The 144,179-nt window shown below is 42.0% G+C and overlaps 2 protein-coding genes and 1 long non-coding RNA gene across 4 annotated transcripts; 1 reads left to right on the forward strand and 2 right to left on the reverse strand.

The window, feature by feature from the left end:
* The first annotated feature begins 1,985 nt into the window (after window positions 1-1,985).
* Window positions 1,986-56,078, forward strand: STK26 (serine/threonine kinase 26). Of its 2 annotated transcripts, XM_042973816.1 has the most exons (12): window positions 1,987-2,128; window positions 2,236-2,387; window positions 33,562-33,792; window positions 42,336-42,392; window positions 47,651-47,759; window positions 47,844-48,001; window positions 49,625-49,810; window positions 50,967-51,115; window positions 52,370-52,463; window positions 52,905-52,967; window positions 53,047-53,183; window positions 54,870-56,078. In XM_042973816.1, exons 2-12 carry the CDS (start codon window positions 2,346-2,348, stop codon window positions 54,892-54,894), a joined length of 1,251 nt encoding a protein of 416 aa, XP_042829750.1. In that variant the 5' UTR covers window positions 1,987-2,128; window positions 2,236-2,345; the 3' UTR covers window positions 54,895-56,078. The 2 variants fall into 2 exon arrangements, with proteins under 2 accessions (XP_042829751.1, XP_042829750.1); XM_042973817.1 differs by lacking the exons at window positions 50,967-51,115; window positions 52,370-52,463 and having other exon boundaries at window positions 1,986-2,128.
* Window positions 56,079-57,993: 1,915 nt separating this feature from the next.
* Window positions 57,994-96,900, reverse strand: FRMD7 (FERM domain containing 7). The gene is made up of 13 exons (XM_042973973.1): window positions 96,759-96,900; window positions 92,740-92,870; window positions 83,597-83,701; window positions 82,754-82,796; window positions 79,844-79,877; window positions 76,792-76,889; window positions 68,406-68,520; window positions 67,843-67,990; window positions 64,819-64,914; window positions 63,254-63,417; window positions 61,253-61,321; window positions 61,067-61,142; window positions 57,994-59,984 (listed from the first exon to the last, which is right to left on the reverse strand). The coding sequence occupies exons 1-13, from the start codon at window positions 96,898-96,900 to the stop codon at window positions 58,920-58,922; spliced, it is 2,286 nt and encodes a 761-aa protein (XP_042829907.1). The 3' UTR covers window positions 57,994-58,919.
* A 29,515-nt stretch (window positions 96,901-126,415) lies between these two features.
* LOC122235247 lies at window positions 126,416-135,964 on the reverse strand. Its single transcript, XR_006213356.1, has 2 exons — window positions 135,865-135,964; window positions 126,416-126,566 (listed from the first exon to the last, which is right to left on the reverse strand). It is a non-coding gene; the product is annotated as an uncharacterized LOC122235247 (long non-coding RNA).
* Between the last annotated feature and the right edge of the window lie 8,215 nt (window positions 135,965-144,179).

Raw genomic sequence — 144,179 nt, forward strand, 5'->3', positions numbered from 1 at the left:
CTGGTGGGGAATGGAGATTGGATTGGCCGATCACCAGGTTAGAAGTTGTGAGGGCCTGGACTTGGGGAACTAGGAATAAGGAGAATGTAATTATATCCTTTATCATCTGAATGGATAAAGAAATATGATGGATATACATGCAATGGAATACTATTCAACCATGAAAAAGAAGGGAATCCTGCCATTAGTGACAAAATGGATGGACCTTGAGGACTTTATGCTAAGAGAAAAGAATTCAGAGAGAGACTAAATACTGTAAGATCAAAAAAAAAAAAAAATACCAAACTTACAGAGTGTAGACTGGTGGTTGCCAGGGGCAGGAGAGAGGGAACACAGGTGAAGGTGGTCAAAGCGTACAAACTTCCAGTTAGAAGATGAATGAGTTCGGGACGCCTGGGTGGCTCAGTCGGTTAAGCGCCCGACTTCGGTTTAGGTCACGATCTCACGGCTTTTCAGTTTGAGCCCCGCGTTGGGCTCTGTGCTGAAAGCTCAGAGCCTGGAGCCTGCTTCGGATTCTGTGTCTCCCTCTCTCTCTCTGCCCCTCCCCCACTCACACTCTGTCTCTCTCTCTCAAAAATAAATAAACATTAAACAAAATTTTTAAAAAAGAAGATGAATGCGTTCTGGGGATGTAATGTACAGCAAGGTGACTACAGTTAGCAATACTGTATTGCATACTTCACAGTTGCTAAGAGAGTAGATCTTAAAAGTTAGAGGCACTTGGGTTTGGATCCCCAGCTCTACCACTTCTTAACTGTGTGATATTTGAGTCAAATTATTTAACCCCACTGGGCCTTTTTATCATCTGTAAAATAGCAGGGCCCTTGTAAAGATTCAATCACGTAACATGTATGTAGCACTTAGCAGTCCCTGACAGGAAGAAAGTGGCAGCCATTAATAACAATTACATTGATAACAATTTAAAAAATGCTCTATTGAGAAGGGTTCGAAAGCAACAGATGGAACAAAAAAAACTTTTAGTGAGTGTCTGTTTTAGTGAGCGTTGGGTACAGAACCGTAACAACCTGCAATGTAAGGAACTTCAATCTTAAGCTGGCACTTAGATACTGCATTTTGAAATGTAATTAACCCTTGTTGATCCCCAGAAGTGCCTTCATGATGAGAGTTCGGTAATTGTTATTATTACCACTATTACTGCTGTTATCATTAGGGTGTTGTCAAAAGGGCCGGTTTCCCTGCTGGAGTGGAAGGAGCGGAGACAGGGAATTGCTGGTACCACTGCTGCCTATGTGGAGCTCCATAATGCGTACTGCTAATCATCCAGTCTCCTGCTCTATGCCTCTATTATCCTCATTAATGTTTCTGCTGAGGCACTATCTGTTTTCCAATTTCTCTCTCTCTTCCACGTGCAGAACTTGGGAAGAGAAGCACCAGTCTGACCGCCCTCCCCCAACTGACAGCCCAAAAGGCAGGGGAGCCTCAGGTTCAAGTCACCTGAAGCATATCTGGGGGCGGGGAATCCGGAAAGCCGGCGAGCGCCTACGGATCCGCCCCGACGCGCGGCCCCAGCCTAGGGAGACCCGGCCGCGGGAATGAGTAAGGGGTCAGCCGACTGGGCGGCTCTCCGTACCCCCGCCGTCGACTAGATCGGGGAGCCAAGAGGGACTTCCAACACGCCCCAAGTTTCATCTCGAGTCGTCTCCGAGGCTGCGTGCGCCCCAGCTTCGAACGCTTGCCTGCAACGTGGCCGCGTTTGGGACGCCCTTTCTACCCCAGGGTCACCCAAACTCTTCCGTTCCCTCCCAAGGCCGAGCCGTGTGCCGGGTCCCCCAGCCCCCGGCTTCTCCTCTCCGCGTGCCGGGGGAGTCCGCCCCTTAGGCGGCTCCGGCCAGCCCAGCCACAGCCCCGCACCGCAAGGAGCCTCGGCGCTCCTGACACCGCCCGGCTGCAGGACGGGGGCAGGGCCAACGGCGGAACCGCCCCCAACCGCCTCCCCGGCCCGGCGGGCGGGCGGGTTGCTGGGGCGCCTCCACCTCCTCTTCCTAAAGCGGCGAGGCGCAGAAGAGCGGCATCACTCGAGCCCAGGTCCCGGCCACCGCCACACGCTGCGCCCCGCGTTCGGGAGAAGGAGCGGCGGCGGCAACAGCGGCGGGCAGGCGCCAGAAAGGTAGACTGAGTCCCGGGCAGTCGCGCCGCGAACCGCACCCCCCCCCCGCCCCAGCCCGGGGCTACGAGCCACCAGCCCGGTCACCCCACTTCTGTGTGTCCTTCCAGGCCCGGGTCGAAAAGCCTGGGAGGGCCGCCGAGCTACCCCCCGGAGGAGGAGCCAGTCCGAGCCCAGGGCGCCACCGCCGCAGGAGCAGTGCGGAGCAGCCGTCGCCTTCATGGCCCACTCACCGGTGGCTGTGCAAGTTCCCGGGATGCAGGTGAGGAAGCCCAGGCCGCCTCCGCCGACCACGTGACTGCCCCGGAGCCCGGTGCGCGGTCCCCAGCGACCACGGGCGGCCCTGGGGCTCCCCTGAAGGCAGGGCCGGGCGCAGGGGCCAGGTGACCCGGGAGTCGGGCTCGAAGCTTTCCCGGCGTTTCGACTAGCCTGGTGCACTGCGCGGGGAGGGCCGGGAGGGACGGCGCGCGCGGCGAGGTGCGGGGGGGAGGGCGGGGGAGCATAAAAATAGGCCAGATCCAGACACCTGCGCCTGCGGAGCGTGGTCCGGCTGGGGAGGAGGGGGGGGGCGTGGAGGTGGGAGGTCTTAACTCCGGAGAGATGGAGGTGTCTCGGAATTTGTGGGGTAAAACGCAAGTCGTGCGCCCCCCGCCCCCGCACACACAAGTCGGGGCGGAGCAAGACAAGGGGGTGTCGGTGGCGGCGGCATTGAATTGGCCTCTTCCTGTGTGCGTAGAGCGAAGAGCGAGGTGACTTCTTTTCCCCTTTTGGTGTTGCTTCTTAAGGGCTAAGTTCTGTCTCGTTCCCCCACCTGGCGCAGCCCTTAGTGTGGCGTGAGAAATGCAGGGTCCGGTGTCGGAGTGGCCGAGGTGATGACTCCGCAGCCCCCTCCCCCTGCCTTTCCCACTGCACGACTGTTGCATGTGGTTAAAGGAAGCTTTTTGTCCTGGACGGGGGACTACTGCAAGGGACCCAACTTCTTACTAGAGATTTACCCAGGCCCCTCCCCCCCATTCTATTTTCATTTTCTTCAAGAAGGAATAAGCTGTGTCCCTACACTTTTTATGCGGTTAAGTTTTTAAACCGATGCATTTCAAGCTACGTACTCAGTGTTATCCAGGTCTGCTAACTTTTAAGCATTCGCTTTTTTTCCTTTGCCAGATATCCTAAACAACGCATTTATCAACAGATCAGAGCCTAGAAACACGAAAGCCTCAATCCCTCATTATCTTCCAAAAATGTGAAAGCAGATGTTTTTCAAGTTCAGAAAAAACATTTAGAGTGGTAAATAGACACGGTTTCTAGTAAAAGACTTTTATGTTTCTGGTAAAAGTCAAAGAGCTGTGGATTGGGGCCTCAATTTACTAACTGATGCGTGGAATTTTTTTTTTTTTTAAAGCAATTGGTCACATTTTATGCACGGTCACAAAACAATTTTAAAAATACTTTCCCACAAAAGGACCATTTGTGTGGGGCACGTACCGAGCCTAGGACTCCTGTGCGGACTAAGCACCAGGCTTCTTCGCTGAATATAGGGCACGTCTGTGTCGAGTCCCAGGAAGTCGGTGTGTATTTAATTTAAAAAAATAAGAGAGGAAGAAAACAGGAAATGAGAAATATTAGGGCTTTTTAAAAGGTTAATCCATTCGGGCTTTACACAAAGCCTCAAACTTTTTTCTCAGGCCACCCCCCGGCCTGCCTCCCCCCTCTCCCCCAGCCGCCCTGCCCCGCACCCCATTCATTCAGCCTGCCTTTGATTGTAGCAAGAGGTTAGTAGTTTGCAATACTAAGTCCAGTTTTGCTCCGTCTGATGTGGAAGGAGTGCGAAGACTTTCCCACCGTGCTCTCCTTCCCAGTGTGGGAGAGTAGTACGGAACGGTTGGCAAGTTTGCCACTGAGGGTCTCCATGCTTCTGTCTCCATTGTGTGCGCGTGCGTCAGCAGAGCGAGTGCCTCGCGCTCGTCAAGTTTGTGATTCTGGGGAACTCTGTGCTGAGGAGAAAATGGTTTCTGGTCTTTATTCCGTTCGTCTTTATTTAATTTGTGTGGTTTTCTGGCCCTTATTTGATTTGTCTTGATTTGATTTATATGGCTTTGGACCTGCTTGCTGTTCAGTATTCCTTACCGCTCCCTGCTTTGTTTACTTGTCTGAGTTCCTTATCTCTTGAATTTTTAAATCTTAATTAAGGTGGTTTAGAATGGGAATCACATCTTTTAACTTCCCAGTTCTGCCTTTCACGTTACGCCTTCCCCAGGTTGTGGTTACTTTGTCCCGCATAATTTGGGGAGGGCGGTCACCTCAATATTAGCAAAGAAGAGAGGGACATTTATTTATGTCACTTTCTTCATCTTAATGAAATGGTGCATTCTTAACTGCTCGTTTCCATTTTATATGTAGATGTGGTTCTTAAGCATTTGATGCAACATAAAAATTTTCCACAGTTAAAATTGTACAGTACCCTAAAAGTAAATTTGACGGCAGGCAGTGCGACTCTTGAGCCTAGACTACTTTTACTATTCTTTTGTTCAAAAATCTTGCAAATGAGATGCAGAAATACATCATGAGCTTGTAAGATTCTCCTAGACTTTTGTGCAAGAGTTAGGAGCAACTTTTAAACCCTTCGAGTGGTAAGAAAACTTGAGTTAGCCATGTGTTCTGGAAATCAGTGTATAGTATTTCCACAAATCAGGGTGAAGTGGTGGACCGGCCCATAACTTTTTAACAGTTTATTTTAGAGCATTATGAAGATTGATGGAAAAAAATGATTTTTCCAGAAATAAAAACAAAATTACTTTATCCACAGTGTTTTTCTCTCCCTGAGGAGAGACGTGAAGTAGAAGCCGGGCTACCTGTTCTATCACTTAAGACTTCCAGCATTCCTGACTTTCGAACAAAGAAATTTCTGTTGCCACTAGTTTAAAATAGAAAAGAAACTTGGAGTGACGAAAGAAAACCCAGGATTTGGTCCAGTTCAAACTCTTCCTTATGAATTAGTTATTCAAACTCATATTGTTGATATTTCTCAATATTGTGGTAACGAACATTTTTGCCCCATTACACCAAATGTTGAGGGTATGAATTTGTTTTGGACTTAATTTGCGCTTACCTTTGTTAGTGTATACCTAAAGGAATTTTCCATACCAGGAGCTAAACTCTTGAAAAATATTTAAGGCACAACTTAAAAAAAAGGCAATAAACCAATAAACCTGTTTCTTTCCACTCAAATATTTACTCTTTAATGATTTAAAACATTTTTTCTTTGAAGTTTTCAGTTATTAGTTATGCTGAAGTTTAAAATATTTTCCCTTAGAACCTGTATTAGTATTTCAGACAAGTATTCTAAATTGGTTGTTAAATCTTTCATAAAATGTAGGTGGGAGATGTTAAATACTGAATTGGAGTACTAAGTGGTGTTATGTTATGCTTTATGTCATGCCTCTTGTGAAAAATGTTTTCAGTTTCTATTAAAGACTTTACAAACTGGCCTTCATGTATCTTTAAGTACATCAAGGTGGTACAGTTTTTCGGTGGTTGTTATTTGAGATGTGAACTGGAAATGAAACATAAGAAGTAATGAACACATTACTAAAAGAAGACTTTTATCTAAAGAGAGGGAAAACAGTGCCTTGCATTGGTGAACCTAGTGCCTGGGTTCTGGGAGGGATACAGAAGTACCCTGCATGATCTGTAGCCCTTGAAGGTCTTAAAAAGGTTGTTGGGGAGTTAAATCCAGTACCTGAAATATAAAATAATGCAAAAATCTGTAAGACCTTTTCTAGAATAGAAGTTTCTGACTGGAGGAGTTGAAGGCTTACAGAAGGTAAACTGACCACTAAGGATTATTGGGGTCCATATTGGGGAGCATTTCTAAGCAGGAATGTACCCTGAGCAAAAGCATGGAGACAGGGAAAGGCACACCTGCACGAGTGTGCATGCACACACAGTCTTTGAGAGTGAGAGAAAATCAGTTGGATTATGACGAATTCCTCTCGAGAAATAATAGGAGGTAAGAGTGGAAAACGTGACTGGGTCCAGATTATGGTGGTTATTGAATGCTAAGGAAGGACTTTGGCCTTTGGACTGACTAGTCATTGAACATTTCTGAGTAAAGGAGGCTCAATCAACGAAATTATATATAGGAAGAGAAATCTCAAGATTGGATGAATAGATGACCTGGAGGATTGAGAGTCTTGAGGCAGTTGGATCTACTGAGGCTATTTCAATGGGATGGTCATATCTGTACAGAAGCAGTGGACCTTCCATTGACTGATGGCTTTGCACATGCCCAGTACTGTGAAGAAAAAAATATGATTACCAGACTTAATACTTAGCTAATTATAGAAGGAGAAATTAAAGGTTTTATGGTGTTGAATATGAGAAACTGGAAGAATTATGGTACATATGAAAGAAATTGGAAAATCAAGGGGAAGAGCCAGATCTGGTAGGAAGTTAATGATTTCTGTTCTAGACTTGTGAGGTTTGAAGTAACAATGGGATGATGAAGTGAAAATGTAAAACAAAATGTCTATCACCTTGTTGGTGGTGATGTTTTCACAGGTGTCTGTGTATGTCCAAATTCATCAAATTATGTACATTAAATGTGTACAATTTTTTTGTATATCAATGTGCCTCAATAAGGCTGTTTAAAAAAATGTCCAGGGGCGCCTGGGTGGCTCAGTCGGTTGAGCGTCCGACTTCGGCTCAGGTCACGATCTCACAGTCCGTGAGTTCGAGCCCCGCGTCGGGCTCTGTGCTGACAGCTCAGAGCCTGGAGCCTGCTTCGGATTCTGTCTCCCTCTCTCTCTGCCCCTCCCCACCTCATGCTCTGTCTCTCTCTGTCTCAGAAATAAACATTAAAAAAAAAAAATTTAAAAAAAATGTCCAAAAAAATGTGAAGGTACAGATCTGGAGCTTTAGTCATTCATCAGACATTGACTGAGCATTTACTATATGCCAGTCTCTTGAAACTGAAGGAGAGGAACCACCAAGAAGGGAGAAGTTTCTAATACACGAGAGAATATATGGAGGTGCGGGCCCTCATGAGACTGGAAGCATAAGTGGAGGATTAGCTTGTAAGAAAAGGGGGGGTGAGTTTAAGATGCATGGGAGGATGATGGGGCGCCTGGGTGGCTCAGTCAGTTAAGTTTTGGACTCGAGTTCAGCTCAGGTCATGATCTCACAGTTCCTAAGTTCGAGCCCTGTGTCGGGCTCTGCGCTGACAGTGTGGACCCTGCTTGGGATTCTCTCTCCCTCTCTCTGCCCCTCCTCCGCTTATATGCGTGCTCTCTCTCTCTCTCTCTCTCTCTCAAAATAAATAAATTAACTTAAAAAAAAAAGATGCACGGGAGGATGAGAAAATGTGTCCGCACCAGGAAGGAGTTAACCTGGGGAGAATCTTTGAACTAACTCTGTTCATGACAAGATTGGAGAGGAAATTCAGTTCAGTGCCAGAATCTAGTTTGGTGGAGTTCTTACCTCCCTTACACCCTTAGAAGGCATAATTTGAGATGGCAAAAGGTTTGAGAGCATTGCCTTGCACTGATGAACCCAAACCCTTGTCCTTATTGGTGAGTAGTTGATACAGAGGTGTTGGATATGCTAATGATAATGGTGGAAGACCAGCTGGAACCAAATAATCAAAGACAACTGTTAGCTAGGAGAGTTGGAGGTAGTTGAAAGGTATGGGGTTAGAGGGCTAGGGCCTGTAGGGAGAGTAAACAGGAATTGGGCATGGTAGGACATGTGCCTTGAACACTAATGAAGGTCTGGAAACGGCATTTGAGGACAAAGGTCCATCTTGTACCTCCCTCGCTTGAGTCATAGAAAATGAGAGAACATAATTTAGCTGATACTTAGGAATTGTTGAACATCATGATACTGTGGGTTTTTTTTTTTTTATCCTGCCTTTCAATTATTCAGTGACCTTGAGCAAAATGGGGAATAATAAAAGCTGCATTTCCTTTGCTTCAATGAGATGTTATTAGGATGAATTAACCATCATCTGTGGAGTATATTTTGAGCCCCTTTGTAAAAGGTGTTGTGATGTATATGGGCAGTTCATCCTGCAAAACAATGCTCGGCTAATCACATGAAAAAACACTGTCATTATCTCATCTCTCTCCTGCTTGATAAGCCACATTTTTCTATTGAAATCCTGTCTTCCTCTCCTCCTCCCCACAACACCAGCACCATACCCAAAGTCTAGGCTCAGCTTTCCAGACTTTTCTGTTATCTGGCTCCAGTCTACCGATGTAAACTTTTTGTTATCACTATTTCCCAGCAAGAAATCCCTTTTGTTCTACCATGCCAGTTACAATTTAGCAATCACTGACTGACCAAGTCCTACCTGATTTCTTCAAGGTCTGCAATCTTACTTTCTCTGTGAACTTTCCCTGAGTATTCCAGGCCACAGAAATCTCTTGTATTTCTAGGCACCTATTATATCTGTTGTCAGTGGTAGGCAGTCCAGTTACACTGCCTTAGATTTTCTCTAATATACTTATCTTCCAAACTAGGTTGTATATTTTTTGAAGGCAGCGACCATGTATTTTACTTTTCTTTATGCCACTAGGTATGAATTACATGTAAAAGTGTTGGCTAATAAATGCCATATAGACTAGACTAGACTCTTCTAACTTTTTTCCCATTCTGCCTGTATTGTGTAATGCTTGAATTCTTATAGGTCATGAAGGCTGATTTGTGTGCGCACAATGTAGACTTTTAACACTTACTAAAATGATTTTAATGCATTATATGCAACATGTCTAACAGTATATACTTGTAACAAATCAGCTGTCCACACACTGAAACTCTCATTCTCTCTCTCTCTCTCTTTTTAAAATTTATTTATTTATTTTGAGAGAGAGACAGAGACAGAATCCCAAGCAGGCTTGGGGCTGTCAGACCAGAGCCCGACACAGGGCTCGAACTCACGAACCGTGAGATCATGAGCTGAGTCAAAATCAGGAGTCAGACGCTTAACCACCTCAGCCACCCAGGCACCCATGAAGCTCTCATTCTCTTACTTACCAGGACCCTTGAGAGAAAAAGGAGACTCATTGCTTTCCTGGTAACTAGAGCTGATTTCAGACAAATTTGTGTCTTTGTCAGAAATAACTTCTTATCCCTTCCCTCTGTTTCCATCCCCACCATCCAAAAAAAGTCCAAATAAGTAAATAAAAGAAATTTTTGGCTTCTCTGTCCCAGCTGTCACATTAGGAAAAATCTGATAAAATTTTCATATTAAAGTGTTTTTGATTAATTGCTCAGTGTGTGACCTCTCCCATGAATATTCACATTTTGCAGGGAATAATGTCCAAAAAAGTTTTAAAAAGGAAATCTAGTAATGGGATTTCTGACAGCTAGATGATTATTTTTGACTGAATTGTGTCTTCTGAAAGAGTGGTTGTTTTACTCGTTTTATTTGTTGCTAGAAAATGGAGTTAGGAGAACAAAATTCACAGCAGCCAACTCCTTTTCATTTCTTGTAATCAAGACCCAAAGAATTTCCACCACAGGTACATATAAAATAATGTTTCTTGGGGCGCCTGGATAGCTCAGTTGCTTAAGCAGCTGACTCTTGATTTCAGCTCAGGTCATGATCTCATGGTTTGTGAATTCAAGCTCCGCTTGGGGCTCCGTGCTGTCAGTTCAGAGCCTGCTTGGGATTCTCTGTCTCCCTCTCTCTCTGCCCCTCCTCTGCTCTCTCTCTTTCAAAATAAATAAACTTTAAAAAAAGAAAAAGAAATAAGGGGCACCTGGGTGGCTCAGTCGGTTTCGTGGCCGACTTCAACTCAGGTCATGATCTCGCAGTTCATGAGTTCAGTCCCCAAGTCAGGCTCTGTGCTGACAGCTCAGAGCCTAGAGCCTGCTTTGGATTCTGTGTCTCTCTCACTGTCTCCTTCCCTCAGTCATGTTCTGTCTCTCTTTCTCTCTCAAAAGTGAATAAACATTGAAAAAAATGTTTAAAACAAAGAAATAAAATAATGTCTCTGGAAAAACGCCATGAGGTAACTTTTAGAAGAACAAAAATCAATAAAGTAGGCACAACTAAAATTTTCACCCTGTCTTATGTACATTTCCCATTTTGTCATCTGCCATTTTAGGCTAAGGTATTCTGTGGTAGGAAGGAACCACATCTTTGAATTAATACTTGTGAAAATCAAACACTTTTTTAAAAGTTTATGTATTTATTTTGAGAGAGAGAGAGAGAGAGGGCGCGCGCGCACGCACACACACACACACACACACACACACACACACACGAGCGAGCAAGCAGGGGAGGGGCAGAGAAAGAGGAAGAGAGACAGAATCCCAAGCAGACTCTGAGCTGTCAGCCCAGAGCCCCGGCATGAGGCTCAGTCTCACAACTTGAGCTCGTATCAAGAGTCCGATGCTTAACCCAGGCTCCCCCAAATCAGACATTTTTAAAAAGATATTGACTAATTCAAGAATTCTATGAACCAGGAAAAGTTATCCCATAGGAAAACGCCTTTACATTTGGATTTTAAAACATAACACATTGCTGGCCAACTCTGCCCATCATCCTCTTTGATGTCACTCCCCCAAATCCCATGTAATTCAGGCAATTTACCTGACATGCCCATTCGGAAAAGCAGGGAAACCTAGTGCAGAACTGATCCTATCCTTCTCCTCTATTCCTGCCTGTCTCCCTGCCACCTGTCACCAGCAGGATAGAGCCGCACACCCCCTCAGCCTGTTCTGGACTTGTTCCAGCATTTCCCTGACTGCACCCTGCTGGCCTTTCTTTTCCTTCATTTATCATACCATCATGGATTAGAATGATCTGTGTCCTAAAATATCAGGTTAGTCATTGGTATGGCATAGCTTTGGCTATTCTAGCAAAATTAGAACAGAATTGTGGTTCATACTTCCTAAGAAGTAGAGGAAGCAAAATTGTAGACAGCTTAGGTAAAGGAGTCAAAAATATTCTTTTTTTAAGTGGCTACTTTCCTCCTCTTCAGTACAGTCACTTTGAATGGAAAGTGCTGCTAAAGAAATGAGACTTTTTTGTTGTCTTTTTGTCATGAAAAACGTTTACAGAAAAAATTGTCAACCTTTCTTTGTGTTTCTGGTAACAGATTATATGTTCTTTATGGTATTTTTCTGCCCTCTCCCTCTTTCACCTGTTTAAAAAAAAGTAGGGAAAAGAAATCTGTAAAACCCTATCAATTTACAGTGCAAAGGACAGAGAAAAGTAGGGTTCAAATCAGACACCATTGGATTTTTCAGTTTGTTTATTACGGAATAATAGAGTGCCTAGCTGCAGAATAACAGTTGCTTTGAATTATAGAAACAGCTTACCAGTATCAACTTAATGAAGTTGTGCTGGATTTGAAATCCATACCACGCTAGATATGTTAGGGAATTTCTAAGCATACTAGTGAATTACTCTACCAGGTTTCAATAGTGCCTGGTAACACAATCCTAGGAGTGAATTTTTTGGCAGGTGGAGGAAATACTTCCAGGACATCTAGACGCATCCAGATTTTTCTTTGAAAATGCATTTTTTAGTTGCTCTATTAGTGCCTTTTTATCCCCCTCCCCCAGCTTTCCATTAAACCATTGGCTTTGTGACATATCACTTTACAGTATGTTATATTAAGCTAGGACTTAACTGCTTGGTGCAGTACGGTATAAATAACACAGCAGCGGGTGATGGGGAAGAGATAGGCGACATAGATCTTCAGGTGGGGCCTACATTGTTCTTATAAATGCAAGAAAATTTGGGGGAACTGAGCTCCCAAAGCCTTAGCCTCATCCGTATTGCTGCCCACTAGACCTGGGAAGGTTTCTAGACCCCCTGGTCTCAATTTCCTGCTGCCTGCCTTCACTTGAAGCGGAAACACAAAAGAAACCAATCAGCAAAGCATGCACACATGCTACTAAGTATGGTGACAGAAAATAGAACTTTGACCTCTTGTGGTTAAAGAGACTACAGTCAGTGTGTCTGGCAGAGTCAGGGAAAGAAGCATTTTTCAAATGTATGCTTTTAAAGTGCTACTGACCCCATGGGAAGAACAGTTAGCAAAACTCATTAATTAGGCTCCTGTTTGTTTCTGTGGTTTCAGTTCAAATCCTTTGTTTGAACTTAACCCGGAGCCTTCCTGTGTGCTAGTCAGTAAATGGTAGATAGTATAGTGGACTTTCCCAAGTTGGACAATGGTGATCCAGGTTTAATGTTTTTACACACTTCTTCGTGAAACAAGACTGGGTGTGACTGAAGCTCGACAGTTGTCAGCAGCAAAGTTTGGAAAGCTTACTTTGTGTAGGAGATGGTGCTTGAAGCCTATCTTCGAGGTACAAGAAAGTATAAAAAGGAGTCCCTGACCTCAAGAAATTTATGCTGTACCTGGAGAGACTGGGCACTTATACATTTAGAAATCTAACAACGCAGAGCAGTTGTGATGAATCCCAAATGAGATAGAAACTGACGTAGGAGCATTCAGAGGAAGACCAGATCAAGGAAGGGAACAGTCATTCATAGGATACCTTTAAAGGAGAGTGAGAGACACGCAAGGGAAAAGGGAAAAGGGATAAGGGATACACACCACGTTCCCTGTATAACAGATATTCAAGGTAGGTGTTCACTGGCATGAACTCTTAGGGCTAAATGCCAGACTGACAGTTATTTTTTTTTTTTCAACTCTACAACAAGGACTTTTTCTGCAAGAAAGTATACTGATGAAAGCAGTGGTTTGTTTGATTTTTGAGATGGGAAAATTGCATTAAGCTTCCAACCCTACAGGCTGGGTTGGAGAAAGGGAAGACTAGATATAATAAGGAGACACTGAAATAGCCCAGGCTTTAGTTAACAAGGGTTTGATTTAGGGCAGTGATGGTCCAACTTGCGCGTGCGTCAGAACCACCTGGAGGGTTTGTTAAAGCACAGACTGCCAGGCCCCATCTCCAGAATTTCTGATTCAGTAGGTCTGCTCTGGGGCCCATGTATTTGCATGTCTAATTGGATATGGAAAGGAGAGAAACGTGGGAAAAGCTGAATTCATCTTTGTGTTAAGTTCTACAGCTTCCAAAATCTCACGGCCACCCGTCACTTCCGTTTTCCTTTATCCAGGTAGGTAGGTTTGGCAACTTAGTAAATGCTCTTATCTTCAAATGCAAGTACTTTTATCAACAACGTGAAATCTGTTTATGCTTATAGTTGTGAAAATGCAACTTGGCTGAACTGGAATAAAATGTCAGTATACCAAATGTCAGCAAGTGGCAATATTTCCCCCCAAAGTTTGGCGTTTTTCAGAATTTTGATGCATCTCATCAATTTTTATTGTTCAGAATCCCTTTTTTCCACCCTGCTGTTAACTCTCACCCCCCCAAAATTGCTGGACTTAACTCTGGGCTGCTGTTAGGTCAAAAATCGCAAATTCGCAGTAATGATAGTCCAAAGCCCACTTGTGTTTACATATGTAAATTCCTGAAGGGGAGAGAAAGTTACTTCTGAATCTTTAAGGAAATATCAAATCACTTCCTAAATGGCCTTTCTGGCTCCAGATTTTGCTCCCTAAAATAGTCCCTGTACCTGTCAGATTAACATACTACCATTTGGCAACAGGTACCATGTAGGAAAGCTCGGAGGTTGGGTCAAAGGATAAGGACTGAAAATTAAAGAAGCAAATAGGGCCTACTTAATGAGTTTGCCAACACCAAACAATGTGAGCAAACTTGATTATTCACCTCATTCACCAGCCTTGGATCCAAATCACCTTTCAATTTCTAAAATGAAAACACAACCAACAAAAACAAAATTATCCTTCAGAATCCAAGATTTGCCCCCAATGAGGATGTTCAAAAGGGTGTACAGAAATATACATCTAAACACATTTAAAGCGATTATCAGAGAATAAATTTCGTGGGTCCGTAGGTAACTTGCTCCCCCTTTAGGGAATTTGGTTTCGGGTAAAAATCCTGATATTTTTACCTTATATTTCACACCTTTTATGTGGTAGCTGTCTCTTTTCCAGGATACTAAATTACTCTTGTGACCCATTTTTTCATAATTCTCGGTAGTAGATTAACTTTTTGTTGAAAAAAATTGATACGGGGTGTACAGGCACTTGCAATGTATATTGTGCAGAAAGTCTATTTTGTGCTTGAAAACACTTTTACTCTATTCAAGAAAATAAGGCTCAACATTTGCCACAGTTTTTAATCAGTGGTACCAATTTTAGACATAACTGTTTTTAAAACATAGCAAAGTGCATTTTTGAAATAAAAATGGGTAAATGATAGGGTAATCACTAAGTTCAAGAAGCAGAAAATTATTATTTGGCAATATCATTTAAGAAGGTCTGTGTATGGGGTGCCTGGCTGGCTCAGTCAGTAGAGCGTCTGACTCTTAATCTCAGGGTTGAAAGTTTGAGCCCCACGTTGGGTGTAGAGATTACTTAAAATCTTGAAGGAAAAAAAAGAGTCTCTGTATATAAGAGGAACGAGTAAAATATGTATAACTTATGTGCTCAGTAAACATTATGGTATCTATTGATTTGCTAAATATTTTTATTAGATAGAAAATATAGAGAATTATTTGCCACCTTTAAAAATATTTATTCTAAGGTAAATACATATGGAAATGCATATGTATATATGTGTGAAACCATAGTAGGGTTATCAAGATTTAACACCTGTTGTATTTTTATCAGGGCCAGCTCTTTCTGCCTTTAGTACTTAAACTATTATTATTCCTGAAGAAATTGGGCTCACAGCAGTCCATTCCATACAGGATACAGATCCTGGGAAATGACTTTTAATGAAATTCAGTACCAATGTTAAGCTGTTTTAGTGAATTAGAATTGAACTTTACAAAGGATTATATTTATCAAGATTCTCAATTCTCTGCCTAATTTCTCCCATAGAATAGTTTTACAGAGCATCATTGCATTGAAGGAATTGCTTTGGATAAATATAAATTGGTTTACCTGTGAGTAAAATCACAGGCATGTGGGTAGTATACAAATGATTTCTGCTTAACAGAAACTTGTGATCATTTGTGTCTAAGCTCTTACTTTGAAACTAAAATTGCTATAAGTACTTTACACTGTATATTCTGAGGTGATGGGGAATGGAGGAGGCAGGGCACTGGATTCTGTTTCAGTGACAAACACAATCTTGTACCCAGAGAGCTGCCTTTTTAAAAAAAAAAAAAAAAACTATTTATCTCTTCATGAAAAATGGTGACTGTCACTGAAAGATCTTTTTTTTACTCTGTCACAGGCTTCCCAAAGGGCACATAAAATGAAAACGTGGGATTTGACTAGTTAAATAATAAATCAATTTCGAGGTTTTAGCATAGGTGACACCTCCATGGTCGTCTTTTTGGACTGTGATTTCTGGTAATAGCAAGTGAAAAAAAAAAAAAAAACTATTACCGCTGTTGCTATGGATCTTCTATCTGCTGAGGTTCGGGCATCGTTTTGGAGGCTGCAGTGTAAACCCTGTTTAGGGAAGGTAGAATTTCATAATACCAGAGGATTACTGCTGCCTCATGAGCAAACAGAAAATGTAGGTGAGGGAAAAGGTATTGGACTCTGGAAGAAGAGAAAGACAGTGTTTCCAAGGAAGGGGAAAAAGTAGCCTCTTGCTTTTAAGATTGAGAATTCTCTGTGTATTTTTTTTAGAATGGGAAATTTCTCTACTTTCTGCAGAGAGGAGAAAAAGCTAACAGAAAAGGAAATTGGGGAGGTAATAGTAATTCATTTCTTTCTTGTTGTTTATGACTTCTGTGATAAAAGTTACATTTACATAATTGATTTGTTGTGGCAAGAAAATGCCTATAAGTAGTCTTTCGGGTCGGGAGAAAGCTTGTGGAAGATCTGGGGGAAGAGCTGACATCATAGGGATGGTGATTTCAGCTGCTTTTCTGTTTAAGATGTGCAATTTTTTGATGGCGTGTGTACTGAGCCAATAAATTGTTTCTAGACACTTGGAGTCGTTTTGAGTGGCCTTTTTTTTTTTCCCTCTGTAGGCAAAATGAATACTTTTCATTAACAAGGAAAAGCGCTAGATTATCAGTGGATTATATTTGGCTAATTTGGACTATTATTTGGTCGGGGGAAGGGGAGAAGCTAAAGAGAAGTTATCTTTATTTCAAATGACTGGACTTAATATTATTGTTACTTTTCCAGTACGTTCTGGCCATAAAAGTCTCTTTCAGGGAATGATTAAAACAGTTCTTTGGAGCATTGCAAGGCTGAGTAGCATCTCACATTTACTTGAAAATAAGTTTGCTTAATGACTTTTTAGCACCACTTGATTTATGTCTTGGCTGAGAGAAGAGTTCTAAGTAGCATGTAATCCAGTTGCTTTTTTCTAAGAACACTGATGGGTACTGAATACTGTATTACTCTATTGTTGGCTTTTAACTTTTCAGTAGTGTAAAAGGTATAAAGGTCTTCATACCTGAAAAATGAAGATCGTTTTCAGCCCGCGGCTTGCAGGCCCCTGCCTACACTGAGTCTTTCACCCACGTGCCCTGGCATGTGTATGTTTGGATGGCAGTATGTCAGGCAGTTATAGTGTAAGTACGATCCTGATTGAAAGACGAAGCACAGTTTGAGATGATCTTTCAAAAACCCTAACTGGAAAGATGATCTGTATATTGTGAAAGAATATTTTTATTTCATACAGACGAGTGGTGCCAGAGCTTGAGGATTTAATTATTTTTTTCCTGGTAGGACACTAAATCATTTCTTCCTAGCTATTAGAATGAAGAATGTGGCATATTCTGTTCCTCTATGCTATGGAATAATGCCTGCGTGCATCTCCTCAAATGTGAGGTGATGAGATTATAGCGGGTAACCCTTAAGCTCTGAAACTGAATTTTGGGGATTCTGCTCAGGGGTCTGGACTAGGCCATTATTTACAGAAGATGAGGCGTACGTACCTATGTATATATGGAAGGGATCAGGTACCTATTCCAAACCGATTTTGAATTAGATGTAATTAATTTTCTGAGGCAATTCATGTGTAGCAACTTTTCTACTATGTGTAATGACGTTTCCACCAGGAGGTAGTAAGGCTGTAATGTTTGGCCTATGCCTTGAACAAAAGCTTCTGGAAATTTTGGATTTTAACTTCTCCATAGTTAAATAGTTTTGAATGCCTGTGTTTTTTGAAAATAATAATGATGCCCTTTTTCCAGCAGTAATTTTGGACCTTTGTGAATCGAATGCAGCCTTTCTCAACCCCAGTTGTCATCTGAACCACAAAACGGAGAAAAATGATTTAAGTTCATGTTTCCTCAAACTAAGACCATTCTAGATCTAGGAGAGTGGAGTTTATTTATTGCATACAGTGGATTCCTTCAACCAGCAGTCAGCGAACTATAGCCAAGGGCCAATTCCCGCCTGCAGCCTGTTTGTATGGAGCCTGCATGCTAAAAATAGTTTTTACGTTTTTAAGGAGTCATTAAAAAGGAAGAAGTATATGTGACAGAGACCACAAACCGTACCTGGCCCACAAAGCCTAAGACATTTAACCATGTGGCCCTTTACAGAACAGTTTGCTGACCACTGTCTTCGGGTATGGAACCACATTACATTGAGAATTGCTAATCCAAATAAAGGAAATAAAGGAAACGTTTTATAATATTTGCTCTGAGGTTAGCGATACAGGAAGATAATAGAAAAGTTTCTCTTTATTAAAGTGACTTGCATATTGGTCCCATTACTGTAATGCTAAATAGATAGACATTTTTGTTCTCTAGACATAAACTTTAGTGGTTGAATTATATGGAAAATTGCATTGGTAATGATAATGTGATAAACTGTGTGTGTCTGCACACAGGTACATTTTAATATTTTTCTTAGTTTCTAGAACAAGAAAATAAAAGTGAGTGAATTTTATAGAGGAACACAATGGAGGGCACTGATTGCTTTTATCACTCTTTTAAAGACTGATATCTATTAGAGAAGGAAAGTGAATAGAGTGTTAAGTGTCAGACATAATCACGTTTGTTTCCTCCTTGTACTGAATGAGTGTCTTCACCCTACAATTAACATCTCAGGTACCTTGTCAGCAGCTCGGAGAATAGTACTTAATCAAAATGCATTAAAATTATTAGATCATAGCATATGAAATAATCAGGCTCTATCAAATGCCGCCTAACTACTTGATTTAGTGGGGGGAGGTGCTATCAGCCATAAAACATTATATTGGTAGATCACAAAATTATCGAGAGAGAAAAAAAGACTAGCAGGCATTATTTGTAATTTGCTGCTGATTTCTTTTATCTCCATATTCAGTTAACCATGAAGGTCTGTGAGGGTTTTTTTTGTTTCCAGAAAGTGTCAGACCTCATCTCTTCTTTTATCGTGGCATTCTGGCCTTTGTCACTAAGTAGACTCGGGGCTAGGTGCAGACATGATGGAACTACCTGAAACACATGATTTTTCCACTCATCTGCTGAAAACTTGCAGTGGCTCCCTCCTAGCCTGTCCAGAAATTCCTGGGAAAGATGAGTCAAACCAGGCTGCTGAGATGGTCGGGAAAGGCATCACTGGGTAGCTGAACAGGCCTGGCTTTAAGACTGGGTGGGAAGAAGGGAAAGGAAGGAACGGAATGAAATTCGCCAAGGCAAGAAAGGACAAAGGGAGTTCTAAGGTTGTGTTTTTCAGAAATGTTTTATGGGTCCTTTCGGGGTGGGCAGTGAGGATTTGTTTGGTGAGTGGTACTTTCTCTCTGGTTAGGGCTGTAAAATGATAGGGTACAAGTCAGCTCAAGTTGTAGATCACAGATCTTTTTGGGTAGCACACTGTTCAAAGCATTTTAATTACTTTGAATTGCTCATCAAGCTTATTTTGGCTCTGGCAGTTCAAGAACTAATTAGGGAACTTTGTCATTTTGTCTCCATCCTGAGGTTATGTGTTTGTCATTGCCCCTCCCTACCCCACCCCCAGCTAGAAATCACTTGTTATAAAATCAAAAAAGCCAAGTATTTTATAAGGGTTACTTCCAGTTATAAAGTAAAATGACCCTTTAAAGTTCCCAAAGAAACCATATAGCATATTTTTTTGGAGGAAAAAGTCAGATTTTGTACACGTACTAAAATTTGTTACCAGATATTGATTATACTTATCGGAGAATTGCAGTTTTGTTGATTGCTAGATGAACAAAGACTATAAATTTTGACTAATAAGATATCCTAGCCACAGTTGTGCAGAGAACATATAAACAGCCTTTTGTTTATTTTGGTATTTGTTAAAAATTAAAAGATTCAGGGGCACTTTCGTGGCTCAGTCAGTTGAGCGACTGACTCTTGATTTCGGCTCAGGTCATGATCTAATGGTTCGTGAGTTCAAACCCTGCATCAGGCTCTGTGCTGACAGTGTGGACCCTGCTTGGGATTCTCTCTCTCCCTCTCTCTCTCTGTCCCTCCCCTGCTCTCATGTGTGCATGCACATGTGCACACACGCTCTTTCTCAAAAAACAAATAAACTTAAGTAAAAAAAGATTCAACCCCTATTAGTAGATATTTCATAATTTCAGTAGCATTTCCCCACCATTATTTGAATATTTAATTTGTCAAGTGTTGTGCTTTGATAACATGAACAGATTTCAGCAATGTCAGCACAAATCAATGGTGGTTAAAACTGCTGAATATGGGGCGCCTGGATGGCTCAGTTGGATAGGCGACCGACTTCGGCTCAGGTCATGATCTTGCAGTTTGTGAGTTCAAGCCCCGCATCGGGCCTCTGTGCTGACAGCTCAGAGCCTGGAGCCTGCTTCAGATTCTGTGTCTCCCTCTTTCTGCCCCTCCCCTGCTCACACTCTGTGTCTCTCTGTCTCTTAATAATAAATAAATGTTAAAAAAAAAAAAAAACACTGCCGAATCTGTACCTTTAGAGATAGGGGTTAGGATATTCACACGTGCTGTTGACAGTGGAGTGTAGGGTGGGATGCAGATGGGTGTGAGAAAGTTCAGGGAGGATGTTGAAATGCACCCCTGTTTTGTTAGTGTAGCAGATTTGTTCATGTCCGCTAATTTCTGCTATATGTTGGGTGGATCATGGTGCTGATTACAGAGCTAACTTTTATGTTCCTTGTAGTAGTTCTTACTTTAGGTTTTCAGGTACAACTGTTACCGACACAGACATCCCTTTTTTTTTTTTTTTTTTTTACTTGATTTCTGGGTGTATTCTTGTTTATGAACGCACTGCTTCAAATGATTTAAAGAAGTAGATAGGGCATAAAAATTAACAATAAGCATTATTGTTTTAGCCCTGTACACATACACACACATAAACAGACACTCTGGTGGTATTTTTCACTCTGGGGAAACCCAGAGTGGATTGTTGAAAATATCAGTGACCATTCTTTTAGAGTATTCTAGAATCTCCTCCCTATTCTTTGTATTTGCCAAGATTAAAATTCTTTGCTGTTGACACCATTGTGCCATCAGTATCATTTTCTTGGGATCATAGAATGTTAAAGCCAGCAGGACCTAAGAGGTAATTTTCCTCAGTCCTAAGATTCTATTGGGTAACTCCTTGCAAATACAATTTGATTAAATCCGTTCAAAGTATAGATTTGATTAAAGAGAAAAATGTTGGAGGGAAATTATACCGCAGCCACTTTCTCATTAAGAATGAAAAGGTAAGTCTATGTAAAATTCCACTTTTTCAATCAGTGTTAATTTTCTGAAAGAACTCATGGTGTTAATAATTTAGTGCTGTGCTTACAAGCTTCAAACCTATTGATTTTAATTGGAGTTCCCCATCTAGAAGGAAGATAGGCAGCAAGCAAATCAATTTTGTGTTAATCCCGTGCATTTTAATAAGTGTGCTAAAGATTCACCGTAACATTATCTGTGATAGTTCGATATCTGATATGAGGTGTCTCTGCCTTAGATTCTATCCAAAGGTGTTTATTTCTGAAAGTACTAGAATGGCATCCTTTTATTTTACCTCCTGTATGGATAGCATAAAATAAGGCTGTCAGGGTCCATCACATTAAAATGTCCTGTATGTGGGTTTGATTAAATAATGGCCTGAATAAATTAGGATACCTGTTCTGTCATTTCTGTATTAGCGGAGTCGTTGTCTTCCTTTCATTGTATGGCCTCATCACCCTTTCCAAATGAATATTTTATAGTTAGAGCTTGTTATCAATCCCAGGCCGTATTTATATAACATCCTGTCTAGTCAGTAATAATCCCTTTATTTTCCCATTAATGCTTATGGTTAAACCTGATCCCTGATTGAATTGTGTATTTCTATATGTGTTTAGCCCAAGTAAATTAAAAGAAATGTACGGCAGACTGATACACAGACTGTTGCCCTTCGAGACCTTTAATCTCTGCATTAGAGTATGAAATTGCCCTAGACTCTCCAGGACACAAAGCAGTCATGTGGCTCTGGTTAATAGTGATTGCAGATGTGCTTCCAGAATCATAATTGCATGTATTGCTGATATGCATCCTTGTATATATGGCTACTACCAACTCGCTTTTGGGTATAGCTCCATATTACTTGAAGAACTGCTGTTTTACAACCTAAAAAACTCTCCAGTGGAAACAAAAAAATCTCAAAGGTGTCACTTTGGAAAGTTGCTATTATGTTAATCACATGTGAGAATAGGGATTGACTTAGAATTTCATACCTAGTTTAATATCCTTCAGTTTATTGAATGTCATCTCTTTTGCACCAAAAGTCAGAAATCAAACTACAAATGAGAGGATAACCTCAAGGGGCACCTGGATGGCTCATTCAGTTGGGCTCCGACTCTTGATTTTGGCTCAGGTCATCCTGAGGTTGTGGGATTGAGCCCCACATTGGGCTCCTGCTCTCCCTCCCTCCCTCCCTCCCTCCCTCCCTCTCTCTCTCTCCCTCCCTCCCTCCCTCCCTCCCTCCCTCCCTCCCCCTCCCTCCCTCCCTCTCAAATAAAATAAATTAAAAAAGGAAAGGATAACCTCACGCCAAAGATTGCATCCAAAGATGGGCCCCAGGTAAACACCCTGCAAATATCCAAGGGCTGCAAACGGAGCCCCATCCTTAATGAGCTTATTTATTAGAAAATGGAAAGATCATGGCAATGAAAGAGAATACAAAGATAATAAAATGTGTGCTGTAATGGAGGTTCAAGCAAAAAGCTGTGGGAGGGCAGGGGGTGAAGCAATTGATTCTGTTAGGTGATCAGGTTACCCTGGGGAGTTGGAAAGGTGTGTTTTGTGTTTTTTGTTTGTTTGTTTGTTTGTTTGTTTGTTTGTTTAAGGGATGTGGTATTTCCAGAGATGGGGAAGACTTCGGGTGTTGACAGAGAAAATGGCATGACTCAAAGGCTCAAAAATAAGAAAGTAAAACTGTTCCCCGATGGAGCATTGCATTTAAGTTTGTATGTCTAAGGTACTATTCACTGAAGCAATTGTGTTTGGTACATGATAAGATACCCGTGAAATTTTCCCTCTGGGCACTTAGTTTTGGTGGTTGTGCTAGTTCTGTATATGGGCAAGTATCATTATGTTACTTTCTGAATTTACAATTAGAGGAAGACTAACAGAACCTCAGGTCCTATGCAAGCTGAACTTCTGGTCCCCCTTCACTTCCTGGAGCAGTCACTCATATGTCCTGAGACATGGTCCCCTGTGAGGGGTGAGAGGTCAGTCTGGACAGTAACTCACTCTGTCGCTCTTTACCCATCCTTATTCTTAAGCCTGCTTCATTATAGTATCAGAGTTGGGACTTGAATGCAGTTTGCTAGTGGTTCTGAATTCCTTACGGCAACAGTAGAATAGTAGGAACTTTTCATTTGAGCCACTGTGCCATTACCACTATAAAATCAGCCATGTGGCTGGTGCCAATTCATCCCCTGACTTAATGACTCCTTCAAAACTAGAGTTTGGCAACTGCTATTGATACGAGGAGGAGGAGAACAAAGTGACTTGGCTTCTAATACCTCACACATTCACAGTGTCAAACCAGTAAGGGATCGAGAGATCATTGAGCCCACCTCTTTCCCTCATTTTACAGATGGTGAAGCCGACAGTTAATCGCTGAGTTCTTGTCATTTCCGGGATAAGCAAAATTAAGGCAATTTTGCCTGACCTCTCTGCTTTCTTTACCTCTGTACTACTTCTAAGAAACCAGACCTCCTTCTTCCTTTGGAGTGGCTGGAAGGTCAGAAAGAAGTGAGCTAAATGATGCAATGGAATTTGCATCCAGCATTTATTGTGATGATAGCCTTGACTTTTGGTTTATTGAGAGAAGAATGTGATTGTTTGCAGGATGTTTCCTTCCCCTGCCCCATGGCTATAATTAAAGGTTTCAGGGAACTTCAAATCCCAGAAAGTTAGTCAAAACGACACAATTAGTTATTTCCTTTAATTTAAGAGGTCTGCAATCCAAAGATGATTTACCTGGCTGAACAGAATAGTGTGACGTTTCTAATTTCAATTAAAATAACAGGAATTTAAAGATCTCTATAGGAAATAGAGCTAATAAAAGCACTGCCTGTTAGGAGTCTGTTTCTGAAGGATTTCCAAGAGTGGGGGGAGGTTATGGTTGAATTTCATCTCGTTCTTTCTGCATTTCATTTTTCTTTAGAAAAAACTGTGATATGTGGTAAAGTGACAATAGAATCAAAGAGATGTCTCTTTCTTCTTTACTCAACTGTAAATTGAACTGTCTTACCAACATGTGTAAAGAACCACATTCTTCATGTCCCAGAATGTGTCCTGCTTACGTCATTGTTCTTTCCCTCAGCCCTGAGCTTGGGTACAGAGGAGAAAGCACATTAGGGGGGCAGAGGAAGCTCTTTTATCCTCTCTTGAGTAGGAGGAATTCCGATGAAGGAATATTTTCAATTATTCTTTTGTTCTTAAAGGTGAAGTAGACTCAAAATTGTTCAGCAGGAGAAACTCCTTAAACTGCTATGTTATTCACGCTGCGACGTCAAAACCTTTCGTACTGGGTGCCCAGGTGGCTCAGTCAGTTAAGCGTCCAACTTCAGCTTAGGTCATGATCTCATGGTTCATGGGTTCAAGCCCTGTATCAGGCTTTGCACTGTCGGTGTGGAGCCTGCTTGGGATTCTCTTTTTCCCTCTCTCTCTCCCCCTCCCCTGCTCTCTATCTCAAATAAATAAATAAACTTAAAAAGAAAAACCTTTCGTAATAATTCTAATGAAGTTATCCTTTGCTAGAATATTTTCTAAGTATTTTTGCTAATGAGGTACATTTAAAAATAGGAATAATAAACTAAAGGAAAAATGAAAAAGTGCTTATAGACTTAATTTTATTTCTGCCTTATGAACACATTTTTCTTGTTGCTATGCACAGAATTGCTAGAAGCTTAAATTGTTGCTTAAGAGCACAAAATAATACTGTATGAGGCCTTTGACTTTATCCTTTGCCAGTAAGATCAGGGCTGCCTCATCCATCTCAAAAGTGCCTTTTAAGTGGTGAGCAAAGACGGGGGCTCCACTGTGAGTTGATAGAATGCTGTCTGATGACCACGAGGAAGACCAGGGTTGTTGTAACCATACTTTTGACTACAGTTCATTTATTTCATTGCATGTACGTAAAACCTGGCAATTTGACACCTGCTGTATGTTGCAAAAGCAAATTCTAATAACTTCTGAGAGAGATACAAAAATGAGAGTGTGCCATAAAAGTAGGCAAACTAGGAACATTTTCTTTATGCACCTAGATAAATATTTTGAGCTCTCAAGCATGGAAATACAAACTCAGATGACTGACCACCTAAAGAAGATTGACCTCAAGCCCAACTCTCCATGTTTAATTTGAAACATGTACAGACATACCAGTTTTTACCTTAGTTCTTATTCTGTCACAGACAAAATATAGTGCAGCTCAATATTTTACTTCAGAAATAGAAATCTCAGAGGTCTCTTAAGAACTCCATAAATTTTTATCAGATACTTGTAATATGAACCTGAGGTTGTACAAAGTGGAAGAATACTCTGCCAACATCATGTTCTCCAAAAGTTTAGAAAAAAATATGAGTTTGTTTTATTCTTATTATTAAAATAATCTGAGTTTTCACATGGTCATGTGAACAATTCTATGCCCATATAAAATCTAGAACAAAAGTATTATTTTTATTCTTGGACAATTTCATCAATTTGAGGATCTTTTCAAATGAACAGAATGGAAAACATTAGTATTAAGGGTTACGGAAGTGTGAGAAAGCTGGAATTGGAGCGCTTGACTTCCGGACGTTGGATCTGATGGGTATCATGGTTTGGAATACCATCGCTACCTTGCCTCCCACACTCCAGAGGGTAGTGCATTCCAGTTTAGTTATTGGCATGAAAAAACAATGGGCCAAATATAGTAACCTTGCCAGAAAGTCAAAATTACATACAGGTCACTCCTCTGTAGAATTGTAGTATAAAACATTTGGTAATCATGCATATCTACAGGGATCAATCAATAGCATAGTGATTCCAAAATTGGAAGAAATCCTATCATTTGGAGAAGAGGAACATTCTATTTTAAGTTTTTCAAATTCTTTTAAAATTTTTCAGACTCTTTAAGCGTAAGGATATTACTAAGTACACATTGGACAGTTCCGTGATCTGTTCATGATGGAAAATAATTTTGGTTTTATAGCCAAAGGATAAAATTTAAGTTACAAATTAATCCGAGCTGTAGTGAAAGCTTCTTAGACTTAAGAGAAGACCTGGGTTCAAGTTTGAGCCTTGCCACCAGTTAACTACCTTATATCCTTGAACAATTTATAATCTCTGTAGGCTACAGGATTTTTTCCTCTATAAAAATTGATTTTGGATCAGATATTTGCTAAGTTCCCATCCATCTCAAAGATCCTATCATTCTTTTAATTTCAGGATTTCTGTTTCCCTTCTTAACCTCTCCCTACCTCTGCCATCATTTTGACATAAATGGCCTTAAATTTCATAGCTTCCATATGATGGTATTAGCCTGGGACCCAGTGGGCATACAATAAATGCTTGTTACTGATGGTGGTGATAAGGAGTTGGTCTAAGTGACCTATACATTTCCTTCCAGCTGTAAAAGCCTGTGACTGTTACAGTTCTATCAAGGGAGAAGTCAGCTGTGCTTGGATCATATATAGCACTTTAAAAAGGTGGATAGTGTCTGGGCGCCTGGGTGGCTCAGTTGGTTAAGCATCCAACTCTTGTTTTTGGCTCAGGTCATGATCTCGCATTTTAGTGGTTTGGAGCCCCTTATCCAGCTCTGCGCTGACAGTACAGAACCTGTTTGGGATTCTCTTTCTCTCCCTCTCTCTGCCCCTCCCCCACTCGCGCTACCTCTGTCTCTCTCAAAATAAATACATAAACTTAAAAATAAAAAGATAGTGTCCGGTCGTCTTGAACACAACCAGTGCTGAGAGATAGATGGCTGTTGACTTTAAATCTTTATTTTTTTTCTGGCAGTATGTCGATTAGGAAACACTCAACAACCTTTTGAAGAAGTGGTTATAGGGCAATTGAAACAATCTTAACATAGGCAGTCATAATAGAACTAATTGCAGGTGAGGCTGGTGGAGCCCCTAGAAAATGACTTCTATGCATTCTATTTGTTAGATGACAGGTACTAATATAGACATGGACGTAATCCAGAAAAGCATTCCTCTCTAGCTTGGGAGAAGTGGGTGCATCTCTAGTCCTGAGTATATTGTTGGGTTACAGTTTTCAGTTATTCTCTGTAACTGTCTAGGCATCCTCAGTTCACAGCAGGTCACTCCTGGTGTTACCACTTGAGACTATGAAAAGAGTAAGAGGCCTTCCTTTCTAAGCCTGATATCATTAGCACATTCTTTGCTCATCATTTCCTGTTTACCCCTCTTCATCAGCGAGTCACTGGTAGGCTTTGTAAAGTGCAAAAAGTATGTAGCCAAGAGCATTCATAGTATGGATTTTATTAAGGTAGGGAGGCAAGTGCAAAACCTAGTGTGAGGTCAGCTTTGCTCAGCTGGGTTCTTGCTTCTTGAGGGTTCTTTCACTTGCAGTCGGCCCTTCCTGGTCAAATTCTCTGAGAAATCTACCTCCTCTTCTTCCCTAACTCTATTGTTTTTACTCTCAGCTCCAGACTAGAAGTTTTACTTTACCTCAGATTCAAAGAAACTAGATTTTGTACCTTTGGTTCTTTACTACTTTTGGCTTTCCAGGTCCCCACCTCAAAGCCAATTCTAATTGTGTCTACAGTTTTCTCGTTCCTCCTGATTTTGCCTAGTCCCAATGCCCCTGATGGGGTTCAGGATATGCTATCCCAAAATATAGCACCTTGGCATGTTGAATATGTTAAGGTAAAGGAGTTTGAGAAAGTAGCAGAAGCAGGAAGGTCGCTCTGACTGACTCTGCCCCTTCCCGTCCTCCTTGCCCTCCTTCCCTGAAGCAGGTCATAAGATCCTCATGTGAGAGGTGTTCTCATGGTACCAGAAAGAAAGGAGCATCCTTATCTTTAAAGACAACAGGATGCCAAGAAGAATCTGAACAAACTGGCCTTGCTAAGTCTCCCCCGTTCACCACATTTCTTTGTCCTGTCACATCTTTCCACAATTTCTCACTCTTTCTCCAACCTAGCATCAAAATACATTAGTTTAACCATTTCTTTGAGTCTTCATTTCCTTATGGAGGCTCTGGTGTCATGTAAAACTGACATGAAGTAAATGTATATGCTTTTCTTCTGTTAGTCTTTGTGAGTTTAATTTTCAGACCCAGCCAGGGACCCTAAGACGTTCGAGGGAAACCTTTTTCCCTCTCCACCACCACCTTCCCACAATTTGTACCCATTTTCTAGTAGCTAAACTTTTACTCTTTGCCAATGTTGACTGGTAACTCAAAACCATCATCAATTAGATCTGAACCTATTATGTACCCTATTAACACATAGACTATTGTGTTAAAAAATGTTCAAGGATATTTATGCAAAGAGTATGAGCCATTGCACTCTGGGCTATCCTACCTCTGTTTTGTGGCGTCTCCTGGGGTCCTGGCCTCTTGAGTAGTGAAGGAATAAACTGAAGTAATTACAAAAAAAAGGTGGGGGGGTATGGGTTACATTGTGTGTGTTTTTCTAAATATTACTTTTCTGGTCTTATTTGAGGGTAGGCACTAATTTTAGAGATGTGTCCTTAGAAGTATTGCAGACTTAATTTTTTAAGTATAGCTATGTATATATAAATACCAAAGTCCCTTTGGTTTTATTTTAATCTCCTAAGTTGTCCACTTTCAGTGTGCACAGTTAGAAGATAGCCACAGTCTTGCCGAGGAAAAATAGGGGTGACAAGTTCCCTATAATCAAGGATACAAATTTCAGATGTCTGCTCAGTGGTTCCCAATGCTGATGTCAAGTCTGGTGCCAAAATGACTACATAGGAAGTAGTTTGTAGTACTTTAAAACAAGAACTTATTGCTGGGCCCTAATTTCAGAGATCCTGAATCAGTAGTTTGGGGATGAGGCCTAGGTATCTGCATTTTAAAAGTTGTACTGGTGTAACTGGGTGGCTTAGTCACTTAGGCGTCTGACTCTTGGTTCCGGCTCAGGTCATGATCTCACGGTTTGTGAGTTTGAGCCCCATGTCAGGCTTCCAGCTGACAGTGTGGAGGCTGCTTGGGATTCTTGTCTCACTCTCTCTCTGCCCCTCCCCTCCTTGTGCTCCTTCTTTCTCTCTCTCTCAAAATAAATAAACAAAATAATAATGTTTAGCCAGGAGTGAAGACTCCTTAGAGAACCCTTATGAGTCCTTCCAGCCCCCTGATTCTGTGAGTTAAGTATGCAGGAAGCCTTCTTCCCTCTGCCCCTGACTTGCCACAGTAAGATATCCCTTTTAGACATCCTAAGAGTATTCCCGTAGTGAAAGGTTGTTGCCGGTTATTGTTTTATTAGTAATGATAACTTCTGTCTAAGACTCAAGTTTGTAATAGTGTAACTACAGCTGAAGAGTTCAAATCCAAGCAAAGGACAAGTACAGAACGTCAAGGAATAATGTAAGTGTCCTGAGGTGCACCTGTGAAGTTCCCATTTGCATGGACCTGTTTTTGTGGGGCATGTAGAAATCAACTACCATTAGTTTTAAATCAATGTGAAGTTAATGTAGCCATTCCTCCCATTTGCTGCTACATAACTTAGAACTCCATCCTGCAATACAGCTTTGAGAAGGCAATGCAAATACAGATATAGTAGTAAACTGAGATTTTGCAGTAGAGGTAGGAAGAGTAGGAGATTTTAATATTCTTTGGAAATTCTTAATATAATATTAATTTTCTTTTTCTTTAATATTTTAATATTCTTAAGATTTGATTTGGATGCAGAGGGAGTTGACTTGACGTGACTTTCTTAGAGATTCTGAAGAAGAGTGGTGTGAATGAGCAGGCCAATCAGCTTCTTCATATAGATCTTTTCTTTTTTTAAATATGTGAAATTTATTGTCAAATTGGTTTGCATACAACACCCAGTGCTCATCCCAACAGGTGCCCTCCTCAATACCCATCACCCACCCTCCCCTACCTCCCACCCCCCATCAGCCCTCAGTTTGTTCTCAGTTTTTAAGAGTCTCTTATGCTTTGGTTCTCTCCCACTCTAACCTCTTTTTTTCTTCTTCCCCTCCCCCATGGGTTCCTGTTAAGTTTCTCAGGATCCACATAAGAGTGAACACATATTGTATCTGTCTTTCTCTGTATGGCTTATTTCACTTAGCATAACGCTCTCCAGTTCCATCCACGTTGCTACAAAGGGCCATATTTCATTCTTTCTCATTGCCACGTAGTACTCCATTGTGTATACATATAGATCGTTTTCTATTGCATTACTTGCGATGTTTACCATTTATTTGCTTGACTCTGCCCTTGCACGAAAAACAGAAAGGAAACCTATCTTAATAAAGATTTGGTATACTTTGGTTTAAGAAGCTGGTGAGATGGGGAAGGGAAAGAGAGTACTTGGGTATTATCTATCCAAGATTCAGGAATTGGTAAACAGGGCAGGGATCTTTATCCTTCAGGTAGACAGGGAGGTGAGATTATTATACTCGTGAAGAGTTGTACAAACATTGTAAATGATGGAACTTTCTCTTTTTGTTTCTCCAACATGGTATTCCTGGATTTATGATGGGAAGCTATTCATGAGCTAGGATTCACTTCAGAGCTTTTTTAAAATTCAAAATGTGACTTGATTTTTAAATCTTTGTTTACATACTTTCAGAAACTCATTTTATTATAGGACAGCCATGTTCTCCCTGGAGTTGATTGTTTCAGTCAAATCCTTTTAAAACGTGAATTAAGGAGATTAGGATTTAATCTTTGTTGCTTACAACAAAATCTTGTTATAAAGTTAAAGGAATACACTTGCTAGTCCAGAATGTATTATCAGGGAGTGCACACTATGTATTTTTTTAGTCAGTGGTATACTTACAACTTCAGATTTGTATTGTAGCTATATCAGAAAAATGGAAAGATTTATTACTTTTCTTTTTCCAAATCCACTGAATTTAGGAACTTACTGAGAGGTAAACCTATCACAAAGCTTTGGTGAATATTTCTGCCACAAAGTACTGGAAAGACCAGAACCATCACCACAAGTAGAAAGAGGTAACTTGTGGGTTAGCTGCTAAATAATATTAATCACAACGAAGTACAATGTCTTGCTAAGGGAACAACAGGGAAGTCAATAATGATGGTGATACTCAAGGTTTAGAGAAGGTATATAACAAAATGTAAGCGTTAAGACCCATTTGCAGCCTCCTGGAAATCTAAGTTATTTTTACAAGCCCATATGGAAGCTCCAGATATATTTGTTCTATGTGGGTATAGAGATGGGAGGGGATAACAAGTAGCTTGCAAATATCAAAGAGACTACTACATGGAAAGTGCATCTCTGAGGAATGGAAAAAATCCAATCGAGGAGAATGGGGAAGCTTATAAATTAAGCAGGTCATGTACAAACTGAATTTTGGACAGGTTGAAAAAAGAAAAGTTGGTGACATTCTGTAAAAGTAGGCATAAGCTTTTAGGTTACTCAAAGGCAGGCAGTTTAATGGGATCATAGTGGGTCTGTTTGATGACAGTGCCACAAAGAACTGGATGAGAAACAAAAATAAGCTTTGATGATCTTGTTGTCTAATAAAAGAAGAACTAAGGGATCATGCTAACTCTGAAATTGTCTCCTGAAATTGTTGAATAGGTAAAATTGTAGTAAATGAAGAGATAATCTAGGTCCAATTGACAGATTAAATACATGTAGCTCACCAGAACTAGATAGCATCCTTTTATATTTTGACGCATTTAGGTATAAATTAATAACATGCCTATTTGGGGGAGGTTTGGAAATACTGTGTTTCTACTGGATCAGGAGTATATATTCGGCAATGTGAGTTTAAATAATGATACAAATATTGTCTTGTTGGAGGAAAATTTGGATTAAAAATTGTATAAGGTGAAGGATATTTCTGAATCAGGAAAGGACAGTGAATTTATGAGCAGAAGTCATACCGAGGCATTTGTAACCTAAAACACCTATGCTTGATTCCAGATTTTATTGTAGCAAAATGTTGATTTCTAGATTCCTACTGTGGGATGAGTTGCAAAAGTTCAACATATTACCATTTCCAAACGAGCACCAGCATTTATGATCAAGGCAGAGAAGAAGCTTATTTCAACCATCAATGAAAATATTACATACAGATACGATCCCAGGCAAAGAAAAAAAAAAAAAAACTTGTAGATTCTTGAGCCTTTTGCATTCTGTGTTGTTTACATGGTGGTTTAGGAGTACAGGTGGAATAATTGGAATATCAGAGAGAAGAAGAGTTAAGAGGTAATATTTTGCTGCCAGAATGTTAGAATTTTAAACAATTTACCTACTTTATAGCTCAGGTTAAGTGCTCTGTCACCATCGCTACCCTTGCATTAATGTGCAGACCCTGCCTAGTCCACTGCTTCATCCTAAAAAGTGCCTGGCCCCATATTTCTGAAGTATAATTAACATACAGTGTCATGTTAGTTTCAAGCATACAAGGTAATGATTCATACATTAGTGCTCGCCACAATAAATGTAAACATCTGTCACCAAACAATGTTATTGTAATATTGTTGACTATTTTCCCTATGCTATACTTTTTACCTCTGTGACTTATTTATTTTATAATTGGAAGTTTGTACCTTTTAATCCCCTTTATCTATTTCAATCTGCCCCCCACCCTTTCTTTGGCAACCATCAGTTTGTTCTCTGTATTTAAGAGTCTGTTTTTTTGTTTGTTTTGGTTTTTTAGATTACACATACAAGTGAAGTCACATGGTATTTGTCTTTCTCTGTCTGGATTATTCCACTTAGCATAATACCCTCTAGTTTCATCCATATTGTCACAAATGGCAAGATCTTGGTCTTTTTGATGGCTGAGTAATATTCCATCGTGTGTGTGTGTGTGTGTGTGTGTGTGTGTGTGTGTGTGTGTGTGTGTGTATACCATATCTTCTTTATCCATTCATCTATCAATGAACACTTGGGTTGCTTCCATATTTTGGCTATTGTAAATAATGCTGCAATAAACATAGGGGTACATCTATCTTTTTGAATTAATGCTTTCATTTTCTTTGGCTAAATACCTAGTAGTGGTATCACTGGATCATATGATATTTCTATTTTTAATTTTTTTGAGGAACCTCCATACCGTTTTCCACAGTAGCTGCACTAATTTACATTCCCACCAACAGTGCATGCAGGTTCCTTTTTCTCCACATCCTTGCCAACACTTGTTATTTTTTGTCAGCCATTCTGACAGGTGTAAGGTGATATCTCATTTTGTTTTTCATTCACATTTCCTTGGTGATTAGTGATGTTGAGCATCTTTTCATGTGTCTGTTGCCCATCTGTATGCCTTTAGAAAAATGTCTGTTCAGGTCTTTTGCCCATTTAAAAATCAGATTATTTGTTTATTTGTTGTTGAGTTGTATAAGTTTTTAAATATATTTTAGATATTAACCTCTTATTGGGTGTATCGTTTGCAAATATCTTCTATTCAGTAGGTCGCCTTTTTGTTTCGTTGATGGTTTCCTTTGCCGTGCAAAAGCTTTTTATTTTTGCGTAGTCCCAATAGTTTATTTTTGCTTTTGTTTCCCTTGCCTGAGGAAATCTATCTAGAAAAAAAATGTTGCTAAGGCCAATGTCAAAGTAAAGAGTACCTGGCCCTTTGACAGGCATCAGAGATAACATTTTGCTGCATGGGCTTGTTTTGTGGTAACAGGATCAGCTAAGCCCGGTTAGTGTGGGTGATCTAGTAGAATATGGACTATTTGGCTGTTTGGGATTATAATTGCCCTAACAAAGCACATGTGGAGAGTCAAGGGAGTTTATATGCTTTTAAAAATGTGTTATTGTCTTATGTGATTTATTTTCCTTCATTTCAAAAAATTTGATGCAAAACATTTGTGTTTTCTTTCTTTCTCTTTCCTGCCCCCACCCCCTTAGAATAACATAGCTGATCCAGAAGAACTGTTCACAAAGTTAGAACGCATTGGGAAAGGCTCCTTTGGAGAAGTTTTCAAAGGAATTGATAACCGTACCCAGCAAGTGGTTGCTATTAAAATCATAGACCTCGAGGAAGCCGAAGATGAAATTGAAGACATTCAGCAAGAAATAACTGTTTTGAGTCAGTGTGACAGCTCATATGTAACAAAATACTATGGATCATATTTAAAGGTAATGTGTGTGTTGTATTATTTAAGTCATAAGGTATTTTCATTATAAGTTTTTCTTTCTTTTTTTTAATTCTGTTTTTTGAAAGGCAGTGTCTTAAATTAGGATTTGGCAGTCTTTGGGCTCCAGGCAGAATCCAGCTCCATTTATAGTGCCAAATAGACCGTTTTTAGATTTAGCAGCTGTGTCCTGAATGCATCCCAGTGCTCAGCTGCACCGTTATTCCACACCTGAACTTTGGGTCAATGGAGGAGCAGTAATACAGCTGGTCCTTGAGACACATCCTTTGTCAGGAAAGAGCTTTCCCCCTGGGCTTTCACACATTATTCTCAATGGTCCAGTCTGTCTCAACCTCAGCATTGATGGAATATGTAAGTATGTCATTTATTCCATTGAGTTGTGGTTATTTACACATCTTTCTCTCCTTCCAGATTATGAGCTCCTTGATGGCAGGGAGTTTAGTTCAACCAGTCTTGGTTTTCACATTTAGCATAAGACATGGAACATCTCAAGCACATGATAAATACGTGTGGAAGTGGAGTCAAATGGAACACTATCTGCCCCCCCACCTTTCCCAAAAGTTGGAATTTTAGTTTCCAGGATCATGGAATTAGTAGACACCTTAAGTTGCAGCAGATGGAGATGTGACTGCATAACAGAATACTCTCTGGTTAGTAAAACCCAAGAGTTAGGGGCGCCTGGATGGCTCAGTTGGTTAAGCATCCAATTCTTGATTTCGGCTAAGGTCATGATCTCACATTTTGTAAGTTTGAGCCCCACATTGGGCTCTGAGCTGACAGCTTGGAGCCTGCTTCAGATTCTCTCTCTCTCCATCTCTCTCTGCCCCTCTCCTGCTTGTGCTCTCTCACTCTCTCAAATTGAATAAACTTAAAACACACACACACACACACACACACACACACACACACACACACACACACAAGAGTTCTTGGGTTCCAGAGTTAGAAGTCGGGATGCGTGTCTATTGAAATTTGAAGAATAAATAGTTAGAAAAATCTAGCTTAAGGGACTCCTGGGTGGCTCAGTCGGTTAAGCATCCAGCTCTTGATTTCGGCTGAGGTCATGATCTCATGGTTTGTGAGTTCGAGCCCCACATCCTGCAGAGCGCTGACAGTGCGGAGCCTGCTTGGGGCTTTCTCTCTCTCTCTCTCTCTCTCTCTCTCTCTCTCTCTCTCTCTCTCTCTCTCAAATAAATAAATAAACTTAGAAAAATCTAGGTTAGAGTTAAAATTATTTTAAAATTAAAAATTTTTATCATGTTAAAGTTTTTCAAAGGAAGGCAATACTAGTTAGATTTTTGCTTTTCAGGGTTTACAAGGGGAGGAAGAGGTTTTTTGTTTTTTGGTTCATTGGTTTTTTTTGTTCATCTATCTCTGGGCCAAAAGGGGTGTGTTTATAACTCATTAGCTATTGGCCTCCATAAGAATGAATGCTATTTTTTATATTCTAATGACCAAATAAACCCTAGGGTAATCTATCTATCCATATTAGTTACTACCGATTCAGAAATCATGAATTTCACTTTCTTTTTACTAAGCCTGTTTATTCTCATATTACATGAATTAGATGAATGTGGTGTGAATGCACAGTAGAGTAAAGCATTAAACAGCCAGGCGCTCCGTGTCACACACTGTATTAGGTGCTGGAGATATAAAAATGAGTGACTCCTGTCATTAAGGAGTTCACAATCCCATATTGTACTAAAAGGGTGCAGGTTTTGTGATTAAGTACGTACAAGGTACAGATGGGGCACAGATAAACAAGTAGTCACTTCTGTCACTTTGAAGAGAGGCTAATGGTGTGAAGGAAAGGCTTCCAGGAGGAGATGATAATGCCAGTAATTCCTATACAATTTACTTTTTTAAATTTTTTTAATGTTTATTTCTTTTGGAGAGAGAGAGGGAGCAAGGGAGGAACAGAGAGAGGAAGACACAGAATCTGAAGCAGGCTCTAAGCTCTGAGCTGTCAGCATTGAGCCAGATAGGGGGCTCGAAATTACAAACTGCAAGATCATGACCTGAGCCGAAGTCGGATGCTCACCTGACTGAGCCACCCAGGCGCCCCCCCCCCCAATTTACTTCTAAGTGTTAGCCATTACTCTCACACAATTATTTGATTCTTTGTGGCATATTTTGCTTTTGCAGTCTTTCCTACAAAACTTATTTAGCGGGTCAGATTCTTTTTAGGAATCCTGAGAGATCGCTCAGTCTCAATATGTTTAGGTCTCCCTCCTGATCCCATAGCAGGCTTGGTTTAAGACAGCCTCAGGAATTTGCTGTTGTTGTGGTTGTGGTTGTTGTGTGTTTGCTCATTCTGGTTTACACTTTCTGGATTGAATACTGGTAATTCAAGACCTACTCTAGAGCAAATTTAAACCTTTGCTATTCTTAGGCACCTGTAACAGATAAGCTATTTTTGGAACTGACTTAACATATTAAATAAGCCCTATTTCAAATGGAGTTTTCTATATTATATTGAAACTGGGTACCGAAATGCAACTGACTGTTTTATTGGTTGCTTATAGCATTTTTAATTAATGTTCAGTACTCTCGTGGCAAATGAATTATAGTTCTGTTTGTATTATTTATTTGTATGAGTTCACATTTTTAAAAAATTCCCCTCATAGTGTACATGTACCAGTCATCCAATAAGTACTTAATGTTTAAATAAATAAATCTGATTGTTTTGTCCAAATCTTGATTATAGAATGTTCTTAGACTGGCCAATGATACACAGCCATTATCCATGATGTCTTCATAAAGGATTAAATTGAAATTATTTTTATCTCCTTTACCCATCATTAATTAAAGTCCACAATGTGAAGGACTACTTTGAAGAAAATAGCACTTCTTGATAAAATTGTAGAAATTTATATATGGCTGATATTAGTTATTTATATCCTGAATCTATTTACATTAAAGTAAGTAAATGTGTGTATTATCTCTGTACACATGTTCATATATACAGACAAAGGAAAAGAAATAGCTTATGATTTTATAACCTTTTAATATCATTTATTTAAATTGACCAACTTGTTTGTTTTCAGTTTATATTACAACATGGGACTTTTGTGGGCTTGCTTTTTTTTTTTTTAAACTAAAATCACATCAAATATAACAAGGTTCTGTTTAATGCAGGCAATATAACTCAAGGCTACATCATCTAAGTATCATCAGGGAACTGCATTATCAATCGTTGTGGCACATCCTTCCATTTCAGATGACATAGGGGATTTTGTGAGTCAAGTTAATTGAGTAGAGTATGATATGGGTTTTTCTCAGGTTGTCTTTACTCAGGATATCATACATAGCCGAGACCTCACTGTAGGCTGGAGGAAAAGTTCTTGCATTTGAGAGAAAATTATATGCTCTCTGAAACTGTATTCAGTTGTAGTGATTTCCTTGAAACATACAAAAATGTACAAGGTATTCATTTTGACTGAGCTCACTGTATAACTTCATTTTTAAAAACAAGAGTAAAAACCAGACAAACATCAGTATGACCACAGTATTTTGCTTTAATTTTAGTTCACTGCAGATTTTCTTGAGAGACAAAGTTAGTCTTTATGAAGAGTGCTAACATAAGCAAACCCTTCCCTTCTGATCTCATAATATTGGAAAAATCTTTTATAATCTTTAAATATTTTTCTAGTTCGATGTAAATCTTAAAGTGAAGCTCACTCGGGCATTGAATAGAATTTGAATCATGCCTTTATTTGCTGCTGAAAATCGCCTTTAGATTTCTGTTTATGTTAAGGAAATATGCCCCCCTCCACATACCACCGCCACTGATATTTATCAAAAAAGAAAAAGGAATTGAGTGATTGAAGTAAAATATTCCAGAATAGAGTCTGCAAAATTTTGTGACCTTCTCACTGTTTTTCCTGAGACTTCTGTGTGTGTTTATTCCCAGTGTATGGTGAATGTTTCTGGAATCTTCTTTAGTTAAAAAAAATTTGGGGGGGAGAATTTTTTTATAAAACTTGAAGGAAATTGCAGAGGAAAAAATTTTCTCCTTCTTACAGTGTTTTTCCCTCAAAATAAATACAGCTTTACACTTCACAGAACACACCTCTAAGGAGCCCCATATTAGATTCAGTTTAGCAGGCCTTTATTCATTTATTGAGTGCCCTACTATGTGCATTCCTTTCAGTCTGCATACTTGCCCTGGTCAGTCTCATTTACTTTATCTTGACAATTTCTGAATTCATGTCTCTGGTTCTAGCCTGTCTCCTTAGCCCCAGATGGATATATCTAACTTGCTTCATATTACCCACTTATCTGTGGGTACATCAAGTACCATAACCTGAATGATGGCGAGTAGCATTTGAACAAGAACTTGAACATGGTTTGGATGAGGGTGGAGTATAGACAAGGCATTCTAGTTTGGAAGAAAATGATTCAGGGGTAGTAAAGCATCTGGCAAGATGATCTCTCCTGTCCCTTGCAGTTCTATAAAATTTGACATGCTGTTTCCTTTTTATTGTGGTAAAATATGTATCATAAAATTTACCATTGTAATCATTTTAAGCCTACCGTGAGTAGCAGTGAGTATATTCATATTGCTGTGCAACTATCACCACCATCCGTCTTCAGAACTTTCTCATCTTCATCAGTCAAAACTCTGTACACATTTGGGGTGCCTGGGTGGCTCAGTCGATTAAGCATCTAACTTTGGCTCAGGTCATGATCTCACGGTTCGTGAGTTCAAGCCCCACATGGGGCTCTCAGCTGTCAGCACAGAGCCTGCTTTGGATCCTCTGTCCCTCTCTCTGCCCTCCCCTCCTTGCACACTCGCACTTGCTCTCTCTCTCTCTCTCAAAATGAATAAATAAACTTTGAAGAAAAAAAAGAATGAAGCTCTCTACACATTAAACTATAACTCTCCAGGGGCACCTGGGTGGCTCAGTCGGTTGAGCGTCCGACTTCGGCTCAGGTCATGATCTCATAGTTCGTGGGTTCGAGCCCCGCATCAGGCTCTGTGCTGACCGCTTGCTCAGAGCCTGCTTCGGATTCCGTGTCTCCTTCTCTCTCTGCCCCTCCCCTGCTCAAGCTTTCTCACACTCTGTTTCTTAACAATAAATGAATGTAAAAAAAATTTTTTTAAATAAAAATAAACTGTAACTCTCCATTGTCTCCTCACCACAGTCCTTGGTAACCACCAGTCTACTTTCTGTCTCTATGAATTTGACTACTACAGGTTCCTCATATATATAAGCAGAATCAGACAGCATTTGTCTTTTGGTGAGTGGCTGACTTTAGTCATACAGGTTGGATTATGTGGTCAGTGCTATGATTGCTATGAGATTCACCGACCAGCCCATTTAATTCAACATATAGTTAATATCTAGTACCATAATCATCTCTCAAATACATACAGTGAATGTTTTAAATGGTTTTTTCCTATGAACAAATGAATTCCAAATTGCTCTGTCGCCTTTCTGCCCGCTTTGGGCAAGTGTCTGTTTAGCACCAAACAGTGGGGTTCAGTTGGCCTCATGGGGTAACAGAGTTGATACTGCAGACACCAGTAATTTGTTAACATTAGGCTCCAAGATCTCCCCAGCAAATAGTACAACTCTGGAGCAGTTACTCTTTAGGCGTTCGGAATTTCAGAACAGAGAGCCATTTCCTAACACCTGGCCACCCATGTTGATGCAGAACTTTAAACGTACTCCTCCAACCCGCTGTTAATATGTGTGGATCATTTTGTAAGTGGAGAAGTGGACTCTTCCCTTCAGGGACTTCCTCTACTTCAATGTGCCGGATGTGCAGTTATGGTTTACAGTCCCTGGCTCTTTGGGAATTTTAAACTGGTATGTAGATATCATCTCAGCTTTGTAAATTATTGAAAAGCAAGCCAAACATACTTGTTTGCATTCTCCAGCACAAACATCTTTTCCCAGAAATCAAAGGTTAGAAGTTGTAGTCCTCCAAAAGAATACAAACATAGAGTCTGGGCTTTTTTTGGTTTGGTTTGGTTTGTGATTGGCGTTGTCATTGAGCCCTGCTGTGGACCAGAAACCTGTAAAAAGAGCCTCTGTGGGCAAAGCTTCCTTGAGCAGGGAAGAGCCCCCACCAGCTCACCATTCCTGCCTGTGCCCACTCAGGCACTCAGACTGTGTAACAGTCTTCTGAAGGTCCGGATCTATGGCCATCCTCCAGTGAGGCTTGTCTCCAGAAGCGGTAATCAGAAGGAAGCAGGCAGAAAATCCGTCTGACGGCTCTGGTTCCTTCCCTGCCCTGGTACCACCAAACAGCTCGCTTGCTAGGAGGAATGCTTCTTTTCAGATCTGGCAGTTGCTTAGTCATACCTCTAATAACATTTTACGCTTTCTATGAATACTCTTCAGTGAGGAACAGACAGTTGGTAAGTTTCCATTTTGGAATCGGTACCCCCAGAAAGGACACACATCATTTTAAACCTGGAAAACAGATGTTTTCGGTCATGTGGAACTACAAATCAGATAACCATCCGATAATAAGATCTTTTCATTTTCCTTTTAAATGTCAGGTGAATGGGAAGCATTCTGAATTCATAAGGTAGAATGTAGTACTTATCAGGAACAATCTTGTGGCAAAAGAAAAATTTCCCCAGCTATGCACTGCTGTGAGAGTCACTTTTTTCTTCTCTTGACAAAAATATAAAGACACGTCAGGTGTACAATTCTCAGGTTCCGAGTGCCTAATTTCTATACATAAAGACAAGTTATGTGAACCACTCCTAGCACTCCATTCCCCTCCCTGCTGTTATGGGGACGTATTTGCTCTCTTTTTGTGCCGGAGGCAGGGCCGCTAGCAAAGACTCTCAGTTCTTCCTTCAGTTCAGGCTGTGATAGGAGAGTGGACATCAAAACTGGGGGGAGGGAGATACATCGTTACCCTCTCTCGCGCGCGCATCTTACGTGGTGTCAGCATCCGGAAAGGAGGAATCCCTAAATCTCAGTTTACCTGAGCCCTTCCTCCCCGGCCCCTGACATTAGGCCACATCCCAGTACTCACACTGCAGTGTCACCCACCATGAGGTTACTGGGGGCCATTCTCTGCCATGATAAAGCCCCAGCCTCATGGACACATGTGGACGTTTTGAATGGAACTCCTGAGTACTTCCCAGGGATTTTAGAGTTTTAGAGTTTGGCTCGAGAATCCTCCTCCTACAGCTGGGGCTGTAAAGGTAAGAAATGTGTTCCTGACATCCCAAGGTGAAGCACAACACTGAGTGTGTTTTTCCCCCCAGAAACATTGTTACATGTTATAGCATGCTGTACTCTGGATACCTTTGTGTTAGATTGTCTTTTTGTGGGGGGTTACCCCAGGAACCTAGACATTATTTCTAGGGGAAAATGCTTGCTTTCCAAATTCTAAACGCCTTACTTAAAATGGACTTTTAAAACACAAGCCACTCACAACTTGGATACTTGCCAGTATAGTAAACTCAACCGTTCTACTTACAGTCAATTCTGTGGTCCCACAAAAATTCAGAGAATACTACTGATGACATGGGGAGAGAAGCGTCCATAGTATTTCAAGCTAGAGCCGAAAGAAGAACAGATTCGATGGTTTATTCTGATTTGTATCTGATAGCGCTGAAGGGTGTCTGTGTACATACACCTGATTTGGAATTTATATATACTCTGCCGATGAGCCCCATTTCTTCTTGGACAATTTACAGTGACGTAAATTCCACCTGGAGTAATCATATGCTCTTTAAGCTACGCACTCCTTTCTCGTATCCATTTACCTCGGCAGTGGGACACAGTGGGGTGCGGAGGGAGAGGGACACTAATTCTTTCTAAGCTCCACCTGTGTACCAAAAATGCCCATTAATCATAGCTGATGAAAGTGGGAAAGTACATGAAAACAAAAGCCAAAAACTGAAACAAGGCAAACTGTCTAGTGTCCTCAAACTCTAAAATCGTATGCGAAAAACCCAGAAGCCCCATTTAAAATTTCTACACACCTCAGGGCGCCTGGATAGCTCAGTCAGTTAAGCATCTGACCTCGGCTCAGGTCATGATCTCGCAGTTCATAGGTTTGAGCCCCATGTGAGGCTCTGTGCTGACAGTGCAGAGCCTGCTTGGGATTCTCTCTCTCTCCCTCTCACTCTCTGCCCCTCTCCCACTTCTGCTCTCTCCTCTCAAAATGAATACACTTTAAAATTTCTACAAGTCTCCACATACCTCCTCATTCTTTAATGTAACTATCTTTTCCTTTCAGTATCATTCAAAATAATAATTTAAGGCTATGGTTTATTTTTTCTGGGTTTTATAAAAATTTTTAACAGTTCAACAATTTTAAAAACAGTATTTATTTAGCTATATCACAAGCTAAATACGTAGGGAGGAAGGTCAAGACTCAGAACTTTTATCTGTAATGTTCTGTGGGAAAATATATTCTGCGTTTCAAACAACTAATCTTAAACTTGTATTTTAGAACCAGTACATTAGTCTGTCAGATTTCATGTTTTATGCTAGTATGTTATTTGGCTCAGGCTTGTAATGATTAAATTGTTTCATAACTTTACAGGGATCAAAATTATGGATAATAATGGAATACCTGGGTGGTGGTTCAGCACTGGATCTTGTAAGTATTTTAAAATAATTACACACATACCTGTCTGTACTTTAACTTTTTTTTATTTTAATTGGAGGAAGCAATGGCTTTTGGGCAAGCTGAGTGGTTGCTTTAGATAATACATTCAAATTAAAGTCTCTATTCAGGACTATAGATTGAGCCGTATTGCAAGATCGGGCATATTGCTGACGTTTTTAGAGTATATATGAAACGCAAATAGCTTCATGAAATAAAGCTCCCCAAATTAGGACTGTGTGTGACCATTGCCATCAGTTTAGAGTTTTACTTTGCAGGCGTTTCCCTGAAAAGACTGAACGTTCTTGGATTTTTGAAATATGTAATTCAGATAAGTATCACTAAAACTAGTTCTTGGGTTCTCACCAAGTGCGCCTGCAGACCCAATTCTCTGCAGAATCCTCTCTGCCCCTCTGTAGGTCATTTGGAAATGTGATGGTACTTTTGGTTGTCATAATGACTTGGAAGTGTTACAGCCATTTTAGTGGGCAAAGATCAGGATGCTAAAATCCTGCAGTGAACAGGAAAAGTTCCACCCAGTGAAGATGGGAACACACACAAATTCCTTTGAGAAGCACTGGTTGTTTTCCCCGAGTTAGTGTGATTCTGTCATTGCTGTTTTCTTCTCCCTTTTCAATCTTTACTAATATGGCGTTGTATTTAAAATTCAATACGGATTACTAGAGGCAACTTGGTGTAGTAGAGATGGCCACTGGGCTGGCCTATGGGAGTGTGAGGTGATGGGGCGAGCGGTCTTCGTAACCGAATCTGTGACTGTGAACCAGGCACACAAATTTCTTACATTTGGATATCCTATAAAACAAAGAAGTTGCACTAAGTTATTTTTAAGTTCTCTTCCATCTTGAAAATCTATACGGACCCTGACACAGGACTCAATCCCACCACCCTGGGATCATGATCTGAGCCGAATTCCAGAGTCGGGCGTTAAACTGGCTGATCCACCCAGGCACCCGTCCATCTTGAATATTCTGTGACTTACATTGTCTTAGCATGCTCCTGGATTTAGAAATGATAAGAGTATGCTGTCTCTAAAAATAAAGTGTTTTGATGACTAAGATCATCAAGTAACATTTTAACTCTTATTTTTAAGCGGAGATGAGTTTCCCTAACTATAAGTGATTAAATATTTCTAAAGGGGTTTAATCCTCCCTGCCAATGGCTCCAAAGTTTCAAATAATCCTGTGAACAGAAATGACTCTAAGATTTTCTTTCCTTTAAACAGAACCATATTTAAAGCATTCTAAAGAAGTGGTAATTAAATTTGATGGAGAGTCTCATCTCCTTCTAGGAATTCATCTCATTTTAATCTGTTGCTGAGTTAGGTAATCCTTCCTTGTGTCTCATCTAATTCGTACATCCCAAAGCTTGAGTTCATTTTGTCTTTCTCCTCTCTAGTGATAGAACACAACTGGTATTTCTTTGTAGAATAATCCTTCATGCTTATGGAGTCAGATCTCTTTCTTCTCCTGAAGTTAAATGGCCCCATTTCCATTTGTCTTGTCACATAGTTTTATTACACAATAGTTTTTTCATTAGCTCCACAAGAAGCGTCTCAACTGCTCCATGATCCTCCTCCTACCCTTTAAATATTCAGAGCTCTTTCCAAATTTATCATAGTTACCTTCTCTGGTCCCCCAAGGTGCTAACCATATGTCTTCCCTGTTTCGTGGGCATTGGCAAAGCTAGTGCACTGCCGTCAGCAGGATCGGCAATAGCAATGTTAAGCACTGGACGCTGGCCCAACCCTAACCAATAATGTGAGCTGTAGTAGTAGTTTGGTCAGTTTTATGTAATCTCTGAGTGAAGTCTCTTAATTTCATCCTGCCGTTCTGATCTCTGCCTAATAGAACAAATTGCCAAGTTGCATAAATTCAACAAACTTAAGATGTTTTTAGCCCTGTCATAGCTAAAAATCAAGAGACCTATGTCCTAGACCTGGTTCTGCCGTTGACTAGCTGGCTAATAATGGACAAGTCATTGAACCTCTGTGCCTTAATTTCCTCACATGTTGAATGAAGAAATTAGATGAATGATCTCTCGAGGTTTGTGTCCCTAGCTCAAGAATTCAATAATACTGTGATTGAATTATAAACATTTAACTGGCCTTTGTAAGGAGGGCAAATGATGAGAAAATGCGCTGTTTTTTCTCCATGTATAGTGCCGTACAAACAAATGCTATCATGTGGGGAATCTAAGAAGGATTGGGTTTGAGGGAGGGCACTGCTACCAGGGACAAGAAAAAACGACAGGGGTGCTGAGAAGAGAATATTTGTCACTTTAAGATTTTATTTTTAAGTAATCTCTACACCCATCGTGGGGCTCGAACTCAAAACCCCGAGAGTCACATGCTGACTGAGCCAGCCAGGTGCCCCAATATTTCTCACTTTAAATTGGTGCCCAAATAATGGAATGCGATTATGACTTATAATTGACATCAACATTTTATAGTGTATACTTGAAGATTCTCTCCCATTCCTTTTTTTTAAATTTTTTTAATGTTTATTTATTTTTGAGAGAGAGACAGAGACAGAGCATGAGTGGGGGAGGGGCAGAGAGAGAGGGAGACACAGAATCCGAAGCAGGCTCCAGGCTCGGAGCCGCCAGCACAGAGCCCGACGCGGGGCTCAAACTCGTGAACCACGAGATCGTGACCTGAGCTGAAGTTGGACACTTAACCGACTGAGCCACCCAGGCGCCCCGATTCTCTCCCATTCTTGAAAAAAATTAGTTATACATGAACAGACTCTGAGAGTATTTTTTTAAATCATACCTCACTTCTTTCCAGTAGGAATTGCAGTGGCTTACAACAAAAACACATATGATAAGGTTAAGAGGATAAAATATGAGCACCAAAGACAAAAGTTGGAAACAATATGCTAACCGTAAGAGAAGGCACTGACATAACCTGCTGCATTAGGACCAGCTGAAAGTCACAGGAGTGGGGAAGATCCCCAGGCCCACAAGTACACAGTCTGTGAAAGAGCAGGTGACCCGCTCTTGCATGTCCTCACTTGACAATAAGGCCAGTACACTGGCCCTGGAGGCAGAGATATTAGCTATTAGAGACATGGCACTGTCTTTGGCCACTGAAGACAAGTTCAGTTATGCACTCCAGGGACAGTGGACCAAGATCTCAGCATTCTCTCTCTCCCAGGGAATAGCAATCTCTGTTCCATCTACTTTACCTCCTCTATCACTCCAGCTCCCTTTTTTCTCCTTCTCTCATCATTGTCGACATGGCTAATGATACATTTTAACCACAAGGCTTGGAAGAGTTTTCTGTCTGATAATGCACCAGAAAAACCCAGCTGTACTACCCAGTTCCTATTGCCCTGCCATGGCTTCTCCCCGACTCCACCATCTTCCTCCAGTACCCAGTTAATTGAGATTTTATTTCTCCTGAATTTTAAGGACCTAAGCTGGACCTAAATATACCAGATGAGCCAGTGGGTCTTGAGGACCTCTTCTTTGTTTGTTTTTACTTAAATATATTTTTTAAAATTCTGTATTAGGTAATACACTGGCTTATCCAGGCCACTTTCAGAAGCCCTTCAGAATGATAAGTAGTGTCCCTTATATATACCTTGCCCAATTTCTTTTTTTTAATGTTTATTTTATTTTTGAGAGAGAGAGAGACAGAGCATGAGCAAGGGAGGGGCAGAGAGAGAGGGAGACACAGAATCCAAAGCAGGCTCCTGGCCCCGAGCTATCAGCACGGAGTCCGACGCGGGGCTCAAACCCGCAAGCTGTGAGATCATGACCTGAGCTGAAGTCGGATGCTCAACCGACTGAACCACCCGGGCATCCCAGACCTTGCCCAGTTTCTTAAGTGAGTGAGGGCATACCTCCTCTGGCCCTGTCAACATTTTCTGATCAGTGATACCAACATTTGTCTTTAAATTATTTGGTAGTACCTCAGAATTTCATTGCCGGCAATCAATAAAATGCCATTTTCACCTTTGAGAACAACTTTAATCACTACTGTTTAAATAGAAACTTTTGGAGTGGAAGTTAATAGACTTATAAGTAAATAGATAATGTTACCTAGGAAAGGCACCTATTGAACTACGGGCATCCCTGGAGTATACTGTATATCCAGACCACAGCTAATATTTTAGTGGTGAAACTGAAGTATGGGTTCTATTTTAAGCTGTTCAATTGCAACATGAAAGTGCCCTTTATTCAGAATAAATATGGCATTCATGAAAGATGAAATACACAAGGTGCCAAAGAGCTGTGAATCCCTCCCAGTGTGAGGCAGAGTGGGCGATGTTTGATTTTCACCACCTCCTCCCTCCTTCCAGCAAACAGCTCAACCTCAGCCCTGACTTCAGATTCCCACCCTTCCTGTAATAATATTGTACAGTCCACTGTTTGTGCTTTATGAGGTACCAGAATTTTAAAATAGCCATTTATTTTAAAGGGAGATTTTCAGATACTCCATTACAAGTTCTCCCGAAACCTAATCATTGCTTTCCTTGTATTCCAGTTGGACCTATTGGCTTTAGGACGGGGATGGGGAAAGAAAGGGGAAATGTGTTACATTTAGTTAAAAAACCATTCCCCTATTCCCCTTCATGATTCGATCTTTTTTTTTTTTTTTTTTTTTTTTTTTTTTTACAATGAAGTCTGAACAGATTAATTGTTGTATTCCTGACTAACTTTTAAAATCTCAGCCTCGGAAAGGCTGCCTGCTTTCCAGTGTTATTGAGATACATAAATGCTAAGAACTGTGCTGTGGCTGACCTGTACCATTGAGCTGAGTTGCTGCGGAAATCTTACAGACTTTTTGATCTCAAAATCAGTTTAGTGTAAATAGTTAATCATTTAAATAGCAAATGTCAAAATTTAAGTAGCTGATTTCTTTTTTCCTAGCCAAAGAAAGAAAGAAAAGAAAAGAAAGCTAGTTCTGTCATTATTTAAGAGTATTTCTTAAATCTTTGATGTAAATATTTAAGAACCTCACAGAGGTAACACTGCTTGTATTATCTTTTGAGATTAAATCTAATCCGTTTAAAAACCATTTCAGCCTTAACCATTTCAGACTTAACTTGTTTACTATCTTCCCTTACCTTTTTAATCTTTTTCTCCTTTGTTTAAATATTGGCTTAATAAGCAGAATTGCTTCACATATCTAAGTGATTCCCTTATTTCAAAGATCGTATCAAGTTAGTACTTCATTGTTTGGAACTTATATATGTTTGTAAAAGTGTGTGTGTTTTCCCCCTAAGCTTCGAGCTGGTCCATTTGATGAGTTCCAGATTGCTACCATGCTAAAGGAAATCTTGAAAGGTCTGGACTATCTGCATTCAGAAAAGAAAATTCACCGAGACATAAAAGGTATACAAAAATCTTACATGAACCTGACAAAAGTAGCTGCATTCTGAGGAAACTGAGCGTTTTTTGTTTCTTTTTTCCTCCTAGCTGCCAACGTCTTGCTGTCAGAACAAGGAGATGTTAAACTTGCTGACTTTGGAGTTGCTGGCCAGCTGACAGATACACAAATTAAAAGAAATACCTTTGTGGGAACACCATTTTGGATGGCTCCTGAAGTTATTCAACAGTCGGCTTATGACTCAAAAGTAAAGTGTTACCTGTACAAAGTTTAGTTTTTAATAATAGGTTTTATAGAGCGTGCTATTCTATATAATAAACCGTCCCAGTTTTCCTTCTTTTACAAGTATTTCTAAAGCTAGAGTTATGTCAAGTGTTACTGCTAAACCATTAGTTCCCTGGATGCTGATCATATTTGGACCTTATTCCCTTCAATGGCCTTCCATTCCACTTAGAATAAAATCTAAAGTCCTCACTATCACATACATGGCTCTTGATGATCTGGCCCTTGTCTGCCTCCTCAACCTCATCTCCTATTACTCTCCCTCTATATTCTATCTGCTTTGGCCACAGTGAGTGCTATGTCCCACAAACATAGCAAGTACTCTCTGGCCTCAGGACCTTTGCACTCACCATTCCTTCTATCTGGAATAACTTTCCCCCCGATCAGGTCTCTGCTTAAACATTACCTCACAGAATAGTCTTCCCTAGCCATCCCATGTAAATTTGCAACCCCTTGCAATCATCCATTATTCCGTGATCCTGATTTCTTATTTTCTTCATTGAACCTAGCACCATCTGACATTGTATAATTTACATATTTGTCTCTTCCGTTAGAACACAAGCCCCTTCAGAGCAGAGATTTTTGTCTGTTTTATTCACCACTGGAATCTTCAGTATCTAGAATATGGTGCCAGGCAAAAAGTTAGGGAATTTGATAATTCTTTTTTTTTTTTTTTATGAAATTTATTGTCAAATTAGTTTCCATACAACACCCGGTGCTCATCCGATAATTCTTTTTTTTTTTTTTTTAACGTTTATTTATTTTTGAGACAGGGAGAGACAGCATGAATGGGGGAGGGTCAGAGAGAGAGGGAGACACAGAATCCGAAACAGGCTCCAGGCTCTGAGCGATCAGCACAGAGCCCGACGCGGGGCTCGAACTCACGGACCGCGAGATCATGACCTGAGCCGGAGTCAGATGCTTAACTGACTGAGCCACCCAGGCGCCCCGATAATTCTTTTTTCAAGTAGGCTTCACACCCAGTGCTGAGCCCAATGTGGGACTTGACCTCACCACCCTTAAGATCAAGACCTGAGCTGAGATCAAGAGTTAGACACGGAACTGACTGAGCCATCCAGTCACCCCAGGAATTTGTTAATTTTTTTAAATAAATGAATTATATTAATAAAAATTTATTGCCATTACATTTCTTGAGATGCTCCATTTTTTTTTTGAGTTTGTTTATGTATGTATGTCTGTCCTCTCTGCCCTCAACTTGGGGCTTGAATCTACTACCCCAAGGTCAAGAATTGCATGCTCTTCCAAGTGAGCCAGCCAGGCACTCCTTTTAAGACACCTTTTTTTAAAGTTTATTTATTTATTTTGAGAGAGAGAGAGAGTGAGCAGGGGAGGGGCAGAAAGAGAAGCAGGCTCCACACTGTCAGCAAGAAGCCTGACACCGGGCTCGACCTCATGAATCATGAGATCGAGATCATGACCTGAGCCAAAACCAAGAGTCACACGCTCAACCCACTGAGCCACCCAGGTGCCCCAGGACACTTTAATATCATATGACCCATAGGCTATTTTGTGGCGGTCTGTTGGAATGGAATTTCGAGGTAATATTTTTTTCTTTCTCTTACCTCAGGCTGACATTTGGTCATTGGGAATTACTGCTATTGAGCTAGCCAAAGGAGAGCCACCCAACTCTGATATGCATCCAATGAGAGTTCTGTTTCTTATTCCAAAAAACAACCCTCCAACTCTTGTTGGAGACTTTACTAAGTCCTTCAAGGAGTTTATTGATGCTTGCCTGAACAAAGATCCATCATTTGTGAGTATATATTGCTCTTACTACCATTTGTTTTCTATTATTAAAGCTGGTTAAAGCAAATGTAGTTTTTCTACAGTGGGGAATACAGTGCATGGGAAAATTGTCTAAGATCCTTCTAGGAACCTGGTTCTTCCCCCTATCTTGCTAATTCTGTTCAGTTCTTAACAAGGTCCTTACTTCCTTTTCTCCTTGCCCTGTATCTTTTTCTCTTGCTCATGGCCCCTAGCTTCCTCCTTACTCTATTGATCATTTCCTATTTCAGCAGGAAGGAAATTTGAGAAATAAGGTTTCTGTTATGGGATGCCACTATTAAAGCACACGTGTAACTATTCACAGTGATATTTATTCAACAGTGCTTTCATTTTTCATGAAAAGTTATGTGTGCCTTTCACTCGTTTCAAAATTTAACGTTGAGAAATTCCAACATGAAGTTGCATGTTTTTACTGATGTCTAGTGAACTCCACTCGTTTACCTGGCAGATTTGATCACAGTTGCTTTACTATTTCAAAAATAAAGCTGCCTGGTGACTTCTAGAAGCTAGAAGTGTACAAGAACTAAGTTGTGACGTAACTGTTTTAAAATTGAGAATGAACATTCTGATATTGACAAAATACTAGGAGCGAAATATCCCTCACAGGATGTGGCATTTGTATTTAGGTGCAGTATGAATTCACGTGTGACAGGGAGAGGATTAATCTGGGGATCACATGATAGGTGCAGATGATAATAAAAGTTTTAGCCTTGCTAGTTTTCATCCTTACAGTAAGTTTTCAACTTACAGTAAATATAATAAAAGTATTTTGAAAGCACTATTGTGAAACGGTTGTAAATTTTTACTCCATTTTCAAAACCTTGCCACGTGTCTCTCTGCTGTGGAGAAGGCCCCACTTGCCAGTTTGCTGGTGGACAGGCCACCTTTTTGTCCATTGGGCTTGAACAAATTGGTATCAGAGTAGTAAATTTAATTTGGTTGCCTTGAGCCACTTCAAAGAGTAGAATTAGCCATTGCCCTACAGCATTTTAGCTGTCCTTGTGTCTGTAGACATACTTTTCAGACATACCTTTTCAGGTTAATAATGGAAGTTTTTTTTTTACCACACCTTGCAATCATAAAGGGCCTCGAAATATTCATGTGACCTTCATATCTTTCCCTAGCGTCCTACAGCTAAAGAACTTCTGAAACACAAATTCATTGTAAAAAATTCAAAGAAGACTTCTTATCTGACCGAACTGATAGATCGATTTAAGAGATGGAAGGCAGAAGGGCACAGTGATGATGAATCTGATTCTGAGGGCTCTGATTCGTATGTACAAATCATTTCATTGTTATGTAGGTAGCCCGTTCGAATACTGCGTATCTTCTAACCAGTATCCACTATGCTTTCTCTAGCATAAAATGGAAGCTGTATTTTCAAGTTTTATAGTAGAAACTGTGAAAAGCTTTTAAAATCACAGTCTGTGCAGTACAATGAATTTGGAAACATGTTTTTTCTTAGAAGTGAATTGCTCTAGTTTTAAATGGTCTCGGTCTAACCCCTAGTGGATACTTGAGTATATTACAAAATTTTGGAACAAGATTCTATTAAAAGTGTTACATCAGTTTGCCCAAAGTGATAAAGGCTATGTCTTCTCATACTTTGGGGGAAACCTGCAAAATCCCTCTGGAGCACTGACTGCCAGGCCTTTCCCACCTCTTGGCCATGTCCTGAACTGTGATCAGACTGATATATTTAAGTATTTATTTATGTGTGATTTGGACCCTCCTAAAAAAGCTACACCAGTTTTTAACTGCAGCATTTACATTGACATCTTATCTTCTAAGTCCATAACTTAATTTAGACTAGGAAAGTCTGTGGGTTATACCAGAATTTACTCTTCCACTTGATGAATTGGCACAAAGACAACACCAAATTTCTTTAGACAATACTCTCAGAGTCCTGCCTTTATGAGAAATTGCCCTACTTTTGAAAACAATAAAAAATACCAGGATGATTTTTGTGCCTTGTTGTAATGGTTTGTTGGCCTTAGCGGCCCATGAAAGTAGCACATGGAATGTTAAAAAAGAATCCAAAGGGGCGCCTGGGTGGCTCAGTCGGTTAAGCGTCCATCTCTTGGTTTTGGCTCAGGTCGTGATCTCACGGTTTGTGAGTTCAAGTCCCACATCGGGCTCTGCACAGACAGCGTGGAGCCTGCTTGGGATTCTCTCACTCTTAAAATAAACAAACAAACAAACAAACAAACATGAAAAAAATTGTTTTAAAGAATCAAAAGCCACACTACAGGAGATCCTGATCCAGTCAGTGGGGAGGGGTGTGGGCAGGCCTTTCTATACACTAAGAGGTCTCCACATGTGATCCTGATGCACACTTCAGAGTTGAGAACTACTGCTCTTCTTCAAGTAAATTGTATCTACCTGAAACTGAGATCACATCCTTTTTTATACTATGACTTGTGTCTATATCGGGACAACTCTTCAGAGTGTGGCTGCATTGATTTGATATTTTCACCAAGCTGAATTATTTAGGAACTTATATTAGTATTTTGGGCAATCTCTTTAGGGAATCCACCAGCAGAGAAAATAATACTCATCCTGAATGGAGCTTTACCACCGTGCGAAAGAAGCCTGATCCAAAGAAACTACAGAATGGGGCAGTATGTGCATGGAGATAATCACTTCCTCTTGATAGACTCTGTTGAACTACATAGTGAGATTACGATAGCCAAAAATTACTAGAATTTAATACCCCTAAATTCCTGTCTACCTCCCAGTGTCCATAGTATGCTTCATTTGCCATTAGTTTTGAGCTAATTAAGTAAAGGTCATGGAAGTCATTTAAGTGGCCATTGGTACGTTTTTAAATGCATTTTACTTAGAGGTGCGTAAACCCAGTGGAATTATGGATATCTATTGTAATCCCAGAAGTTAGAAGCCTTCTGGATGATGGATGGGAATTAGGAAGGAAGCATGGAGACGTGCCTTATATTGGGTCTTTTGGGAGGGAGAATTCAAATTAGTGCTCCCTTGTTATGGAATAAGAAAAACATGAATGATTATTTTAATTCATGCGTATAATCTAAATTATTTGTTCAAAGGAGCAAGATCTTGTGCAGACTCTGAGCTGTTTGTCTATGATAATCACACCTGCATTTGCTGAAGTAAGTATGGATTCATCAGGTTTGGATATCTACGCCAAGAAGTATAGTAATTTTAAATGTTATTGCTATTGATTCTCAGCTTAAACAGCAGGATGAGAACAACGCTAGCAGGAATCAGGCAATTGAAGAACTTGAGAAAAGTATTGCTGTGGCTGAAGCTGCCTGTCCTGGCATCACAGATAAAATGGTGAAGAAATTAATTGAGAAATTCCAAAAGTAAGCTTGAAATGTCATTTAAAATGTTTATTTTAACGTTTTCTGTTGGGTGTTAGTTCGTGATGCAATAGAATTACCTTGATTCAGTCATTGCAATCATTCCTCATTATTAAGTCACTTCTTAAATAGTGGTATGCTTAAAACTGTTTTGTTTGTTGCCCATCTTAAACATTAGCTTTTGGAATTATTATCTTTGGGCATTACAAGGTCGTTTTCCACTGAATGAAATGGCCTGTTTTGTTGTTTTTCTCCTCTGCCTGCTAGCAGGAATATAAACAAAAGGTCGATATGGAGCATATTTTCATTTGGGCCCTTGTAAATACCATTTAGGAATGCTTTCATTCTTGCCGCTACCCTCATCACACTACTATTCGCATAGTTTCCAGTGCTAAAGTTTAACCCCTGTAAGAAAAGTTAAAGGAAGGATTTTAGGTAGAGGAGGTCACTGAAGAGTATAAAACGTCCTTATGATTGACTTCAGTTTCCACACTGTCTCTTGAGCTGTTGGTTTAACTTCGTTCCCATTCAATACAGTTCACACATTTCATTTGCAAATTCTCTTTTTTTTAAATTTTTTAATGTTTATTTTTCAGAGATAGAGAGAGACAGCATAAGTGGGGAAGGAGCAGAGAGAGGGAGACACAGCATCCGAAGCAGGCTCCAGGCTCTGAGCTGTCAGCACAGAGCCTGATGTGGGGCTTAAACTCACAAACCACGAGATCGTGACCTGAGCTGAAGTCGGTGCTTAACCAACGGAGCCACCCAGGCACCCCAACAGATTCTCTTTTTAAACAAGACTTTATATGCATGCACAAACACACAGCTTCTTAGCTCAAACAAGTTATAAAGCAATACTAACTCTAGCCTCAATCCCATTATATCACTTCTCAGTGCATTTTTCTTTTCTTTTTTATATTTTTTTTTAGTTATAGTTTTTGAGAGAATGAGCGGGGAGGGGGCAGAAAGAGAGGGCGGGGTACAGAGGATCTGAAGTGGGCTCTGTGCTGACGGCAGAGAGCCCAATGAGGGGCTTGAACTCACGAACCGTGAGATTATGACCTGAGCTGAAGTCGGATGTGTAACCAACTGAACCACCCAGGTGCCCCTCAGTACATCTTTCTACTTGTTTTTGTATTTGTGATGCCACTGGGATCAAGCTGGAACAAACTATACGGCCTATAAACCATATACTCTGATGGATCTTCTCTCAGATGAAGCCTACTTGTACAGATAAACTGAAGCTCCTCTTAAAAATCCGATAGATTTGGGGCACCTGGGTGGCTCAGGTGGCTGAGTTTCAGTTTCAGTTCAAGTTGTGATCTCACAGTTTGTGAGTTCGAGCCCCGCATCAGGCTCTGCGCTGACAGTGTGAAGCCTGCTTGAGATTCTCCCTCTCTCTCTCTCTCTCTTTCTCTCTCTCTCAAATAAATAAATATTTTAAAAAATCCAATAGATTTTCACGGACAACTTCCCACTCTTTTCCAATTTGCAGACAAATCAGTTGGAGGTTGTAAAATCAGATACAGAAGGGATTTTTGAACTGCTTTATATTTTAACCTCTACATGAGGAGATTCAGTAAGAGAATTTGGTTTGCTGAATCAGTTCCTCCATTGCAGAGTTCACACAGCTGAGAAATATAAACATACATAGTTACATATCCGTTTACGTTTTTCTTCATTTTATAGGTGTTCAGCAGATGAATCCCCCTAAGGAACTTCTTATTATTGGCTTCTGTTTCATACGGACTCAGAGAAACCCACCAAAGCTACTTAAAGCTTAACAAATGCTTAACTCATGAGCTCCATGTGCCTTTTGGATCTTTGCAACATTGAAGATTTGGAAGAAGCTCTTCAACTATTTTGTGATGGTGTTTATCATTTTATATCTTAAAGAGATTATTTTGTAAGGAATAACTTTTAATACTATAGTTTCACCTGCATTCTACTAAATGTTGTGATACAGTTTTGCTTTTAGGTATCATTATTAAGTTACTGGGATGAATACCTTTCATGTTTTGATCTTTAGTTAACTGTGCACCCAAGAAACATACAGGTCTTTCAAAGTCATCCTAAATATTCAACTTTTGTAAATCATCAAGACTCAAAACACTTTATCTTTTAAACCAAGCATTTTCTAAAAATGACTATTGGTGGGGAGATGGAAACAGGTCATATCTTCTTAAGACAGAAGTTTTTAATAAGCTCTTGGCAATGAAACCTGGAAAAGTATTGACTCTTCTACAAAATTGGTATGATATCCCAGGCAGCTCAATGACGATCACATTTGAGAGCCCTGTGTTTGAAGCATTTATAGGCAACATGTAGCAACAGTATTTACCTTTTCTTTTAGAAGAGGCTATTAACCCTCATTTAACATGGTTGAAAATTTAAAGCAATACTAATTAGCCAAGGATGGGTTTTTGGCAATACTGGAGGAATTAGGCTTCGTTTTTAAAATCTTCAATTCATATTGCATATTTTATGCTTGGATTTGGGGAGCTTAAAAAAAAGCTGATAATCATGTGATTAAATACCTGATCAACAGGTAGGAATATAATTTACACCAGCATATTTTTGTCATGGTAGTAAAATGTCCTATAAACTATTTATACTTTTTTTGTTCTTCATAATTATCTAGTACATAAGCATCGTTTGTTCATTTTTGAAAGGGTATTTAAATAAGCATTTTTTAGTTCATATGAAAATAACCATAGTACAGAATGATCTGTGTCCGTACAATGTTAAGTTAGACTGTACAGTTAATTAGCTGTTATATTTATGGTACTGTTACATGGGGTAATACCTTTTTTCTTTTAAGCCCAATATATATATTATGCCTGCCTAAGTTTTGAACTGGGGCTATATTTTCAGTAGTTGTAGAATTATTGGTATTAATTAGTTTTGATAGTTAACGTCTGGTTTAGATCTGCACAATTTGGTTTTTGCACAGAAATCATTTCTAAAAATCTGAATAATTGCCAAATATTAGAAGAAAGACGTTCTTCAAGAATACAGGTTTTAGTCAAAGTGGCCATTACCTCCTCTTTTTCTGTAATAATACAGACACTTGAATAAGTTGTGGTCATGTCATATGCCAAGAAAAATCTTTTCATTGGTGCCTATACTGTAACAATTACTTTTAACACATTGTATTTTGAAGTAATGGTTCAGTTGAAATGTTCACCTGCTATGGAACTGAAAGTCAATTACAGTTTATAACCTATAGAGGTCTAGGAATAATTTTGCAACTCATGTCATGGGTTAAATGAATATTTTTGTAAAAGCAAAGGTAATAAATTTATAAATTGATTATTTGAAACTTGACAACACAGCCACATCATGAGTAGGAATTATATTGCTTATTCATTATAGTTACTAGTCCTATAAACTGTTTCTAGGTGAAGCATACTCCAGTGTTGTGGGGGGGGGGGGGGTAAAAATAAATATTTAAATTTCATGGTCCTCAGTGTATGTTTTCTCCAGGGGGGTTATGGTGTCATATTTTAATTATTTCAAATTTTTTCTCTTTTGCCCTTTAATTTGCTGTTGGAAATTTAACACCAACGTCTCCATTGGAAACTAGAAGGTATTCTTCATATTCAAACATTGATTATAGCTACAGTGAAGATATGCCCCCCTGTCATGACGAAATTATCGAGAGTCCTCTTTCAGTCAGAAATGTCCTAGGTTGGACATTAAGTTGTCTGGTCACCCTAACAATAGTTTTATTAGGAAATCATATACAGACTTGAACCATATAGCTCTTTGGGGAAAACAGATTTCACAAAGACTTCCAGAGCTGAGATGAGAAATAGCATATAAGCCTAAAGGAATTTGAGTTTTTCCTAGAGAAAAAGTCGAAGATGAGCTTAATATAGCTTTGAGGATCTATAGGATTAACACATACGTAACTGGACTTCAATATATTCTTACTATTAAATAGCTTTTCTTGGGGAGCCTGGGAGTCAGTTAAGCGTCCGAATCTTGATTTTGGCTCAGGTCATGATCTCATGGTTCATGAGATAAAGCACCACATCAGGGTCCACGCTGACAGCACGAAGGCTGCTTAGGATTCTCTCTCTCCCTCTCTGTCTCTGCCCCTCCCATGCTCGTGCTCTCTCTCTCTCTCAAATATAGATAGATAGATTTGTGAGTTACTGGGTAGGATTCAAGGAGCAGGGAAAAAAGTGCTAGAATGAGGGAAAGGACTAGAGAAAGGTATGTTAAAAGGATATTTTCTGATATAAGGATGAGGAAAGTAAGAAAACGATTCCATGCATCTTTTCTCCATTAAGTCATGTATAAAAATAGCTTGCTTATGTAATTGCATCATTTGTTTGAAGTTAGTACCCAACATTGTCCTGTAAATATGTTGTACTTAACATTAAAATCAATAAATGAAGTTCTCAGATGGAATGCTGTACCTTCCAGGAGGAATAGTAGGGAAATTCTGAATGGGTCAGGAATAGAATCTTGGTTCATGAACTCAGTCTGGTTTTAGCACGATCCTTTTTCTTTTCAGCAATCGCAGTTCAACCACTTCATCCCTGAATATACATTTTCACCTCCCTCCTTCCTTTTTCTTATTTTCTAACTGTCCCTTCCTTTAGTAATACACCAGAACCAATCATTTCTGAAATTGATGAAAACAAAATGAAGACCCAGGGGTGCCTGGGTGGCTCAGCTGGTTACGCATCCAACTCTTGATTTCAGTTCAAGTCATGATCTCACAGTTTGTGAGATGGAGCCCCACATTCAGGCTCTGGACCGACAGCACAGAGCCTGCTTGGGATTCTCTCTCTCCCCTCTCTGTTCCTCCCTTGCTTGCTCTCTCTCACTCTCTCTAGACAAACTTTTAAAAAGAATAATAACAAGCAAAATGAAGATCATACTTGCAACTTATTTTTTTAAATAAATGGATGTTCATCACTCTTTATTAAAATTCTGTTCATCTCATTTCTTTGCCTACATACATGCAAAAAAAAAAAAAAGAACTAAGTCTTGCAGGAGAAAGTAGATAAACCAACATGTTGACTTTTATCTTTCACTACATGTAATAGTTAAGAATAGAGAAATAAGTCAAACATCATATCTTCATCAGGCATATATCTGGCTTTAGAAATTAATTCATGAATTTCCGAGGTTGAGAATTTTTCCCAGTCCCAGATGCATCACAAACTTGTATTCTGCCGAGAGGATGTATGCCACCATCTTGTTCCTGAGACATCAGAGGGCCATGCTCCCCCTAATATATGTTATAAAAATCAAAATCTTTAACACGTCACAGAAACATTTTCACTGGAACCTTTAGTCGCGGTACGGTTTAAGAACAAAATGACCAACATAGTCACAATCTACTAAATCACTAAAGGACACAAGTCTATATGCCAACCCATACTGTCCCCATTCTTCAATGTGGAAGAGCGCGAACTTCACTGATAACGTCTCTGGAGAAATGTATCATGGAGATGATAAATGGCCACCTCACCCTACAACAGTGCTGGTGACGAGAAGGTATGTTCCAGAGTCACTTCAAAGGAAACTTGAAGAGAGGAGATTGAGGAACGAGGCAGCAGCTGGATCTTTCATAAGCTAGGTGCCCAAACTCAGGAGATTCCCTTAATGCCAATGAGTAGTAACTAAGAAAACGGTTTGTGCAGGAGGTTCCTTTTTTTTTTTTTTAATCTACGTTGGCAACATGGAACTGGCCCAGGAATGTTCCTGGCGTTCACACTTCTAAGCTAAAAAGTAATTACACGGTTTTAGCAAAGTCCTGTCTTCAGCAGTCGGTGTACTGAAAGAAACGTCTTCGTCCTCTTCATCTAGCTGTAGACTACCAGAAGATAAGCGGACTCTGGCCATGGGTGACCTTATCCCTTTGCCATACAAAGAGTAGTGGTCCGATTTAAGAATTTCTGATTCTGAATCACTGGATTCACTAGCTACGTATCTTTCTGATGCTCCCTGATCCATTAAAACTGTTGGAAGCTCCTGCTCTGCAAACATATATGGGAAAAAGTCAGCTTTACGACTCAGAGTAGGACAAGGCCCTAAAGGTCTAAATTCAGACCCAAAAGGAAAACGGATTGTTTTCATATCTGATTGGCTCTGGGATCGTTTGGGAGCTTGCTCTTGAATGTTACATGCAAACGCATCTTCTAAATTTGGGTCTTCCGCTTCCAGATCTATGTTGATGTTGCTCCTACCACTGGTCCCGGCCATAGCTTCTTGGAGTTCTTCAAAGTCTTGCTGAAAGCTCTTCATTCTGACATTCCTTGGGCTCCTTTTGGCTGGCTTCGTTGCAGTGGGCCCTGGAGAGCTGTCTGGCCTTTCCCTTTCCCCTGCCAAGGTCGGAGACCGTCTGGGCACCTGGGGTGGTCTGTCCACGTAAAAAAAGACTTGGGGAGGCATAATACTGACCTGCTGGCCAGTACAAGGTATATAGGGCACATCTGTGTAAGTCAGCCGCCTCGCTGGGCTCACTTCACTTGTGAGGCCGGCAGGTGTGCTCATGTGATTGTCAGCAAGCTTACAGCTCGGCTGGAAGGAGCTCAGAGGACTCCTTCCCTCAAAGTAGTCTCTGGGATCGGGGTCTGTGTAAAGAAAAGGGAAAGAGGAACTGCTCTGGGACTGATGTAACAATGCGGGGTCCGCCTCTGGTTTGGACCGCTCTGGCGCGGCGGCAACCGTCACCTCGGCCGCGGAGCTCCTCCTCCTACCGTCCAGCACGGGCTCCGAGGCTCGCACCCCATTCGCGGTTCGGTAGCATCCGCCGCCATACGCTAGTCTCAAATCTTCCACCTTGAGAGGGAGGACATGGTGAAAGAAGAGAAGAGTCGTTTGGTGGGGGCGGGGGCAGGGATCCAAAGTAGCCTCCAATTTCACAAAGGTATTTCTCACACGGTCGTTTCAACCCATGTTCTAGTCCCAGGTTGATAAATCTATACAGGCAGGACCATAACTTGTGCCATGGCCCGACCCCTGCGCTAAAAAGTACACAGGACGCTCTCCTTTCTCACTGCCACCCCAAGCCCAGCCTCTGAGTTCTTCATGTGCTCCAGCCAGCGCGGGACTTTAAGCAGTGCGGTTTAGAAGCTCTACAAATGAGCCGGGGTTCTGCTTTCTGGTTCTGGTTCTGCCTTCGACTTGCCGTGTGACCTTGGGCAAGTCCCCTAACCTCCCTGCTCCAGCCTCCTCCCTATTTTCTGTAAAATGGTGGGAAGGAGGGCTATGAATGGCATGAGAGGGTCATAGATTAGATGGTACCTTCCAGCATCATACCTCTGTGAAGCTTTTGAGATAAAAGCTGCCTATGACCTGAATGAAGACATGAGCGTTTGTGAGACCTATAATTATTATTTTTTTTTTTTTTAGGGAGAGCCAAAGAAAAATAATTAACGTGGCTAATGCTGTAAAACCCAAACGAAGCCATCATCTCACTGTTCCAGGAGAACAGCACTGTTGTTAAATTAAGTGACAAAATTACACAGCAAGAGTACTTTAAAACGTTAACCCAAGACCTTACAGCTTCCTCTAAGCCTTAAGATTTTCATTAGGTAAAAAGGAAGAGCTTTTACTTTTAAACATGCAAAGCCACAGAAATTCATTTGGATCTGCATTTTGCAAGATGTTAGCAATACAAGGTGCAATTTAAAAATGTGCCATATCCTTCCAGTCTATGAGGTACACACCAGTGGTCATTTATTAAATGGTCTTCTATTGGCTGGAAAGACTGAGCTGACAGATCTCCCTAGGAGGCCAGCCTATGCAAACAGTCACCTTTTTACACACTGGGAGATTCTGGCAGAATCAAATCTTAAAAGCATTTGAAATGCAGATGCATTACATTTATCTAAAGCAGAAAGAATTTTCAGAAACCTTACTTGTTTTGATACATCAGAGAGGAGGTCTGGTGACGACCTGCACTGCCGTTCATGGTACTGAGATGGGTAATGTTTCCTGAAATCCCCAAACAGAGAAGGAATTGAAATGGTCTTCATGCACCTACAGAACATATATAATTCTCTAATTCAACTTAAAATCAACACGAGAGAGAGAAAACCATGTACCTCTCGAATGGTAAGCTCCTCAACCTCCCTTTCTTTCCATATTCCAAAAGCTGCCGTTGGGTTCTTCCGCTATTTTAAGAATGAGACAGACATTTTATTTTAAAAAAGATTTGATGGGGGGAGCCTGGGTGGCTCAGTCGGTTAAGCGTCCAACTTCGGCTCGGGTCATGTTCTCGCGGTTCGTGGGTTCGAGCCCCACGTCGGGCTCCATGTTGGCAGCTTGGAGCCTGGAGCCTGCTTTAGATTCTGTGTCTTCCTCTCTCTGCTCCTCCCCTGCTTGCTCTCTCTCTCTCTCTCTCTCTCTCTCAAAAATAAACCCTTAAAAAATTTTTTTAATGTTTATTTTTGAGAGAGAGTGTGAGTGGGGGAGGGGCAGGGAGAGAGGGGGACAGAGGATCTGAAGCGGGCTCTCTGCTGACAGCACAGAGTCCAATGAGGGGCTTGAAGTCACGAACTGTGAGATCATGACCCAAGCGGATGTTGCACACTTAACTGACTAAGCCACCCAGGTGCCCCGAGATAGACATTTTATTAACACTAGCCATAAGCCAGTAGGCTACTAAAACTTGAAAGCTTCGTTTACTGCTGAAGTCCAGTCCACATGAATGACATATGCCATGAATCGTTGACCGTCACAGTAATTAAGAATAATACCCACTTATCCAAATATCAGGCATATATCAACCTCATCTATGCAGAGCCCAGGAAATTTTTAAAAGCTTCTGAACAGGACTACATAACAGTTAAAAAATCTGGCCTTGGAAACTAATATACTTTCCTATGAAGGCCTTTTCCCTACCTACAAATTTAGATACAATTTCTTTTTTTCTTAATATTTTTTAAAGTTTATTTATTTACTGACAGAGAGAGAGAGAGAGAGAGAATGGCAGGGAAGGGCAGAGAATCCCAAGCACGTTCCACACTATCAGTGCAGAGCTCGATGCAGGGCTCAAACTCAGGAAACCACGAGATCATGACCTGAGCCAAAACCAAGAGTCGGCCGCTTAACCCACTGAGCCACCAGGCGCCCCCATACACAATTTCTAATAAGGCTATTTATCTGGTTTCCCAATTCATGACAGAGGAAAAACAGCTAACTAAAACAGTAGAAGAGGTTTGCTCCAGCCAGACACACACCAACAAAGAAAGCCAGCTGGGAGAAACACAAAAGCCAAAAAGGAAATCACAAAAATAATAAAGCCCCAAAACTCTGAGCCATTTATCCCTGGGGTGCAGGGACTGACATTCCTCTCCCGCCCTGAGGCCATCACTGCACTACAGCTGCCTGTGCAGGTCAATAAGTGATGTTTATAATAACTCAGGTCATTAAGACAAGGGCAAAATATGCTCAGTATCATCTGTTTAAGGAGGCAGGGATTTGTAAAATACATTTTGGAAAGATTCCATCAAAAATATGTATGTTTTTAAAATCTCCTCAGTTCTTACTGAGGCAGGCCTCCACTATTTGAAAATCCCCTATGGGAAATATTCAATTCGGATTTTTTTTTTTTTTTTTTACCTTAGCTAAGAGTTCTGAAAGCCTCTTCCAAAGAGTGACTAGGCTGGTGCGTTCAAGTAAAAACAAGATCTTATTTTGACCTGGCTTCCATTCTTCCAGTGTTTTCTCACGCTATCTCTTGCCTAACCACCACCAAACGGATGTTGTTGAGCTGCCCTTTCCATGGCTTGCATACACGTTCATATAAAGAAAACAATAGGTTCATTAAATACGTCTTCTCAAACAGTGTCTGCTCCCTGCTCCTCATGCTTGCCAATATTCTGATCTAACCCCTTGCTAGGATGCTTCCCTCCTCCTCCTTCCCGGTTAGGAAATATTGACCTAATGTGTCACACAGAGAATGAGCCGTAAAGGGTGTCACCCTTTAAGTGACTTAAACGGATTCTGTATTGCTTCTAGAATTCAACTCCTCCTACTGCCTTCCCTGTCACTGAAAAGAAGTTGCGGGTACAGTATGCCCGCGTGCAATAATATTTCATTACCTGTAGCGGAAACTGGAGCCCTTGCTGCAGAGTAGGGTTCTGGGCTTTGATTTGGGCTCTTCAGAAAGTCTGAAAAAAGCATGGTACTCCACACAAGTCTTCCAGAAAGCCTTGCAGGCATCTCGGCTGGCCATGGTGAACTCCAAGGTGTCCTTGCACAACACCTGTATAAACCAATTTCCATTAAGCGAAACACCCTTCATGACTATCAAAGAACTTCAAATCCCAATGCTATCCAAACCATTGGCCCGAGGGCCCGTGCAGCTTCCGATTTTCCACTCGGCTCCCTACAGGCTTCACACCTACTAAAAGCAAATGATTGGCCACCTTCCGAGGAACGGACAGGGCCACTGCTCAAAAACAGAGCCTTTTCTAAGAAGCCCATCTCGCTTTGCAGCCCCCTCACCTCAAACGCTTGTTTACCCACCCACCCCACTTCTCTGCCAGGAACCTTTTTATGAAGTTGTAAATTAGGTTAAAATGAACATCAAAGGACATCCTTTCAAGGTGACAAGAAGTTATAAATGACCAACAGGAAACGGGGTGGGGGGGAGGGGATTTCCTTACAGATGGTAGGCTTTATAGGATGATTACACGTGTGGGAGTCTTTTTTAACATATCAGCTAGAAACACTTTGTCCTCTCTATGCTGCCTTGTTCGACAATGCTCTGTATTGCTCACTTAGCATATTCTAATCTGCTTTAGGGGAGCTTAGCCTTCCAGACCTAAAGTTCAAGTTTCCTCCATCCCCCGACCCACTATATACCCGCCTTTGCCCACGCATGCATGCAGCCCTATTTTCTGCTGACCCCCCCCCCCACCTCCTTTTGTTCATTCTCAGGTTCCTGCATGCAGCCCTGGGACACTCGACAAGCCTCACACTGGATACAGTCTCCTGAAGTGCTCAAACAAACGCTTTCACGTAAGGCTAAGGTCCAGAGGATGCAGCCCAAGCTACTGAATCTTCTGTAGGTCAAAACACGAGTTGATACACATTTTTCATTTCCTTTATGGTCACAAAAGGACATCCTTTGTAGCATCGTTGTCTCACCCCGAACAATGCGGCCTTGACCGGCAATTCCTTCTTTTGCTTAATCTACACCCAAAGCTCCCTACGTCTTGCTTTGGCAAATAGGTGTTCAATTATTTGGCATGTAGTAGGTGTTCAGTTATTTTTTGTTTAATGAAGAGGCATGAAAATACTTTATAAAATGGGGCAGATAACATCAAATAAATATGTCCATAGTCCTAGATCTGTTCACTTCCATTTGACTTCTCAAATCCCTGGAAAAAAAATGTTTTTTTAAGGAGACTTGTCTTTCATTCCAGCCACCCCATTTTCCTACTACTTTATTCGTTCTGAACTGTCAATAGGATTTCTTGGTGTTCTGCCTTGAGTAGAAATATGACTAACGCTCTGGTTTATTTATGTAGAGGCAAAAGAGGGAGTACATCACCCCTCAGGGCCAGCCAGCTTTCACCACCCACATTCAAACAATTTGCTGAAACAACCAAGAAATCCCACGTGAACCAAAAGTAGAAGAATTTATTATAAAGCTACTTACCAAAATGTTGGAATGAAGTTTGATGAGAAAATGCTTTCTCTTAAAACTCAGCTTGCGGATTTTAGCCCAGTTGAAAGTATTGATCTTTGTATTTCCCTATAATGAAACACATGGCAGACTTCAAGGTGAATGTCAGCAAAAGCTTGTTGGGAAGACAATGAGAACCTGCTAGAAAATGCGCTTCTGTGCATGGGACCATCCTTGATCTATCTCTTGCACGTACTGATCCTCCTGTACTAGGCGGAGGCTATGGGCCGCAGAAGGCGTTCCAGGTGGGACACAGGGCCGTTCCAAAATGCCAGCAAGAAGGGGTACACCTGGGAAAGGTTTCCAGCCAGGATGGGGAGATCACAGTAGAAAAGGATTACTGCAATAGCTTCTCTAATCTCACCCCTTCCTACGTTTTCACATTCAACTGCCACTCCATTTACTCAAACACCTTCGATAGCTCCTCACTACATGCATCATCAAGTCTAAACACTTTTGGCTGGGTTTTCCTGCCTCCACTATATTGAATATTCAGCCTTCTATCCCACTGATCCTAGAAAACAGTCTTCCATCCAACTCTGTACCTTCCCTCCCAGAGAGAGGGCTCCTCATTCTCCTTACCTAGAATTGCTTTCCCCATAGCCAAGCTTTCTTGCCCCGCTAAAGCGTTCTGTATAACTATGACAGCCTACATCCATTTCTAACTCCTCTTAACTCCCTTGGCTATAGTGGACTTCCCAAACCATTTAGGTCTTTTAGTTGGTTAGTTGGTTGGTTGGTTGGTTGGTTGGCTGGCTGATCTGTCGGTTAGCTGATGTTTGTTTGTCCACATGCTCCAAAAATCAAAGGTATACAGAAATATAGACATTGAGAAACCTTGCTCCTATCACCATCACTCCTATCTCTGTCCCTCTCTACCTATCTATCCATTCTCTATAGATAACCACATTTATTAGTTTGTTGTGTATACTTGTACAACTTCAAATAAATATGATAAATTAGGTTTTGATTACTTACTGGCTGCTATTGATCACTATTGCTCTGGTCTCTCAAAATAAATTGTGAGTATCTTAATTATAGGAGCCACAGGTCACGCTTAATGTTAGTTTCTTGATTATGTCATCCTTTACCCTTCTCGGGGCCTTTGTCTGTGTGCCCTTTGTCTGGAACCCCCATCCCTCACCTGCCAGCCCTCACTTCGATCTGGACAACTTCCTCAGGTCTTAGCTTAAATGTTCAAGTCCTTTCACATGTGTTACCATAGCATCCCACACTTCTTCAAGCACAAGTACATTGTATCTGTTTAAAATTATTTGTGTAGGGGTGTTTGGGTGGCTCAGCCAGTTAAGCAGCTGACTCTTGGTTTTGGCTTGGGTCATGATCTGACGATTCATGAATCAATCCCCTCACTTGGGATTCTCTCTCTCTCCCTCTCTCTCTGCTCCTCCCCTGCTCATGCTCATGCTCATGTCAAAAACAAATAAACTTAAAAAATAATAACAAGTAAAATTACTTGTTTCATTGTCGGTCTTCCCCCTATTAGAATGCAAGGTCCATGAAGTCAGGATAATTCCTGCTCACCTCTGTACCTCTAGTGTCTGGCATAGGGTGGATGTACGATAACTATACTGACAGAAGACTGAATGAATAGATTGCTGCCCAACTCGGTAAAAATACTCAAACCCATTGAATTGAACAATTAAAACAGATGAATTTTATGGCATGCAAATTATATCTCAGTAAAGCTGGTTTTGTTTAAAAAAGAAAATAATAATATAATGAATGAAGAACACATAGGAAGTACTCAGTACATAAGTATTCTTTGACTGGATTTGGGGTAGGACAAAATAGACCAGCCACATCGTTTCACACTGTCCACAGAAGTATTCACACTGGAGGAGGTCACAACTAACACGATGGCTTTGCTCCTCTGCCCTCCCCCATTTTTTCCCATGCAGGAGGAAATGGCGAGGATCGGGGCTTAGAGTGGAGTGGGTAAACAGGCATGCCTGTGACCCATTGGGTCTTTTGCCCACGAGTGTGATTCTCGTGCCACAAAGTTTACAACCAGAAACATGAGAAGGCCAAGATTCTTTTAGCTGAGTCTGTACCTGACTCTTTGTGACTTACTTCAGTACTCTAATTTGGTCCTGGAGATCACTGGGCCTGAGCTCATCCCTTCCTCTCTCACAAGTGATTTATTCCCAAACCTGCCCAGCTATCTGCCTATCATCTTTTTAATGTCTATTTATTTTTGAAAGAAGACACAGAGAGAGAGCATGAGCAAGGGAGAAGCAGAGAGAGAAGGAGAGAGAAAATCCCAAGCAGGCTCTGTGCTGTCAGTGCAGAGCCGGACGCGGGGCTCAAACTCATAAACCACGAGATGAAATCAATAGTCAGATGCTTAATTGACTGAGCTACCCAGCCACCCTTCTGCCTATCATTTTGGAAGGTGAGGCAAGTGCTCTTGAACCTTAACCTGTACCTAAATTCATTGAATGTTCACCCATGTGAGGAGACTTAATGGACTGGTCAGGTTCCTTGGAGTGAGGATTCATGATGATAGAGGACCAGAGAGGCCTGAGTTGGTTTCTAACCTGAAAAACAACGTCCTGGGAAAATAATGAACCAGTAAACAGAAGCAACTGCTGGCACACTGGGCTCTAATTCCCTAGCAGCCGACGGTGGGCATCTCCAGTGAAACCAATAACTGAATGAGAACACCACATTTTGGACCCTTTGGGTTGTTTCTGGTGCATCCGGATAAGGTGAGTGCACTCCGCATCACAGCCTAAGCTTTTAAGATGCCCAAATCCATAATGTGCGAGTTCCTGTGAGTCAAAACGGTCAGTTACAGACCATAAATGGAGGCAAAGCACATCAAGGGGAGAAGACTTACCCAAGACACTGGCAAGTGTCCCCTCCCTTTCTGACGGGTGGTAATACTGAGAGGTGAGGTCACCTCAGGAATGGACACCCACGCTTGTGCCAACGTAACCCCCGAAGCCTCAGGACTTTAAAGGAAAGAGTTGGTACCCGTAACACCACTACTCCCATGTGAGCAACAGCCAGGTGGATCTGCATCCCTTCGCCATCACTGGCGGGGTGAGGCCTGATGCCGTACATATCCAGCTTCCTTGCTATATCCAGTAGCAGAATGTCCGATTCAGCCGGGCTCCTGCCGCTGCAAAGGGAAAGAATTTACGAGCCTAATAAATGCGGCAAGAATGACACCTCCACCCTAAGGGCTCCAAGAGGAGCTCAGTGTTTTCTCGAGCTCGAAGCTTCTCTGACTTAAGGACTTGCTTTTTTTTTTTTTTTTCATGTTTATTTACTTTTGAGAGAGAGAGAGAGAGCACAAGCAGGGGAGGGGCAGGGAGACGGGGAGACACAGAACCCGAAACAGGCTTCAGGCTCCGAGCTGTCAGCACAGAGCTTGACGCGGGGCTCGAACCCACAAACCGTGAGATCAGGACCTGAGCCAAAGTCGGATGCTTAACCGACTGAGCCCCACAGGCGCCCTAGGACTTGCTTTTAAGAGCCTGTCCCCAGCATTAGCATGCCCACTAGCAGAAGCAGGTGCCAGATGAAGTACTTACACGTGCTTCTGATGAAAGTGCATGATCTTGCTCTCTAAACAGTCTTGGTTCGGTAAGTATCGGGTTTGTGCCAGATGTTTCTTATCTGTTTCTTCATGAAAGTCTCCCAGTTCTGCTGCACGACAGAAAAGTGACATTTTTCACATTAGCATTGAGGAGTTAAGCAGTGGAGCACCTGGCAGATTCTCTGACCTGCCCCAAACAGCCCCTTCTTTGCAGCCAGTATAGCCCTAGGCCCCCACCCCATGATTTATGTATCTTTATATTTTAGTTCACGGTGGAATGAACTGGGTCTTTCTCAAATCAGAAGCAGTGGCTTGCTATGAAGTCTCAGTATAGTAAATCACAGACACGGTGTAGGTCTTAAAGGCTCCAGGATCACAGGTGAGTATTTCATTAGTTTCTTCTTCCACATTCTGTTTGTGATCTCTTCTTCTTCTCATCAGTTCCTGTTACGGTTTGAGTTGTGTGTGCCCCAAAAACACTCTCAAATTCATATGTGGAAGTTCTAAACACCAGTACCTCACACTGTGACTGTATTTAGAGACAGGACCTAAAAAGAGGGGATTAAATTAAAATGAGTCAGCAAGGGGGCACCTGGGTGGCTCAGTTGGTTGAGCGTCTGACTTCAGCTCAGGTCATGATCTCACAGTCCGTGAGTTCAAGCCCCGTGTCAGGCTCTGTGCCGACGGCTCAGAGCCTGGAGCCTGCTTCGGATTCTGTGTCTCCCTCTCTCTCTGCCCCTCCCTGCTCATGCTCTGTCCCTCTCTGTCTCAAAAATAAATAAAAACATTTAAAAATAAAATAAAATAAAAAAATAAAATGAGTCAGCAGGGTGGGCACTCATCCAATCTGACTAGTGTCCTTATAAGAAGAGGAAATTCGAACACACAGATACCAGGAATGCAAGTGCACGGGAGAAAGACCAGGTGAGGATACATCCAGAGGACAACAATCTGCAATCCAAGCAGAGAAGGCTCAGAAGAAACCAAAGCTGTCCACACTTCAGCCTTGGATTCCTAGTCTCCAGAAGTGTGAGAAAATACATTTCTGTCATTTAAACCACCTAGACTCTGGTATTTTGCTTTGGCAACCCTAGCAAAGTAATACAGGCCCCTAACCTCGCTCTACCTTGATCGTACATTATCCAAAAAGGAGCATATAAATGCCAAGTACAATGCCAGCCAGTCACAGCTATTCATCACTCTGTACACTGGGAAGTGAGTAAAACCCTAGCTATCTGGAATCCCTAGGAAATGAATCATTCTGGAAATTATTCGGGCTTTTCCAAATTACTGGCAGTTCACCCCTGATCATAATCTACTCTTTTCTAGATGTCTCCAGTTTATTGTTTTAAACATCTGTCAGCACAATGCCTACAAAGGTCGTTGAGGTGTACAGGATTATCTGCCCCTACAGTTAATGGATTGGAAATGTTTTGATTTTTGAATTACCGTGTCTTCTTTATCATTTTTACACCTTTCCCTCTCTGTCAGATTGATATGAATCACTTCCTGGTCACTGACTTCCCTTGAAGAGGTCTCCACTTGGTTGTAATTATGACTTCTAAGTGGGAACCTAGATATCCAAACCTGTTAGCGTTTTATGAATTGGAAGAGTAAATGGATTCTCCATGGAATCCTGTGGTGCTTGCCTATTGACTAAAATACATGGACACGGGACACTGATTTTGAGTGCTGGAAACTTATTTTGCCTTTTCTCTTGATTTTCTTTTGTTTCTTAATTTTTAAAGTTTATTTATTTATTTTGAGGGGGAGGGTCAGAGACAGAGGGAGAGGGAGAATCCCAAGCAGGCTCCGCATTGTCAAGGAGCCAGACACGGGGCTCGAACCCACCAACCATGAGATCATGACGTGAGCCGAAATTAAGAGTTTTATGTTTAACCAATTGAGCCACCCAGGTGTCTCTTGACTTTCTATTACATTTTAGACAGGTGACATGCTCATTGAGATATAGGTGTATGTTTTTTAAAAGTCACATTATAGGGGCGCCTGGGTGGCGCAGTCGGTTAAGCGTCCGACTTCAGCCAGGTCACGATCTCACGGTCCGTGAGTTCGAGCCCCGCGTCAGGCTCTGGGCTGATGGCTCGGAGCCTGGAGCCTGTTTCCGATTCTGTGTCTCCCTCTCTCTCTGCCCCTCCCCCGTTCATGCTCTGTCTCTCTCTGTCCCAAAAATAAATAAAAAACGTTGAAAAAAAAAAATTAAAAAAAAAAGTCACATTATAGTGAAAATCCTCATATAACAAGCTTTCTTAAGAAAAAAAAAAAAGACCAAATAAATGGCTCTTTTATTTATTTTTTGCCAAAATTGATAACTGTACAAATCTCTTTAAAACAGAATCAGGCCCATATGATTTCACTGATTAATTCTATCAAATATTCAAAGAAGATATAAAGACCAATTCTTCACAAACTTTTCCAGAAAATAGAAGATATAATACTTACCAACCCATTCTATGAGGCCAGTATTACTCTGATACCAAAACTGTGATGGACAAAGCCATCATAAGAAAACTACAGACCAATATACCTCATGAATACAGAGGCAAAAATCCTCAACCAAATACTAGTAAACTGAATCTGGCAACATATAAAAATGATTACTCATCATGACCCAGTGGGATGTATCCCAGGATTGCAAGATCAGTTCAACATATGAAGATTAATTAATATAATATACTATGTCAATAGAATAAAGGACAAAAAAACATTTATCATTTCAGAAGATCCAGAAAAGCTCTGGGCAAAACCCAACACCATTTCATGATTTTAAAAAGTTCAACAAACAAGGAATAGAAGGCAGCTTCTTCGACCTGATAAAAGTTATCTATGAAAACCCAATAGCTAGCATCATAATCATACTAAATGATGAGAAACTGAATGTTTTTCCCTATGACCAGAAACAAGACAAGGACATCTGTTCTTGCCAGTTATATATCCAACATTGTACTGGTGGTTCTAGTCAGTGCAATGAAGCAACAAGAAAAAATATAAACAATTTGCACTGAAAAATAAGAGATAAAATTGTCTTTACTGGGGCGCCTGGTGGCTCAGTCAGTTAGGTGTCTGACTCTTGATTTCGGCTCAGGTCATGACCTCTGGGTCATGAGTTCAAGCCCTGCATTGGACTCTGTGCTGACAGTGCAGAGCCTGCTTGGGATTCTCTCTCTCCCTCTCTCTCTGCCCCTCCTCTGCTCATGTGCACGCTCTCTCTCTTAAATAAATAAACATTAAAAAATTTGTCTTTACTTGTAGTCAATGTGGTCAGGTGTGTAGAAAATCCTAGGGAATCCACGAAAAACTCTAGAAGTAATATAGGAGTTCATCAACGTAGAAAAATGGATCAATATACAAAATACACTTGTATTTGCATATACTAGTGATGAACAATCCAAAAATGAAACCAAGAAAATTCCATTTATAGCATCTAAAAACCCAAAATGCTTAGGAATAAATTTTACCCAAAGATGTAGAAGGCTTGTATACTGAAGATTATAAAACATTGCTAAGAGAAATTTTTAACAGATCTATATAAATGGAGAGACATTTCGTGTTCATGCATTATAAAACTCAATTTGTTAAGATGGTAATTCTGCCAAAATTGATTTATAAATTCAATTAAATTCCCACCACAATTTTTTGTAGAAATTGATAGATGATCTTAAAATTTACATGGAAATGCACAGGATGTAAAATAAACAAAACTATTTTGAAAAAGAACAAAGTTGGAGGATATACATTTCTCTATTTCAAAACTTAATACAAAGCTACAATAAATAAGATAGTGTAATAATGGCATAAGGACATATAGATCAATGGAACATAGTTAAGAATCTAGAAGTAAACCCTTACATTAATGGTCAATAGGTTTTTAAAAAGATAAGACAATTCAATAGGGAAATGATAGTTTTTTTCAACAAATAGGGAAAATGGACATCTACACGAAAAAAAAAAAAAATGAAGTCAGATCCCTACTTCACAACATACACCATACAAGCATACAAAACAACAACTCAAAATGGGTCATATAACTAAATCTAAGAGGCAAACCTCTAAAAGTTCTAGAAGAAAACGTAGGAGAAAATGTCTGTGACCTTAGGTTACACAGAGTTTTTAGATACAACATCAAAAGCATGATTCGCTAAAACATACTGAGAAAGGGAATTCTGCCAAAATTAAAAACTGTTCCACTCCAAAAACCAGAAGAAAAAAAGAGTCAATGCACCAAGTTGGGGGGAAATTTTTCAGTTACATATCTCATAAATGATTTTTAATCAGAATATATAGAAATCTGGGGCACCTGGCTGGCTGAGTCAGATCAGTGTGTGACTCTTGATCTTGGGGTCTGAGTTTGAGCCCCATTTAGACATTACTAAAAAAAACCAATATATATATATATATATATATATATATATATATATATATATATATATATTCATTCAGTAGGAAGACAACAATCCATTTTAAAATGGGCCAAAGATTTGAAAGGCATTTTACCAACAAAAACATAGGAATTGTTAATAAGCAAAGGAGAAGGTGTTCCACATCATTAGTCACTAGGAACATGCTAATTATAATTGCAACAAGATAGCTCTTCATACCCACTAGAATGGCCACAAGAATAATAAGAATAAATAAGAATAAATAAAATGGAAAACAGTTCAGCAGCTTCATAAAATTTTAAACATATATTTACCTTAAGATGAGGTAATTACCCTTCTAGAAATCTATTCAAGAGATATGAGAATATGTCTAAACAAAAATTGTACATGAATGTTCATAACATTATTTATATGAGCTAAACTGGAAACAATCCAAATGTCCACAATCAAGTACATAGATAAACAAAATGTTGGGGTGCCTGGGTGGCTCAGTCAGTTAAGCATCTGACTCTTGATTTTGCTTTTTGTTTTGTTTTGTTTTTTTAATTTTTTTTTAACGTTTTATTTATTTTTGAGACAGGGAGAGACAGAGCATAAACAGGGGAGGGTCAGAGAGAGGGAGACACAGAATCTGATACAGGCTCCAGGCTCTGAGCTGTCAGCACAGAGCCTGACGCGGGGCTCGAACTCACGGACCGCGAGATCATGACCTGAGCCGAAGTCGGCCACTTAACCGACTGAGCCACCCAGGTGCCCCTGACTCTTGATTTTGGCTCAGGTCATGATCCCAGGGTTGTGAGACGGAACCCTGCATTGGGCTCTGTGCTGAGTGTGGAGCCTGCTTGGGATTCTCTTCCTCCCTGCTCTCTCAGAAATTAAACAAAATGTGGTATGTCCACAAAATGGAATACTACTCAGCAAAAGAAAAGAACAAACTGCTGTGATTCACGCTAGAACTTGCACAAATTTCAAAAATATTATGTCGAGTGAAACAAAGCCAGATGTAAATGACCACATATTTTATCATTCTGACTGAAATGTCTAGAAAGGGCAAATCTATAGAAACAGAAAGTAAGTTAGTAGTTGCTGGGGCTGAGCATGGGGACAGGGAGTGACTGCAAATGGGCACGAGAGGTCTCTTGCATGATGGGAATGTTCTAAAACTGGATTGAGGTAATGGTTGCATAACTTTGTAAAATTTACTAAATATTGTTGAGTTGTAGTCTGAAAAAGGGTGCATTTTATGATAAGTAAATTATACCTCAATAGAGCTGTTTTTAAACACACACACACACACACACACCAATCTTTCCGTCTATTAAGCACAAGAGCCTATGTTGACCCTAGGCAAACACAAGAACACAAAGACTGTGCTGGTTTTTCATTCCATGCAAGACTATGAAAATCTAGGAAGAGACCTACAACATAGAAATGAGTAAATATCATCAGTAAAAGAAGGTAGCAAATGTTATGAGAACACCCGTTACCAGGCTGGCCCAAAGTACCACCATCTCTCTCTACTGCAATAGCCTCTTCTCTGGTCTCCCTACTTCTGCCATTCCCTCACAGGGTCTCTTTTCACCCTGGAAGCCAACATGGTCCTGTTAAATCCTAATTCAGATCATTTCACTCCTCTGCTTAAAACGCTTCAATGGCTTGCCGTCTCATTTAGAGTAATCTTCTATGTCTTTAATATGCTTTTAAGGCCCTCCACGATTACTCTCTCCCCTTCTCCCTCAGTTCCATCCAGCCACAAAGCCTGCTTAACATTTCTTCAACACCCCTGGCACACTCCCCCCTCAGGCCCTTTGCACAGGATGTTCTCTCTACCTGGAACACCCTTCCACCAGATTTCTGCAAGGCTTGCTCTCTTACCTCCTCCATGTCTTTGTTCAACTGTCATGTTCACAGTGAAGCCTAACTTGACTACCTTACTGAAAAATTCAGTACCCACCCCCGGAATTCCCCAGCTGCCTTCCATACTTTATTTTCTCCAATGCACTTATCTCCTTCGAATACATTATATATTTCCTTATTTTGGTTATTGTCCGATTGCCCTCCACTGACAAAATGTGAGCTCCACAAGAGCAAGGGTTTGTGTCTGTTTAGTTCACTGCCGTGTTCCCCATGCCTATAATAGTACCTGGCATGTGGCAGGTACTCAGTAAGTGTTTCTGGAATGAATGACAAAGAAGAGTTACTAAAAGCGTTCACAAAAGGGATGTGTAGGAGAGACTTAAGCAGATGAGACGTCAGAATGTGGAGATTGTTGAATGCCTAGAACATAAATATGGAACGAATGAATAAATGGATAAATGAGCAAATGAACAAGCAGTCTTGTGATGTTCTACACGCTGCCTTAGCATCCAGTGAAATGGTCCAACCTATGGATTGTGCGGAGCTGACTCATCGAAACTTTAGCTTTTTCTCTATGGAAAGAACTTGTATTGACAAAATAATCCTCTGGAAAAGCTGAAGTCCTCTGTGCTATGCCTGAAATGGCCACTAGGGAATGCCCAAATCCATAATGCTAAAGTATCCAGGATGCAATTGGGCTCCCCAACAGTCATGTGGGGGCCCCGGTCATTCACAGGCTGATAACGAAAAAGGAGAAGTCTTCCAACATTGGTTCATCTATCCGCCTTACCTGGTGCCCACCAAGCCAAACATTCAAAGCCCATCAATATGACATGTAGTTTTCAGCCACCCCTCCTCGACACACCCTATGTGTGAGCTGTACTTGAGCTACATCTCTGTATATATGACTTCTTGGCCCAGCACAATTTTCTTTTTTATGCTGTCTTCTCTGCCTATCACTGCCTATCCGATTCCTATGTGTCCCTTTAAAGACCAGCACAAAAGCCACCTCCTCCAGAAGCCCTTCCTGATTACTACTGCTCTCACTGCCCAGTGCTTTCCTGATATCCTGGGGCTGTGGTCACCTGCCCCAGTCAGCAGCCCCTTGGTAAACACTGATTTAGACACTGCCCCTATCGAAGCACTTCATTCTGGAGTTCCCAGTGAAATCAGAAATCTACCAGCTCGGGACTGTCAGGAAGGTCAAGGGATACAGGTCAAAAATGAAGTCGAGAAACAAGACAGAATACAATGTTATGATTCTGCAAAAGTGGTAAAGAACAGCCTATTCTTGGAAGGCCTCTCTAGAAGGGAAAGAAAGTCCACTGGCCATATAAGAAGAAATACAGTCTCCAGTTGCCTCGACCCCACCCACCCTCAGGGCTGCAGGAGAAGCCTGGCCTGCCCAGCTTTCCCCCCTCCCAAGCTGGCTCCCGCTGTTCCCCAGGTCTCCTTTTCCCTGCCTTCATTATTCAGCCTAGTCCAACTACTTGGCTGCTAGCAAATGGGAGCTCTAATAGATGCCTGGGGCCTTTTTCCCTTTTAGCCTCTTTCCACCTGCTGTACTCTGTGCTTTGTTCTCCAGATTCATGATAAAGAGCAACACAAAAATCCCATCAAACATGACAATGTGCTGCAGAAAGCACGTACCAGAAATGTATCCTGGGGCAAGCACAGAGAGTGGAGCCTGCCTGGCAAAACCCATGTCTGGACAGATTAGTCCAAACCCGCTCCTGGACAGCAAGCCCCAGGCGGGGGTAGGGGGGTGGGGAGGGTAGGGGGGCTGGAGGTTACGCCATGATAGAAAAAAAATCAGCATTTACCCTTAATCTCTATAGCCATCTTGTGAGAATGTATTCTTGTCACTATTATAAAGACTCGGAAACTCAGGCACAGACAAGTGAGGGGACGACAACAGCTAGGTCGTAGTAGAGACTGGATTGGAATCCAAAGCTGAATGACTACAATGACTAGCCTCTTTCTCCTGGACCATGCTGATTCTACATATATCTAGCCTTCCTCTCCTCTGTAAGTCCTAACACAGGATGGACACGCTGGGCGTGCTCGGCTCCTTTGCTCGGTTCCCTATCCGGTCGATAGGCGCCGAAACCGACATTTGCTACTTACATTGTAGGATGTGAGATACCATCAACGCTGTAGAGTTGTCACTGCATGGAAGCCTTCCTAGAGCCAAATCCTTCTTTATTTGAAGAGTAAAAAGATACCTGGAAGAAGTTGGGGGGGTAGAAAATCTCTTAAGAAACAAGCATTTCCCTTCTCCCAGATCTCAGATGTTTCAAGAAAGAGACGGCGCCCCCAGTCAGCAAGATGCCTTTTGGGGATGGTGAGTAATGCATAGGCTTTGCTTCAGCCCCAAACCAGTACCAGACCACAACTCGGCTGATCCAGCATTTTGGCAGGCCTCACAGCCATTAGGAATCACCCCAGCTAAATCCTCCCGCCAACTTGAGGGAGTTGGCCAATCATCCTCCAGTGGTTTCTGCCACGTAGCAAAGCCACATAGCCAGCCAGAGACAAAGGGAGATTCAGCAAGAACAAGCCCACTGGGGAGGCTCTGTTTACTAAATGCTATCAGAGCACTCACTATCAAAACAACTTAGATTGGGAGAGCAGGAATGATCACCCCATTTTACAATTACAGAAAGGCAGAGGTTAGGTGATTTGGGCAAGGTCATTTTGCCCAAAGATAGTGAAACTGGCCAGAAGTCAGGTCACCCACAGAATTTATGCCTCCTCCTATCCAAAATACTGTGTTTCAGAAATCAAGGACTTGAGGTCATGCTTTACTCGGACTACCTTCTCTGTATCATCAGAGACCAGCCCAGCACTTTGCACAGAGCACGCAGGAAATTCCTATGTTCTGAAAGGAATGAACCCAGGGTGCTCTTTTTTTCCCACCGACATGCTCATCAGGGACCCATAAAGTACAGATTGGCGTCCAGAGTTCTGCCAAAGAGATAGCATTTGGTCCCACTCTTTTAAGCTGTTACCAAAGGAGAATCAAGTTTTGAAAAGATGTGTAAAAAGAAGATTCTATCATTGACTGCTTTCTTCCATGGTCCAAATTTGGTTCCAGTATTTGATTTTATACACTGAAAAACATATTAAGTATGTACTGTGGGCATTTCCCAATGTAAGATGTAACTTTCTAAATAAAGTTTTATCTGGACTTCTTTATTTAAATCAATTAAGCCTTGAAGGCAATGTGGTAAATCAAAATTAATTGCAGGGGATAGATAAAAATCTAGATTAGAACAAGCAGGTAAAATTAGTAGGTGATTATTCAATTTATAAACGCATTCATCATTGTAATACTTCAAATTATGAGCTCCCCTAATGGGCTAGAAATGATTCAATTAGAAAATTTATATTTGCATACCACTCTCAGAAACTCATGGATTGGCCCCAAACGAGGCATCCTTGTGAATTTAACTATAGTTAAGTATCTTAAATGGCCCACCAGAAAAAATAAAGGAAGTCTAACATTTGCCATTGCCTGCTCTCAAATATAGATGTAAATGAGAATTAATAAGCCTCAATCGCTGAAGGGAAAGTGAATTTCTTTTTGCTCCTAGCAAGAAGGAAAAGGAAACTTCTTGTCATTTGACACGTTCCTTGCTACTAAGAGGGCAGCTGCCTGCTACAAATACCAAATCCTCGCTCTGAACAGCTGATGAATCATTTATCATCACATTGATTTTCTCATTCTTTCCCTTTTGGAGGGTGGAGGAGTTTATCTCCATTAAAATTGGTCACAGTGTGAGACTCAAGTGAAATGGGTTAGCAAATGCAAACTGATATAGATACCAAGATATCAGGTTATCTGGGAAAGTGGGCTACAACTCACAAATATGGAAGAGAGAAGGTGTGAGGGAGTGACAGACTTGTGAAAAGTGACGTCTGCAGAGACCCCGCAGCATACAAGTCCTCCTGTACAAAAGGGGTGAAGAAGAACTGGCCTTGAGCTGTGTTGGGAGGTGTGGGAGGTGGGGGAAAACTCGGCCAAATCACTCAAAGCTCCCAGGACCTGTTTTCTCCTCCGTAAACTAGGAGAGCTGGGGCAGATTATCTCAAATATCCATGCTAGGGTAAGATTCTAGAGCCTGGCAAGCACAGTAGGGTTTGGGGGAGCCTTATGTTGACAATGCATTTTTGAAGTAGGTTTACATTGTCATTTTGAAGGGTATTGTATCTAAGTATAAATAGACTTTTTAAGCGAAATCAGTCAGTCAGAGAAAGACAAATATCATATGACTTCACTCAGATGAGGACTTTAAGATATGAAACAGATGAACTTAAGGGAAGGGAAGCAAAAATAATATAAAAACAGGGAGGGGGACAAAAACATAAGAGACTTAAATATGGAGAACAAACAGAGGGTTACTGGAGGGGTTGTGGGAGGGGGTTGGGCTAAATGGATAAGGGGCACTAAGGAATCTACTCCTGAAATCATTGTTGCACTAGATGCTAACTAACTTGGATATAAACTTAAAAAATAACTTAAATAAAAAAATTTTTTAAGTAGATTTTTTAAACGTTTTATACTTGTAAATTTTATTTTTATACACATAAAAGATTTTGTCTCAAATTATGAATAATGTGTAATTATAAATGACTGTTAAAATTACATAAAATTATGAATAATTTATAATTATTAAAGAATTGTAATAATTATCAATGATTTCCATTATATATTATAATTTATTAAAGTCATTTTTTAGACTTTTTATTTTTTTACTCTTTCAATGTTTTATAAGTATGTGTCGTCATCACTTTCTACCCATAGGATGCATACACACACCCGCAGGTTTTCATAGCTGGTATATTCGTGCCGTCAAGCTGCCTTCCAGCTGGAACACAGATGCGATGAAGGCAAGCAGTCCTGTTGTTGTAGCAGCTAAAGGCAGAACCCCCACATGGGCACCCAGGCTGGCTGCCGTGCTAGAAGGCCACCCCTCCTCCCTGAAATCCCCACCCTTTGGAAGACTAACACTTTGGGGACCAGCCAGGCCCTCCTTCTCCTCAGCTCCTCACCGTCTCCCAGAGAGTGACTGAGAGCCAAGCTTGCCAAAGAAGGCTAGAAGCCCATCCCCTGATAAATGGAGAATAATGAGTCTTAGGTAACATCATGCAGCCGACCCACAGGTAAGTACTCTACCTTGTAAGCTCTTCTCGAAGATGTCCGGGGTCCACTGGGAAAAATTTCACCATAAATTTGAAAACAACCTCCTTAGGATCTTAAAACACAATTATCTCCATAAGTTTTATTTAAATGTCCATCACAACAGTTACAGGTATTTACACACACACACACACACACACACACACACACACACACACACACAGTGTACGCACACGCGCGCGCACACACACACACACACACACACACACATACACACTTCCCTCTCTCCTCTCCCCTCTTCTCCCCATCACTGCTTCCCTCAGACTTTTCTTTTAAATTTCAATTTTCCACATTTCTAGGATGGTGCTATTTCTGGATCGTGTCTTTATGTGGATAGCAATCGGGAAAGTTTCCCTGTCCCTCTTTCTACCCTCTCTCCCTTTGAGTTTCTTTTTGTAAACATGTGTCTCTTTCTGGGCCCTACTGTGCCCTCTATGATGCGTCGCAGTTAGAAAATATATATACCACTTGCCTCTTGGGGATTCTGCACTCCTGGCTGAGAGAAAGGCCCAGCTTTAGAAGCAGGTATTTATCATCTGACTCAAGGTTCTCATAAAAGGAACTAGAGGTGAGTGTATGTATGGAGTGGTGCCTCTTTGTTGCTTAAAATCGACATTAAGAAAACACATCTAGGGGTGCCTGAGTGACTCAGTCAGTTAAGCGTCCAACTTCGGCTCAGGTCATGGTCTCATGATTCATGGGTTCGAGCCCGGCATCGGGCTCTGTGCTGAGGATTCGCTCTCTCCCTTTCTCTCTGCCCCTCCCCAACTCATGTGCATGTGCCCTCTCTCTTTCTCTCTCTCAAAATAAATAAACTTAAAAAAGAGAAAACACATTACTTGTCTTCACCCCTACTTGCATTTGAAAAAAAAAAAGAAACTCTTTGCATCAAAAGCAAATATTTATGGAGTGCCTATTATAGGCCAAGCGTTGCACCAGGCAGGTGCCGGGAATGAAAAGACAAAGAAGTACTCATAGTCTGGGAGGATGGGCAGCAGCACAGACTAATGTCAGTGTTGAGTACTGGGGAAGCAGAAGAGGGAGAAAAGAGGGCTCCCAGTTCGATTTGAATTTTAGATAAACCATGATCACACGGGAAATACTTATACAAAGAAATTATTCTTTGTTTACCTGAAGTTCCAATTTAGGTGGACATCTTTTATCTGAGAACCCTACGCCTGAAGTGAATTTTGTCACAGGCAGGAAAGGTAGGAGTATGAAGGGGGTCGATGGCAGAGGTAAAGCTAGAAAGGCAGGCAGAGTCTGTGCTTTGCGGATCCTGCTAACGAGTTTGGGCTTTATTCTAAGGGCAATGAGGAGCCGTGGAAGCATTTTCAGCCGGGGCGTGATGTGGTCAGCTTTGTATTTTCAATAGTTACCTTTGGAGTAGTGTACATGATGGATCAGGGGAATCAGTTAGGAAGCTGTTGGAATAAGGTGACACGGGATTATAATGTGGTGGGAACAGATGGGACTGCGGAAGCCCCAACCCAGAGAGCACGCGAGGGAAGAGACGCTGTAAAACAGCGTGTCTTGGGCGCCTGGGTGGCTCAGTTGGTTAAGTATCCAATTCTTGATTTCGGCTCAGGTCATGATCTCATGGTTGGTGGGAGTGAGCCCTGCATCGGGCTCTGTGCTGACTGACAGTGTGGAGCCTGTTTGGGATTCTCTCTCTCTCCCTCTGTCTCTGCCCCTCCCCCGGCTCTTGCGCGCGAGCTCTCTCTCTGTTTTATTTAACACACTTAAAAATAAAAGCATTTCTCAGAGTGTCGACTGAAATCTGCCTGCATCAGAACCACCTGTGGAATTTGTTTAAAATGCAAGCTGCTGCCCCCCCCCCCCGCCCCGCAACCCGGGAATGAGGCCCAGGAATCTGCATTTGAACAAGTGATCCTGACACACACTGAAATTTAAGCACCACACTAGGTGGTGACATCCGGGTGGACGGAAAATTCCATACATACTAGGCACTCAAATACGAAATGAAACAAATGGACAGTGTCTGTGACATTGGATAAAACTAAAACATCTTCGGGTAGAAGGTAAATGGCAGTGCAGACTGACATAACGACCAAGGTCAGCCTGCCCTAAAATGGGCACTTAGGCATTAGGATTATTTTGACTTAAAAGCAATCAAAACCCAGTCAATTCAGGAAATGCTTTTTACCTCCCCCTCAACTGGCTAAATTTACACTGGAAAGGAAGAGCCTGTACCAGGAAGAGAGCTATTACCTGAGATAACTCCGTTACAACATGAACTAGGTGTGGCAGACAGGGAGGAACTTCGCTAGGGCTTTTGATCAAAGTCCTCTATGTCCCATTGTGTCTGAGTGGCCCAGCAAACATTTGTTTACCAAACATTTACTTTTTCTTCCTCCTGTGAAGTGCATTCCTTCCCTCTGAGGTCCCACACCCTGCCCCCTTCTCCTTAGTTCTGGATGACACATTTACCTCATTTCACCTGTCTTTGGAATTTCCATGCCTGTGTGGATTCCCCATACCTATGAGATTAAATTTGAATTTCTCTTGTTCATCTGTCTCCTGTCCATTTGATTCTTATTCTGGCTAGAAGGACCTTGAAGGGCAGAGGAAATTTTTCCTTCCCTGAGAACATGAAGGATGCTCAAAGATTTGCAGTGCTGGAGTCCGAGCCAGTCCACAGAGTGCTGTAATTACCAGCATAGATCCAGGAGCATGAGTTTTTTCCTCTTGGGCAAAATTAAAACGATTTTTTTAATTGCTAAATTCACTGGATATACAAAGGATTAAAATAATACATCGAAGCCCTTTTCTCCCTTATATTTGGTGAGGAATAGTGTGGTGTTGCTGAAATATTTTCAAGCTGTCACTGGGAATTACATCCCTTAAGTGATTTTCCATACTTACTTTTTACTTGCTTTGTAATGGGCTTCAGTATCTCCAACCAGACCTGTGATAACATTAATGAAAAAGTTGGTAGAACATGGCATTGAGTGCAGCTTTTTTTTTTTTTTTTGGTAATGGACAAAAGTCAACATGAAATAAACAAATACCAAGACTACTGAGATCCCTTCTAACGACAGTTAGAAACAGTGGTGTCAGAGATGACATACCTCGACCATATTCAATCAGCCCCCTCGTATTTACCCAATGACAGTGAACACTGTTGATCTATAAACTCTTCGTTGTTGACATTTGAATCACTGCTCCCCTGCCTAAGTAGGATGACAAAGGTGTCACATACAAGGCTCGTTAGTGGCTACAAAGACTAATGAAGGCATTTGGCTCTGCATTTGAATCCTAAAGCCTCCAAATGCCAGCTTACTTTCTGGGAAGGTGCTGGTGCTGGATAACGGAATAGCCAAGGCAGGACACGTCAGGAAGAACATCCAGAATGTTGGGGCCTGAGAGAGGGGAAAGAAGAGTCCCCTAGTCATTGGTAAGGTTAGGAGCCTTCATTCTGGAGGCCGATGTCCAGCCTCAGGGAAAATCAGAACAGATAAAGCACAGATTGCTGTTCCCAGGATGACAAAAGAGGAGCGTAGGGTAGAAAAGTCTGTTTGGTAAACTGAGGCGACTTTAAATAGACAAAGAGGGAAGAGGGACAGTAGTTGTTAAATCTGGTCATTTTGCAAGGGTTTAAAATGCTTTCTCATTTTTCAGTCAGGTTTGAGCGCTCCATACCTGGCTGCAAACTGCATTTTAGAAGCAATCCTAGACACAAAGAACCCTATAATGAAAGCAACTTACATTATTTCCAGAATGGCTACAGAATTCTAATCCAAAATATTCCTTTTCAGCAAGATTTAGGTGGCTGCAACTCAGGTTAAACAGCGCCTTCCCGGATGACTTTTGCTAAACAAAACAGAGAGATCATAGCACAGTTTGCATTCCTGACCTGATAGTGTTACTGCAGTGTGGGAGAAAGGGTGGGGGCAGCCCAACTCTTAAAGCACTTTCGGGTAAGCACGGTTTACAGGTCTTGCTTGCATCCTCTCAAAAGACGATGTTTCACAGATAAATACATGCCTCTACCTGTAGATTGTTTTAGGGCCTCCTCCCCCCCCTGCTTAAAAAGCCTCAGACTAATGACAAATCCTCTTAGAAAAAGAGAGCCTTGCACTTAACTATGGCGAGATCTGCAAATCTACCCCTTCAATGGAATTCTTTAATCAATTCATCCCACAGGCAATTTGAATGATTTCCCCCCAAATTGACAGATAGTTTAATCAAGATGCAAATCTGACCTGCTTAAAATCCTTCTGTGGCTCCCCTCAGGATAAAGTCTCTAGTCTTCGCTCAGGAGGCCGGGCCCACTTTGGCTCAAGCTCACGTGGCCCCGCCTGCCCCTCCGGCCTCTTCTCTTGCCCCTCCCCCTCGCTGGCATTTTCCTTTCTAATAATCGCAGCCTGCTCGCAGTTCCCCGCTCACATCAAGTAGTTTCATGGCTCCGGCTTCTGCTCCCCTGTCATTCCTTCTCCACAGACCGCCCTTCCCACCGTTCTTTGGTTTGGCTCACTCCTACTCAGCTCAGATGCCATCTTCCCTGGAGAGCTTTCCCGGATACCTATCAGCCACAGGGTGAGCCAAGGGCAACCTCGGTGCTCCCAAACACCCTCTCTCACCTCCAGCGTGCACTTTGAACCCGGATGTCTGTCTTTCCCATTAGACCGAATACCTTCATAGCAGGGACCTTGCTTCATTTTTCTTGTTACCCACCACGTCTAACTCAAAGCCTGGCACCTAGTAGGGGCTCTTGAATGTTTGCCGCTCTGACATGAAATTGGCCAAATTACTCATAGGAGCTCCTTGAGTAGACTTCACTTTGCTGCTTTTCCCACCAGCTCTGGGTCCAGCATAACTCGTTCACATAGGGCCACACGTTTTTGTTTTTCTTCATAAAGCCCACGTCCACGGTGAACACAAAACAGCCCCTTTCCTGGGCTTCTCTGAGAACAGGAGCTTTGAAGATCTCTCTGAAAATGTCCCGGAGCCGTTGCAGGGAGGGCCGTGATGGGAAAATTGGGCCCTGGATGATAGGCGCAAAGAAATGCTGCTGAAAACCTCTAGTTAAAGCCAAGTCACGTGGTGCCTATGCCGCTGCAAAGGAAGCCGGGTGAGGGGAAATGTAGTTGGAAATCACCGACCCGTAGAATTTACGGCAACCTTGAGAGGTCAGAGAGCCCAGCCACCCTCCTCCCACCCCCTACCCTCTCCCTCAAGGCAGTGCCACGCGGAGCAGGGGCCCACATCTGGGATTTAATAGCTTCCAGGAAGGCGACCTACCCCACCCCCTCCCCCCGGCGACCCCAAATGCTCCCCTCTCCCCTGGACTTCTCTCTACTTAGTTACACTGTCCAAAGCTCCACCACCAGCTCGAGATTCATGTGGGTCAGCCAGGGTCCTATTTTAAAATGCAAATAGGCCGCCAGGGGTAAAACCTACTGCATCCCCAGCACCTGGAGAAAGCTTGAGGGAGAGGGGGTTTGATTTTATGTGGGAGGTCACATTGGAGCTGTGGTCTGGGAAGAGGGGGTCAGCCCACACAGAGTGGGGGGTGCAAGGGCATGAAGGACATTGGGGCGCAGTGGAGGAGGGGGACGTCTGGAAGGGAGGAGGGAAGGGGGAGTTTTTGCCTATGTGGCAACCTTGCCTAGGGCAAGTGCTGACACAGACCATTCCAGACAGATGAGATCGCTCCTATTTTTAAAGCCCTCCAGACAAGGAGCTGCCACGGGATTTTTATTATGAGAAAGAAAAAAGAAGAATTTCTAAAGAGAGATATGACAGCAATACTTTTTCCGACACCAAAGAAACATTTCAGTCATGAGGACCAAATTCTGTCATAGGCTCTGGTTTCTTCGCAAACAACTTAGGAAACTCAAGATTTTCCTTTCTCCTCCTCATTTTTGATTCTTTTTTTCCACCAGAGTATTTAACCCTCCCCATCAAGGCTGCCACATCCCACGTGTTTGTGTATTTAAATGTTTCTGCAGTCACAAAGAATAAATATATAGCCATTCTTGTAAGGATTCCGATCAGGGCTTCCTTTTTGCTTTCTTCCGTAAGATCCCATACCATGTTTATAAGAGTAATCGACTGAGTCTTCCATCCCCACACATGTTGCCAATTGGCTCTAAAAGCCTTTGGCATTTATGCCTTTGGAGGTCAGGCGCTCACGTGGCTCGGGCTCTCCACCCCCATTTCCGGAGAGGCATTTCCCCTTCAGCCCTCCATAATGTACCTCGAAATTGGCCAGCCTTGTGGAACGTGTTGCATAAGAGGTAAGGGCTTGGTTCTGTCTCAACATGCAGGCTTTAATGTTTTTCAACCATGATAATCCAATTCCTCAATTTTTAGGTTACGATTATTTTTCTCATAATATCTCTTTCTATGCAACTTTTCTATTTTCTCTTTTCTGGACTTCTCTGTTTCTTTTCTGGACTTTTGATTCTCTTTTGCATTCCATGTTTGTGTTTAAACTGACACTTCAACGTTCTGATCAAGCTCTTGAGTGGATCTAAATTCTTTACTACCGGTCCCCCCTCAAGGAATTGGAACTACAATCCTGAATCCTGTTTTACCCTCCCCCTTGGATTACAGTAGAACAGCGTTTATCTTCAAAAGAAAACTTTTTCTATAGGGGCTCGTGGGTGGCTTAGTAGGTTAAGCGTCTGACTCTTGATTTTGGCCCAGGTTACGATCTCACGGTTGTGAGATCAAATCCCGCATTGGGCTCCATGCCGAGCGTGGAGCCTGCTTGGGATTCTCTCTCTCCCCCCTCTATCTGTGCCCCTCCCTGACATGCACGCATGTGTGCAAACTCTCTCTCTCTCTCTCTCTCTCTCTCTCTCTCTCTCTCAAAAATAAATACTTGAAAGCATATATATGTGTATACAGTTGACCCTCGGGCAACACAGGTTTGAAGTGCATGGGTACACTTGTATATGGATTTGTTTTGTTAAATACAGTACGATACCGCAGTGTAGCACTACAGATGTATTTTATCTTTCTTACGATTTTCTTAATAACATTTTCTTTTTTCTAGCTTACTTTATTGTAAGAATACAGTATAGAATACAGAGAACATACAAAACGTGTATTAATTGATTGTGTTATTGGTAAGGCTTCCAGTCAACAGTAAGCAGACTGTTAGTAGTTAAGTTTTGGAGGAGTGAAAAGATAGAGATAGATTTTTGACTGTGTAAAGGGGTCAGTATCCCTAACTCTTGTGTTGTTCAAGGATTAGATAGATACATACACAATTGAAAACTTGTTTTAGAACTTCTATTTACAGTCTCCAATTTACAAACTGTGTTTTAATCATTGGGCATTGATTTCTGGGGAGCTCCAAACTCCTCTTCTCATGGGAACAACAAATGTTCAAGGTAGTTATCTGTACCCAACAACCTGCCAAAGCTTCTAGGCCCCCAGAGCTGTCAGGTGACAATTTGCTACATCAAACCTGAATTGTAATCGTGCTCTACTCACTTATTAGCTGAATGAATTGGGGAAAATCTTTTACCTCGCAGATTTACCTGCCTTTTCCAGGTACCTGAAAACAGAAACCACGTGTTTGACTACCTGGAAGTATATATATATGTTTGCTGAATAAGTAGATGAATGGATCCGAACAATTAACTTGATTCCTATACATTAGTAAGACAGTTCTTTCAGGAGGAAGAACAAATTAGTCACTGTGTGGACTAGGGCAAGTTACTGAATCTTCCGGAGCCTCAGTTGACTCAGCTGTGAAATGGAGATAATGGTACTCTTATCTCGGGGGGGCGTGGGTGGTTCAGCCGGTTGAACGTCAGACTTGATTTCGGCTCAGGTCATGATCTCATGGTTCGTGGGAGTAAGCCCCGCTTCGGGCTCTGCGCTGACAGCACGAGCCTGCTTGGGATTCTCTCTCTCCCTTTCTCTCTGGCCCTTTTCTGCTCATGTGTGCACATGCGTGTGCATGCTCACTCTCTCTCTCTTTCTCAAAATAAATAAATAAGCTTAAAAAATAGATTTATCTCATGGAGTTGTGAGAATTAAACAAGATAATTCACGCCAAAGGCTTAGTACGGTGCCTGGTATGTCATATGATTTAAGCGATTAATGATTAAGCAGTGGATTTAATTAATTAATTAATTAATTCCGTCTCTGCCGCCAACTGAAGAGAGCCCTATTCGAGGCTTGGACTCACGAACCATGAGATCCTAACCTGAGCCAAAGTCAGACGTTTAACCAGGCACCCCTGGATTTTTTTTTTAAAATGAGCAAGGACAGTAGAAACTCTCTTAATGAAATTCCACTTGATGATGCACAGAGAATGCTTTACATTCCCTCTTTAACACATTGGCAGATGCCTGTGTCATGATGAACGTTCATGACTAGTAGACTGCTCTAATGGTTGTGTACTTCTACACCCATCAATTGAGTTCCATGTGTAATAATTATTTTCTTGAGCATATTTTTGATCATTCTACTCGTTATAATTACACAAATTAAATGGCATGTACACCAAGGAATTATGAACACTGAAAGCAAGAATTGTTTCTGTGAAAACTAAGTTCATCACTTTGCAAAAACTCAGTAAAGGGGGAATCCCCAAAAATGTGCTGTCATGTTAGTTTTGCACATGACAGCAGTAAAATATTGCAGGAGAAAAATCCGGAAGGATTCTGTACTCAAATTGCTTTGCAAGCATCTATGTTGTTTTTCCACATTAAATAAGTGAATGCTGAAAATCATAGATGATGAGTTATTGGTGTGGTTTATGGAAGAAAGACAAAGAGAACCAGAAGTCCATACTCAAAAAAGCTCTGACCCTACAGCAAAAGACTGGCATATGAATAACAATGTATATGTTTTATGTCAAAATTAGAAGTTTCAGGGGAATCTGGCTAGCTCAGTGGGTGGAGCATGCAACTCTGATCTCAGGGTTGTGAGTTTGAGCCCCACGTTGGGTATAGAGTTTACTTAAAAAAACAAAATCTTAAACAAAATTAGAAGCTTGGGGCAAATGGGTGGCTCAGTCGGTTAAGCGTCTGACTCTTGAATTCAGCTCAGGTCATGGTCTCACAGTTCTTGGGTTTGAGCCCTGTGTCAGGCTCTGTGCTGACAGCAAGAACCCTGCTTGGGATTCTCTGTTTCCCCCTATCTGGCTGTCTCTTGCTCGAGTGCTCTCTCTCTCTCTCAAAAATAAATAAACATTAAATTTTTTTAAAAAAATTAGAAGCTTAAGGTGTCTGTGTGTGTACTTTGATTTTCTGCTTTGACAAACTTTATCAATTAACTAACAACCACCTTTGGCCACATAGATAAGGAGATTCTAATGTATTTATATATTTTGTGTGGACTTTAAAAAATATAGACTGTACAACTAAGGTTTCAGAAAAGGATAAACTGAAACAAAATACAGCATATTATTAACAGTAGCATAATCAGTATTTTTAATTTTTTCTTATAGTTGTTATATTTTTCCTGTTTCCAGTGCTGACTCCACATTCAAACTATTTCTCATGTTCCCCTCAGGAAATTGTTCTTGAAGTCACAGATGATAATCACTCATTCTTTTGACGTTATGGTTCTGTCTCTCTTTTTATCCCCAAATATGACTGTATTAGCTTTGGCTGCCATGACAAAATGCCATAGACTGGGTGACTTAAACAACAAAAATTTATTTCTCATTTAGTTTTAAAGGCTGGGAGTTTGAAATCCGGGTACCACCAGCAAGGTCAGGTTCTGTGAGACCTATCTTCTTGGCTTGCAGATGGCTGCCTTCTCACTGTGTCCTCACATATCAGAAAGATAACTCCCTTCTTCTCCTTCTCCTTCTCCTTCTCCTTCTCCTTCTCCTTCTTCTTCTTCTTCTTCTTCGATTTTACTTTTAAGTAACCTCCACACCCAACCTGGAGCTTGAACTCATGACCCTGAGCTCAAGAAAGCACAACTAACTGAGCCAGCCAGGCGCCCCCTCTCTTCTTCTTATAAGGGCACCAAACCTATTGGATCAGGACTCCACTCTTATGATCTGATTTAACCTTAATTACTTCCTAAAAGCCCTATCTCCAAATACAATCACGTTAGTCACACTGGGGGTTAGAGGCTCAACATATAAACTTGGGTGGGACACGATTCAGTCCATAGCAGTGACCCAGCTTGATGGCCCACTTTAGTTACCATATCTGGTCTTTATGACTTTGGCTCTTTCCAAACATTAAATCCACTCTGAAATAATGAAGATTTGTGAGGCATTTTGGAAAGAATGTGCCCAGTTACAGAAGGCCAAAAAAGAGTTCCAAGAATGTGCTGAGTACCTACAATAAATATTAGGAGGCACCACATCATGGTGGCTAAGAATGTGGGTCCTGGAACCAGACACACCTGGGTCTAGTTCTGCCCTCTGTCTGCTAGAGGGGTGATCTTGGGCAGGCTATTTAATCTCTCTGAGTTTCAGTTTCCTTAATTCTAAAACAGGACTGTCAGAAGCCAAACACCAAAGGCCATATATTCTATGATTCCATTTATATGAATGTCCAGAACAGACAAATCCATAGGGATTGGGGACTGGGTGGAATGGGGAATGACTGCTAATTAGTATGGGGCTTCTTTTTGGAAGGATGGAAATATTCTGGAATTCGATAATTGTGATGTTTGCACAACACAGTGAGTATACTAAAAACCATTGGACTGTACAGTTTAAAAGGATGAATCTTGTGGTATGTAAATTGCATCTCAATTTTTAAAAATTCATAGAGAGCATCAAATGAGGATATTGAGGTTGAGTACTTTACATAACATCTGGTCTGTAGGAAGAGCTCAAGAAGTGTTGCCTGTAGGATGAGGATTATTTTATCATCCAAACTGGCACACTTTTGAAGGTTGACAGGGGTAGTAGTAATTATTTTTTTTTAATATTTATTTATTTATTTTGAGAGAGAGAGAGAGAGCATGCGCATGAGTGTGGGGGGGTGGTGGCAGAGAGGAGAGAGAGAGAAACTCAAGCAGGCTCCATGCTGTCAGTGCAGAGCCTGATGTGGGGCTCGATCTCACAAACCGTGAGATCATGACCTAAGCCAAAATCAAGAGTCTGACACTCAATCGCTCAACTGACTGAGCCACCCAGGCACCCCAGTGGTACTATTATTATATTGTCACAACAGGTGTAAACCAGGACTGTCTTGGACGAACCCTAATGTATGGACATCTAGCTATCGGCATATGGATCACCCAAGGGGTCTGTTTTGATAAGGGCAACATTTATTTGAATATTCAAGATCAGGGAGTATTAACGATTGCGATTGCACACGTAACTATAAGTATCCCCTCAGAGAAACCAGTGCCTGTTGATCATTCCTTCATTGGCAAGTGAATGGAATTGCCTTTCAGGCATGTTAACAGTCTGATTCCACATTTCCATAGGTAAGACCCAACCGTAACAGCCACATGAAAAAAAACAGGAAGAGAATTTCATCAATTTTAGCTTTCTCCTTAATAAGCTATTAAAAGCTTTCCCTCACCTCCCCTTTAGCATGTTTTTTCTCCATTTTGTGTTCTCTGTACCCAACTCTTTTTGTTTTTCTATTGTAATCCCCCCACCCCCACCCACGCTCCAGGCTTACTTTTGATGCCCTTGCCTTTGTCCTTCTTTGTTGCCTTTACTCTTTTGTGACCTTTCCCTTCTCTCTTTGATGCAACACACATTATTGAGCACCTATTCTGTGCCAGTGACTTTCCTCGGCTCCAGGGATACTGCGGTGAAATGGGTGCAGGCGTTACCACGAAGGAATACATAACAGGCTGGCAGTCAAGGCAGGCACATCAACAGGTAACTGCAGTAGTTAGGGCTAAGTGCCCTTGTGGAAGCATGTAAGCAGGGGGTAACAAGAAATCACATCCACTGGGCACCTGACTCAGAAAGATGGAAAGGGCATAGCGTAATGGATTCCTACTGGAGGAGACGCCTATTCCAAGGGAGGAAACAAGAGTTGGGGTTAGCCAGGTGAAGACAAGGATAGAAGAAGGACGTCAGAGGCAGAGGAGATTAGAAAGCCTGGTGTGAACGAAACTGCCAGCAGTGAGGTGTTCCTAACGGAGCAAGTGAGATGCAGTGACTGGAAAAGTGGGCGGGAGCCTTACCAAGATGGGCTGCCAGGAGAGGCAATACTCCTGCAGGCAGGGTTTGAGGTGGGGACCGCTGGTGTTAAGTGGAAGTTGACATGGTCAGACCTGGGTTTCAGGAATGCCATCCTGGCAGAGGTTAGGGCAGAGGCTCCCAAACTATCAAGTGCATATGAATCAACTGGGGATCTTGCTAAAATACAGATTCGGCTGTCTGTCCTTCTCTCTGCCCCTTCCCCAGGTACACTTTCCCTCTCTCCCTCAAAATAAATAAACTTTAAAGAAAAGGGGGGGGCACGTGGGTGGCTCAGTTGGTGGAGCAGCCGACTTTTTTTTCTTTAATCTTTTTAAAGTTTATTTATTTATTTTGACGGGGAGAGTGAGCAGGGGAGGGGCATTGAGAGACAGGGAGAGAGGATCCCACTGACAGTGTGGAGCCCAATGCGGGATTCGAACCCACGAACCATGAGATCATGATCTCAGCTGAAACCGAGTCAGGTGCTTAACAGACTGAGCCACCCAGGAGCCCCACCCCCCTTTTTTGAGCATCCGCTCTTGATCTCAGCTCAGGTCATGATCTTGCAGTTCGTAGGCTCGAGCCCCACGTCTGGCTAACAGCATGGAGCCTGCTTCACATTCTGTCTCTCCTTCTGTCTGCCCCTTCCCCACTTATACTTTCTCTCTCTCTCCCAAGATAAATAAATAAACTTAAAAAAAAAATACAGATTCGGATTCAACAGGTGTGAGGTGGGGCCTAAGCATCTGTATTTATTTCTCACAAGCTCCCAGGGGAGACCGGTCTGGCTGTCGATCTGTTGATACACTTTGAGGGACAAGGGAGGAAGGAACAGGTGGAGCAGGTGGGGCTGCTGCAGCAGTTTGAGTGAGAAACGATAGATGGCAGCGTGGACTTTGGCGGACAAGGAGGTGGGGTGTGAGACGTATCTCCATGGCCGGTGCCATAGGGCTTGGGGAGGTGAGGGAGCATGATGGGCCTGGAGGTCCCAATGTTCTCTTTGCCTGGCCCCCCATTTGCCTTCTGCCAGGGTCAGGTTTGCTTACACCACGGCTGAGCTTAGGCTACATTTTGCTGCCTTTTATACACCTTCTGCATCACCCTTCTCATCCCCGACATTTGTTCCTTTGTCAGTTGGCCCACCGACCACGTGTACAAGAAGGGGCTCTCCTGCCAGCTTGCTGCCCTCACCTCCCACCACTCCTTGCTACTGAATTCTTCCCATACCCACCTATCTGAGAGTGGGGATGCTTGGAACATTCCTCACCCATGTCTGCACATACTTGAGCCCCTCCTTTGACACTCCCTACCCTTTGCGCCAGTCTGGAAGGAAAATCACAGCTTGTCATTATCAAAAGCTTTCTGCTTTTGTAACAAAATACGTTTTTGACACTCGTCTCTGATGTGTTCTCTGATTCCTTCTAAAGTCACCCAGTTGGAATGTTCTTTTGGGTTTTTATGGTGCATCTTGAGAGCTTTCCTGTGTATTATCCCATTCGCAACTTCCCCCAATCACCCATTCTCGAACTGGCTGAGGATCAGTTGTGTCAAGGATAGCATAAGCACATCGCCACTCAGCATCTTTATGTAGACAATTGTGAACTAGACCCTTCTGGCCAACCATATGGCTGATTTCCATCTCTCCTTTTCCTCGTTACATACTGAACTCTGAATGCCATTTTGGAACACAGAACCATGCAGAGCGCTTCTAGTGAGAGTATCTGATTTGTACTGAGTAGAATAGAGTCCAGAGATATTTCTGTATTTTGGTACCATTTGATACAGTTCCAGGATTAGAATGTTTTCAGTGATGCTGATTTAATTTCAGCCATGTGGGAAAATCTTGTTCTGCATCTTGGTCTACACTCCTTCACCTCAGTCTAGCTGTTTATAAACAGCAACAGGCATACACCTCATTTACAGAGAGTTTGGACCCCTCCAAAAGTAAGTCTTTTTCCTTCCCTGTCTTCCACAGACTACATCCAAAAATCTCAGAACACCTTAGGGACTAAACCTTGAGACTGCTCCTTCCAAAATGCTGTTTTACTTTTCCTTAAAAATGCAAATATCTTGGGGCGCCTGGGTGGCTCGTTGGTTGAGCATGTGACTTCAGCTCAGGTCATGGTCTCGTGGTTTGTGAGTTTGAGCCCTGTGTCGGGCTCTGTGCTGATAGCTCAGAGCCTGGAGCCTGCTTCAGATTCTGTGTCTCTGTCTCTCTGCCCCTCCCCCACTCGTGTGTGTGTGTGTGTGTGTGTGTGTGTGTGTGTGTGCGCGCGCGCGCGCGCGCTCTCTCTCTCTCTTTCTACCTCAAAAATAAATAAACATTAAAAAATGCAAATATCATGACATTGCAATAAAATAAATAAATAAGGCCCATGTCTCACACGTTTACCAACAGAGTCAGATGCAACCAGTTTTCTAAGAAAGAAGTTGAGCACGATTTCAAAGTTTGCACTGGGGACCACCCAGGAAACTAGGAAATGGAGCTCCTTCAGGACAGAGCAGAAGAAATTATTGGCCAAGCTGTGACCCTTCTTGGGTGTTGAACTCCCAGTAAAAAGAACCACTAAAAGTGGTAAGAGGCTAATTACCAGGTAGGAGCAGTTCATTCTAAAATGGAGCCCTCTCTGCAGGCAGTCTGGTCTTTTAGCATCTGGTGTAGAGCAAGGTGTAGTTAGACACATCAGAGAACAAAGAATAAGTAGGAAGTCAACCAAGGCCCTTTCCAAGGAGCCCATAGGCTCAGCAATAAACCCTGGAGGGAAGCCCAGTTTTAACTGGGTATTTAAGATTTCCTGGTGGGGGTAAGCAGAGAGAACCTAATCCTTGTATTTGCCTGTGCATGTGTGAAATTCACACCAAGTTACAAGTGGTTTTTATTTTATTTCTGAAAACACAAAGCAGTTCAAAGTACTGCGTGTGTGATAGATGGAAGGCTTGAAGTTGCTTAGGATTAAACTGCTCAGAAAGATTTCCAGCCCACGTGGCTGTCCTGGGGTGGGGAGGGGTCCGGGAGAATCAAACGGAGCAGCTGCCCAACTTCCACCCTCCTTACCCACAGCCACATTGATACTGACCAAACTAATGTCTGGAAGAGAACTCTGGAATCAGAGAGCTAGTTTGGTACCTGATACTTTCTGGCAGACACCTTTTTGAAGCTACAAGGGAATGATGATGTCATTGCCTGAGGCCTTATGCAGGCCTGGCGATGATCTAGACAGGTTGCATCTGATTCATACTCTTTGCTGGATGGTGTCTCATTGCTCAGAATTACCCTTCACACTAAAGGAAAAAAAAGAAAAAAAAATCCTAGGGTACCTCCCTAATAGCAATCTTGCCCCCACTCCTAGGACACTGAAATTACCATGCCTATATTGGAAAGGCTGTTGAAAAGTGACAATGTAATAATAGCATTCTCAAGACAGTGCTCCCAAGTCTTGTCGAAATTGCTAGGTACTCTGGGTAATTAAAACAATTATAATTGTTTGTTTCCATGTAATGCTTTAGCACGAAATCCCTGTGGTGTACATGATGCACAACCAGATTCCAAGTGGTAACTGGAGTTTTCTTTTAAACTGGAAGTCAATGAAACAGACCTTCTGTATATATCTAGCAATTATATATCTAGCAATAGGAGACACTCAGGACACAAGAGAGACCATTAGATGTCATATAGTCTGGCCCCTTCATTTTATAAGTGAGGAGATTTGGATCCAGAGCAAGGAAGAGACTTGCCCAAGGGCTTTCTGAAAAGCAGAGCTGGAACTGAGCTCATTTCATTACACCAGGCTGTCCTTAAATGTAAAGAAAAAACTGATGTCTAGGTGTATGAAGGACAAGAAAGATAAACACCCAAAACTCATTCCTTTGATTCACTCTTTCCTTTCATGGTCACGCTGTTTTTTCCTAACTTTACTTTTTCTCACCTTTTGACTATACTGTTGACTCACACTTCCCTCCTGCTTACAACTCCAAGGTCTCTCCATTCCTGTCTCTTCCTTCCTAGAATCAGTTTGACTGCATTTAGAAGGAGAGCTCAGTATGTCGCCCAGCAGGGCTCTGAGCCGGTTGGAAGCCACCCTGTTCTGACAGGTTGTGAATTTCACAGAAACTCTATAAAGAAGCCTTTAAGAATAATGCCTTTTAAAACATCTACTTAATAAGAGGCCATGAAAGGCAACGTATTAGGGTTACTGTGGAGAAACTGTGTTGACTGAACAGAAAATCTTTTAAAATTATATTCAGGAAACTATTCCAAATTAAATGGATTGGGGGAGGCATGTGTCAAGTTTGGGGATCCATAAGAAAGTAGTATATCAATGTATAAAATATTCACCCAAATGTTGAAACCTAAGTGATGGGATTTTATTTGCATTTTTTTGTTGTTGCCAGAATTTTCTAATCTTTCTGTAATGAATTTGTCCCATCATGTGTTAGTTAAAGCCGGATTCAAAAATGAAAAAGAATCACGAACTTCTAAAGGCTTCTAACTGGTTCGCAAGACGCAAGGTCATGTGAGCTATCACTCAGGCTAATTGCCCCGTCACAAGACGTCTCATTCGCGCACCCTGTCAACACCCCCACATTAGCCAGGTGTGCTTGCTTGTCGACACCTGTGGACTACACTGAGGGACCAGATCTGCCCTGAAGCTAGAAGCCTATAAGGGGTGCTTGACTCAGTCCTAACTTGGCCTCTTGCCAAGCTCCACCCTTGAAGAAGTCACTTAGGACCTGGTATTTCATTCCTCTTCCCCCATGTAGACATCTGTCTGTGTTCCTGACCCTTATTCACCTCGTCTTTTATTTCGGCTTCTGCTGTTTGGTGCTGCTTCCCACAATGGCAGCCGGCTAGATTCCATAAGCTCTGCTCTCCTCTGGACTGATTTTCACCCGTGTCCTGCACACAGTGATTTGCTGAACCCATGGCTTAGCACCAAAACTGAACTCTTAGGCCTGATTGTGGCAATCTACCCCTTTCCTCCTAGTCTGCCATGCATATAGCCATCCAAGCCCTGAGTGCTGACTCACGCGTGTGGGCCGTGGGGTGACCTGGGCTGTATCACCCAAACCCTAGCGGCTGCCCATTTTTCTTAGTCTGGCTTAGTCTGGGGCTGATGCCAGGTTCGCAGACCTCTGCCATCCTCCCTCCTCCAGGTTATTTCAATATGGCAGATCTATTGTTAGGATGTGTAACATAACTCAAAACAGTTGTCTGGGATTCTCTTAGTGTACTCAGAGACAAGTACAGCCAAGCTCAGAAAACTTTGCAGTCATATATTTTTTTAAAGTACTGTACCTCTAAAACTCTAGCATACAAGAAAGAAAGACAAAGTATGCTTTAACCTGCACAATGTTCAGTTGGGGGAATCCGAGAAGGGAGCGGTGGCAGGAACGATTACTTATCCTCAGTCTTTGGTGGGAAATTGGGGTCCCAAGATATACTAACCTTTGGGTTTTAAAATTAGTCGCATACTCCCAAAGCAAGCTTTTCCAATATCTTACTCCCTTAATTTCTTACGTGGAATTATTTGTGCAGAAGGATCTGGTTAAACGGACTCATTGTCATTTATAAATCAAAACCAAACATATTCCTCCCTTATGAATGTTGAATTTGATATTTGCTTGTCCCAGCTTACGAGGTTCTAGTCCACATTCCTACAAATGCAGAAACGAACAAACATGTTCATGGTGGCATCTCCAAACCGACTTGACTTGGGGAGCCTATGTAGGCTACTAGGAGAAGAGATGACCTCTCCTTCGTTGAACTTTGGGGGAGCCTGAGTCACAACATCTCTCATCTCTGACAAACAGTCAGTGAGGGTTTACTTGTGGTCACACAGTTTGACATGGGTGCAGGTTTGGCCCAGAGATATTTTGTTACTGTAATACATGAAATATTTGTGCCACATCCCCCCTAAGACTTGACTTCCTAGAATGTTTTATTAGCTAAGTGACATTTTATCAGCGAGCTCGTTGGAGCAGGGATTAGCTGCCTGGCAGCTGAGGACAAGAAGATAATTCATTCTTTCATTGCTTCAACAGATGGCTATTGAGCACCTACTATGTTCCAGGTAAGTGCTGACTATACTACAGGCAATCTGTGACTTCACCAAATTAGGAGAGCTCCCTGTGTCCTTTTGGATGTATAACTGTCCCCTCCCACACACACACCACTGAGTCCCAAAGAATGACCTATCCTTTTTGGCTTCATGTAATTCTCAGCCACCCTATACCTTATCTTTCTAACTCTGTCCATTTATCTGAACCATTTCCATTGTCCATCTGCCCCCACGAAAGCCCGCTGACGGCTATTTCAGGTCCTGCTTACCCCAAGTCAGTTTTCCCCTGAAACTGTTGACCTGGTTTTCTGCATCATTACTTCAAACACACACAAGAACTAACTGCTTAAGATGTAAATACCAAGGTAACTCCAACACAGTGACTCTTGAAAGACAAGCCGTAAAGACTGGATACAGTGGTCAACTGCATGAGTTCTTAACCCAGAGGGCCCCATTTAAATCCTCTTTCTACCACTTACTATACTTCTCTGCCCAGATTACTCATCTGTCAAATGGAGATATTAATAGCACCTATTTCACCGAGGATTTTGATGAGCTAGTACATGTAAAATACCTATACTAGTGCCTAGTACATAATAAATAAACATTCTTGTGATATATCTTAGCTATTATCATTACTCTTTAGGTTGGAAAGAAACTGAGTAGTAATTGTGGGCTAGTGGCAATGGAGTTGATATTTTTGAGGCAGGTACCTGGAACCTCCACATATCAGATGATGTGGCTGCACGCAGCTGGGAACATGAGGCCCCGCCATTTTGAGAGGAGTCCCCTAATTTGATTAAGTATGTGGGGCATGGAACTTATATAGCAACCGTTTTTCCAAATGAAGTTTCTTTCGTTGTTTTTGAGTTTTTTCCCCCTCTCATTCAGAAAGCAAAATATGCTCACTAAAATATCAGGGTAAAAAATAAACAGAAAAACAAGAGGAAGATATAAAGTGCTTATGAGCATATCCCTCAAAAGACAGACAGTATTAGGACCTTAGCGTAAAATTTTCCAGATCATTCTCAAGGCATGTGATACGGTAAGACTTTTTGGTGACCATCTTTTAAGAAACTTAGCATTATATTCTAAATATCATCATTAGGGGCGCCTGGGTGGCTCAGTTGGTTAAACGTCAACTCTTGATTTTGGCTCAGATCATGAGTTCGGGCCCTCTGCTATCAGCATGGAGCCTCCTTCAGATTCTCTGTCCCCCTCTCTCTGCTCCTCCCCCACTGAGGTGCTCTCTCTCTTTCTCTCTCTAAAAAATAAAATAAACATTAAAAAAATTTAAAAAACGTATATATCATCGTTCGTAGGGGCACCTGGTTGGCTCACTCCATGGAGTATGTGACTCTCGGGGTTTTAAGTTCAGGGCCCCTCATTGGGTGTAGAGATTATTTAAAAATAAAATCTTAAAAAAATAAATATCACCATTAGTTGCTGTAAATTGTTTTCTCCTTTTAGTTATTGCAAACAACACTAAGATAGACGTCTTCTTAGATGTATATCCATCTTGGCACACAACCTTAATCGTTACCTTAGGACACTTTTCTCCAGAAGGTGAAATCCTTAGCTTATTTAGGTTGCGTTGTTGGTTGTTTGCCTGCTTTTTGTCTGAGAATTTTAATGAAATACTGAAAAGTTTAATTTTTTTTTATAAAATCTTAATTAGACACTGAAATATAAATATAAGTTGTGGGAAAGCTTCATGACCATCATTGCCATTGCTCGGTAAAGCAGGGAGAGCACTTTACTTCCTGCTGGGTACCGGGAGTCTGGAGGCCGCAGGCTGTGGGAAGAAGTGGGGGGCGGCAGTTCTGGAGTCTACACACTCCTTCAATTCCCGGCTCAAGTACTAACTTGCAGTTGTATGACCTTGGGCTCATTTTTAACCTTGCCGAACCTTAATTTCTTCATATGAAACATCCCTTTTTATGACTTGGCCCATGCTTGTCTCTCCTATCTCATCTCTGTCTCTCAAGGCTCCCATAGAACCCTCTGCCCACAACGGTAAGATCCGGTCCGACTGAGCTACTCCCCAGGCCTCTCCCTCTGTTTCTCCCTTTTCCTCTAGTCCAACTCCCTCCTTGTATCTCGGGAATTAGTACTGATCGTTAGGGCTTCAGTTATTCATCACCTCCCTCGAAGAAACCTTTGTGACCATCCCCTCAACATGCACGCTTCGGTCTGGGTGAGTTGCCCTCTTCTTTTGTGCCATTAAAAAACTATCCTTGCCACCGTCATTTGTACACATCACACTGTTAGGTGCGGACCTGTTTGCACTTCTGGTTCTTCCACGACACAGAGAGGTCTTTGAGGTCAGGCAATAGTTCTTATTTATCTACGCATCCTCGGGAGCTAACCCGGTGCATGCAAGCAGTGAAGACTCCTCAGAACTTGTCAACTGACTGATGAATGAATGAAGTAGCATAACCACCCCTGTTTACCAAACTGTGTTAGCTAACGAATGAATGAAATAATGTCAGTGGAAATCCCCGGAAATGGCATCTCGGGGCACTAAAGGCAATGGACAGTAACTTTGTGACAGATCTCTTGCAATCACTTAAAATGTTCTGAATGTGAAATTCTGGAGAACCTCTGTCTTTGTTTGAGTCTGTTGAAAGGTGAATTTCGTCATCATAGACAAAGGACCTTTTGTTTAAGACAGCTAAGCCCAGCGATTAGTGGTGAGGCGCCATGCCTAAATGCTTCCAGGGCCTGGGGTCAACTCACCCAGACAGACCTCCCCTCTCTGGCCCCACACCTCGGACACAGCAGAGAAGGAGGAAGTGGGTAAAGAAGAGAGGGAATGAAGAAAAGGGGGCTGGAATAAGACCCTGTGGGGGTCAGTAATTGCAGCTTTTGCAGAGCAGCTGTGTTTCGAAAAGACAAGTTATACATCAGGGAGTTCCACGGCCCCCAGAGAAGTGCCCCCCACCCCCCGAATGCCTGTCACCTTCCATTCTTCCTCAGCTTTGCAGCCTTCTTCTGCAGATCTTCCCTGTGGTGCCTTGCCGAGGCATTCCATTGGCCAACTCCCCGTTACCTCCTGAGGTGCAAATGATCTATTGAGTACTGAGGGTGGATCTCCCAGCAGAAGAACTGGTCTTGCAGTTCTGACAGTCTGGCACGAAACTGCTTAGTGGCACCTCGTATCACAAAGGCTGGTCCTCCCCTCAACTGCTGGGATGGCAAACTCCAGGTCCTTTTAGGAAATTGCTGGCTCAGTCGCCGCCTCCCAGGTGGTTCTGCCCCTCAGGCCACCCCCTTTTGGTCCCCAGACGACATTCAGCTCAGTCAGTTTGATGAATTTCTCAGTCTCCAAGTTGCGGTTGACAACGGCATTGTCTTAAAGCACAAGCGAAAACCAAGCTCTTATTTGTGTAATATGTTTGTACTTGTGACGGGACAATGATGCAAATACGGGGTAAAGGGCATTTGAAAGAAAGAGAGAAAATCCTATAGAATTCAGAGGAATCTTGCCCTTTGGCCGGTTTCATGGGGAGAAGCCCTACAGAGGGCTGTAGCTCCACTGCGAAGCCTCAGCTAGTCCTCCCCAGGCCTGGGCTGATGGCGGGCCGCGCACCATGATGAAAGGTGAAGGGGTGGCAAAGCCCCAACCCACTGAAACCCTTTGCAGGGATTCCCACGAGTGCAGACTTGAACAAACACCCAACCACCACCCACCCAGCTCCGAAGACGGTTCCCAGTCCCCGCCCCCAGCATCCCCAATGCTCTGGAGTGCAGGTTCCCTCCTCCTCGCAGCTGCAGGGGTGGGGAGAGAAGAGGCAGAGGAGGAGCAGGGGCGGGGGTAGGGGGGAGGGTGGGAAGGCTTGAGTCTGGGCCTCTCCTCTGAGATGGAGCATCCGGAGGGCGGCCTGGCAGCCGGGTGACAGCAGAAGGTGCGGGGCCCCTAAAGGGGCGGGACTAGCACACTTGGCCTGCAGCTCAGCCTGGCCCCGGGCCAGACAAAGCACAAGCACTTCCTTTCTTTTTCAGTTCAATTTATTCTCTGAATCAACAAACCTTAGGCTATGAAGGGCAAAGCAAACTCAGTAGTTTAAACAAAGGCATTCATCAGGCAGCTGGGGCCCCCTGCAATGACAGATCAATTCCCACCCCCCCCGACCCCCACCCCGGCCAAGAACCAGCCAACCTCCGCTGGGCTGGGACCCTAGGATTCCAGGATGATTTTTCTGACGTGGTTTCGAAGCTCCTTCTCTTGGACTTCTTTGTACAGGCAAGGGGTGGTGATGAGGTGATAGGGGCAGTGTGTCAGCCAACGCTAACGGAGCATCTAGTGTGGGGCAGGCTGCTTGGAACTAGAGGGAGGGTACATCACGAGGTCTCCGAAAACCAGGAAGCTTCGCCACCCGCACAGAGACCCCACTTGAGCCATAAACCTACCAAGTAACCAGTTACCAGCCAAGGTTTTAAAGCTACACAGACTAGGGCTCGAACCCCGGCCAACTCATTAACTTAAATAGCAACCTGACCTGGGGTACGTGGACCTCTCTGCACCTCAGTTTCCGTGCTGGTGAAATAGAAAAATAATATACCAGGCCTCATCCTTATTCCAGGCCTTATTGCCGCTTGGACACAAGTATCAGTACGTGTGTTCACCAACTACATTTGAAGCCAGGTTCCATAAGGCATTGGTGTGGCAAACACTGGCTCCCGTTCTAAGTGTTTTACGTATTCATTTACATGTTCATATTTGCTTATTACATGTTCATTTACCTATTCATTTAACCTTTGTAGCAATCCTATGGAGTGGGTGCTAATGTTATCCCCATTTAACAGATGAGAAAACCCACCGCACAGAGAGCTTCTGTAACTCCCCTAGGCAGTGATACTTCTTCGATTTGTGTGAATGTGACACCTGTAACATAGGCCGTCCATAAATACGATCTGTGATTATTAGTCAGTAGTACTGTTATCATTACTATTAACTATGTTAGCATAACTATGAGTGGTTACCGTGGACTAAATTAAAATGTAGGTAAACACAAAGGGTTTGGCTATTTCCATCTGCTTCCTTAAAGGAAGCCCAACATTATTTTAGGTAACTCTAGACAGTTATAATGGACCCTCCCAGGATTAATGGCTCCAGGGGGAAAGAGCAAATCCCCTGGGGCTACTGACTAAGCAAAGGGCAAACCGCTAGAAAGCCACGATGAATTAACCCTGAGAAGCCCTAAAGGAGGAAGCACAGACCAAGGCAAACAGCTCTGTTGCCTGGCGGTTGGCGGCAAAATCAAGACTTATCCAAAGAAACTCCAAGTCGAGGGTGAAAGACATTCTGTGTCGGTTTGCAAAGTGTAGAAGTAAAGAGGTCTGCAAGCAAGGGAGAGGGGAATTAACATACCTTGACTACCTTCTTTGGGTCAGGAATCGGGTAATTCATTTATCTTCATAGCGACTTCATGAGCTAGGTACTATGATTATCCCGATTTTAGTGATAAGGGCACAGACTCAGAGAAGTGAAGTGACCCACCTGACATCCCATGGCTCAAGACTGCTAGAGCTGGGACTAGAACTCTTTCCACAACCCCATTTTATAAATCCAAACAGAACTCATTATTGCCCTCCCTAAACATGCTCCTTTTATTCTATTCTCTGTCTTGGTGAATGGGGGCCACCATCCAAGCAGTCACCCAAGACAGAAATTTGAAGCTCATTCCCATATCCAGACCAGCATCAATTGCTTCTAGAAACTCTACCTCATTAACATCTCTTGTATCCACCCTTCCTGTCTGCCTCCACCATTCCCTATCGGGCTGGAATATTGATACTGGGGAAGGTATGTTAGGACATAGGCTGCCTGTCTAACACTGGAACCACTGAACTTGAAGATATCATCCAGATTCTGCCTGGCATCTCCAGCACTTAAAACACGTATTTCATGAAATATTGGCTGACTGAGTGGATGGATGCATAAATTAATGAGTAAGCAGATGCTAATATTCCAACTTTGAGATTCTTTTTTTTAATAATTGTTGTAAAGTTCACGTAATTTGAGAGAGAGAAAGAAAAGGCACGAGTGGGGGAGGCGCAGAGAGAGAGGGAGAGAGAGAGAATCCCAAGCAGGCTCATTGCTGTCAGCACAGAGCCCAACTCGCGGGGTTTGAACACAGGGCTCAAACTCACGAACCGTGAGATACTGACCTGAGCCAAAATCAAGAGTCAGCCACTTAACCGAATGAGCCACCCATATGCCCCCCACTTTGAGCTTCTTAAACTCCTCAGTGATTGTCCACCACCTTCAGGATAGAGCCCCAAATTTACATATAGACTAGTTGGCTTCAACGATCTAGCTGCCGACTCCCTCTGCTTCAGCTTAATTCTCAGATTAATTTTTTTTTCTTTCCCATAAAAGAGCCACATTCTCTTTTGCATTTTGGCCTTCAGTCTTTCATTTGTGTGGACCACCGCACATCCTCCCCACACTAGCTCCCACTCTTCACCTCCTTAGCTCATGCTCAGCAACATAAATGGTTTATTCTTTGGAAAGTTTTTCCCGACACCCCAAATCCAAGTTTTTGGAGTTGCCACAACTCAGTCTCAGATTGGCCAAGTGACTTGCCCAAGGCCACACAGCTTGTAAGCGTCAGGGTCCAATTTTCCCTGCTTTATGAGATTCCAAATGCACGTTATATCATTTGCATTACTCCTCAACAACTCAGGGGGCTAAGGGGTTAAGTGACTGGCCCAAGATTACACACCTAAAGAGATGCAATTTTGTAGCCCTAAATCCAGCTGCATTCTGCTATACCAGATCAATTCCATCTCATTGGAGTTGAAAAAACTTTGCGTTATGAAGGGGTAGGGTATCGATTTCACTACTGACAGAGGTACAAAAGATCCCTCATCATTATAAATTGACAAACCAGCTCCTAGACAAACATCCCAAGGGTACATACCACTACCAATAGAAAAATCCCTGGACAGTTCTTTGCTTTCTTGTTTAGCTTGAATAGTGCTCCATCTTGGCACTGTCCCCTCTCTGCGTCTGTCAGAAAATGAGGCACGGCGGCCTTTATGATGGGTTCCCAAGGGAATGAAGTGAGCTGACTCACTACATTCTCTCACTGGGTAAGCCACTGGGTACCCACTGCAGTGGCCAATACCTTCACTTAGCAATCAGGTAAGTGTAAGACTTGAAACGACTCAAACCTCTAGGGGTGCCTGGGTGGCTCAGTCAGTTAAGCATCCAACTTCGGCTCAGGTCATGATCTCACAGTTCATGGGTTCAAGCCCTGCGTGGGCTCTGTGCTGACAGCTCAGAGCCTGGAGCCTGCTTCAGATTCTTTGTCTCCTTCTCTGTCTCTGCCCCTCCCGTGCTTGCACTTTGTCTCTCTCTCTTTCTCTCTCTCTCTCTCTCTCTCTCTCTCTCTCTCTTTCTCTCTCTCAAATAAATAAACATTAAAAAATTAAAAAAAAAATAAATGATTTAAACCTCTTCATTTGACTTTAGGCTCTAGAAACCATCGAAAAGAAGTGTGCTTTTGGAAATTCACAAACAGCAGATTTTCTTCCCTTCCATCATATGCTTCTATAAAGACAGAATTGCATCAGGCGGGGAGGATATCAGACAGGACTGTGTCAGATATGGTGCTGAGATTATTATTAGCCTTGAAATTCTCCATCTAACCCGGAGATAAACAGTTCAGGCTTAAAAGAAGGTCACCCTACAATGACACTACTGCTCCTGGTACCTGTAGGTGTTGGGAGGATTCATCCTCAAGCTGGACGCCTGACGTCCCCTACTCTTTTTGAGAGCTCAGAAGCCTCCAGCTTTGGTCTCGCCCTCCCTTTTTCTGTTTAGAAAAGTCCTGGTCCTGGGGCACCTGGGTGGCTCAGTCGGTTAAACGTCCACTCCTTGTTTCGGCTCAGCTCATGATCTCATGGTTGGTGAGTTCGAGCCCAGCATGGGACTCTATGCTGTGTCAGCTCAGAGCCTGCTTGGGATTCTCTCTCCCTCTCTCTCTCTCTCTCTCTCTCTCTCCCTCCCCCACGTGCTCTCTCTCCCTCTCTCAAAATAAATAAATAAACTTAAATTTTTTTTAAATGTCCTCATCCTCAGGTTGAAGAGGCACAACTGAATTTATTCTAAAATCTGCCGTTATTTAAAAAAGTAATTGCCTCATTTCCTTTCTCCTCCTGCCTGTCCAGTCTCATCATCGTTCTGTAGAGTCCTTCTTTATTGCTGAAGGACGCAGCCCATGATCAGTGCAACACTAAGAGTGGTGTTGATATTTGACCATGATCAATTTTATTAAATAAATATGACAGCTTGAAAAGTACGATGAGGTTTTCACTAAAACACATTTTCCTCATTGGATTACATTTCAGTAGGCACATTCCAGCAAGTCTGCAGTCCCATATCTATCCTGCATCCCCCAAATACTCTTGGGAATGCGTAAAGGAAAAGGCTGGCTAACAGCCTCAGAAAGTCCATCTATAAAATCAAGGCATAGGGCCTCGGAGTAGAGATATGCAAAGAAACCTCAAAGATCCAAGATGTCTCCGGGGCCAACCACTTTTCCCAGCAAGCTAACTGACGGCATTAACAAGTCAAAGACAGGTCAATAACCCAGGAAGTTTGTCAATCTTGCAAGGGGAGTGAAAGGAATCTCTGAAGCCAAAACTGGTAGCACTGTCCAGGGGAGAGTGTGACCTTGTTCAAGAACTTTACCTACCCGTATGGTACGGTCTACTGTATCCAGAACAGAGACTGTAAGACATTAAGACCTCAGGAATAATTTGTTAATGAAATTACTCAAATGAATGAGTGGGTGCCTTAAAGGTCTCAGTGACAGGGCATTTGTGGAAATGTCTGCATTAGCAGCCCATCGAATATTAGCATCGTGGGTCTGATTCCTTTAAATCTGACTCTTCTGACACATGGTATCCAATGTAACTGATTGAGAGGACCCTAGTGTCCCAAGTCCCACCGTAAATGGTGCCACTGGCATCCCCATTGTAAATATCATCTCTGACTTCTGTTCTTGTGCAGTGCTGACAAATCACGCTTCTGAGTCTGGAGCCCTAAGCCAGATCTCGGACACCAGCAAATTCATCAAGATAATGTTACCGGGGGTGGAGTAAACACAAAGGGTTCTGGATGTCAATTAGTCTTACCCAGGAGACATTATTCTATCTGATCATGGGTCCTTTTTGTATTTCTACTACTTCACTTTCTGTAAAATCAACACCAATGCCCAAGACTCCATTATTTTTCCCCATGCAGCCAATTATTTTCTTAAATTTTATCTTAAAGAACAATTCTCCCTGGGACTGATCCATGCCTCTTGAGACTTCAGTCAATTTTGGTATCCAAAGCCCCTCTGTGCGACTCTCTTTAGCTGCTAATGGTTCTTTCCACTATGGTTCCAAGTATTTCTTCATCCTGTTTAAGAAATTAGCACTAATGGAAGAGAATATGTTTAGGTTGCTTTTTTTCCTATCCCCAACCAAAGTCCCTGAGGGTATGGTGCTGGGGTGCATTTTAAGGAATTATTAACAGGGCTGAGGGACCTTTTTTAAATATTTATTTTTAAGTAATCTCTACACCCAGCATGGGGCTCAAACTCACAACCCCAAGTCACATGCTCCACCGACTGAGCCAGCCAGGTGCCCCCTGAGGGACCTTTTAAAGCTTTCGAATTAATGAAAAAATTCAGACCATGGTGTCCTTGACCTCTAGAAACCACTTTCTCACGTAGCTCCTCATCTACAGGTAAGGAAGGAAGGATCTACTAATTGGCTTACAATAGTCGTCGAAGGCTCACTGTATACCAAATTCTATGGCCTTTGATGGCAACAGAAAATAAATAATGTGCATGAGCCATATGACAGGACTAGAAGGCTACTGACAGATGAGTCTTCTGGATTCGATTGTACATGGAGTAGTGGAGAGACTTCTGCATTGGAAGTCCCAACTCTGCATTTACCTGCTGCATAATCTTGCACGAATCACTTAAGCACCCTGAACCCCTACCTCTTAATTGGCAAAACGGGGAAAGATGAGCCTTTCCCCTACCTTCACTCACAGGGCGGAATGCAGGATCAAACGAATGAATGGACGTAAGATTGCTTTGTAAATTTTAAGGTGCGGTCCATTGGTGACTCACTACTATCACCATCATCATCATCATCATCACCCCTCCTCCTCCTCATCAGTCCACTGTTGTTAAGGAGAAAAGATCCTGTTGGACGAATGGATGCTAGCCTAAGGTTCCACTCCCCTCGGGACACAGCTGCTCATGGGACTGCAGTCAGTGCGCTTGCCACTCTTGGTGACACCACGATTGCTACTTACAGAGCAGCCTTCCCAGGGCAAAAGGGATCAGATGCCGTGACACCCGAATTGCTGGGTATCAAATCTCTCCCAATGTCTTCCAAAGGAACACAATGTGTTGCAGCTGGAAAGAGACAGACCGATCTGAAGCGAAGTCATGCTGCCTCCAAGTTGCTGGAGTCAGCTCCTCAGAAGGTGAATGTTACAAAGCTACGGTACTCTGCCCTCCCCACCCCCCCCACCCCCGCCCCATTTAATTGGATCTGAATTTAAGCTACACATTGAGAAAGCTCTTCTGTCACTTTTTGTCAAAGAATTCTCTTTGAGTTGCTTGGAATATCTATAAAAAATGTAGCCTAAAGCAGTGTCTTTTGAATACCCAGCTCGCTAATTCGGGTCCTGGAACACTGTGAGCAAACACCACCGGCCTGCGAATGGATAAACTACCAAAAAGACATTTTCCGCCATTCAAATAGCGTTCCAAGAAAGAATAGGAAATGCCTCATGCCTCTAATGGAGGCTATTTGCTGCAAAAACAAGTCATTCGGGTCTGTGGACCTAGAAATGCCTTTTGCAAATAAAAGCGAAAGGAAGAGAGAGCAAAACAGCCACTGAAGCCATGAAGTCATCACCCACAAAGCACATGATTCAAATAAAAATGAAATACTCATTTGAAAAGCGGGTTACCCACACACCCAACAGCAGTTGTTAGTTTATGTGTAAAAGAAAACAACCAGCATTTTGTACGGATCTCAAAGAAAATGAACAACTTGTTCCTTGTTAGTGGCTAATATAAATATCAGAGCAAATAGCATCTTTTGTTCAAATAAAATCATAGAACATTTCAAAATGCTCCTACATAAATCCTTACATCAAAATGTACATATCTTAAGATTCTGGAAGATGAGCCCCAAATGATGTGCTTAATACATTTGTTCTTCCTTCAAGAGATGAGGTATAATTGTACGCAATCATCTCGTAGCTAGGAATTATATTAAGAACCCTGAACTGTAAGTACTAAATCAAACTAAATAGTCTCTTATCCTATTTTTCTTTTCATACTTGTCATTACTTCCTGAAGTTCTCATTACCGCTGCATAAATTCTACCCCCTTCCGTAGGTTTCCTTCAGAAAAGGAGGGTAACCTTCCCCCTTCTCCTTTCCCTCAGAACCACGGTTTTCTCCGCACAAATGTTCCTGAGGTGAGGCTCACAGATTATTTCAATGCGCACTAATACCTTTCTGGGTTCGATGAATCAGTTCTTGCTGCTTTGTCTTTTTACAAATATTTAGCGTCTCTTCCAAACTCGCTTTTGCTGTCCCTTGAGAAAAGAGAACCTGTTCTAGAAGAAAGGTTAATGGGAAAACACGAGCTACACTGTGATGTTCAATACAGGCTTCTTTTTCCAAAGCTAAAAACCACAGTCCTCCTTCATTCGGTCCTACAGAAGACCTAACATCGCCGGCTAATGGGCTGCCCACAAATGACCACTATTGAATGAATAATAAAGGAATAATAGCAATGTGATTTCCACTTACATCAACCACAAAAATCTTCTGGGAATCATCCAAAAACTGCACTTTTAAATGTAGCATTCTTGGAGAGGCCGTTGGGCTGCGAGCAGGCTCCGAGTGCTGTGGGAGCTGTAGACAGGAAGAGGGGTTTTCTCCAGCTGCATGCGGTGCGCTGGGGGTGGGGTGGGGGGAGTGCACCCCCACCCAGGCGCCCCCCCCCCCCCAGCAGGGCATACTTCGGTTTGCTCCAAGTGATGCACACCCAAGGGCGTTTGTGCTGCGCGGCGCTGGCGATCAATTTGGTCAACGTCAAATCCAAGTGGACTCTCTCTAGCCCTCTTGAACTAGTTCCTTTCTTCAAGGGAAAAGAGAAAGAGGGAAAGCACTCGCAAGCCCTGGGGATTTTCTTTATTTCACAAAAGCACCATGTGAAAACCCTAGGTGAAGCTTCGAGAAACTGGAGAACAGCCCTGTCTCCAAAGTAAAGGGATTAGAGTTGGTCTCAGGTTGTACTAGAAATTTCGTGGCCGAACTAGGAGGCTTTGTACATAACGATTTTAATTGCTTGAATTTCCATGACTTCAAAATGAAAACTGTGTTAAAAGGAATATACAGAAAGGCTTTCACTCCCACTCCTGCCCCCTCTCTTCTGGGCAGAATAGTGCCCGGCGAATAGTGTCACGGGTTGCTGATAGTACACGTCTAGCAGTAACCAACTGTATTAGGGTTTTGCTGTTGTTATTTAGCTTGCAGTGTGTCTTTAAGCAAACACTGTACAAGCAAGTACGAAAGTATTTCTTATATGTAGGTAGCGTGCTGTTGCACTGGTCCCTGCCTTCCTTTTCTTACTTCGCATATCATTGTGTTCTCCCTTTAGCTGTGCCTGGAGCGCTTCCTCGCTTCTTTTGACAGCCATATGATTTTGCATGCCGTAGGTAAAACAGCTTACTCAAACGGTTCCCTATTGGTGGACATGGGTTGTTTCCAACCTTTGGCTATCGTAAACAAGGCTGAGCTGAATATCTTCATATGTATGTCATTTTATATGTGTGCAGGTATAGCTGTAGGACAGGTTTCCAGAAGTAGGATTGCCGGTCAAGGATTACAGATTGGTAATTTTGATAGCTATTTCAAAATTTTCCTCCATGAAGTTTGTCACGGGTTGAATTGTGTCCCCCCAACATTCGTGTGTTTAAGTCACAGCCCCCAGTTTCCTGGAATGTGGCTGTATTTGGAGACAGGGTCTATAAAGAGAGAATTAAATTGAAATGAGGCCATTGGTGTGGGCCCTAGTTCAGTATGATGGATGTCCCTGTAAGTAAAGAAGATGAAGGCACAGACACGCTCAAGGGAAAGACCATGTAAAGGCACAGGGAAGAGAAGACGGCCACCTACGAGCCAAGGAAAGAGGCCTCAGAAGGAAACGACCCTGCCAGTGCCTTGATCTCAGACTTGAGGCCTCCCGGAAATTGTGAAAAAATCAATTTCTGTTCTTACAAGCCACCCTGTCTCCAGCACTTTGTTACGGGAGACCTGCCAAACTAGTACGAGGGTTGTCCCAGTGTGCAGTCCCACTGGCAAAGTGTGAGAGTGCCTGTTTTCTCCAGGCTCACTGACAGAGCATGGTGTCAAACTTTGGGGTTCCTGCCAAATTGACACTTGAGAAAAAGAATCTCAGTGCAGTTTTTTTTATTGTTTTATTTATTTTTATTTAGAGAGAGACAGAGAGAGAGACCATGCGTGCGCAGGGGAGAAGGGCAGAGGAAGAGAGAGAGAGAGACGATCCTCAGGGCAGAGCCCAACGTGGGGCTCCATCTCACGACCCTAGGATCACGACCTGAGCCCAAATCGAGAGTTGGTCGCTCAGCCGACTGGGCCACCCAGGCACCCCGTCCGTGCGGTTGTAAATCTGAATTTTATTGTTCATTTTATGAGGGAAGTTGAGCATCTTTTCAGATGCTTAAGGGCCGTTTAGAGTTGTTTTTCTGTGAACTATCTGTTCATGTAGTTCCACAGCCCCTCTTTAAAATATTGGCTATTGCCCTTTTCTCTTCAATCTGGAGGAACTAGTTCAACGTTAGCTTTGTCTGTGATATGAGGTACAAATATTTCCTCCCATTTGTCCTTTGCCTTTCGACTTTGCTTATGGTGTCTGTGTGTTGTTGTTTACCATGGGAAGTTTTTGATTCTGGCGTTGTGAAATTTGAGTCATAGTTAGAAACGTCTTCTTCACTTCAAAGTTTTCTTTTAGTACTTTTATGGTATTGTTTTTTTTAATTTAAATCTTTATCTATTTGGATTTTATCTTCATCTATGATGTGAAGTGTGGATCAAATTTCATCTGTTTCCAAATGGATACCTAATGGTCCCTATGTCATTGATTAGAAAGTTCCTTTCTACTCCCATCGATTTGAGAAGCTGCCTTTATCATATATATAAAATTGCCATCGTCTGTTTGGTGATTTTTATGCTCTTCTATTCATGTTCCAATTCCACACTGTTTTAATTTTTTTCACACTGTTTTAATTTTTGAGGCTCTAGAGTATGTTTTTTTTCCCCTAAATTCATTTATTTTTTAAAGTAATCTCTACACCCAATGTGGGGCTCAAACTCATGACCCCAAGATCAAGACTCAAGCACACTACTGACTGAACCAGCCAGGCACCCCCCTAGGGTATGGCTGCTCCGTACCACATTGCTTTTCATTTAGAGTTTTCCTGGCTTTTCTTGTTTACTTATTTTTCTAGACAAGCTTGTGAAAAATATGTTAAAATGATAAATTTACTTGTGGAAAGTTGCTATGTCTCCGATGGTGATTCTTCTTTTTCATGAGGCATGTATGTCAGTTTGCTCAGATATACTTTTATGTCCTCTTCTGGAAAGTTGTACTTATAAACATTTTCAACCATACACAAAACCAAAGAGTTTAGTACAATAAACTCCCATACACTCATCGTACAGGTTAAATAGTGTTATGAGCTGAATTATATTCTCTCATAATTTATATTTTAAAGCCCCAACCCCTGGGCCCTCAGAATGTGTCTATATTTGGACACCTTTAAAGAGATAGTGAAGTTAAGTGGGGTCTATGGGTGGGCCCTAATCCAATCAGACTGGTGTCCTTATAAGTAAAGGAAATTTGTCCATACAGATACCAGAGATGTCCATGCACTGAAGAAAGAGCACTTGAGGACATATGGAGAGGGCAGCCATCTGCAAGCCAAAGAGACAGGCCTCAGAAGAAATCAAACTTCCTGAAACCTTGATCTTGGATTTCTAGACTCAAGAACTATAAGAAATAAATTTCCGTTGTTTATGCACATAGTTTGCGGTATTTTGTTGTGGCAGTCCTAGAAAACTACTACAAATAGTATTAAGATTTTGCCATTTTTTCTCTCTTTCTCTCTTTCTTTTTCTCTCTACCTCCCAGGAATTATTCTAAAGCAAATCCCAGACATCATGTCATTTCACTCCCTTCATACACTTACTATTCATCTCTTAAAGATATGGGCATTTTGGGGCGCCTGGGTGGCTCAGTCGGTTGAGAGTCCAACTTCGGCTCAGGGCATGATCTCACGGTTGGTGAGTTCGAGCCCTGCTTCAGGCTCTGTGCTTTCAGTGCAGAGCCCGCTCTGGATCCTCTGTGCCCCTCTCTCTCTCTGCACCTTCTCCACTCATGCCCTTTCTCAAAAATAAATAAACGTTCAAAAAATACATGGGCATTTTTTTTGTATAACCCCAAGACCATAATCACAACTAAAAAAATTCTTGTTATCATATTATACACAGTCCATATTCAAATTTCCCTAATTGTTTTTTTTAACAGTTGGTTGTTTGAATCAGGATCCAAACAAGTTCCATATGTTGCATTTACTTGTTACATCTATTAATTTTCTTTTAACCTATAGCAGTACCCTTCCTCCCGTGCCTTTGATGTAATGCCTTTGATTAAAGCAACTTGGCCAATTGTCCTACAGAGCGTTCCACATTCTGGATTTGTCTGCCTGCCTCATTGCGTTGTCATTGTATTTGTTATCCTGCTCCTCATATTTCTCGTAAATGGAAGATAGCTATAAATGCTTGATGAGATTCACATTCAACTTTTTTGGTAAGGAGACTTCATAGTTGATGCTTTGTGCTTCATATTCCATCACATCAAGAGGCTTATGTCTGGTCGTGTCTAGTGAGATGAGGATTGATTAATGGGTTTAGGTTATGCACATCAAAGTATTTGAAAGTATTCCTCATATGGGCTTTGTGCATTTCTTACACATGCACTCCTAGGTATTTACACTGTGTGGCTGCTTTTTTCAATGGGAGGGGGTTCTTCTCTTCCATTAAATCTTCTAAGTAGAAACTGTTTGCATATATGAAGGATATTCTTATATATTAGCGTTCTATCTTGCTAACATACTGAACTTTCTTTTTTTTAAAAAAAATTTTTTTAACGTTTATTTATTTTTGAGACAGAGAGAGACAGAGCATGAACAGAGGAGGGGCAGAGAGAGAGGGAGACACAGAATCTGAAGCAGGCTCCAGGCTCTGAGCTGTCAGCACAGAGCCCGACGCGGGGCTCGAACTCACGGACCGCGAGATTGTGACCTGAGCCGAAGTCGGCCGCTTAACCGACTGAGCCACCCAGGCGCCCCCATACTGAACTTTCTTAAATGTTTGTGGTAGTTTTTCATTTGATTCTTGAGTTTTCGGGTATAAGACCATTATATTACATGTGAATAGAAATGGTTTATCTCTTCTCGTACAATGGTAATTTCTTTCTTTTGTCTAATTGGATTGGCTAATAGCTCCAATGAAAGGTGAAATCCTAGTGGCAATTGTGGGCATCCTTTTCTTTCTCCTGAGTTTAGTGAGAATGATCCCAGTGTCTCTCCATTCAGTAAAACATTGGTTTTTGAAAGAGACATTTAAAAAAACACATTTATGGGGTTCCTTGGTGGCTGAGTCAGTTAAGCGTCTGACTCTTGATCTCCGCTCAGGTCATGATCTCTTGGTTTGTGAGATTGAGCCCGGAGACGGGCTCTGCACTGACAGAGAGGAGCCTGTTGGGATTCTCTCTCCCTCTCTCTTTCTGCCCCTCCTTCATTCACACATGGGGGCGTTTCTCTCTCTCTCTCTTTTAACCTGAAAAAAAAGTACACGTAAACCTGATTGGGCAAGAAGCCCAAAACACCACCCTTTGTCTATATTGAATTAACTTATTCTATGTCACTAAGTAAATAGGCTGGTAAAATTAGACCAATCAAATGCCGGCATCTGATGGACAAGCGTGCATACCTTTGCTAATATTTTGACAGTTCACAGTACAGTCTCCACAACAACTCCAAGTGGGGAGGCAGCTGCAAGGCTGGTGGAAAAAGCAGTAGCTCTGGTGACCAAAGAATCTATTTTAAATCTTACCAGCAATGTGACCTGAGGCAGGTCACATCCAACTCCCGTGCCTCAGTTTCCTAACCTATAAAGCAAGGTGACAGTTCTAATCCATAAGGTCTTGTGCAAGTGCACACAGTTGGCACTCAACAAATGTTTGCTGGATGGGTGAATATTAAGGAAATAAATATGAATAAGTCACTCTTTGCTGAAGTTTAGAGTGGTAAAAGAAGAAGGAGTTCTCTCTTTTCCTCTCTTTTTCCACCTAGACTTTATTCCTTCAGTTATTACTGGCAATGTGTTACTAATAGACTGTGATCCAAAACAGGAAACTGTCCTAAAGGAAATTTTCATATTCTACTTTAAAGTAAAAATCCAAAGTTGAGCTCACCCTTGGAAAACTTAGGCTGGCTGGTCTGTCTTCACTTAGTTCCTCCACACACAGGGAGGCGGAGAGGGAGAGCTGGGCAGGAGGCCAGAGTAGGAGCGAATGGGGAGTGAATTCCAGGGTTTGTGAGCTAGGATGGAAATAGAGGACTATAGAATGTAGCTTTTACCATTATCATTTAGAAATGAATAGAATCAACCTAAACCAAAAATAAAAAGCACCACACCGTTGTTTTTTCCTGAGATCCAAACAGTGATCTGTGGCATGACTTAAGGGATAGAAGTAAAGAATTCTGACCAAAATTATGACCCCAGTTCCTGTCATTTCATCATTCATGCCTTATTTTGGAGGGGTTAAAGTTATTCTTTTCCAGGAGTCCCTTATTTTTTACCAGCTTTATCGAAATACAATTGACATATAATATTGTGTAAGTTTAAGGTGTACAACGTGTTGATTTGATATACTTATATATGGTGAAATGATGACCTCAGTAGGGTTATTAACACATTCATTACCTCATCTAATAACCATTTAATTTTTGTAACGAGAACATTTAAGATCTACTCTACTAGTAACTTTCAAGTACACAACATAGTATTGTTAACTATAATCATCATGCTGCACATTGGCTTTCTAGAACTTATTCATTTTCTTTTTTCTTAAGGATTTTATTTTATTTTATGTTTAAATTTATTTATTTATTTTGAGGGAGGAGGAACAGAGAGAGACAGGGAGAGAGAGAATCCCGAGCAGATTCCACAATGTCAGCTCAACACTTAATCAACTGAGCCACCCAGGTGCCCCTAGAACTTAACTCATTTTCTAATTGAAAGTTTGTATGCTTTGACCAACATTTCTCCATTTCACCCACCTCCCAACCCCTTGCAACTACCATTCTAATCTGTTTCTGTGATTTGGCTCTTTTAGATTCTACATATAAGCAATATCATACAGTACTTGTCTTTCTGGCTTATCTCACTGAGCATAATGCCCTCAAGGTCTATCCCAGTTGTTGCAAATGGCAAGATTTCCTTCTTTCTCACAGCTAAATAATATTCCATTGTGTATATATGCCACATCTTCTTTACCCATCCATCTGTAGACTGGCACAGCCATATCGTGGCCATTGTGAGTAATGCTGCAACGAATGTGGGGATACAGTGTCTCTTTGAGATCTTACTTTCATTTCCTTTTGATACATACCCAGAGGTAGAGTTGCTGGACAATACAGTAGTTATACTTTTAAGTTCTTGAGGACATACCATACTGTTTTCCATAGTGGTTGCACCAATTTACATTGCCACCAGCAGTGCACCACGATTCTCTTTTCTCCACATTTTTGCCAACACTCGTTATCTCTTGTCTTTTTGATAATAGCCATTCTAAAAGTGTGAGATAATATCTCATTGTGGTTTCGATGTACATTTCCCTGATGATGAATGATATTAAGCATATTTTCATGTACCTGTTGACCCTTTGTATATCTGATTTGGAAATATGTCTATTCAATTACTCTGCCCATTTTTAAAAAAAAAATTTTTAACGTTTATTTATTTTTGAGACAGAGAGAGACAGAGCATGAACGGGGGAGGGTCAGAGAGAGAGGGAGACACAGAATCGGAAGCAGGCTCCAGGCTCTGAGCTGTCAGCACAGAGCCCGACGCGGGGCTCGAACTCACAGACTGTGAGATCATGACCCGAGCTGAAGTCGGACGCTCAACCGACTGAGCCACCCAGGCGGCCCTCTCTGCCCACTTTTTAATTAAATTGTTTTGTTGGTGTGTGTGTGTGTGTGTGTGTGTGTGTGTGTAGGAGAGGTTTTGCTATTGAGTTGTATGAATTCCTTATATACTTTGTATATTAACCCCTTATCAAATACATGATTTGTAAATATTTTCTTCCATTCCATAGGTTGCTTGTTTGTTTTGTTAATTATTTCTTTTGCTGTGTGAAAACTTTTTAGCTTGAAGTAGTCTCACTTATTTATTTTTGCGTTCGTTGTTTGTGCTTTTGGTGTCATATGCAAAAATATATTCTTAAGACTATTGTCAAATAGCTTTTTCCCTACGCTTTCTTCTAGGAGTTTTATGGTTTCAGTTTTATCTTTAATTCCTGAATCCATTTAAAGTTAATTTTCATAAGTGGTGTGAGATAAAGATCTATTTCATTCTTGTGCATGTGATTATGCTATTTTCTCAACACCATTGGAGAGGGTATCCTGTCCTATTGAGTATTCTTTTTTTTTTAACTTTTTTTAATGTTTATTTTTTGAGAGACTGAGAGAGACAGAGTGTGAGGGAGAGTCAGAGAGAGAAGGAGACACAGAATCCAAAGCAGGCTACAGGCTCTGAGCTGTCAGCACAGAGCCTGATATGGGTTTAAACTCATGCACTGTGAGATCATGACCTGAGCCAAAGTCAGATGCTCAACTGATTGAGCCACCCAGGCATCCCCCTATTTAGTATTCTTAACTCCCTTGTCAAATATCTGTTGACTGTGTAGACAAGGAATTATTTCTGGGCTTTTGATTCTGTTTTAGTGGTTTATGTATCTGTTTTTAGGGCAGTATCATCCTGTTTTGATTACTATAGCTTTGTAGTATAGTTTGAAGTCAAGAATTGGGATGCTTCCTGCTTTGGGCTTTCTCAGGATTACTTTGGTTACTCAGGGTCTTTTGTAGTTCCATATAAATTTTTGGATTTTTTTTTCTCTTCCTGGGAAAAAATATCATTGGAATTTTAATAGGGATTGCATAGAATCTATAGATGGCTTTGGGTAATATGGACATTTTAACAATATTAATTCTTCTAATCCATGGACATGGGATAAGTTTCTATTTGTTTGTGTCCTCTTCAATTTTTTTATTCAATGTCTTATGGTTTTAAGTTTACAGAGCATTCACCTCTGTTAAATTTATTCCTATGTATTGTATTGGTTTTGATGCTATTGTGAATGTGACTGTTTTCTTTACTTCTTTTTTAGGTATTTTATTGTTAGTGTATCAAAATGTAACTGGTTTCTGTATGTTGATTTTGTATTCTGCAACTTCACTGAATTTGTTGATTAGTTCTAATAGATTTTTGGTGGAGTCTTTAGGATTTCTTTATATAAGATTATATCATCTGCAAACAGTGACAATTTTACTTTATCCATTGTGATTTGGATGTTTTATTCCTTTTCCTTACCTGATTGCTCTGGTTGGGACTTCTAGTACTGTGCTGACTAGGACTGATGAGAGTGGGCCCTTGTCCTGTTCCTGATCTTAAAGGAAAAGCTTTCAAACGTTCACCATTGAGTATGATGCTAGCTGTGGGCTTGTCATATATGGCCTTTAATATGTTCTTATGGTCCTTCTATACATAATTTGTTGAGAGTTCTTACCATGAAAGGATGATCTATTTTGTCAAATGCTTTTTCTGCATCGATTGAGATGATCAGATAATTACCTTTCCTTCTATTAATCAGTGTGTATCACATTTATTGATTTGTATATGTTGAATCATCCTTGCATTCCAGAGATAAATTCCGCTTGTTCATGGTGTATGATCCTTATATTGTGCTGTTGAATTCATTTTGCTAACACTTTACTGAGACTTTTTGCAGCTATATTCATCAGGGATATTAGCCTGTAGTTTGGTATCAGAGTAACGCTAGCTTTGTAAAATGAGTTTGGGAGTGTTCTCTCCTCTTCATTTTTGGAGAAGTGTTTAGGAGGATGAAGTTTTATTACATATTTTTTACATTTGGTAAATTTCCTGGGAAACCCACTGCTCCTGGGTTTTTGTTGGGAGATTTTTGATTACTGATTGAATCTTGTTACTTGTTATTGGTCCGTTCATATTTTCTATTTCTTCATGATTTCGTCTCAGGAGGTTGGATGTTTCTAAGAATTAACCATTCCTTCAAGGTTATCCTATTGGTTGTTGTATAATTATTCAGTAGTCTTCTGTGATCCTTTGTATTTCTGTGCAATGTCTCCACTTTTACTTCTGATTTTATTTTTTGAGCCTTCTCTCTTTTCTTATTTAGTCTAGCTAAGGTTTGTCAATTTTGTTTATATTTTTTAAAAGAGCTTTTAAGTTTCATCTTTTCTATTCTTTTTCTGGTCTTTTTCATTTTTTTCTGCTATGGTCTTTAATTTCCTTCATTCTACTAAATCTGGGCTTAGTTTGTTCTTTTCCTAATTTTTTGAGGTGTAAAGTTAGGTTGTTTGAGATCTTTCTTTTTTTTAATGTAGGTATTTATTGCTATAAACTCTCTCTTAGAAGCGTTTTTGTAGCATCTGATAAATTTTGGTATGTAATGATTTCATTTTTGTTTGTTTCAAAGTATTTTAAAATTTCTTTTGATTTCTTCTTTGACCCATTGATTGTTCAGGAGTGCGTTGTTTAATTTCCACATGGTTGGAAAATATAGTTGGTATGATTTCAATCTTTGTAAATTTGCTAAGACTTATTTTGTGCCCTATCATATGATCTATTCTGGAGATTATTCCACATGAACTGGAGAAGAATGTACTGGTGCTGTTGGATGGAATGTTCTGTATGTCTTTTAGGTCCATTTGCTCTAGAGTACAGTTTAAGTCCAACATTTCCCTACTGGTTTTCTATCTGGGTGATCTATTGTTGAAAGTGGAGTACTGAAATCCTCCATCATTGTTGCATTTCTGTCTATTTCTCCCTTCAGATTGATTAGTATTTGCTTAATATATTTAGGTGCTCTGAGGTTGAGTGCATATGTATTTATAATTGTTATATCCTCTTCATGAATTGACCCTTTTATCAATTATATAGTGATATCACTGTTATATAGTGACCTTCTTTGTCTCGTTATAGATTTTTGCTAGAAGTCTATTTTATCTGGTGTAAATAAATATAGCCATCCCTGTTCTCTTTTGATTTCCATTTGCATGGAATGTCTTTTTCCACCCCTCCGCTTTGAGCCAATGTGTGTCCTTATAGCTGAAGTGAGTTTCTTGTAGGCAGCATATTGTTGGGTCTTTTTTTTTTTTTTTAATCCATTCAGTCACTCTATAGCTTTTTAATGGAGAACTTAATCCATTTACATTTAGGGTAATGATTTATAGGTAAGGACTTACTAATGCCATCTTGTTAGTTGTTTTACAGCTGTTTTGTATTTCCCTGTTCAGGAGTCCCTTATAAAAATGCCAGTAGTCTTTGATGTTAATCCACGTTATTACAATGGATTTAATAGAATTTCAGAGCTGAAAGGAACTTTCTTAAGTGTATTGACTTATTCATTTCCTATATCTCCCATGGAAATAGTTTTTTATGAACATATAAAAAAATAAATGTTAATTTGTTTCAAAGTTAAGCAACATAAACAAGGAAGGAATTTGAGTCACCTGAATTTAATTAAACAAACCTCAGATAATCACCATTGACATATTAGTAACCATCTTTAAAAAAATTATGGTACTGGTACTATGATTTGCCAAGTGGGTAACTTTTGATATTCTCTGCACCTGTTCCCTCACCTATAAAATAGGAATAACACACATTTGGTAGCAAACGTTGTCAGTGTGTCAGTCCTTTGCACAGATCCCCTCAGATAGCTTTTACTACTTTTGTGTACCCATCTTCCTAGCTTCTATGTACTTTGCCTTTAAAGGCCAGCACTTCCAACTCTTTTTAAGAGGATGACCCTTCAGTGACTAGAACCACTTTCCCTAAAAGTGCAGAAAATGAGAAAAGCCTGGGAGGTTACATCCCCCCGGGGCAGCCCTTATCCAAAGACTAATGCAGAAATATCAAAGTCCAGCTCTGATGTGTAATTTACATGCCAGAGGTCCCCGGAAGGACAAAACTAAGGCTGGGGTTAATGCAAACTTGCACCATTTTTGGCTTCTTCTGTATCCCATTTCCTCCATCCTTTCTGGTTCTTATAGGAGCAATTGCTTAATAAACTACGTGCAGTGAAACTTCATCTCAGTGTCTGCTTGTGGCAAAATCAGCCTCAAACCCTCCAGTTGCTTATCTCAGAGGTTGTTGTCAACAGAACTCAAGAAAGTGAAGGTGACCACCCTTGCTAGGTCATAGATGCACCCATGGCTATCCTTTCTGCTTTCCTCTTCATGGATGAATTCTACATACGACTCTCAGTACCCATGCAGAACCACCTCTCTAGAAGTGAGTCTCTGCACCTGCTTAGAATTGAAGAAACTGCCACTTTTTCTAGCCCATTCTTTCTTTCCAGGCATTTTAATCCCAAGAATACTAATGGTTAGAGCTACCACGCACTGAGCTCTTACCGTATTCAGAAGGTTTGAATATGTTATCACACTTTATCCTCACAGCAGCTTCTGAAATAGGAATTCTTTTTATTTCCATTTTATAGATGAGAAAATGGAGGTTCAGAAAAAAGAAATGTCAGCAAATACCAATACTGGGATGTTAACTCAGGTCACACATTCATGACTTCAGTGCCCAACTCTTGATCGCTACACATACAGTCTCTCGTTTTTCACCTACCTTTCTCTCAGGGAACTCAGGACTCCTGGTTTTTCTCCCCATGTGCCCATCAGAATCTCATCACTTAAAATATGCTTCCATTAGATCCTGACATTCTCCCCTGATCAAGTCTCTGAATTTCTGTAATGTCCATCCTTGATCTTTGCTTTGAGATTTCTGTATAAAATAGTTTATCTGTTTTTTTTTCTTTTGAGAGAGAGAGAGAGAGAGAGAGAGAGAACAAGCGGGGGAGGGACAGAGACAGAGGGACACAGAGTGTCCGAAGCAGGCTTTGAGCTGACAGCAGAGAGCCCGATGTAGGGCTCGAACTGACAAACTATGGATCACGACCTGAGCCGAAGTTGGATGCTTAACAGACCGAGCCACCCAGGCACACCTAAAACAGTTTATCTTTGAATGATTGTTTTGAGACTTCTGGGAAAATGAGCTTTTCTTGAGTGTTCATTATGAGTTAGGTACTTTGCTAATCAGCTAATCAGCTCATTTAATTTCCACACAAACCTATCATGTGGGTACTATTTTTATCAGATAAGGAATAAAGATTGTTTTGCAAATGAAAAAGTTTGAATTTGTTTTTTTTCCATCAGGTTGCCTGTTAACTTTATTTGTCCTAATCTCAAATTTAACTCGTTGGCTCCAGAGCTGAGCATGTGACCTCACCTCTTACTGATGTGCTATCATTGAGGAGGGTGGCACACACTTGGGGTACATACTTGTGTTTCACCAGGTGCTCCGTCTGATTTTTTCAGGCTGTCATTTGCCTATAGGGTTTTGAGAAGGGAGGAAGGGAGTGAGGAGGCCAAAGTCATGCCATCTTGTGTCTTTTTGCTCCCATTATACACCTAACCGTCCTGGAGAAAAATAGCAAGAGGGATGACAAGGTAGGTGGGTGACAAAGGAGGACATGTTTCTTACCCCAGCTGGAAGTTCTTATTCTCACACCAACATGTCACTCAATTTCTTGCAGGTGTTAGTTACGTAAGAGGCACTAAGATTTTTGTCAGGTGCCTATTATGTGCCAGCCTTCTTCATATGCTATCCACCCATCATTCATTCAAGAATACCTGTTGAGCCTTGTTAATGTAAGGGATTGTTGTAGATATTGGAGATGCATCATTGAACAAGTTAGGCAAAAACATCTGCGATTGTAGAGCGTATATTCCAGTGGGAACCAAACAGAATCTTGCTTTCCTATCCCCTGCCTCCAGCCCCAGCTCGAACCCCTGCATCTTCGCTTTCATTTATTTAATACATAGGGGTTCCGAGTGAGAGTTCAATTGAAAAAAGGACCTTGCTGCCTAGACAAAAGTGAAGTTTGAGAAAGACCACTCTAAACAAGTCAGATAATTGAAGCTAAAGTAGATCTATCATTTAAACACAGTCCTTTAGATCTTTAGAAACTCCTTTTTTTGGAAGCAAAATGGGTACTTGTTTTTCAGAGAACGTCATTCCAAGTCTGAATCAGTTCTGAGTAAAGGCTTTTGTCTCAGCAAGTAAAAGATTTGAACACTTTTATTGTCAGAACTGCAACAAAACCTCAAATAAATTATCATGTTGTATTTTAAAATTACCAAGCGAGGGGTAATTACAGCAACATTGCTCTGTCATTTCATTTTCATTGCAACTGAGCAAAGTAGCTGCTATGATTACCGCATTTAGCAGATAAGGAAACTAAAGCTCGGAGAGATTGAGTTACTTGCTGCCAGGAAGCAGCGGTAACAGCGTGTGCTTAGAGATGTGTCTGTGTTTCATCTACACAGCCCAGATGTGGAAGAGCTGGGGTTTGATTCTCAGTGTTTAACTGCAAATCCCAGACATGTTTCACTTGAGTAGACACTCTCCTTTAAGACCGAATGCTCCTGTGTTTCTGCTCCCAACACTGACGCTAATGAAAGACGGTGAAGAGACTTCACTAAAGCTTTGGCTAAGAAACAGGAAGAGCGGTGTTGATGCCACAGCATGTGTCTCAGCTGCACGTCTGGGGGTCATTTGGCCCGAGGTCCCTAGGATTGACCATGCCTGTGTTTGAAGGAAGGTCATCTTGCCTCCTGTCAGGTTCCAGGGATTGAATTTCAATCAGCTATGGAGGAAAGGACAGCCATTAATTAGTTCCCTTCCACGCCTTGAAAATTTCCTGTGATCCCTGCAAAGGCAATCCAGGTTCACGGAAGCGCAATGAAACTCTTCAAGAGAAGGGACATGGGGGCATATTGTGTTGCTGAGAAAAGCCAAGCAAGCAGTATGTATCCCACTGACTGTGTGCCAAGGTTTCAGCTTAGAAGCATGAAGCATACTGCATTCTTCCTTATTTGCCCCTCAACTCTGGCTTCCTCAAACACCAATCCCAGAGTCAGTGTACAGCTGAAATATTCAGCACGAAATGGATGCCCTCAGCTGGCAGAACACAGCCAGGTCTTTGAGAGCAGATACAGTGAAATCCACCAGATGGTGATGTTTCCAAACAAGGTGATGTGGAGCGTGACTTGGAGCAGCCTGGGAGGTCTGAAGTGTTTACCAATGCCAAACTAAAAGACCGCTTCACATGTTGCTCCAAAGTCAAAGGGCATCTCTAAAAACTATGAAGATGATGGGTCTACGCAGAGGGAAAAAACAACTTAGGGCAGGCTGCTTGGGGCCAGAAATCAATCATTCCTCCTCTAGACAGACAAGGAACTCTTTAGCTTACCGGGGAATAAGCTTGCCCCCGCCCCCACTCCAAGGCCCCCAGGACTCTATGTCTTGGAGAAAGAGATACATGACTAAAAATCAAGGCTGATGTCAGACATTTCGGCAAGAAAGCAAGTTCCAACATACTGTCCTAAGATCAGCCCAGATGAGGCCCCATGTCCCACATGATCTATATCAGTGGTTGGCAAACTTTCAGAAAGGGCAGGCCACAGCTTTATTTAGCCCCTCTAATTTAAGGTTGTGCATGCCAGGAATACATTCGAGCATTTGAGGTCTCTTGACTCAACCCTTCACATATGTACAGTAAATATGATTTCTCAAGTGTTCGAGGACCTTCTTTTAAACTTCGGCTGCAAAGGCCTTTTGGCCACTTTTGTACTATTCCCTGCCTTGACTTTTCCTTGCAGAACCTCATCTTGGATGCTTTAATCTACCTTGACAGAACGTAGCACCCCACAGTCACCTCTCCCCCGGCCCTCGGCCTGTGCCCCTCTGCCTTGCAGTTTCCCTCAAGGATTAGAGGATTCGTTTCCAAATCGCAAGCGACCAGTACTGTTTCCCCTGGCCCTCCAGACCGTTCTCTCTCAGTTGTGGAACACATGCAGTGTTCTTTCCTACACTTTCCCTGTAGGCCGCCTCGATTCCCGCTAGGAATGTTGTCCAGGCTGAGCACTCTAGATCTACCAGAGACCACCGCAGCATCCTGGGTCCTCCCACACTCCTCCTCTTTCTCTTAGTTCTCTTCCCAGGCCAGTTCACCCATTCTCCATGCCACTGCTTAAATGTCACTGCTGCGGCAGGGATGTCTTGCCTGATTAGCTGGACCACAGTAGATTTCCCTCCTAAATGCTCATAAGACCCTCTGTAGCAATAACCACAACTCTCAATTAAAAATTATTTAAATACGGTGTAATGTCTGTCTTCCATACTGGACCGTATGATCCTTGAGGACAGGGGAAGTGTGTGTTTTGTTCACCGTTATACCCCTACTAGGTACTAAAGTTTATAATCATAACATTTGCTAATGACAAGCACTTACATGCTGCAGACACCGTTCTATGTGCTCATGTGTGTGCTGTGCGTATATTGATTCAATTATTCCTCGCAACAATCTCATAAGGTGCTCCCTGTTATTACCACTATTTGAGAGGTGAGGAAATTGAAGCATTCAGAAGTTAAATAGCTTGCCTAAGGTCCGGTGGCTGGGATGTTATAGAGCTGGCATTTAAACTCAAATAATAAGGCTGCAGAGTCCACATTCTTTACTGTTACACTCTAGTGTCTGTCCCTGAGACTAATACATGAATGGAAATGAGTGAAATGAAATGCTCCACCTTAACATACTCCCAAGTTATGATCAAAAAGCACTGCTCTTCGCAGACCTCAGAAATGGCCTTTTGCGTTTGAAACTGGAAGCCATATGGAAGTAAGCACACGTTTGTTCCAATCTCTGTTTAGAGGAGTCCATCCAAGTAGAATTGTCCTCTGCCAGGCTTGCATGAGAACCCTTTGGGCTCAGTGCACTTTATACCACACATTGAAAACTACATTTCTGAAAATCCAACAGAGATGTAGGAAGGCCTTATCTTTAAGACGAGACAGAGAAAGGCTGAATAACTGTATTTATTGGGATTAAATTTAGTTGTGAGCAAGAGAAAAATCCTCAAATAACAGAAACTTATCTCTCTTTCTTGTTCAATAAATCCCGAGGTCATCAGTCCAGGACTGGGGCATGGTGTTTCATGGAGACAGGGGCTGTGGATGGAAATGTAAATCAGGAAGCAAGAAATAAAAGACTGGCATGCAAGGCAGATGTCTGGGCTAGTTATACCGAATGGAAAGTCATCATCATAGAGATGGTAACCAAAATCCTAGCAGCCGGAGTCCAAGTTCCTTCTTGTCACAAAGACAAACTATCCTCAACTTCTCAGAGTTATCTTATGGTCCAAGATGACAGAGCTCCAGCCACCATTTCCTGCTCTGAGCAGTAAGAAAGAGAAGAAAAGAAGAATGGCATGCCCTTTAATCTTTTTACCTTTAACGACACCTCCCAGAAGTTTCATGGTCACTTTTGCCTGTATCTCATTGACCAAATGGGCCAAATCTATCTGCGAGGGACGCTAGGAAATGTAGCCTTTATTTCAGATGGCCATGTGCCCAGCTTAAAACTGCAGTTTTACTGTTAAGGAATGAGAGGATGCCTGATATCATGCAATAAGTCATGGTCTCAACCACAAATACAATACTTTCTATACAAACAGAGACCCAAGGAGTCTAAAGGAGCAAAGGACGCATATGGTGAAGGGATCAGGAAAAACTCGATGGACAAGTAGATGATTGAAATGGGTTTAAAACATGGGACGAATTTTGTTGGGGTAGATGTGTTGTACGAAAGGAATTTTGGATAGAGAGAAGAGTAAGGGCAAAGGCATGGAGACTGAAACGAGCAGAATCAGTTGTTTTGTTTGTCGCTTAAGGTCCAAGTTGGGGAGCAGTGGAAGGTGAGGCTGTCATGGAAAGATGGGATACTTTGGGGAAGGCTTTAGATCAGTTGGAGCAAAGAGTCTGTGTTTAATTTGCTGGCCAAAGGGGAATAACTAAAGGCTTTTGTGCAGAGCAGTAATGTATTCTGAATGCCACTACAGCAATAGTGTTGCAACTTTTGAGCAGAGGAGGGATGGGATCTGAAGACTAGAGCAGCAAAAATATGGAATTTGGAATAGAGGAAGCAGAAATACAGTGAGGCTATTGTAATAGTCAAAGCAAATGGTAACATGAGCCTGAATCAAGCAGGAATCGTGGGGGTGCAGAGAAGGAAACACGTACACGGGCAATGGAGAGAGGGAATCTCCTGAAATTTACTATTGATTGTGGAATGGAAGATGTGAGTGAAAGATAATGCTGAGATTTCAAATAAAATTGGGTGGAAGAAAATAGAACCATTCATCGAGTAGAGCACACACAAAAAGAAGAGGTTGGGGGGGGGCACAAAAGGAAGATGGTGAGGTCCGTTTGAAGCATGTTGAGTTTGAGGCACCTTTGGGATACCTATATGAACATGTGTATCAGGAAGTAAGTGACAAGCATCTACAGCCCGGGAGAGAGGGCTGGACTTCAGCTACAGATTCGAAAGTCTTCGTCATGGAAGCAATTAACAGAAGCCCTTGGAAGGATAAGATTTCAGAATTTGAAAGTATGAAGAGAGAAGAAACTAGGCCAATGCCATGAGGTTGCCAAAATAAGAGCGAGTTTGGAGAAGGAGAAGGAAGATGGATAATGTCAGGGGCTGTAGATAATGTGCAGGCTGTAGACCATGCATTAAGTCTTTGATGTGTGAGTGAAGGTGGGCAGCAGATAGGCTCACTTTTAAGAAAAGCATGGGCTGTCAGAACCGGAAGCACCCTTAGAAACTTCATCTAATCCCCAACTGAGTGGTATTAAGAACAAAATCTGGGGGCACCTGGGCGGTTCAGTCGGATAAGCGTCCAACTCTTGATTTTGGCTCAGGCCGTGATCTCACAGTTCGTGAGATTGAGCCCTGCATTGGGCTGCACGCTGAGTGTGGAGACTGCTTGGGATTCTCTCCATCCCTCTCTCACTCCGCCACCCCCCACTCACAATCCCATGCTCTCTCACTCTCTGTCTTAAAAAAAATTAATAAATAAACTTTAAAAACAAAAAGAACAAAATCTACGTCCACAGAGGAAAACCTAACTGCTTCTGCCCTGGGCTTTTACTAACCAAGGGGACAGCCTTTCCTTGACTCCCTAGGAACCCATGTGAACAAGACCTGAAAAACTATCCTCAATCTCATTTAACAATGTAGGAAATATTTCCAAAGATTCAAAGTCTCATATCAGGGAATGAATTGTCAGTCTTCTCCATGGTGATACAATATCCCCTGTGGGGACACCTATAGAGAAACATGTTCCAATTACTAATTTGGGACCAGAAAACATTATAGTCAGGCAGAATTTTTGGAGCCCTAGCATCCTTGAAAACTAGAAAGTGGGCCCAGCTCACTCACTACGACTTACCACAAGGCTCACTCAGATCCATCCTCAGGTATCAGTGAGGCAGTCAAGGATGGAAACGTCTGTGGGTTTCCAGAAAACACTTCCATCTAGTTCATGGTGAAGGACCCAGACAACAGACAAGAGCGTTGTTCTTTACATATGTTTCTTGTAGAGAGCAGACTGAGGGTTGATGGGGGAGTGGGGGAGGGGTGAAATGGGTGATGGGCATTGAGGAGAGCACTTGCTGGGATGAGCACTGGGTGTTGTATGTAAGCGATGAACCATGGGAATCTACCCCCAAAACCAAGAACACACTGTACACGCTGTGTGTTAGCTAACTTGACAATAACTTATGTGTACATATAAAAGAGAAATTGCAAAGAAAGAATCAGACCTCAAGGCCCAGCAGACCCTGATAAAAGGCCATGTGTGCTCTTACAGGGTGAAATAAGGGCCACACACAAAGAGCAATGTAATTCTTTTTTTAATTCAGAAGATTTCCACTCACCTGATTTTCTTTTATAATTTAGAAGGGTAAACATAAAACTTCTATCCAATAAGTTAAAAAACAACAAAAAGCATACCTTAAGTGACCCCAAACAGAACCTCTGTACCCATTAAACAATAACATCCTGTTGGCCCCTCACGTCAGCCCTGTTAACCTCTAATCTACTTTCCATCTCTGTAAATTCGCCCATGCTAGATATTTCATATAAACGGCATCACATATTATGGGGCCTTTTGTGTCTAGGTTATTTCATCCACCATCATGTTTTCAAGGTTCAGATGAGGGGAAGTAAGTGAAGTATGGTATGGGAGTAGGGGGTCACGGAGTGAGAGAAAGGACACACAAGACCTTTGTGTCCTTTGATAAAAAGAGAGAGATGGAGACAGATTTTACTAAACAAAGACAGGCAAAGAGGAGACCGGAGAGAATTCCATCTTGGAGTTGTGGGAGGATCTGCGGAGTGGGTGGCTCAAGGTAAGTGCTAGTCCCAGAGTTAGCAAAGATGTGTCAGAGTAATCACCTGACCTCTGAAATACCCACAGGCTCCACAACATTTCAGGAACCATCCTGTTCCCACTGGGAGCATATGACTGTACTTAGTCTCAAACTGAAGGTTTATATTTGAAATAAAGCTGCATTTACCCATGGAATGCTGAAAGTTTCACATATTTATGTAAGAATGACTCAGACCGTAGAAATCTCCTTTAGAATCTTAGAGGTGTTCGGGCGCCTGGGAGGTTCAGTCAGTTGAGCGACTGACTCTTGATTTCGGCTCAGGTCATGATCTCCCGGTTTGTGGGTTTGAGCCCACGTTGGGCTCTGTGTGGAGCGTGCTTGGGAGTCTGTCACCCTCTCTCTCTGCCCCTACCCCACTGGCTCTCTATTTCTCTCTCTTTCTTGAAAATAAATCAATAAATAATTTAAAAAGTTCTAGAATCTTAGAGGTGTCAATTTCTAGATTTAGTCTCGAGAGAGAGAGAGACAGAGAGCGAGGGAGAGGGGCAGAGAGAGACAGATTATCACAAGCCGGCTCCCCATGCCCAGCACAGAGCCCAACTTGGGGCTCGATCTCACAACCCTGAGATCATGACCTGAACCAAAATCAAGAGTTGGATGCTTAACCAACTGAGCCACTCAGGCGCCCCTCTAGCTTTAATCTTAAATTATGTTTTCCTGAAAAGTTGATTTCCTAAAACAATAATGAGATACCCCTACGCACCTATTACAGTGGCTAATATTCAAAACACTGACAGCACCAAATGCTGGTGAGGATGTGGAGCAACAGGAACTCTCACTCACTGCTGATAGGAATGCAGAATTGTACAAGCCACTTTGGAAGATAGTCTGTATTTTTCTTCTCAAACAAAACATACTTTTACCATACTGTCCAGCAATTACACGCCATGGTATTTACCTCGACGAGTCGAAAAGCTCCATCCACACAAAAGCCTACACACAAATGTTTACAGCAGCTTTATTTATAACTATCCAAACTGAGAAGTAACCAAGATATCCTTTGATAGGTGAATGGATAAACACACTGTGGCACATTCAAACAATAGAGTATTATTCAGCACAAATTAGAAATGAGCGATTGAGCTACAAAAAGGCGTGGAGGAAACTTAAACACATTGCTTCATGAAAGAAGCCAATTTGGAAAGGCTACATACTGTATGACTCCAGCCATATGATTTTCTGGAAAAGGAAAGACTACAGAAACAATAAAAATGGCATTTGTTGCCAGGGTTCTGGGGGGGAGAGGCATAAATAGGTGGAGCACAGGGGATTTTTAGGGCAGTGAAATTATTTCTTATGATACCATAATGGTGGACATATGACATTACCCATTTCTTAAAACCTATAAGATTGCGCAACACATAGTGAGCCCTAATATAAACTGTAGACTTCGGTGAATAATATAGTGCTCTTGGTTCATCATTGGTAACAAATGCAACATACTAACATAAGCCGTTAATAATAGGGAAAGCGGGGGGGGGGGTAGTGGAGAGAGTGAGTACATGGGAACTCTACTTTCTGTTCACTTTTTCTATAAACCTAAAAGTATCAATCTATTAATGTAAATTAATTAATTTACATTAATTAATTAACTTACATTAATCTAAGTCTATTAATGTAAAAAGAAAGGCAAGTGAAAAGGCCATTCACCCCTCCCAAAAATTTACTTCCCCTTTACATATTTTGTGGTTGTTGCTATTTATTATCTCTCCGAGGATACTACCTCGACCAAAAGTCTGGATTTGATTTGTGAAAAACTACCTACCACAAGGACACAAATTTTGATTTTCAGTTCAACCTTTAGGAATGATGAGGTAGCTTCAGTCTCTCTAAGGGCAAAGACCATCTAAAATTCTTGGAATGGCACCCAGACTTTCATCTTGTTTCACAGCTTGTCAGTTCTTCTATCAAGTAGTCAGAGGTGTGGGTCTGAATGGGATCTTTAGAGCAACCCCTCTTATGAGGGTTTATTGTCTTGACTGGAAGCTTGTCCCTGGAGCAATGGGATTCTTTCACACTTGCTAACTGTATTTGTTTCTGAGGGCTGCCCTGACAAATTACCACAAACTGTGTGGCATAAAACAACGGAAATTGATTCTCTCTTAGTTCTGGAGGCCAGCAACCTGAAATCAATGTGTCAGCGTGGCTTATCCTCCCCTGAGTCTCTGGGTAGAATCCTTCTTTGACTCTTCCTAGCTTCTGGTGGTGGCCACCAATCCTTGGTGTCCTTGAAATAAAGCTGCATCATCTGAACTCTGCCTCTGTCATCTCATGGCAGGCTCTTCTCCTGTTAAAAGGACACTAGTCATATTGGACTAAGGGCCTACCCTACTCCTATGACCTCATCTTAAGTTGATTACATGAGCAACAACCCTATTTCCAAATAGGGCCACATTCTGAGATACCGGGGGTAGGACTTCAATATATCTTTATGGGAAACACAGTTTAACTCATAACACTAACAGAATCATGAGGTCAAGTTGTGAACAGGTTTTGGCCTTTGGCCTGAAGCAAAGCCTCCTTCGGAAATGACACCTTTTACTTAGAATAGCCCTAGACTCTAGATAGACCAAAAACTCAACTGTCACTATCATGTCCAGTCATGTTTCCTCAGACATGAGGCTGAACATTCATTCCGAGATTCCGCCTAGGCCAGGAGCTCTGAAGAGGCTCTTCTTCTCAGCTTCACTGGGCAGGACTATACAGCTCCTTCAGGCCATAGAGACTGACAGGTCACACCACATAGGTAGCACCATCCGAAATAGGCCTCTAACTCTCTAAATTATTTACAGCCTTTGTTCTGAACTTCCTACCCTAGACATTCTTCTCTACTTGTTTCTGGTTCTTTCAGTTTCTGATCTCATGGTGGCTCTCACTGATTATGGTGATACTTGTCACCATTACTCTGGCTTTGACCAATATTTTTCCCCCGGTGTCCCAATTTGAACTTACCAAAGACCATATTGTCATCACGCATGGTGGGCCAATTCTCTACAATGTCCGTCCATACGCTGACACAGTCATCCACAGACAGTGCTCCCAATGGACCATAACACCTTCATGAATCAGAGCCAAACATCAAGCCATGACCTCTAAGGTTCTAGGCCACCCCTCATGCTGCCATGAGAAAGTTGACCTTCGGTGACCCAGACAGGACCATCCTTTTTCCCACTGGGAACACATTTGTACACTTATTTTTAAAACTGAATGTATGGGGCACCTGGGTGGCTCAGTCGGTTAAGTGTCTGACTTGGGCACAGGTCATGATCTCATGGTTTGTGAGTTTGAGCCCTGTGTTGGGCTCTGTACTGACAGCTCAGAGCCTCGAGCCTGCTTCAGATTCTGTGTCTCCCTCTCTCTTTGTCCATCCCTGGCTGATATGCTCTCTCTCTCTCTCTCTCTCTCAAAAATAAATAAACTTAAAAAAATAAAACTGAAAGTATATTTTTGAAATAAAGATTTATTTGCCCACGGAACTCTGAAGGTTTTACATAGTTATGAGGGAATATCTTAAGACATAGACATGTCCTTCACAAGCAGTCTTCTGCCCTCATACCTGCCCTGGAACAACCCAAGAAAGATTGCCAATAGCCTCCTAATTACTGCATTCAATTGATTTTTTTTAGCCTTCACCCCTCTTGAATTCACAGTGCCTTTTGACACTATTGACCACTCCCAGTTCTGAAAAATCTGCTCTCTTGACTTAAGAGATGTAATCGCTGCTGTTTTCTCCAACTTCAGTGACCACTCCTCACAGTCGCCTTGACTCTCTCCTCTTCCTCAGACCAGGCTCTCTCCTTGACTTTGTCCTTGTGCTACACCCTCTGTGGCTAATCCCATTTATTATCACTGTTCCAGTTTTACATTAATGATTACCAAATCTATATCTCCTGCCCCAGCTTGTTTTCTGAGCTTCAGACCTGTGTTTCCAATCACTGACTGGACACCTCTACTAGGATAATTTACAGGCACCCTCAGATTGACATGTCCGACCAAACCTCACTCACAGCTTGTATTGCCCACCTCAGTGAAGGTACCACCAGCCTCAATTTGGCCCCCTCTGACACTCCTTACAGCAAATCCACAAGTTCTGCTTCTCTTACTTGACCCTTTCTCTCTTTGGACTCAATACCTTCACCCTAGTTTCAGCCTTTATTATGCTTTGTCTGGACTATTATAATAGCCTCTTGCGTGGTTTGTCTCTCACTCTGAACCATTCTCCCCCTGACATTCAGAGTGAAGATGCCACAGCACGAAACTCTGCTGTTGTTTCCTTAGCGAGGCATTCAAGAGGTGGCCTTTTGCCCTCTGAACCTCATCTTTTGATTTCTATACCTCCTCCCCAAAGCTTCAGTCATCTCAAACTACTTATAGAATCCCAACGTGTGTTATTTTTTATGCCTTTACCTAAACTTCTCTCTCTCTCTGCCTGGAAGGCTTCCCCTTCTCCATCCCTGACTACTTAGAAAAAGCTCAGGGCCAGATCCGCTGTCTGAAGATGAGATCAGAAAGGTGACCTATGTGAGAGCTGAGCCCTGCGGGAAGTTCCAGCGGACACTCTGTTGGGCAATCGCTCCCTTCGCATCTGGGCCCTGGAGCACTACAGCACAGTGACCCTGGATCCCTGCCAGAGGCTGCAGGGCAAAGACAACGTCTGTGGTGGACCCTTCCGGATGTGTGTCAGTTCCGGGTGAGGCTTTGAGGCTGCCAACTTCTCAGGCTGGATCTCCTGTTGGCAGACTGACAGTTTCTCCACGCCCTGGGTGCCAGCACTGTGAAGGTTTCTGCCACGGGCTTCCAGTCTTCCCCAGTTCTACACAACAGCTAGACCTACCTTTGTCTCAGGGCCCGACTCAAAAGCAGATGGGCCAATGGGACTGTTATCCCCCTTGGCTTTTGGGCTGCCTTGTGGCTGGCGCATGGTATTTAATCTGCAAGGGGCTTCTTTCTCTAACTTATAAGATGGCTCCCCTCTCTCTTGTCCCTCTTCCTCTCCCTTCCTCCCTTTCTCTCTCTCTCTCTTTCTCTGTCTCAGCATTGATTCCAGCAACCAATATTTACTGTCTGAGAACTATACACAAAGCACTCTACTAAATACCAAGAACACAGGAATGTACAACACACACACACACACACACACACACACACACACAAAATCACTGCCTTTGAGCTTACAGTCAGTGTGGGAGACAGATATTAAATACAAAGAAAGACATACAAAGATTTCCTTACTACCAGTAGTGAAGGAAAGAGTACACTGAAGGGAGAGCACAGGTTCCATGAAGGAACCTTTGCCAGCCCGATAGGTTGGAGAAACGAAGTTCCTCAAATGATACAAAGCAATTGCCTTTTAAGGCAATTAAGTTTTAAGTTTGTGTTCTCTATTTGTATGAGATCTGAATACATTAAAGCTATGAACCTCTTGTCTATCATATTTGTCACAATCATTTTCCAAGTTCAGTAAATCTGAAAACCTGATACACTTGAATATTACAGGCCAGTTGTGTGGATGTCCCCCCATCTGAGTTTGTCTAATGTTTCCTCATAATTAGCTTCCATTTATGCATTTGGGTCACAGTTACCGCACAAGGGGACACATGATTTCAATGTCTCCTCTTATTGGTCATGTTCACCTTGATCACTTGGTGAAGGTGTTTCTGCCAAGGCTTTTCCACCATGAAGTCACTCCTTACCCCTTTGTCTTGCTATCTTGTGGACCCCTTCCTCACCCTGCATGGATGCCAACACCCCACACCAGGAATGGATGACGTCCTCACCGTTTGGGCTCCGACACCCCACGCCAAGCCTTCCCTCATGTGGATGCCCGTTCTTACCCTGCTTTGGCCCTGACACTGGGTTTTCCCCCTTCATAGATTTCCTTGGCACCCATTTGCGTCCAGCATCCCATGGCAGGTGCCCAGCTCACGGATGGACGCCCTCCGTCTGGGCCTCACGCCGCATCCTTCCCCTGCCTGGACCCCGCCCACCCTGCTCAGACAGACTGACACTCTACCTCTGCTTGGCGTCTGACTGCACGGATGCTGGGGCTCCGCAGGAACAGTCTTCTTGCCGTTCTCTGGCTCTGCCTCCTCACTCTAAGCCGCCTCGACACACCTCGCTCCATCCGTTTTAATGGCATGGGGACTGAATTGCTCAGGAAGGGAGGCAAAAGGAAGGAAAGAGAAGTAGAGTTCTCCCCACTTAACTCTTCCCACTCTGTTATCCTCAGAGCCTAAGGGCACTGTCACCTCTCACCCTCCACCTTTTTAAAGGGTTCACTTAGATGGCACCTCTTCACGAGGCATTTCTTATCAATTCATCCAACTACATGTGATCTTCCTCTTAGAACCTTCTGAACTCCCACAAACACTTTCATTCATTCAAAAAAGCATTTATGGGGCCCCAACTATGGTGCCAGGCACTGTGCTGGACGTGGAAGATACTTTGGCTAGTGAGAGCCCCACGCCATGGAGTTTACGGTGTAGTTAAGAACCCAGGCAAGCGAAAGGGAAATAAATGCTAAGCAACTGATGACAGAAATGCAGTCTGTGGTGCATGAAGGGGGAGCAGAGAAGTGAAGACTGAAGAGGTAGGCGAGGCCCGATCACATAGGGCCTTTTCAGCTACTCATCCAACATACACTGACCTGGGATTTCTTAAGTGCGGCCATGGTTCTGGGCACTGGGAACCCAGTTATCTGAAACAAAACGAAACAAGTGAATTGTATAGGGTATCACTTGGTTTTAAGCACTAGGGAGAAAAATAAAGCAGGGAAGGAGATAGTGTGAGTGTGGAGCCGGGGAAATGAGCAGGTGGCAGGTGGTTACAACTTAAGTAGGGCGAGCAGGATAGGCCTCACTGATAAGAAGGTATTTTGCTTCCTTTATTGAAGTAAGTGCAGGGCTAAGCCATGCTTATATGGGAGGCAGGCATTTCCACCAGAGGGAAGAGCAAGCATAAAAGCCATGAGGCAGAAGTGAGAAAGAACAAGGCTACCATGTTGGAACAGAGCAAGGAGAGGCAGGGGGGAATAGGGCAGCAACTCATAGGAAGCCAGGACCCTTAGGGCTTTGTAGGTCAACAATAAGTCTCTGGATTTTAGTTCATTCTGAATAGTCATTGGAGAGTTTGGAGAAGAGTGGCGAGCTCTGGCTTCTATTTTGCAAGAACCGGAAGAGCAGCTGTGTCGAGAATAGACCATGGACGTGGGGGCGGGGGGTGTGTGGATGGAGGCAAGGAGACTGGTTGGGAGTCTATTGCAGTAATCGAGGTGAGAAGTGATGGTCGCTTTCTGCTCTGGAGGGAATACAGAAGGTGGTTTTTCTTTCTCTGTTCCTCTTTCCTACATGGGTTCATAACCTGCATTCCAAAGATGGGCTTCAAGAATCCTCTGGCCTGTATCAAAATTTTCCATATATGTATATATGTATGTCTGTGCATTTATCTAGATAGAGAGTCCATTGCGTTTACACTTCCAAAAGAATTTGACACCTTAAAAAAAAAAGTTTAGGGTAGCACCTGGGTGGCTCAGTTGGTTAAACATGTCTGACTCTTGGTTTTGGCTCCCGTCATGATCTCACGGTTCATGGGATTGAGGCCTGAGTCAAGCTCCATGCTGACAGCACGGAGCCTGCATGGGAATCTCTCTCTCTGTCTCTCTGTCTCTCTCTCTCTGTCTCTCCTTCTGCCCTTCCCCTGCTCGTGTGTGCACACTCTCTCTCTCTCTCTCTCTCTCTCTCACTCTCTGGCTGTCTCTCAAAATAAATAAATAAACTTAAAAAGAACTTTAGGAGGTGCGCCTAGGTGGCTCAGTCGGTTAAGCATCCGACTTCCGCTCAGGTCATGATCTTGTGGTTCGTGAGTTCAAGCCCCACATTGGGCTCTGTGCTGACAGCTCAGAGCCTGGAGCCTACTTCAGATCTGTGTCTCCCTCTCTCTCTGCCCCTCCCCTGCTCATGCTCTGTCTCTCTCTCTCTTTCAAAAATAAAGAAACATTAAAAATTAAAAAAAAAAGGACTTTGGGAATGACGGCACTAAATGATACTCACAAATATGAAAAACAAATAGCAATAATGAATCCGATAATAATAATTCATGTTATGAGAGCTCAGCTGGTTCCTTAATGTCACTTAAGTGATGCTTTTCACACTTCACTCCCATTAAAAGTTCAGGGGTAGGAGAAATTTGAGGGCAAAAATACTCACAAAATGATATTTGGGGTTGATTCTTTCATTTATAGATGCTTCTCAAGGCATATTAGATATTCATCTAGGCAGGGTAGAACAGAAAGAGCATGAAATCAGGAGGCCCAAGGTCTAGTTCCATCTCTGCCTAAAACTAGTAGTGTGTATTTGGGTAAACCACCTAACCATCTCTAAGCCTCAGTTTACTCATCTGTAAATAGAGATAATAATACCTCTCAAAGTTTTTTAAGGGTCAAAATGGTAACCGACATATTTAAATGCATTTTGCACATATCTAAACTACAAACCTCATGTTGAAAATGAGAAATAGCTAAATTTTCAAAAGTGTGGCATTTCCTCCTTTGAAACAAATTGAGAGGAAGGGTCACCAGGGCAAACGCCTGGAAGCAATATGAAGTGGACAGAGAATTCATAATTAGCAATTGATTCAGTGTGTTTTGCTGTGAACACGCTCCTGGAGATATTTTGAAAATCTGCAGCTCTAAATCTCTAGGCACTGAGCTAAGCCAAATAGGGAGGGGTTCTCCTTGGGTGGATGATGAAATCCAGGATGTCTTTCTTGGCCCCCATCACCCATTTCCACCCCCACACACCATCCCTGCCCCAGGGTCCCCTGCCGGCAGTCAGAACAGTCAGAAAGTATCTCGCTCTGCAGAAATGTGGGAACAGGAACAGCCTGAGGGCAGAAAGGGGCCGAGAGAAGACAACTAAGCATTCCTGCTAATTTGCCCTCCCTTTGCCTCTTGCCCCAAAGAAGTCCTGTCTCCCCCTGGCTCTCTCCCTCCCTGTCAACTTCCCTTCTACCAGGGAGGTTTACAGTTTCTTAAGAACTCTCGAAGACCCCTAATTTTTCCAGACCCCAGTGAAGGAATTTTTCATGGTGTCGTTCTAGGCACTGCGACAAGCATTGGAAGCAATACTTTCTCCGCACATTGAAAATCCAGCCCGATATTTGCTTGCCGGTCTTCCTGCTCTGATGATCAGCCTTGGTGACAGAAAACAGAGCTACAAGTATTGAAAGTTCTAGTCGAACCATTTCTCAGAATCATGAGTCACTAGGGTGGTTGGCTTGGCTAATGAATAAATGTTGAAGCATTGGCTTCTTGTTGAATCCTTGTGGTTGATAATTCTTCAAAAACAGATAATCCTAAATAGTCCATATATCAAATATCATTGAGATTGTGGCGTAGCACAGTGGGGCTCAATGCAGGGTGCACACTGGAACCTCCTGAGGGAGGGGATTATTGGAACCAACCAGGACCCAACCCCAGAGAGTATGATTCATTTGGTCAGAAGGTGAGGGATGGGTGGAGTGGGCAGGGCATTAATGTATTCTAAAAACTCCTCAGGTAAAATAGTCTAGCAGGTCCTTAAATGATCAAACACAGAGTTACCGCATGACCCAGCAATTCCCCTCTTAGACACATAGGCATGAGAAGTGAAAACATATATCCACACAAACACTTGTACATGAACGGTTTATAGCTGTATTATTCATAATAGCCAAAAGGTGGAAACCAGCCAGATGTCTATCGATGGATGAAGAGGTAAACAAACTGCTATATTCATACAACGAAATATTATTCGGCCATAAAAAATGGAATGAAGGACAGACACACGCTACAATTCGGCTGAACTGTGAAAACGTGCTGCTCAGTGCAAGGAGCCAGTCACAGAAGTCCTAATATTATATGATTCCTTTCATATGAAAGACAGGAAGAGGAAAATCTATAAAGACAGCAGGTAGATTAGTGGTTGCGTAGGGCTGGGGGCGGGGAATGGGGGGGGATAACAGGGTGATAGCTAATGGGTATGGGATTTATTTAAAAAATTATTATTGAAGTATAATTGGCATACAATGTTACATTAGTAATTACATTACATATAATGTAATATTAGTTATATTAGTATATTAGTACAGCATAGTGATTCAACAATTCTATACATTACTCAGTGCTCTCCAGAGGTGTAGTCACCACCCTAAGTGTTGCAGTATCATTGACTATCTTCCCTATGTTGTGCTTTTCATCTCCTTGACTTATTTATTTTATAACTGGAAGTTTGTGCGTCTTGATCCCCTTCACCTGTTTCACCCATCCTGCCAACCACCTCCCTTCTGGCAACTACCAGTTTGCTCTCTGTATTTAATAATCTCTTTGGTTTTTTGTGTATTTGTTCACTTATTTGGTTTTTTAGATTCCACATATAAGTGAAATCATACAGCATTTGTCTTTCTCTGTCTGACTTATTTCACTTAGCACAATACCCTCTAGGTCCATCTATGCTGTTGCAAAAAGCAAGAGCTCATTCTTTTTCACAGCTGAGTAATATTCGTGTGTGTGTGTGTGTGTGTGTGTGTGTATGCATGCACGTATACCACACCTTTTTATGCATTCATCTAACAATGGGCACTTGGATTGCTTCCATATCTTGGCTATTATAAATAATGCTGCAGTAAACATAGGGGTGCATGTATGTTTTTCTTTTTTTAAGTTTATTTGCTTATTCTTGTGTGAGAGAGAGAGAGAGAAAGAGGCAGAGAGAGGCAGAGAGAGGCAGAGAATCCCAAACAGGCTCCGCGCTGCCAGTGCAAAACTTGACACAGGGCTCAATCTCATGAACCGTGAAACCATGACCTGAGCCGAAACCAAGAGTTGGATGCTCAACCAACTGAACCACACAGGGACACCATGTATCTTTTTCAATTAGTGTTTTTGTTTTCTCTGGGTAAATATCCAGTAGTGGAATTACTGCATCATGTGGAATTTCTGTTTTTATTTGTTTGAGGAAACTCCATACTGTTTTGTTGTTGTTTTTTTTTTACAATCGTTGCACTAATTTGCATTCCCAGCAACACTGCACTGCGGTTCCCTTTTCTCCACATCCTCACCAACACTTCTGATTCTTTGTATATTTGATATCAGCCACCCTGACAGATGTGAGATGACGTCTCATGGTTTTGATCTGCATTTCCTTGCGTCTTTTCATAGGTCTGTTGGCCTTCTGTATGTCTTTGGGAAAATGTCTATTCAGATCCTTTGCCCATTTTTTAAATCAAATTGGTTGTTTTTGGTGTTGAGTTTTACAAGTTCTTCATATATTTTGGATGTTAACCCTTTATCAGGTATATCATCTGTAAGTATCTTCTTCCATTCACTTGATTGTGGTTTTATTTTGTTGATGGGTTTCTTCGCTGTGCAAAAGCTTTTTATTTTGGTGTGGTCCCGATACTTTTGTTTCCCTTGCCCTGAGGAGGCATATCCATAAATATGTTGCTAAGGCCTATGACCAAGAGATGGCTGCCTGTGTTTTCTTTGAGGACTTTTACGGCTTCAGGTCTCACATTGAGGTCTTTAATTCACGTGAGTTTATTTTTGTGCACAGTATAAGAAAGTGGTCTAGTTGCATGCTTTTGCATACGGCTGCCCAGTTTTCCCAACACCACTCATTGAAAAGACCGTGTTTTCCACATTGTAGATTCTTGCTTCCTTGGTCGTAGATTAATTGACCACACAGGTGTGAGTTTATTTCTGGGTCTGGGATTTCTTTTGGGGATGATGAAAATGTTCTAAAATTGACCGTGGTGATGGTTGCACATGTCTGTGGATAGATTAAAGTCAATGCAATGGGTGAATTGTATGGTGTGAATTACATGTAAATAAAGCTTTTTGAGAGAGAGAGAGAGAGAGAGAGAGAGAGAGAGGAGATACTCCCTAGGTTATTTTAACGTGCAGCTGAGGTTGAGAACCACTGATATGGTTGAAGGCACATGCACTTGAAGTTAGACAGACTGAAACCAAGCGACTGTGTCATTAGGTGACCCAGCTGTGGCTGTCTCTGAGCCTCATTTTCCTCATCTGGAGGATGAAGATAATAATTTCTGTCTCATAAGCTTGGAAAGAGGATTTAGTGTGGAAAACAAATGGAAGTGTGTGTAGACTCTGACACTCAGCAAGCCAGCACTCCATTCCAGGAAGCTATTGCCAGCATTGTTTCTCTTTCCTGCCTGAGGGCTCAGAAGGCCAGCATTGGAAATATCAGTTCTCACTGTGCAGGCTGGGTGAAGGCGATCTGAAGAGTGGAGGGGGACCTAGCCAAATGCACTATCTGAACGTAGACTCCATAAATGTCCTCTGTGCTGGTAATAATGTTTTTGGCCCCATCACAAAGCCCACATTCTTGCCATGAGTAAGACTGCAGTGTCATTGTTCACGAAGATGTGTTGCTTCTTTTGTGCCTTTGAAGCTTATGGAAGACCAACAAACACAGGCCCACAGTGGGACCTACTGGTATTCCCTTGCCTTTCATAATACATTTGCTATCAAATTCTGTCCAAGCTCCGGCTGGAATATGCCTCCCAGACCCGCTCACATCCATGGCCGCTGCCACTCCCCTAGACCAGACCTCTAACACCTGTTGCATAATGATTGCAACAGCCTCCTTAACCACCTCCACCCATTTGACCCCAGCTCCTCCACACCACAGCCAGAACGATCTTTGTAACATGCCCTTCTGATGGGATCTGGTTTGTTTAAAGAATTTTGGTGGCTTAAAGCCTTTCCATGCTTCCCTGTCACTCCACAATCCACCCTCTGCCTAACCCTCCAGCCTTATCTCTCGCTACTGGCTGCGTCCTAAATCTCTTTTACAATTGTCCATTTCTCACCAAGCCCAGTCTGCCACCATGTTTAATCTGGGCTCTTGCACAGCCTCCGAATGGCTTTTGGCTTCAGTCATGCCCCCTTTCAATCCACCTTCCACACAGCAGCTTGTGTGACTCCTTAGCCTAAGACCCTTTTGGGCTTTCCGAGTTTCCTAAAGGTAAAGAGGAAGCTTCCTAACAGAGCTACAAGACCCTTCGTGTCACTTCCCCGTAGATGCCTGAATTCCTGCTGTTTTCCATATACATCACTCTGTCCTAGCCTTGGACCTCCAGTCGTGAGCATTCCTGCCTTCTCCTGGAATTTCCTGCCTCTGTCCTTGTATGTCCAAACCCCCAGAGCCTACAAGGCCCAGTTGAAATTATACCTCATTGAGAACCTCTCCCCTAACTCACGCCAGGGCAGTGCTATCTGGCTTTTTAGAACCAGCATTCTACAGCATTTCTGTCTTTCTCTTGTTTAATGTATCATCATGTCTAGGAGGCGTCTGTCTAACTCGGCCAAAGAGTTGCTAATTGAGGCACAAACAAGAAAGGAAGAGGACCGGAATGATCCCTGGACATGCTTGGATGGGATGGCTGTGCCTGGTGTGAGGGGTGACGCATGAGCTTAGATGTAGGGATTCTGTGGATTCCTGAGGTGATCAGAGTCGTCCCTGCTAGCGGGCCCACAAATGAATTTTGACCGGGTGAGTTAGTCAAAAGGACAGGAGCTGTGATAGACTTGAAGAATGGGATCAAGATTCTTGGCAAGGGACCAGCCCTGATTAGACGTGTGTTAGAAAGGGGTGCTGGGGATGCACGATGCACATGCGTCTGTCAATGCAGCGTGAGTGCGTATTTTCTACAGACATGAGTGATCACCTGTGAGCTAGTGTGTGAATGTGTACATCTGTGTGAACGGACGTGTATGCACCTAGGGACGATTGTGAGTACCTTATGTGGGGTTATCTGTGTGTGCATAGTTGGGGGATAGGGAGGGTCTTAGCTGGAGCCTAAACTGTGTCAGTTGCTGGCATTCACACATGCCTGGGCATGGCTAGGAAACTGGTGGGGTGAACCCGTCAGAAATGTATTTGTACCGATGGACTAAGGAGCCTCTTGGGAGAGAATTTATTCTAGGGACAGAGTCAGGTATACAAAGTTGCCCCAGTAAGAAAGCTTTAGTCACGAGAGGGGAGGGACGATTCTGAATAGAGCACAGTGATTGTCACTTGAATTTGTCTCTAGGCCTACCTCCAGGGATTCAACATCTGAGCCTTATGGGAATGCAGGAAGGTGCAGTCGATAAAAATGCAACGTGCGATTTTACAATAACAGTTTGCTATTAGGGCACAAGTATGACTGCTTTGGGACTCCAGTAATTCACTCACGGATCCAGCCAACAAGTATTTATCTAACACCTGCTCTGTGCCAGATAGTGTGCTGGGTGTTGGGGTGATAGCGGTTAACAGAGCAGATAGA

This window comes from Panthera tigris, chromosome X, assembly GCF_018350195.1.
Source record: "Panthera tigris isolate Pti1 chromosome X, P.tigris_Pti1_mat1.1, whole genome shotgun sequence".
Taxonomy (NCBI): domain Eukaryota; kingdom Metazoa; phylum Chordata; class Mammalia; order Carnivora; family Felidae; genus Panthera; species Panthera tigris.

Coding starts and splice junctions, on each gene's coding strand:
- STK26 (XM_042973816.1), top strand. CDS start 2,346: ATGGCCCACTCACCGGTGGCTGTGCAAGTTCCCGGGATGCAG. Junction 33,793..42,335: donor ACTATGGATCATATTTAAAG/GTAATGTGTGTG, acceptor ATAACTTTACAG/GGATCAAAATTATGGATAAT. Junction 47,760..47,843: donor AATTCACCGAGACATAAAAG/GTATACAAAAAT, acceptor TTTTCCTCCTAG/CTGCCAACGTCTTGCTGTCA.
- FRMD7 (XM_042973973.1), bottom strand. CDS start 96,900: ATGGGTTCAGCAAATCACTGTGTGCAGGACACGGGTGAAAATCAGTCC. Junction 79,878..82,753: donor CATTACAAAGCAAGTAAAAA/GTAAGTATGGAA, acceptor AATTTTTCCCAG/TGGACCCCGGACATCTTCGA. Junction 59,985..61,066: donor TCTCTGATGTATCAAAACAA/GTAAGGTTTCTG, acceptor CTCCCTCTCAAG/GTGGAAGATTTGAGACTAGC.